Raw genomic sequence first — 144179 nt, forward strand, 5'->3', positions numbered from 1 at the left:
GCTATAGTTCTTCAGTTATACCTAAAAAATTTAATGGTATTAAATTTAGGGACAGGTGAATATGATTTCACTTATAGAACTGTGAGTATGCAGGCCAATATTTCAAAAATAATCACTGGGATGTGTACTCTTAACATTTTTTTTCAATTCCCCATTTATATTTATTCAGTAATTGGCCAAACTGGAAATTTCATTCAGGATCACATTAAGGTACTTTTGGAAACTATTAGTACTGCAGTTCATTAATATTGAAACAAGCCTAATAGTTAATTAAGTAACAGAGACATATCAAATCTACTACTCATTTCCAGGTAAAATTTTCAGTCTTTATGGACTGAGTTTCAAACACAATGGACAAAGAATAGCAGTCATTTTCACCCATAATACTAGGTCTTCATTATTTTGGGGGACTAAAGTTGAGCACTGAGCTGGAGAGATAATACACTGGGTAAGATGCTTGCCTTGCATGCAATTAACCTGATTGGATCTCCAGCACCACTTACAGTACCCTGAGCATCACCAGGAGTGATTCCTTAGTTCTTCGCTGAGTGTAGCCAATAAAACACAAAGAAGGAAGAAAGGAAGGAAGGAAGAAAGGAAAGGAAGGAAGGAAGGAAGGAAGGAAGGAAGGAAGGAAGGAAGGAAGGGAGGAAATAAGGAAGGAAGGAAGGAAGGAAGGAAGGAAGGAAGGAAGGAAGGAAGGAAGGAAGGGAGGGAGGGAGGGAGGGACGGAGGGACGGAGGGACGGAGGGAAGGAAAGACACTGAGCATTGTCATAGGAGCAAAAAAAGATCAATAATAAAACATCCATTAATAGTAACTTCTAGAGTTTTAAGATCTCTGAATACATTTTAGAGAAAGGATTCAAATACACAAGGATTAGAAATGAGTAGTTAAGCCATATCTACAAAGCCTTTAAACAACAGTTCAGGATGGAAACTAGAATAGACCTTCAATTTCAAAAACTTTACCAGACTCTGTACCAAGACACCTAACTCATTTCTAAATAACAATAATGTAAGATGGTAAAGGTAAAAGGTAAAGGCCCTCCCGTTGATCGTCGATTTGCTCGAGCGGGCCCAGTAACGTCTCCATTGGAGACTTTGTTGTTACTGTGTCTGGCATGTCGAATACTCTCAGTAGCTTGCCGGGCTCTCCAAGAGGGGCGGAGGAATCGAACTCGGGTCAGCCATGCTGGCCGCTTGTAAGGCAAACGCAGTATAGTGTAAGATGAATCTTTTAAAATAACCCAGGACTTCTCTTTAACAGCTAATTAAAACTAGGGAGAAGAGGTAGCTATTTTATCATACACAACAGAGTGGCTATGATCATCCCATAGTAAATGATTTTATTTCAGTAATAACCACGATCCACCATTCAGTTAGCAATTACCACATCAGACTTTATCTACTGGTAACAACTGGTTTGGAAGATATTGCTGCACATGCATTAATTTCATGGTGCTAATAACGTTCCCTGTTATAAACTGCAAAAACATATTAACCTGTCTAATGCAATAGAAGAAACATATATATCTTTATTGCAAAATGATGCTGTATCAGCATTTCATTTCTATTTCAAAATTTAAATGAAGAAAATATATTAGAGAAACAGAAAGTAACAAGCAGTAATCTGCAGTGAATGCAGTAACATAAGTGCCAACAAATTTCCTGTGAGTAATTGCACTTATTGTAATTTATACACATTCTATTACCTTGGTGTTTGCATATCAATGCAAGATAGCTTGTTTTCAAACATTTGAACACTTGTAACAGAAGAACCTTATGCATTGTGTCTTTTCCACAAGATCAGTGGAGGTCACTGCAGACTCCAGTTAAATCCCTTGGAACACTTAGCAAGAATGGACTGATGGAAGCATTTAATAAAGATGTAGATGTGACTAATGATGACAAGCTACTATCCCCAGAAAACAATCTCTAGCATCCAGTAAGAAATCTGCAAAGACATGTGAGTAAAAGAAAGAAACTCTATTGTCTTACAAAGGTAATTCCTATGTTGTCCATGGTTCCAGCACCCATCCTGAATCTTCTTCTCCCTCCCTCCATCTTTTTTCTCATCTGAACATGCTGACAACCCTCGTTTATTTCTAAGAGAGGACTTCAAAGCAAGGATGCCTCATTTGCCCTTATTACACCACACCTCACCTTCACTAACCTCCTTGTGCTAATATTTACAATACACTGATTTTTTCAATTTCTTCCTCCCCCATGCACTACTATTATCAGAATTTAAATGTGAAGATGCTATAACTTTAATTTTCATTGAAATCCTAGAGGATAAAAATTAATCATAGATGTGACATTTGTGTCCCATCTCCAGGGACTCATCTACCATCTACACCTCTTAACTGAAGCTGTTCCCTGACTCTTCCACCTTTGGTGCCACCAACTTTGAAAGCCTGGTTGTCCCCCTTGGATAAAAAACAAGCCAAGTGTCTGTGACTCAATTAAACCTTGAGTGTCTCAAAAGAGCGAAACTCTCAGAGACCTAGAGAAGAATTGTGATGGTCAGGAACTGGAGGTGGTTAGGGGTAATGGGAGCTCTCAAGTCAAAGGACACAAACTTCTAGTTCTAAGATGAATAGGTTCTGGGTATGTAGTAAAGCATATGTGGTGATCACAGTTAACAATATTATATTCTTGAAAGTTGCTTGTTCCCAAAGAAATGATGCAAAGTGAACTGAGAAATAAAACCTAGAGCTAACTAAGAATTTTGTCACCTTCCTCTGAGTGTCTGTACTTACAACCCCCTTAGGGACCAGGTGAACATATCTGTCATAAAGAGCCCTGGGACAGGTGAAAGGAGACACTGTGAAAGCCAGAGCCCATTCTTGCTTAGCACCTGGGGGGATATCAGCACCACCCAGGCAGGTGCACTTTGCTCTCTCCTAGAAGATGCTACATTCGTTTATACATAGAACCCTGAAAAAAGGTCTGGCAAATGGGACCTGGGAATATGCAGGATTTATAGACTGAAAATATGCACACATGCAGCAGCACTGAGTTCACTCTGGAAGCATATGTGCTGTGGCTTCAAACTGGAAGGCCAACGTGGGCCCCCCCATGCTTGGCAGAATCTCTGGAGGGGACTCAGCTCTAAATCTGGACAAATACCCTTAGTGGTCTGACGAACATTGTGAGAACAGAGTAACCTTCAAAACAGTGATGGCAGGAAAGGCAGCTGGTTGGAAATCTGGCTCTCTGACAATTGATTTCAAGGTGTCTGGAAGCCACCTCTCTGATACGGAAGTCAAAGCTTGGCTTGTCCCTTGCCCCCCTCACCACTCCCCAACCCAGGACAGCTATCTCCACAAGACACAACTTTATTTTGGGGGTAGGGCCTCATAGTGGAACAAAATTTTGGTAACAAATTCATTTTTAGTTCAAAATAACCCTGTGGAATTCATAATAAATGCTTTTAACATGTGCTGTCTAGCCCAAATTTAACCAAGTATCTAAAGATCATGTTCTCCCCTTACTGCAGGTTCACACACAGAAAGCAGCAAATGGGTGGAAAGGAGAAGGCAGGGGCTGCAGTGAGCAAGGTGGGGAGACAACTTGCCAACTGTATTTTGCAATTCAGTTAAAAAACTTCCTTTACTCAACTGCACACATTTAGCCCTACTCTGGAATCATTTAATGTTTATGGCCTCCCAGGTTTTTATGATCCTTGTGAAGAAAGCTTTCTTCACCTATTAATATGCATCATAGTTTCTCTTCTTGGAACAGTGGTTCTTAAGAAAGCCAAGGGGTTTTTATGCAATACACATGTAGTTTTAATGGAAACTTGTCAGTGGATTTGGATAAGACTTTTGTGTTTTGGGGTGTGTGTACATGAGTAAGTTTGATGAGTTATGAGCAGATTCTAGCAGTTTACCTGTCCATTCTTCATCTGAATGGAGAAGTAAGACACTAAAGCACTCAAACTAAAATTTTCTTATCAAACATAGTGTCCTAATACTTGTCTTTTTATTTCTAATAGACTATTAGTTTGAAATCATATGTCATGAACTCCTAATTTGCCTACATCCTTGGTGAATTCAGGAAAAAATACCTGCAAAATTAACACAGTAGAATTCCACAATACCCAGAAAAGGGGTTAATACCCAAGATATATAAGACACCAGTAGAACTATACAAGAAAAAAAAACCTCTAACCCCATCAAAAAATAGAGAGCAGAAATGAACAGAAACTTCCTCAAAAAGAAATACAAATGGCCAAAAGGCACATGAAAAAAGGCTCCATGTAGATAATCATCAGGGAGATGCAAATCAAAGCAACAATTAGATTTTATCTTATACCACAGAGACTGACACACATCAAAAAGAACAAGAACAACCAGTGCTGGTGCAGATATGGGAAGAAAAGGGCTCTCATTCATTTTTGATAGGAATGCTAACTGGTCCAGCCATTCTGGAAAACAATATGAGTATTCCTTTAAAAACTAGAAATTGGGCTTGCATTTCACCTTCCATAATACCACTTCTGGGAATATACCTCAGGGGTTCAAAAAACACAGTGTAAATGACATCTTTACTTGTATGTATGTTCATTGCAACACTGTTCACAATAGCCAGAATCTGGAAACAACCCGAGTGCCTGAGAACAGACGTCTGGTTAAAGAAATATGGTACATCAATGGAATATTATGCAGCTGTTAGAAAAAAATGAAGTCATTAAATTTGCTTATAAGTGGATGGATATGGAGAGTATCATGCTAAGTTAAATAAATCAGAAGAAGAGAGACAGACATAGAATGACTGCACTCATTTGTGGAATATAAAATAACATAGTATGAGTTTAACACCTGAGGACAGTAGAGACAATGGTCAGGTGGATTTCTTCATGGAAACCTGCCTCAAGTGCTGAGGGAGAAGGCAGTTGGGATGAAGATGGAACCACTAAGTCAATGACAGTTGGAGAGATAGCTTGGGATGGGAGATGTGTTCTGAAAGTAGACAAAAAACCAAATATGATGGTCTCTCATTATCTGCATTGAGAACTATAATGCCCCAAAGTAGACAGAAAGGAGAAAACTACCTTCCAGAGAGGCAGGAGGTAGGGTGGAGTGAGAGTGGCAGGAGGGATACTGGGGATATTAGTGGTGGAAAATGTACACTGATGGAGGGATGAGTGTTCAATCATTTGTATGACTGAAACTCAATCATGAAAGTTTTGTAACAGTATCTCATGAGCGATAGCACAGCGGGTAGGGCGTTTGCCTTGCACGCAGCCAACATGGCCGACCCGAGTTCAATTCCTCTGCCCCTCTCAGAGAGCCTGGCAAGCTACCTAGAGTATTCGATATGCCAGACACAGTAACAACAAAGTCTCCAATGGAGACGTTACTGGGCCCGCTCGAGCAAAAAAGAATTTAAAAAAATCCTTCCAGACCAACTATTCTATAACATAAATGAACAGTAATCTTCCTCCCAATTTTCTCATGTCCATTTTTCTTTTCAACATCTCACACACCATTGTCACAAAGAAACTCTGACAAGTCAAGAAAGCATGTGTGGTCACCCTGCCTTGCCTTCTCAGTGGACTGATATCCTTCAGATCTCAAGCAGAAGGCAGGGCCAAATCCATCATATCAAGTTTTTCTGAGAAGAGCCATGGAGCTGTCTTTTCTGTCAATTATATTTAATTACACTGCATCTCAAAAAGACATCTCTTTAGCCCATTTTAGAATATGCCAATTTTCCAAATAAAATTTCTACTTTTAGAGGCTCAGGTGACCACTCGATAGACTAAACTCTACACAGTGACATTGTTTTAAGAGCAGGTAATAAACACAGTAAACAAATAACTTTTCAAATAAGAATTATTTTCACTGCATTTCTGTACTTTCTGTCTTGTCTCAAGTAAGTTTTCAAAACTATGTGTAAAAAACTATGGCCTGGGTCCCCTTTGATACTAAGTTAGTATAAAATTTAACTCATATTAGTAGGTCTCTGACCTTTGCCCACAGGAAATGACTATAAAGATATTTCATCATCCATGTACCCCTTCAAAGATTCAAGGTAGTGAAATTTCTAAGCATAAATGATACAGACGGACACATCACAGTTTAGTAGTAAGATTTTCAGGAAATATGAAAATTAATAAAATATTGACTATCCCTAAAGTAACTCAAAGGCATGAAGGCCTCATCCTTTGGAATGCAAATACTAAGCTCTTCTGAGATGAAGAAACTGAGGCACCACTCAGATGCTGAAACTGAGGAATCACTGAGAGAAAAGCGAACCTTCTTAGAAAAGTGGGGCCTGATAGAAAAGGAGAAACTTCAAAAAAGTATAAAGATTGTAATAAAATTATGAAAAGACTGTCAAGTCAAAGGCTTTTTCTTTGTGACAACATCCAGATTCATTTTTCTGTATGCAGAGAACTTCAGGCCAAGGCAGCTTGGAAGAAGCCCCAACTGTAAAAACAACTTTGCTGTTGTTGTTGATTTTTTTTGTTTCTTTTAAATTTTATTGAATCACCATTAGATAGTTACAAGCTTTCATGTTTGGGTTACAATCACACAATGATCAAACACCCATCCCTTCCCCAGCACACATTCCCCACCACCAATATCCCCGGTGTACCCCCCTTTCCCACCCTCCCCGTGCTTCCATGGCAGACATGATTCCCCATACTCTCTCTCAACTTTTGGGCATTATGGTTTGCAATACAGACACTGAGAGGTTATCATGTTTGGTCCTTTATCTACTTTCTGCGCACATGTCCCATCCCGACCGATTCCTCCAGCCATATTTTTCTTAGTGATCCCTTCTCTAGTCCAGCTGCCTTCTCCCCTTTGCTCATGAGGCAGGCTTCCAGCTATGGAGCAATCTATCTGTCCAGTGTATCTACTCTCCTTAGGTGTCAGCCTCATGTTATGTTGTTCTACACTCCACAAATGAGTGCAGTCCTTCTATGTCTGTCCCTCTCTTTCTGACTCATTTCACTTAGCATGATACTCTCCATGTTTATCCATTTATAAGCAAAATTCATGACTTAATCTCTCCTGACAGCTGTGTAGTATTCCATTGTGTAGATGTACCAAAGTTTCTTTAACCAGTCATCTGTTCTAGAGCACTTGGGTTGTTTCCAGACTTTGGCTATTATGAACAGTGCTGAAACGAACATATAGGTACAGATGTCATTCCTACTGTGCTTTTTTACATGAAAAAAGGCTCAGTTTCTAGTTTTTGAAGGACTGTTCATATTGTTTTCCAGAAAGGCTGGATTAGTGGGCATTCCAACCAACAGTGAAAGAGTGCCTTTTTTTCCCCCACATCCACACCAGCACTGGTTGCTTTTGTTGTTTTGAATGTATGCCAGTCTCTGTAGTATGAAATGATATCTCATTGTGTGTTTTTATTTGCATCTCCCTGATGGATAGCAATGTGGAACATTTTTCATGTGCCTTTTGGCCATTTGTATTTCTTGTAAAACCAACTTTTTAAACGCAGGCAGAACTCATTCACCATCCTTGAGACTAACCTATATCTAAACTCTAAACAGAGATATGTAATCTTGACTTTTCCCTACTGGAGAAGACTTCATTCCCTATTGAAAACATCTCTCTCTCTTTCTCTCTCTCTCTCTCTCTCTCTCTCTCTCTCTCTCTCTCTCTCTCTCTCTCTCTCTTTCTCTCTCTTCATAAGTAAACATCTCTAAATAACACTAAAACTATTTTTACTTCACTGAAAACAATATCTCTTCAGGATATCTGGCATCTATTGTCAACAAAAGAACACATACATAGATACATATCCTTATGTATATATGCGTATATGTTAGATGAGCATATACATGCAAGCAAAGTGAGAACAGCATTCAGCATTTCTTCCTAACCTCTTTTATATTATTATATAACAGGAATACTTTCTAAGAAATGTGTCATTAAGTAGTTTTGTTATCATGTGAGCAGTGTGAGCAGACCTGACCAAAGCCTAAATGGTGAATGTTTTGGTATATGTATGTAGTCACCATAGTACAACAATGACCATCACAAACAAAAGCATTGTTGTTTTTTTTTTTTTGCAATGCCTGAGAGCACACTAACAACTTGTAAATGTGTGTTTCCTAGATAGCTTTTATTTTTTAATAGGACCATACCAAATGCACTTGGGCCTGGGACCACTCCCTGCAAACTTGGCTTATGCCTGAACAGCGAATTGTGCTGAGGTGAGTGGTGCCCATAGGTCACCAGGGCTATGCCTGGAGATGTGGGGCTAGGGGTAGATATACAGTACCGGGCACCAAATTTAGGGTCTTACACATGCAAGGCACATACTCTACCACTTGAGCTATCTCTTCGCTCCTGAACTACCATTTTTAACAATAACTGGAGGAGGAGGAGGAGCAGTAATAATAAAGGGAAACATTTCTCGGGTTCTTTCAATGCATTAAGCACTGAAATAAGCATGTTTTCATACATACATTCTTTTGGGGGGGGGGGTTTTGGGTCACAGCTGGTGATGCACAGGGGTCACCTCTGGCTCATACACTCAGGAATCACTCCTGGTGGTGCTTGGGGGACCATATGGGATGCTGGGAATCGAACCCGGGTCAGCCACATGCAAGGCAAATGCCTTCACCACTGTGCTATTGCTCCAGCCCCCATACATACATTCTTACCTCTGTGTAGGTATCTTAACATCACCATGCTACAGAGGAGAAACTGAAGCATACTATACTGCCAGGTCACACAGGTGGTCAAAAATCCCGCTCATACTCCTTCTGTCTTGAGCACCCAAGTTCTTACCTGCCCCCAAGCAAAGGAGCAGAACCACAGGCTGCTGCATACTGACGGCAAAGAAACAAATACACAGCCTAAATAAATAAATATATATCATGAAGGTGATTTATATATTCAGATTGAATAATGTGTTGAATGTCAAAAGACTTTTTGCTTCTTTAGTAATGTAAACACATAAATTTTTTATCAAAACTTAATTTTGGACAACACTAATGGCCAATTATAAAATACTTAAAACTTAAATCAACTCAGCATCCAGCCCATTATCAAGAAAGAAGCTGCTTATGAATTCTGATTCTGGCAATTAAGGACAAGTGTGTTTTCTAAAGAGAAGGTTATTTTGACTTTGATAAGTATATTGCTCATAAAAGGCCAGAGCTGGAGATGAATAACAGAATATTTTGTCCTTCACTTCTGCCAGGATGGCTGGACTTCCCTGGTTGTAAATTTCCCTATATTCAGTGGCCCCGATGTCAACAGCAAAATGATGCATAATAAACACAACACATTATGTGCCACTTCTTGATTTGGTACCTAGTCAGAGGAAGAAACAATGTACTTCTCAATGAGTTTTTGAAATAATACACAGGCAGTGTGTAGTAGAAAGATCTAAAGAAGAAAATTGAAGCTTGTTTTTCATCCCTCTGTCTCTAAATTATCCTTTAAAATTGACAATCTGGGGTGACATGATCCCAATACCATCATCGCTGGGCTGATATCAGGGAGAGTGGTGTATACGGGCTTTCATCTAGCCAGGAAAAAGGAAACAGAGTTTATTTTTGAACAGGAAGGACAAAATATATTTGAAGAAAGCCAGAGAAATGAGCTACCTGGCATACAACAGATAATGGAATGGGCTTGAGAAATAATGCAAAAGCCTAAAAATATTTCAATAAGGTTTTTAATTGTTCTACTTTGTCCAGAATGATTTTTTCAAAGTTGAAAAATGTTCCTTTAGAGTGAAAAAAGAAACTATTCCAAAGCCTGCACCTATGAAATAGTGTTTCTTTACCAATGAGGGAAAATGAAGCTATGAAAAGGAATGATGGGAGATACACATGAAACTGCACCTTTGTAGGATAACATTGGTTTGTTCTTTCTCTTCCACCCTTTATCTTGTGCCTACAAGGAGCTTGAGCTTACTGAATAACACCATCACAATGCTCCAGAAACATTCCTTTTTCCTTAGTATTCATCTTTAACTTCTCCATTGTGCTCTGCTTCCCTATTGGTTAATCACTCGTTTCTCCTAACCAAAACCTGTGACTTGTAAAATCTTCAGAGATTTCTGGATTTGTATTTGTAAGTGAAGTATTGCTTTTCTCTTTTCCTTGTGTTCTTTTCATAGTTTACTTTAGAGAAATGTCCTTTTTGTATAGACACAGGAAGACAGTTAATGTCTATGCTATAGACAGTTATGCGTCTATAACTTGGTGGTTAATTGACTCCGAATAATATTTACTCCAGAGCATCTATTGTATTTACTTAACTTAAGCATCAGTTGCCCTCAGTTCCTAGCACCCCAAAAGCAGGGTCCCAATGAAGGGACTGGATAGATGCAGGGCAAACCACACGCTACACCAGCATTGAAATGGGACAGGCCAAGTGCCATAAAACTTATAAGTTAAGAGCACAGTAGTGGAAAAACTCTGTCATGACCCAAAGAGAAGTGACTGGACAAGGACCCTGCAATGGTTTGGAAGGACTAATCTGGACTGAGGACTGTAGTCTGGGATTTAGAGGGAGATACCCTCAGGAGAGCCACCCTTTAAGCTCAATCTATCTCTTACTGTGTCCATACAAAAGGACTAGAAAGATTATTAAGAAGTAAATTTAAGGTGACTAATGTTATTGTTAAAATGGTAATGGACTAAGAAAAGGAGAGATATGCCCTTTCATGAAATTCTATTCTTGAATGTATCTCCTAGCAGGATGAGACCTTTGTTTTAGAAAAGCTTCCCCTTCCCTGGAAGGAGGGGCTTTCATATGTTGACTATGCTATCTCACCTAAGTGTAATTGCTACCACCAACCCTTGGTGATTGTTCCTTAAAACTAAAGCTCTGAGAGTGGGCTGGAGGAGAAGGAATATGGCAGTGAGTGAGACTGGAAGGATGCAGAGGAAGACTAGTTGGATTAAACGGAAATTGACCACCAATCAGCCTGTCCCCTCACACTTTCCACCTTCTTTCATCCATCACTGTGGTCCATCGGGCCTGACAACTGAACACATGGAGCACGCCCACATATTTTTGAATACACACATCTTCCTCTGGCAATTTAAGAATCAGAGATGATTACCACTAGCAGCAACCTCATAAATCTGACCCACTTGATCCACCCTAACATTTTATAGACAACTTGAAATTTTGAAGCGACTTACCCACGGCCAATCTTGGGATTGTATTCTTTTATTGTCTATCAATAAATGCAAATAGAAGAGAACAAAAGAAATCATGTTACAGATTACCCAGAGACATTTTGTAACAAAAACAGCGGCTATCATGGTCCCTAAATTCCCTTATCTACCAAAGCACATCATTAGAAGCTCAAGAAACATGCAGACACAGTGTTTTCTTGATAAGAATTATTTTTTAAAACTCAGAAATTTCTTTCAGGGATATTTGTTTTCACCAGTATCTGTTTAAAGTTTCTGATCTAGTTGTTCTCAGCAAGGATAGTTTAAAAACAAAAGCCCAGTTCTTTTCTGGAAGCAAAAGTAAATTTAACTTATGGTCACCTCTTTCATTTCATTTCAATCTGATGTCAGGTCTTCAATTACAAAAATACTTGCAGAATTAATTAAATATGGTTAATTTCCAGCTTCTGTACTCTATTTTTTCATCCCAAATTCTAAAATATGACTTTACACTTTTCTGGGGGAAAAATAGAAATGGATATGCCTGAGTTGTTTGCATCCTCCCCAATTCACTATCTCAGAAGCTGAGGCACATTTCTAAAGCTCCAGATGACATCCATCAGACATGGCAAGAAGCTCCAGTTTACAAGATTGTCTGTTCAAGGTCTTTCTCCCTCTAGGTCCCTTAGAAAAGGGAATGGATTCCAAACCAGCCAAAGGCTTTACATGTTCCATTATATCTTAGACCTTCACCCAGGTCACGTCAAGGTGAAATTTAAAATAGTAAAAATACCCTCACTGACAACCAAGTTTCATATAATTTTCCCCAATCTCCCACCATAAAACTTCTCCATAAAATAAAGTTTAGCAGCATCAAATTTTCTCTAAGGCCTAACTCCCAATGACCTAGTAACTACAAACTGCTCAGAATTAAACTACTGTGTATCAGTGCTAGTCACTATCTTTACAGAACTTTAATTCATATTTCCCCAAGCTGAATGGTTAAGCTAGTCAACATTCTAACTTCCCACCAGATCGGTGACTCTTCTTAGCTTCTGTAAAACCTGATCTATTGTGAAGGTTCTTACCAAGGAGTGTGAATCTCAAGACAAAATTTTTTCTCCAAGCCACATCCCCTATACTCCCTGGCTCCAGTGCATCCAAATAACAGGAGGTGGAAAGAAAATCAAACAAACTGACTCATTGGCATACCGCACAGAATGCTTATATGCACACCAGAAGGTGAAGTCCCTCCCGAATTCCCTGCATGCTGTTGGGTATGGAAAGCAAGGTTTGTGTCTTTCCTGTCGCCAGTAGCTGGAGTATCTCTCTGTCTCTCTGTCTCTGTCTCTGTCTCTCTCTCTCTCTCTCTCTCTCTCTCTCTCTCTCTCTCTCTCTCTCTCTCCAAACAGTAGGTTCCCAGAGTTCCTCAGCATCAACAATTAAAGGAAAACCCTTCAAAGTGACAAAGACAGAAAAGGTCCCCCTGGGGTGGAAGCCTCTTCTTGCTACAAAAAGATAAGAATCATCAAAGCACTGAAAGACCCCAGCAGAAATGTGAGCCCAAAGAAAGCTGCTTGCTGAAGAGTCCTACGCTGTTCAAATCAAAACTGACAGAAAGATAATACAGTGGGTAGGGCACTTGTCTTGTACGTGGCCAACCCAGGTTTGATTCCCAGCATCCCGTATGGTCCCCTCAAACACTGCCAGAGTAATTCCTGAGTGCAGAACAAGGAGTAACCCTTGAGCATCACTGGAGTCTGCTCACTTTCACTGAGTTTTCAGGCAATAAGATTATACCTTGTTTTTAGAAAATAAAAGTAATAGAACTGACCTATAATTAGACTATTTATCACTACTGCAAACGTGAGCAATTCAAAACAATGTCAGGGCATAGTAAATATCCCTTACTGTGACTCCCCCTCCCCTACTCCCACCCCAGAAAAACCCATAAGGGCAGTGTAAGTTGATTATAAAAGGAAAGAGGTGGGCAACCAATTACAGATAAATAAATTCAACTTTCCAGAGAAAGAGCATCCATAACCTACCCTTCAAACACACACTTCTCCCCTTTATCATGGAAGACAGAATAAGAATGAGTAACCCATGTCCAGTTGTGGGTGAATCTGCTCCCCAGTTGCACACCCTTATTCCCATCACTCTTTTCCTCTTTACAGTAAATTCTTTTTCTATTGATCGCAAGAACCAGTTCCTGCCTTCACAAAAGCAGTGATTTAAAGAAACATGCCACTTTACTCTCACCAATTTTGAATTGACTACTACACAGTGGAGCAAACTGTGTGTAGAGGATAGAGATCACATCCTCCAAATGCCAGAGTGAAGAGTCCTAGGCCTGTCCTCAAGGATTTTACACTCTAGAGACTAAGGCTTAAACTAATGCACACCTAACTAGATAAAGTCATGAGCCAATAGCCAAATTAATACAGAAAGGGCAGCTATAAAGGGGAATGACTTTTCTATTTTCAAGTAATTATTCCAAAAGAATGTTATCATCTTCAAAAGACTGTCATGTGGGCAACACATTGCAATCACAAAGCTTTGAAAACTCCTCTTTTTTTTAATTGCTTTTGAGCAAGTACAGATCAAAGGGTACAAATGGGAGAAAGGAAGGGATACTTACTGTGCCCTGACATTGTTCAGAATTGCTCAAGTTTTCATAGTGATAAACTCTCTAATTATAGGTCAGTACTATTTTAACTTTTCTTAAAGTTAAAGATATTATCTTATTGCCTGCAGCCTCAGTGAAGGTGAGTTGACTTCACATCCCCAAATACCAGTCAGTGTTTTAATGCAACCACTTCCGAGATGCAAAAACTTTCAGCCTTTTACCCCTGTTGACCCACATTATTACAAGGTTCTGTCCAGTATTACTTTTTGCAGCAGACGTAGACAGACTCCGATAGTAGGGAAAAAAAATGGAGATCACTCAGAGCAATACTGCTATAGGAGTGAGACTATGGTACAGTTCTCATATACTTCACACAAATGCAATTCCACCAGGAGAATCATTAGATATTTTAGCAAAGAAAAAATTATTGGGATAGTCATGCAGTCTCCTCTATTAGTCCTTTATTAGGCAGAGTGCGAACAACCAGCCAGGAAATCTCAGCAGGACAACGAAACGAGAGTACGTTTCTCATCCATACTATAATTTTAATGTGTATTATTAGAAGAATCTTGTTAATTGTCGTATCTCACTGACCTAGATTTTATAAGCTCCATTTCACATTCATGATGGCACTAATAATGAAATCTTCTAAAGCTCTTTCCTGCAAATAACCGTCATCTCTGCCCACATTTTTATTGTCCACAGTAAATCACATGGCATGTCTGATTTCCAAGGAAATGGAAAAGTCATTTTGTAAGAATGACCAGAATACTGGTTAAGAGACCAACCATCATCATATATCCCCTTTGAGATCATTTGACCAAGTCGACACCTCCTGGCCTTATAAACTATGGAAAGTTAGTTTTCAGAAAACTGTCCTGATTTACTGCTTTTACTGCAATGGTGTGATGCAGAACTGTGAAGCAGTGGAAGTGATCCTAATGCTAGTAAGTCACTTTGTGGTACAATAGCTTGACCACAGCTATCAGTGTGATAAAAGCTTTGCATGACAGCAAATAAAAAATGGGAAGAAAGCTGACATTCCAGGGAGACTTGGACATGCCAGGACTGCTTTAGAAACTATGGAATCTCATTTGTGAATCCCAACAACCCAAAGGATAGGTGTCATTATTTTCTTATAACAAATGAGAGAAAGGGACTTTATAAGAATCTAAAAGAGAATACATCAACTAATGTCATGGAGAGCAGGTGTGGACTCAGCATTATAATTCAGATCTTCCTAATTCCAGAGCCTGTGCGTGGAGTGAGTCATACGGGTTCAACTCATACAAATTCCCTTATAACTTGATCTGCATTCTTCTTACAACCTTCCTAATGAGGCAATTAATTTCTTAAAGGAGAACATGCTAAGTCACTTAAGGACAGGAGCAGAAGAGCTTCACGTGAGACCATAAGAGAAAGTACATGGTAGGTGTTCAAGAAAATATCTGTTTTTAAATACAAGTTCAAAGTCACAGCTATTCCCCAAAGCATATCCCCATTCCTTTATCCTCCTGGCAAAAGAAAAAGAAAAAGTATTGACAAGAAAAAATATGTTTCTTCAGTGTTTCTCAAGAAAGGCAAAGTGTCAACATTTTCTCTTATCAAGCATGTTCTCTAAGTGAGAAAATAGAGAGCAGTTTCCACAACACGGCCTGAATGTGGAGATAATGGTCAGTACAGCTCTGGGAATTATGGCGTTCCCATTCAGAACAAGCTCTTGACAGGGGCAAGCTTGTCAGGGAAGCGGAGAAAAGCTCATTTTTGGAGGACACAATGCACAGCTTCACAGTTCATACTCCACTTAATCCCAGAGATAAATTCTCAAGTTGTCCTAAACATATCACTCTAGTGGGATTTTTTTTTCTATTTCTAGACAGTGACTGCAGTTTGGTGTATTAAAAATTGTTCATTCCTCTCCCTTCTCATTTGTTCTCTGATACACATGTGTGTGTATGAATGCATATGCACATACATACACACACCACTTCTGCATCAAAAGTTTCCTTTGAAGTCTCCATTCAAAACAACAGAGGTCACCACACAAACCGTTTCTCTTCACAATGACACTATGCTTTTTTCCCATGATGAGGGATTGCTCCTGTCACCGCACAATTCCAGAATCCTTTCTAAGCCTTTTTTCAAGCACATGAGCTATGCTTTTAATTGGGCATTTCATTAGAAAAGAATGAGGCATAAAGGAAAACAAAATGGTCTGTAGTCATTTGTTTTGTGGAAATCATTTTAGTCATCAACATCTGAACCCTGCTGAAGTACAGTTTCAATTTCCCTTCTCAACCATGGGTAAAGCAATGTTGACAACACATATTTCTCTCTGTCAAAACATTTCACTTACTCGGCAATCTGTAGACAGTTTGAGAGTCATATCACCTACGAGCAGTGCCATACAGTTCTTCCCATTATTTTAAAATCAAAATGGTATGTGCTTCATGAGCGAGGCACAATGCAAGCCAAGATTCAAATTGAAAAGAAAAACACTAATAGAGTCAGTGAGGAGAGAGGGGCTCATTACTAAGCCCCAGAGAAAAATGGAGCCGCCTACCTCCCATTTCACCTGGAAAATTGGCCCCGTTGCCCTTGAAGCTGAGTCTCTTGAGGTAAGGGAGACATCATTCAGAAATATCTGTGAACTATGTGGTCAGTTGGAGTCACTTGGGTTCATATTTGAAAAACAGATTTAATAACATTGGTCCTAATAAAATGCTTACCTGGGATCAGGAGAGGCAAAATTAAATAGTGAAGTGATCACTGATTAGAGAATTGCATGCTAGTATCAGTGGGTGAAGAGGAGCCTGGTGTGTAGCCCTGACAGAGCAAAAGATAATAACAATGGGACCAAAACCAGATAGACACTGATGAAATTGCTTATGGCTGCCACAGACAGATACTGACCATGGGGTAATCTCCAAATGGCTTTCAAATGATTTTCAGAAAGAATTATTTAAGAAAGTATTCACATCAATAGAAATATGCTGCCCAAACAATACTTTTGGGCTGCAAAACATATACTAAAGGGCACTGAGGCCATGACATGGGGGGAGAGAGATGGTGAATCAAAGCTGACCACAAAACACCGCCAGTCACAAGGTTCAGATTCATGAGTATTATTTCAAAGGTCATGGGGGAAAAATAAGCTCCCAAAATGGAAAATTGTTTAATCAAATGCCTTCCAAGCAATGAGCAGACTCCAGTGGGTGGCCAGCTTGTCACCAGGCTCATTCAGCCCTCCCAGCATCCACTTCTAGCTTATCTTTCAATCTATCTTTCTGAGTTTTGTTAAATTTGCTTTGATCCATTTATAAAAGTCTAGCTAGATTGTGTGCTAACTTGACAGAAGTAAGTTCTTGGCTATAATCCCCGGTGATAGCCCTGCTGGGGCTTCACAGAAAGTAGACACTTATCTTTCTTATAAAATCCTTTGATTTGTCTAGTAGGTATCAGCTGTTATCACGTAAAATAGAGTCCACTGTATAATTTCAAAGTATCTTTTCTTATTCTCTCTAAAATTATCCTGATTCTAAGAACTGTTTGGAACTCTGAAATGTGCCTCTTGCTTGTATCTGTTAACTGAATGCATTAGTTAACTTCCCCATCATTCCAGTAGCTGAGCCACAAGTCAGGCATCAAGTTGATCCCAGCAGCTAGATACCTTCCTCCATGTTCATGTTCATGTTCTTAAAGACACACACAGGCACATCCAAGGGAGAACTCAGTATGTTTCTGTTTCATTCTCTTATAAAGAGGAGCAATCTCGTGTGACATAAAGTGAATACCACTCCAAGGCTACCCCCACTACTGAGGCAACTCTAGCATATGCACAAGGAGAATTGCTCCTCATCATCTAAACCTGGGGAGAGTTATAACTCTCAGGCTGAGGTACAATAATATTTTGTGCAGGAAAAGGAAAGGCAGTCTTGACTGTATCAGTTTTCCCATCTCCACTGTCTACTCTCACAGAAGAGAATTTCAGGAGAAGACTGTGAAGCAAAATACTTTGGTTTAGAAATATGAGAAAAAAGAGAATGACATAAAGAATTAAACAACCCAAGTTGGACATGGGTGAGTCTAGAAATATAGTGCACTATAAAGCAAAGAGGGACTGTCACACATCCTGCATACAGTGGTGTGAACAAATCCAGAAGCAGACTGCATTGGGGCTGAAGAGATAGTACAAGGGGTATTGTGCTTAACTTGCACATGCCTGGCCCGGGTTCTATTTTCCAGTCTCCTAATAATCAAACTGATTCCTGAGTCCATAAACATAAGCAAAGCCAGGTATGACCTCCCATCCACTCACAAAACCCCCAAAAAAGGAGTGAACCAAGCTTGCTTTGGAAAGCTGATTTTACAGAGCTTAAGCAAAGTTTCCCTGACTTGGGTATTTCTCTACATATTAGAACCCATTACTATGACATTGTCAAGAGAAAGGAACTTTGAGCTTTAGAGGTTCCCACACAGTCTTTCTAGGCCCTTTGTTCCTGCAGAATCCTCTCCAAGGGTGCTTAGTTTCAGGCTGGCGGCTGGCAGCAGCAACTTCTTTTCACACTCATCTTCGTTTTATGGCTTCTAAAAATTCAAGGCCAAGGAGTTCCCTACCTGACTGCTTACTTAAATCCTAAGAAGTTTTCATTCTTCAAGCCTAATGGAAAAGTAATCTTGATGAGTTGTCCAGTTGACAACTTAATGTTGACCTAGGTGTCCAGTGACCATTGATCTCTCCTGAGACAATACAAAAGTCAAAATATTCTTGGTAATAGTCTTCACCATTTTTGCTACTCACAGCTAAAGATCTAACTTCCAGAAAGAGACTAGAAAAACCTAGGAATGAAAAGTGCTAAACTTTTATTCACATCACAGTGAGTACTCTAGAAGCTCAGGAAAGGGAGTTGTGAGTGTCCCAAAGAAATAAGCCATGAGGAATCCCTATCTATGCAGTGCAAGTGGGCTGGACAGAGATGAAATTACTTTTGGTTCAGAGTGCTCAATACCCTTGGCCATAACAGAGAAAACTTCCTCTAGAGCAAGCATTTCTTATGACATAACGACAATGACAGCATCTGGAGAGAGACACATCCAATAGATGGTATAAATGCTGGAGCTCTAACAATGCAAGTGGTTTATTTTAAAGGATCACATTTTTTTTCCATCTGAACTAAGGATCTCTACGTATACCTACAACTTACTAAAAATAAAATTTTTATTCAAAAATATATAAATAGGCCTAACCCTATTCTGACCACAGTAGGCATTTCTTCAATACATTGATTCACTAAGTTGGTGGCACTTACCTGTTGCACTTACCTGATAGCAAGAACAGTAGAGTGCCCTTCACCAGACCTGGGAAACCGAGTTTCTTTCTCTAAGGAGGACAGAATGTTAGAGCACTCCCACTCTCAGCGGGATAAACACCCACTTCTCAGCAGCAGCACAGAGATGATAGAAGCCATATAAACAGAAACCATGGAGTAGGGAATGGCAGATGGGTAGTCTCAGGAAGGAAGGAGTCACACTGTACACAACAAAGGCAGAGGTTCAAAGCCAGGCTCCAGGGAAGAGAGAAGAGCCCCCTGTTTCTCTTGTGAACCAAACACATACCCATTTCTCTTTGAGACCCAATACAGGGACAACTGAAATGCTTTTTTTCTTTCTCATTATTCCTCATATCTGACTAACTCAGGAATTTCACACATCAGGGTAGAAACACAACCATCACTCACAGTATTGGGGAACATTTTGCAAAATGTTACAAAGAATGAGTCATATTCCCTTGAATGTCTATAAAGTGAAATAAAATCTTTGATCTCTGAGAAAAATTTAAGCTTCTAAAATTGGAGAGAGGTAATTAAGATTCAAATCTATGGAAGAAGGTTGAGGGTGGGGGTCTTAGATATGATCTTTAAGACATGATTCTTTTCATGATAAAAGATTTATTTAATGATAAAACACCAGAAAGTTGATACTTTAGTTGCAGGGTTTTTGTTTTGTTTTGTTTTTTGCTTTTTGGGTCACACCCAGCGATGCTCAGGGATTACTCCTGGCTCATGCATGCAGAAATTACTCCTGGCGGTGCTTGGGGACCATATGGGAAGCTGGGAATCGAACCAGGGTCGGCAGGTTGCATGCAAGGCAAACTCCCTACCCACTGTGCTATTGCTCCAACTTTGAGAGCTAGATGGTCTTTGTCAAAACTACTCAGCTATACCACTGCAGCATGGATACTATAGAAAATATATAAAAGAGCAAGCATTGTTATTCTGCAATAAAACACTATGTATCAACACTGAAATTACCATTTCATGTGACACAATGTATTATTCTTCATTGATTTCCCCCCCACCTCCAGCCATTTAAAATAAAGAAATAGTTCTTAGCTCCTTCCGGATACCAAAAGAACAGCTGGCTGGTTCTGACCTGCAGTCCATATTTTGCTGACACCTATTCTGGAAAAGGACAGTGATAATGAGAAGCACTTATGTGTACATGTGTTCTCTCTGTGTGTATATGTGTGTGTCCATGCATTTGTGTGGTCTCTTACTAACTCATGCCTTTATAATCATATGTAATTTTTAAAAGATACTTCAATCATATCAAATCAGATCCAACTATGAGTATAAGAAGCTCAAGTGACTCTGAAGACAATTCCAAAGAAGAGTTTCTAATGTTTAAGAAGGCATGATCTAATTGCAAAATTTTTACAGCTTCCCAAAGGGATTATGTTGGAGTACAAGAGATATTAGACTACATAAGCTCCCTGGGGGCAGAGACTATACCTACCTATTTTTATCTCCCTTAGTTGTCTTATAAATAGTCCACATTAAATTTATATTTTTTCAACTGGATGAGTTTTAATAAGTGTGTTAAAATCCATCTCACTACATGATGATGAATCTTTGAATACTAAACAGTGATTCAAATTCTTTACAATTTAGATCAACATACCTTTAATAAAATATTAAAATGTTATCCATATTCACTTTTGATCATTCACTAGAAATTTCAATCTGGTAACTATAGCATGCTTTTTAAAATATCCTTTATAACTACTGTAAAATTAAACTCATTCATTTCTATTCACTACCATGTTCTTAAAATTCTATTTGGCAACGGAGATATATAGTATTCACACTTTAGATAACAAGGTCCATTTATATCAGAATACTTAAGCTGGAGTCGAAGTTGTGAAGGTTTTTTCCCCCCAATCCCTTCCTTTGTTGAGGTTGTTGTGATTGCAAGATGTTGCACATGCTCAAGTGTGGTATTCACAAGGGGCCCCACATCTGATTGTGGTGCTTACACATTTGGCCATCGTGTTCCCTTGTGTTGGATAGCACTGTGTTTTCCTTCCTTGCTCCTCCCGGAGATTTATTGAGCTACTCCCACAAGAGTAGCCTTGAGGCATACCCAATTCCATCAAGCACTAATAATCCTATATTGCTTTATTCTTTCCTCAGCTTTGTAATCCATTTAACCAATCGTAGTCAATTTACTTCTTACAATATTTCTAGTCATTTTCTATGAACACAGTAAGAGATATATTAAGCTCAAAGGTTGGCTCTTCCTGAGGACATCTCAGACTTTAGTCCTCTGGCCAGGTTAGTCTTTTCTAACCCCAGCAGGGTCCTGATTCAGTTACTTCTTTTTGGGTCATGACAGAGTTTATTCCATGACTTAACTTATACTTATTGCACTTAGCTTGTCTTCTTTTGATATCAGGGTAGCTTACAGCTTGCCCTGGGTCCATCCAGTCCCTTTGTCATGACCCTACTTTTGGAGTGCAAGGAACTAAAGGCAACTGAGGCTGAAGTCAAGTAAATATGGATGCCCAGCATTAAATATTATTTTGCAGTCAATTTACTCCCATGTTACAAAGCACAGCATGAACTGTCTTCCTGTTTCTATACAAAAAGGGCATTGCTACATAAACCATGCAAATGACATAAAGGAAAGAGAAAAGCAGCATAGGATTATTAGTGCTTGATGGAATTGGATGTGCCTCAGGAGCACTCTTGTGGGAGTAGCTCAATAATCTTCAAGAGGAGCAAGGAAAACCCAATATTATCCAGGACCTTTGCATCACAATCATTGAGTTGTGGTATCACACATGTATTACCTGTTGTGGCATGGGAATTGTTGTGGAGCTCAAACACAAGCTTCTCTGGGTCCACAGTCCTGGCTGTGGTGCTGATCCATCATTTAATTGTGGTACTCACTAGAAATCACACAATCTCTTGTGGCATCAGCAGAGCCCAGAAAACAGGGACACCAGAAATATGCCCAGCTAGCAGTGAAGCCAGGAACACAACTCATAGTCTCAGGCTTGTAAGGCAGATGTCCTGAACCACTGAGTGGCCCGTCTTCTGGGCTCCAAAAGTTAGAAGCTATTTTTTATGTTTTTTTCAACAAGATTCTACAGATTTTTAAAGCAACTGCACTTAAAGTCAGAACTATAGATAGCATCAAAACCTACATATAGAATCTCAATGTCTCACACAGATAAGCCCACCACCTGCAACATGGAAGTTCTGTGTGTTTCTTTAATTTCAGAAATTTCACATCCATCCCCATGTTGGGTAGGGCATACCTCAGATCACTTTCTACAGAACATTTTGGAAAATAAACGGAGCTCCTCACAATGTTCTCAACTCTCCCACTTTCTTTTTGCTCTGTTTCTCTCCCTTCCTCCCTCAACCACACACACACACCACAATACACACACATATTCTTCCCAGGATGACCAATAAATACATGGTGACAATTTCTCAGAAAATGTCTTTTAGATCCAATTTTCTTTTATCAGAGCCCATGTAAGAAACATCATTGTATCACTGTATCACTGTCATCCTGTTGTTCGTTGATTGCCTCGAGCAGGCCCAGTAACGTCTCCTTCGTCCTAGCTCTGAGATTTTAAAAAGTGCCACATTCGAGGCTCTTTCAGGGTCAGGAGAGTGAGACCCATCATTGTTACTGGTTTTTGGCATATTGAATACGTCACGGGGAGTTTGCCAGACTTTACTGTGTGGGCAGGATACTTTTGGTAGTCAGCCAGGTTCTCCAGATTTAAAACTACATAAGATGTCACGTGGCTGCAAATGCGGCTGCGCGCTTCCGGGAGCAGGGTTTTATAGTCTCTGGATCTTGGCCGTTGATGAGATTACACGGCACAGGGGCAGTTGGTGGGTGTAACGACAACATACTGGAAGATGGGGGATCTGGGTGGAGGAGGCCCCAGTCCCAATCCAAGCAGTCTTGGAGATCTATGCCCCAGGTCCCAACATCTGGGTTCCTCTGACAATTCCTTCATGCGTGAGGCTCGTCTGAACGTGTGGAGAGTGGTCTTAAATATGGCTGTGGCTGGAACCGGAGGCCTTCAGCTTCCGGGGCTCTGCTCGGGGTGGGGAGGGAAACTCAACCCACCCTCCTCCAAGGGGCCCCAGTGTGGACAGCCAGGCACAAAGGCAGGAGACTGTGCTGTTCTCTTCCGGGTACAGGGATTTATAGTCTCTGGGTCTAGGCCATTGATGGAATTACACGATGCTGGGGGCAGTTGGTGGGTATAACGCCTACATACTGGAAGATGGGGGATCTGGGTGGAGGAGGCCCCAGTCCCAATCCGAGCAGGCTTGGAGATCTACACCCCGGATCCCAGACACCTGGGTTCATCTGCCGGTTCCTTCATGTGTGAGGCTTGTCCAAACGTGTGGAAAATGGTCTTAAGCTTAGCTGTGGCTGGAACCGGCAGAGGAACCCAGGTATGTGGGACCCAGGGCATAGATCTCCAAGCCTTCTTGGATTGGGACTGGGGCCTCCTCCACCAAGATCCCCCATCTCCCAGTATGTAGTCGTTACACCCACCAACTGCCCCCAGCACCGTGTAATTCCATGAATGGCCTAGACCCAGAGACTATAAATCCCTGTACCCGGAAGAGAACAGTGCAGAGTTTCCTGCCTCTGCACCTGACTGTCCTCACCAGGGCCCCTTGGAGGAGGGTGGGTTGAATTTCCCTCCCCACCCTGAGCAGAGCCCCGGCAGCTGAAGACCTCCGGTAAAAAACATCATACTCCAGAAATGACCCAGATATTCATGATGCCATTAAAAGGAAACCTATTCCAGGCAACATGCTATACTGCGAGGGAGGGTCACAGATAAGCCAGTTCCTCGCACTCATGGACCTTCTGCCAAAGCTCCCACGGAATCCTCCTCACTCACAGATTCTAGTGCAACTGGACTGGTTTGTCCCAGGTGTGCGGCAAGTGAACTTAAATAGTCAACCCAGTGTTATATTTCAAACAAAACTGAAAACCAGGGCAGGTGGCATGGCCACTTTCCTGCATTCCCATGAGACTCACCTCTGACCTTCGCCAAATCACAACAACATGCCCCTGATATGTATGGGTGGTCCTGAGCAAACAAAGGCTTCCGAGATGGAAGGGAAATTAAGGATGGTTTTGCAGCAGCTTTCTCCCTACCGGGCCACTGTGCTTTGGCTGCCTCCCTCATCATCATCAGATGTCAGTCCCTTCCCCCCACCATGCCTACCTCCCTTCTCCATCTTGGTGCTTACTTCCCTTCTCCAGTTTGGTGCTACTACTCTAACCCTTCAAGTTTACCTTAATCCCTAAGCATATCAAAACTTTCCCCAAACAACACAATTTAATTATTATGCCCCGGTTTCCTGCTAGAACTTGGGTTGATAGGACCTCTGAGACACTAGATGGTCTAAACTCCCATCCTAGCATCATCTTACTAAACTCACTCTACCCCCAGGTGCCCACCATCACTCAATTCTCTCATCCTCCAACAGACACAGCCCAATCCTATCTCTGGATCTTTGCTTCCTAGACTATTGGCCCCTCCCCATCCCCACCCCCATTTGTGTCTGGCTCCTTTCCATACTTCAGGAGTGAATCAGTCTCCCCTCAAGCCTTTCCTAACCACACACTTAGTCGATCCCTAGCACATTAGGCTGCCTTCCCCTCATCATCTCCTAGCACACAGCATTATCTCAAACATTCTTGCTTATTCATTTGCTTACACAATTTGTTTGTCTCCTCTTGCTCTCTAGGGCAGTAAATATATTGCCTCTCTTAACCACCCCTCCAAACCTTGAACTTAGAACATACCTGACACATAAAAAAGATAATAGATAATCATTTTCTGCTAAATTACTATCTAATATATTCAATCAACAACAGAGAAGGAGAACAAAAATAGAATGATATAGAGGTCAAAGAGAAGAAAAGCACTAAATCTAGACTGCATACATTAGTCTTTTTGGAGGAGATCGTATTTTCAACTATTAATGATTTCTTTTTTCCGTCCACAAGTAGTTTTACAAATAAATGCCAGATACTTGGAAAATATTAATAAGGTGGATCTCGCCCCTGCCTTCACTAGATTTCTAGAAATTTGTAGAGAGAGAACACTGAATAAGGGATGGGGTTTGTAACACTCCATGGGGAAGTAGATGGTTCTGCAGAGCACACATCTTGACTGGGTCATGGAATTCAAAGTACAAAGACCTGCAGCCTTAACTGAGCTGAGAAACCACCGACAGAGTGGTAAAGGCAGAGCTGCAAAGAAACTAAAGCTTTTCTGACAAATCCTATACCAGAGGGTGTGAGACTAGCTAGAAAGTATAGCTGCACCCACTCTCATCCACTCCGTGCTCACCTGGGTCATCCCCACCTGGGGTCTCATATTAATTAGTGAAGAATCTCCTTGTGCATAGTCTTTTCTGGCCCTATGTTATATCTTTAAGTCTTCTGTCACTCTTATAGAAGAGACATTTTCTCTCTATTGCCACATGCTCTAAAACAGACTATACTGGTGGGAGCAATAGCAGAAAGGGCTAAGCACAGGCAAAAGGACCAGGCTTGATCCCTGATCCCACATTGTTCTCTGCACATTTCTAGGAGTGACCCCCCAAGCAGTGCTGGATGTGCCCCCTCAAACAATAAAATTCAACACAGGAAAGGAGTAAAAATAGTCTCTGTTACCCACCTTTGCTAAAAATTGAGAGTTGCAAAATGCTTATTAAAGTCAATCATACTGCTTTGGAATCTAATAGTGAGTACAGTCTAATTACATAATTAAAAAAACTGATACAAGTATTAGAAGATTCAATACTTAGAAACAAGAAGTTCAGGATCTATTTTTTACTCCAAAGGAAAACATTATTTAGTCTTTTTGTTTGTTTTTTATTTACTGTTTATTCGTTGGGAGCATCCTCTACAGTGGTCAGGAACCTCCAGTGATGTGCAAGACAATGCTGGGAGAAGAGAGGCATAGGGTGCTGAGGATCAAACCTAGGGTCTCATACATATGGGGCATAAACCCTGCTTCTTGAGTCATCCCTTAAAGAGTAATGAAAGATAGGACCATCAACCTCCTCAAGATTTGGTGTGTCACTGGGGTGTCTCAGACCGGAGCAGGCATCATCCCTCCACCTACCCTCTATGAATCCCGGCGGCCGCAAATTTCCAGAACACAATGAAAAACCCAGGTACATGGGACCAGTGACTGCAAACTCCAGGTCTCAAGAGATCAGAGATAGGCCTTCTCCTTCCCATCTCCCCGCCCCTATGGGGTCCTGGCTGTAATGCCCATGAACTGCCCCCGGGTGCCATGTAAGCGCATTAATAGCTGTAATCCAGAGACTCACAAATGAATCTTAGAACCAAGTAGCTCACTGCAGAGATTTCTACAGATCCTAATTATTTAAAATTTTAGAATCCAGGAGTAACATCTCATGTTATTCATAACAAGAAATACAAAATAAATTATCTAGCATCTGCCTGTAGTGCAGGCTTGAGTGGTGGTGGGAAAATCTGAAATCATGGTGGTGGGAAGGTGTATTGGTAGTGAGATTGGTGTTGAAATATTGAGTATAATATATTATTGTGAACAATTTTATGAAAATTAAATTTAAAAAAAGAAAAAAATGACTGGGTGTCTTCAGTGCCAAGTCAAAACCACCCCACCCACCAAGATTGACTGTGATGTCTCAAAGTCAGAGCACAGTAAACTTAAAATCATCCACACATCCACGCTGACTGTTCATCCACAGAAAAGAAGTCAGTGAGCTACAGCACTGTAGCTCATGCTTTTCCACTGTAAACCACCATAGTCCATAATCCATAATCCTTCATGTGTGGCAGCTCAAGGACTACCTATCAGGGACAATGACATTTCAAGGTCACTGGGGATGGGGTAGATGAGGAGCAAGAGTCACCAGGTATAACTTGTGACTCCTGAAAGAAAAACCCAGTCCTTGGGTTAACAGAAAAGTTCTGGTTAGCTGGGAATGCCAAATCTCATCATTCATAACTTTTCTCTAAGCTTCACAGCCACAGCCTGAGGTAAATTGGCTTCAGAGCTTCCCCAGGCATGATTGTCACCTTGCTTGAAAAGCATGAGATGATTCTCAGAAAAGGAAAACAAAACGAGGAGTTTCTGGCTCAGTGCTGAGGGAAGCTGAAACCCATCCAGCCCTTAGCTGTTCAGCATGACTAGTGTATCCTTTAAAGGCGATTGCTTCAACAAGCATTGTTGAACTGCATTAAGTTAGGATCAATCCATTGCACGGTGCTGAGCCGACAAATGCATGTCTGAGTTGATTTCAGAAATGACTCACTAAATCAATCTTTTTCCACTCTAAAAAGTACACTTACAGCTTGAAAATGAAGGAATCTTCCTGAGATGCTCTCATGATTTAAAACTCAAGCTGCCCTTTGTTCATACTGATCATTTCTTCAACTTCCTGCAGATTGACCCTTCTTTATTTCAGCAAAGTAGTAGACAGGGAAATTCATCTTTCACCCTGGTTTTGACTTTGAATAGAGTTCTTAGCCTACTGCTAGTTCTCCCAGAAGGCCCTGTATATGAAGGGTACCATAAGTAATAACTGGCAGAAATTTGAGGGTGAGGAGAGAAAAGTGGGATTCCATGGAAGGCAGAACAGAAACAGTGTTTTCAGAATTTATTCTTGACTTGAATCCAAGGGCATGCACACCACAACCTTGGGCTTGTGTTCCAGTCAACTAGGAAGCAAAGAGGACAGATGTGGGTTTGGGATTTTGAGAAGCCAGGTCAGAACAACCCTGTTTCTGATCCTGAGCCCCTCTCACATGCAAGCACTGGGGGATGTTCCTGGGGGCCTTTCACAACTGGCAGTGTTGCATCCATGAACAAAGGGAAAGACCTGGTCTCCACAGTCATCCAGATCCTCCTCACTAGCAATCCAGGAACTGGGCAGTAATAGCTCAGGTAGCCTCAGGGAACAAGCCATACACCATAGGGTAAAAGCAGAAAGCAAGTCAATTCTTTCATTTCTTACCCATTCAAACCTCATCTGCAGACTCACTCTTCTCACCTCTTAGATGGAATCTCTGGCAGCTCCCTTAGCTGTCTCGGTCTGTTTCAGGCACAAGAACGTTCTGATTCAAAAATAACTCCCAATCAAACACAAGAATCAAAACTCCACACTCCTATCTATAGTGCCTTTCCTTCTCCAGCATGTTCCTATTTTAGGCCTAACTGCAGAAGAGGAATGGCTGGGGGACCTGAATGAGCTACCACCTTTCTTCCTTGCTTTCCTCCTCCCTCAGTCCATCATAGTCAAGGTTATGTCCCTCCAGGATTGCAGCTGAAGAAAGAAGGCATCGAGGAAAGGATGAAGTCTTAGCAAAGCAATTTGTGATCTGATATTTGGCAAACATCAACCATCTCCTGAGACCTTTGGAGGATGACTTGAAATCCCCTTCTAGGGACCCTAAACTTGCTCCCTGGCTACCCAGGATGTAGGTGTTGCCACTTTCAGCAGAGCCTATTCTGACTGTGTGAGCTGTAGAAGACAGAGTGGGGTCCACACTGAGACCCTCCCTTTCCGTGTAGATTCCCCAGGCTGTGCCCAGGCCTCCTCCTTCCACAGCCCCCATTCTTCCTGATGACAGGAACTTGTAACATGCTCCTGTGCAAGGGCAGGCAACTTTCAGAGTGGCCTTGTGTGGGTGTGCATTGCCTTGAGGCTCACAGATCCAGCACCCTCTTGGACAGTATTCTAAGGCCCTTTCAAACACCACATGAGAGCTTGAAACTCTGGCCCCTGAAAAGCCCCTTATAGCCTGAAACGGGGCGGGTGCTGCAGAGGGAGAGGGTCACCGCTCCTCAGGAATCTTTCAGGAGGCGCTGTTCCTGTCCTGTGGTCCACTCTTGTAGGCATCCTCCAGCTCAGGTTGTAGAAAGGGTTTTCTGCTGCTTCTCCCCACACTCCTGCCAGAGGGGCCTGGTACCCACTCTTGGACTACAGTGTTCTACTGTTTCTTCTCAGAAAACCTGACAGAAAAAAATATCTTTTCTGAAAAGGATTATGTAATGGAGCCCTTACCCAGCCAAGGTAGAAGTGAGGAGTCTGGCTCGTAACCAGTCCTTTCCTAAATGTAGAAGTCCTTCCTGTGGTGCCCCAGGTCCTGGCATGTACAGCCTCAAATGGCAGATATCACAGTGCAGCTCCAGATTCCCAACTGACCCTGGGATTTCCCCCATTTTTCAATCTTTTAATTTACAAAGACTCTTGCTGTGAACCAAGGCACCAAGAAATTAGCAGCTGTCAGTACAAGCAAGTGTTGTCAGTACAAATAACTCCCCATAGTTTCAACCTATCACACATCACCTTGCCCTCTCCTCTCTCTTTCCCTCTCTCTCTCTCTCTCTCTATCTATCTTTCTACGCCCTTCCTCACTCTCTGAATCTGTCTCTATCTCTGTCTCTACCTCTCTTTCTCTCTTTTCCTCTCCCCTTTCTCTCTCTGCCTCTGTCTGTCTGTTTCTCTCTCTCTCATGCACACATATACATACACATACCACACATACAGAGTGAGAGAGAGAGAGAGAGAGAGAAAGAGGTTGCTGCAACAAATCACCACAAATTTGTTAAACTTCAAACCAAATACATTCATTCTCCAAGTTCTGGAGGTCACAGTCCATCTCAGTGACTAGACAAAAACAAAGTGTGAGCAGTCCCCACTTTCTCCAGAAGCCCCATGGAATAATCTGCTTATTATCCTTCTTGATTCTGAAAACTATGCTCCTAGACCTAGGTTCTCTTTTTCTATCTTCAAGACGTTGTCCTACTTCAGTTGTCACATTGTCTATCCAATCAAATTTGATTGTCTATCCAATCAAATTTCTCGCTAGTACCTCTCTGATGAATATTTGTGATTACAGTTAGGTACACAATGGATTATTCGGGTAATCATCTAAGAATCCTTAATCAAATCATATCTACAAAGTTTCTTTGCCATATGGGGTACTAGGAAACAAATAAAGACTCCTGGAATATTCTTGGGGAGCATGAAACCCTCCAAGGGACATAGTAGTGATCATGGGAAAAGAATGACCTTTTCCTGGAAAACCATCCTAAAAAACCCAGGTCAAACACTGGGGGAAAATGGTTGAGAAAAAGTACAGTGATTAAGGTATTTTCCTTGCATGTGACCAATCCTTATTTCATCCCTAGAACTCCATAAATTTTCCTGAGCACTGCTAGAGTGATACCTATACTCAGAGCCAGGAGTAAGCCCTAAGCACCACCAGGTATGGAAATAAAAGAAAATAAGAAAGGAAGAAAGGAAGGGATGAAGGGAGGGAGGAAGGAAGGGAGGAAGGAAGGAAGGAAGGAAGGAAGGAAGGAAGGAAGGAAGGAAGGAAGGAAGGGGAGAGAAAAGAGGGGAGGGAGGGAAAACAATGTTAACTGGCTCACCTCCCACTAAACCCAAGCCACTGCTCTTTTCCCTGTTCAACTGCATATAGTACAAGGGACATGCATTCTTCAGGTCCTACTATCGATAACTCCACTTTCTCACCACATGGCAGAGCTCTAGTCAGGGATATTTAGTGGAAGGAAATCTGACAATACCAGTTCCCCTTCTCCATAATCATAAAGGCTGAATGTGACAGCTGAAGTTACAGCAACACCCTGGTAGGGAAACAGTGCAGACTGACAGGGATTGGTCCTAACCTGCCTGTCTTTAAACTAATCCCAACATCCATTTAACCAACACCAGACAGGAAGAGAGCCAAGTGGAAGTGAACACAGGCTCTGAGGGTAGGTTGACAGGGACAGATTCCAGCCCTACTTCTTTGATGGGTACGTGACTTTGAGCAAATCCCCTGCTTTGCTATAACTCAATCTTCTCTAATGTTACCATGAAGATTCAAGGAGATAATGAAAACAAATGTCAGCACCCCATAAGCAGAACATTAGCTAGAGTGTTCGTTTAATCCCATCCCCTGAAAATTCTGTGCCAAACCCTTACTAGGAAAGAGATCTACAATTAATGTAATCCTTTGCCAAAACACAAAGTGCATAAATTAGGTCATGTCAGCCTGTTGAGGGAGGACAAATGGGAATCCAAAGAAAATGGAAACAGGCAGGTCCTACCAAAATGGGAATGAGGTTATTACCCAACATGCAGTTGGCTTGTTGTCCTGTTGCCCACTGTCTATTTGTGCTAAGCAATCCAGCATCCAGTCCACAGCGGAAGTGCAGAAACCTTCTTTCACTCTGCCCCAGCCTCAAATCACACACTCACAGAAAAGGCAGAACAGAGTTTCCAGGTGTCTGGACCTATGCTGAACTTTCTTTATGCTGCTGAGTTTCTTGCTCAGCTCAAGACATGAGTGTTCTTTCTAAAAATTATTCCAAAACTAGGATCAGAAAAACACAGACGAATGACTTCTTTAGGTATTAAGGATCATTACAAGGAGTGCTCCTTGCAGGTGTACTTCCTATTTATTAATTGGTTGCCCAAGCAGGGTTATGAGGATTCTAGGATGTAATTTCAAAGACAGAATGAGCACCCAAGGAAGAGAAGTAATAAATCTAAATTTGGCCATTACCATAATATCTCATTACTGTCCCCTTTGATATGTGCTACTCTCTGTGAATCTTTTCTCCTTCTCTGAGCAAGAAGTAGGCATTACAGAGTTGGGGGGGGGGGGTGAGGAAGTGGGGTTTATTACCTATAGGCAGCTGAATGTATCAGAAGGTCAAAAAAAGGAAGCATGAGCCAAAGAAGAAAAAGAGCATGGCGAGTGACGAGCAGGCAAGATATCAGCCTGATTGGTGAAGGAGGAGGTTTGATGTCAGGAATAAACTGCGCCCATAAAACCTAACAGTCTTAAGAATTGCATATCACTGTAGCACTGTAGCACTGTCCTCCCATTGTTCATTGATTTGCTCGAGCGGGCACCAGTAATGTCTCCACTGTGAGACTTCTTTTTACTGTTTTTTGGTATATCAAATACATCATAGGGAGCTTGCCAGGCTCTGCTGTGGGAGGTATACTCTAGGTAGCTTGCCGGGCTCTCGGAGAGGGACAGAGAAGTCGAACCCTGGTTGGCCGCATGCAAGGCAAATGTCCTACCTGCTGTGCTATCACTCCAATCCTTGCATATTACAATACTTAATAATTTTTAAAAATGATAATAATAGAAAATGTACTGTTTTTTTCAAATTAAGAAATTTTAAAAAATGGAAAAGCCAAATTATAAAAGCAAAAAAATTATGTAATTTTATTTCAGAGAAGAAAGAAGATGGTATGATATTTGACGCATTTTTCATGTGGTCATTGGGATAGCTGCTAGTTTTCTATGTCAGAAAAGGTGGTGGCGAGAGTTCTGAATGCAGGAGTGCACTGGATTAGTTCCAGGACCTAACCCAGTGCAGAATTTCCAGAACTTTATGACACTGTTGCATTGCAGTTGTCCACAGAAACTGAAAAGTATCTCACAACTAACCTCTGGAATAAAGAGACCAAAACATCTTTGGTTTTTAATATTGCAGAAGTATTCCTTTTCCTTTTGAGGGAGCCAACTCAGCATCCACTCCCCTCGCTGACTCCTGTCACCTCTTAGAAAGGCAAAAGTGCTGCAGGTAGGAAAATAAAGAAGCTACTAATAGGGAGTGCCAGTGGAGGAGCTGGGTGTGCTGGGGCCTTACCTGATTTATCTTCAGTAATAGCTTCTAGGAGAATAGCGACAATGGCAAGAATGAATGGCAGCGGATATAATGTTTGCCTCAAAGAATGCTTTGCCTCATATTCCTGCTGCTTGTATGAGCTGCAAATGTGAAAGTACCCAGCTGATGACTTTCCCTCTGATTTATAGGAAAGGTCATTTAATTCCGAGTAAGTATTTTGCTAAAGATCCTATCCTCAGCACCCCTTCCAATTCTCTCTAAATTGGTCTGCATCTACAGCAAGACCAACTGAAATGTACTAATAACTTGCTCAACATGATGTGTGCATGTATTTACATGCAATTTTAAGGGTATTAATTCAGGTAATATATCTATGACTTTTATCATTATTTTGAATATTCACAATATGATATTATTTGACATGCATGTAGATAGAATACTCATGGAATTAAACAGTAAATACTAATAGAATCAATGATAGTTTCATATAATATTAATGGTGATTGTATGAATATTAGCATAATATAAACCATTTTGCTTCTTTTCCTAATGCTGATTTTTAAATTGATTTCATATACTCCTGTCGCAGAGTTTTAAAAGTGGCAGAGTTGTACTATTTTTAAAGCATATCCCTTTAAATGTAAATAATGACCTATTTCTTTTTCCAAGTACTTAATGACATCATTTGCAATTAACAGGGACCCCCAAGGATAGAAAATAACAGTTTCAAAACAATTATCTACCTTACTGGCAGTAGCAAAAAAAATATATCACCAACAGATCTATCAGAAAATAAATTAACAGAAAGAGAGCTATTTACATCTCTTCAATAAAGGTGCACCATCAGGAAGCCAGAACATAAATAAAAGTAGAGGAAAACCCTTTCTAAAATGTCCAGAACCTCATACTCTGTAACAATTTCTATATTAAAATAGTATATCACACCTGCCAAAGGAACATGGTAAAGACGGTTGGTGAATTCAGCTGCTGTGTAATGGTTGCACAGCTATCAAGGAGTAGGTCCCAGGATTGGGACAAGGAGGGAGAGGCGTGATCTCTGGGCCAGTGTGTGCACCTGTCAAAGTGGAAAGTAGCACCACAGGATCTGCCCAAGAAACTAGAAAAGGGCAGGTCAAATCCAACTCACCGTCCAAAAACATAATGCCTGGACTGCTGAACCCAGTGCTATTAGCATTCCTCTTCTGATTCGAAAGACTACTTTCAGTTCAAATAACTATTCTCAAAATTAAACTGTGCCCATTTTGAAAGTCAGATTTCATGAAACAGTGCATTTGAAGACAATACTTCATCTCGAGTAAATGTGTTTCTTTTCCTGCTTTACCTTGATCCAATTCCATCAAAGCAGCTCAGTTGTGCAATTCTATTAAGACCATTATTTGTCATACATTTGACATATCCACTTGGCTTGTATATTAGCTAACCTGAGGGGAAGAAACCTTCCCTGAAGGTACTCCTGATCTCTATAATAAATTATTTCTGATTTTCCTTTGATATATGCTGATATTTTGTACATTTGGACTTCAGAATACCTTGTGATTTCTAGAGTCATTTTATCCTCCATAATAATGCAGTTGTTGCTTTGAATCAGAACAATCTCTACAGATTTCTAAAAATAATTTTAACTTTACCATCCACTGAGTTATGCTAATTCCCTAGAACCTGGGAATTTTGGTTGTTCTCCAAGAAATGATTATTTATCAAGTTTAGAGTGATTTTCAGATATTTTGCATGTTAAAATATATTTGTTTTCACTTCCATTTATGGCAGAATTATCACTTTATTTCAGGTATCTACCTGCCATAGTAAGCAGCCACAAGCTGCATGGCAGATCCTGACTTCTGCTAGAATCTCTCTTTTCTGGGCATGAACCTGGCAGTGGAGTGATAATGGGCTGAGATAAATCTCTGCATTACTTCCTATATTGAATGAACAGGTCTTCAAAGAAAGGTGCCTCCAAGGGCAACATTGGCTTTCTAAGAAGTGGATAACCATGTTTAGACTCCCCCACTTCTCTGTGCATACATTGATAGAACTGAATTTCTTTCTTTTTTTTTCCCTTTTGTGAGGTACTTTGATGGAGCGATAGCACAGCGGGTAGGGTGTCTGCCTTGCACGCAGCCAACATGGCCGACCCGAGTTCGATTCCTCCGCCCCTCTCGGAGAGCCCGGCAAGCTACCAAGAGTATCTCGCCCGCATGGCAGAGCCTGGCAAGCTCCCCATGACGTATTCGATATGCCAAACACAGTAACAACAAAGTCTCCAACGGAGATGTTACTGGGCCCGCTCGAGCAAATCGACGATCAACGGGAGGGCCTTTACTTTACTTTACTTTTGATTTACAATGCTGTTAATAGTGATTTTATGCATTCATCATTCCAACGCCATAACCACCAGAATACATGTTTCTCTCTACCACAGTTCCAAAGATCCCTTCATTTTAAGCACTCCAAACCTCACAAACTGAGTTCTGTGGACCAACTCTCCAGTATGTTACCTTTGCCCATTGCTGCTACCTTACTGTGTATCTTTGAAACCCCGTATGTGAGAGTGATCATTCTGTATCTATCCCTTTTCTTCTGATTGACTTTACTCGACATGATAGCCTTTGATTTCATCCATGTAATAAAGAATTGCATGATTTTTGTCCTTTCTTACAAAATTTTTTCCTTTCCTAGAACTGTCTTTTACTCCATTAATCCATTCATCTGTAGTTAGGCATATGGGTTGTTTCCACATCCTGGTTGTTGTACTAAGCTCTTCAATAAACATGGGTAAGCATACATATTTTAGAATTAATGTTCAGACCTCAAGATTAGACCAGAATCCATAAATTACACGAAAGAAAACAAGAAAAGAATTTTTAGGAAATTGACCGCAGAGGTGTCTGCGGTGTCAACTAGAAGATCACAGAGACAAGACAACAAACCTAAAAATAAACAAATGGGATTACACAAAATTAAAAAAAGTTTCTTCACAGAAAAAGAAACTCAAGTTAAATTAAAAGACACTTTGCTTAATAAGAGAAGATATCTGTACACAATATATTCAGTAGAATGTTTATATCCAAGATTTATTAATTACTCATAAAGCTCAACAACAAAAAAATACAACAATTCCATCCAACACTGGCAAAAGTGATACTTTTTACTGACACTTCCCCAGAGAAGATATATATGTGTATATGTATATACATATATATATGGTCAATAGGCAGATGAGAAAGTGCTTATTGTCACTTATGATTAGGGAAATGCAAATCAAATCAACAGTACCATTGAAATATTACCAGTGAGAACAGCACATATTAAAAAAGTCTGGAAATAGCCAGTACTGGTGGGGTTGTGGTAAGGAAGGAGCCCCTCATTCACAGTTGGTGAGAATGTTCACCAACAGTAAAAAACCTGGTTCAATTGCTATGAAAAGCAATATGGAGATACCTAAAGGTAAGGTAAAGGAAAAGGCCCTCCCGTTGATCGTCGATTTGCTCGAGCGGGCCCAGTAACGTCTCCATTGGAGACTTTGTTGTTACTGTGTCTGGCATATCGAATACTCTCGGTAGCTTGCCGGGCTCTCCAAGAGAGGCGGAGGAATCGAACTCGGGTCGGCCATGTTGGCCGCTTGTAAGGCGAACGCCCTACCCGCTGTGCTATCACTCCAGCCCTAAAAAAAAAAAAAAATTAAATTCCTTCCCACTTCCCTCTTCCACAGATACTTATTGTTATTTAAAGAAAGAAGAGTAAAATAAAAAAAAAGAAAAAAATGTTTCTAAACTAAAAAAAAAAAATAGAAAGAAAAGTAGAGTAGCGTAATAAATCTATTTTGGTGTGTTTTTTAAGAACCCAAATTTTGGTGGCTGAACAAAGAGTAATGTTTCTAAGTAAGTCATCTTAACAATTCTGAAGTCCCCACCAATCTATCTCACTATGAAATGCCCTATCAGGAAAATTTTTACTTCTGTGTGCAATAATTGATCAAATTTGTAATATATTAATGCTTGATTCACTGTCTATAAAGAGTAATTCAGTAATAACAGTATAAAGTTAGAAAAGTATTCACACTTTAGAGCTTTAAGGTTATAGGAAGTATTTCAAATTTAAATGTATATGCTTGGTATTTTGTTCTAGAAAAGTATAAAGTATAAATATGATAGTGAGGATCAAAATAGTAAGAAAGACATATCTGTTGGATACATTTGAAAGAACTACCTTAAAGTTTAAAGTGTCTATATTTTCCCAAATATCACAAATTATATCCTTTGAGACACTTAAATATATAGCAAAATAATTTAAGTAGCAAGTATGAAAGCAGGAAAAATGTGAAAGGTGGTACTTAATCTGAAGGACACTGTCGCATAATATCTAGGTATCTGTGAGTAAAAAGATACAGGAAGAGCTCCTAAACAGCTTAACCTGCAAGGCTCCTGGCAAACCACTTCTCACATTACTTGGCAGGAGAAATGCACCGTCTATAAAGCAAGGTAAAGGACTACTGCCACCCCCTTCTTTCACAGATACTTATTGTTATTTAAAGAAAAAAGTAGATTAAAATTTTAAAAACATATTTACCGCCTGATAGCATGGATGAATAAAATGATTTTACGTTGAATTTTTTATGTCAAATAATCCACTGTAGGGATTGGAGCAATAGCAGAGTGGGTAGGGCGGTTGCCTTGCACGCAGCCGACCCAGGTTCAATTCCCAGCATCCCATATGGTCCCCCAAGCACTGCCAGGAGTGATTCCTCTGTGCAGAGCCAGTAGTAACCCCTGAGCATTTCTGGGTGTGACCCAAAAAGCAAATAATAATAATAATAAAATAAAAATTGAAAATATCATTAAAATAATCCAAATAACAGATAACAGTTCTGTTATCTGCTTCAAATAATCCACTGTAAATGCAAGTTGAAAGGTGCATCTTTAGTCAATGTAACAATCCTCTATCTTGAACCCTACAGTTTTGATGATATTCACTTTTCATACTGAAAGAACAGTCAAAGGGGCAATGTATAAGTAAATAAGTAAACCAACTCCAGTCTCAAGCTTACAAGGAGAAATGTGGCTACAAGTGTGGCTTAAAAGTTTACGAGGCTACTTAAAGACGGCTGAAAGGGAGGGGTGGATCACTATCAAAAATAAAATTCTGAAAGGGAGAGTATTAAGTAAAATGAAAAAGAAAGAAAAAGACAAATAATAGATGATATAAAGAAACAAAGCCCAAAAAAGGATACAGTGTCAAATAAAAACAATTCTCAATTCTAACAGGGGAAAACAAAGTGAGGAGATGGTCCAGTTGACTGTGGTTGAAGAAGACTGGTCCTTGGGTGGTGAGTGTTGTGTGCAGCATTTTTGAGGAGGATTAAAATTGTACCCCTAAAACATATTCAAGTCTTGTAAACTGTTATCTTAAATTTTTCCAAAAGAAAGAAAATGAAAGATCCATTAGGAAAGATAGTGCTGTGGAACAAACAAAAGTCTTGAGCAGGTGGGCTCAGCTTACCTATCAAGTAGCAGGGACCTGAAGCTGAGACCAATTTAAATTTTGTTAAAATGGTACTAAATAAGACAAAATAAAAGCCTGTCGACAAAAAATATAGTGAAAAGTAATAGGTAAATTAAGCAAATTGGTCGTTCACTAAATTGTCTTTCAGCAAATTAACCTAGAATGGACATAATTGCTAATAAAGACAGAATGGAATTTAAGGAAGACTCATTAATTGCTCCTGAGGGATTGACCTAACCATTCCAAATGTTGGATGTCACTGTAAACAAGCCTTTTAAAGATCTCTTTTAAAGCAATGTGGTGAAGGGTTAGAGTGTGGTGATCATAAAAACATACTCATGGGACTAATGGGGGAGAAAAAAAAACTAGCCCTAATGTTTCACAAATGGGCTCCAGTGACTTAGGACAAATTTCCAGTGACAGCATCATGCATGATTCAAAAAGTGCCATATCTCAAACAATTCAAATAGAAGGAAAGGTGACATGTCTCACCAAACTGCATTAGAGAATTGAAAAAGTGACTTTAGCGATGTTGAAGACACAACATCAGCGATTAACATAAAGAGCTTGGAAAATTGTAAGTAGAAAAAAGTGTGTCTATAAATTCACATTACTTCCTACAGTGTAATTCAAAATGAGTAAAATGAATTAAACTCAGTAAATGGACTACTGACTGTTTTATCTGTATCGCTGAAGTTTACTTACCATGTCTGAATCAAATTTCAGTTTTTCTCATTAAGAAAATAAGACTGAGGTCACCTTATAGTTGCTCATGGTAAGTAGGAGGGACGAATCATTGTATATGCATGCCCAGTGAGAAAACTCATGGTGTAACCTTGAGACAAAGAAATGCTTTAAAGTGATTTAGCTTTTCACGGGAGGTGTGGTAAAAGCAAGGATGGTGAAAGAATTTTTCTGATAAAACAGAAAAGCAGATACCATCCTGGGACAGAAGGAGACCAGGATTGGGGAACAGAAAATTGACGTGATGGAAACCAAGATGCACAGAACAAGATGAGGTAGAGAGTTGATCAGGGCATGGGCAATGAAAAGCCCTGAGGCATGCTGAGAGTTTGTTTCACCTGAGAGTGAAATAATCACCAATGTAGAAGTGATTATTAAGGCAATTCACATTTAAAAAAAACTGAGGGCGACGGGCACTGGTGGAGGGATGGGCACTTGATCATTGTATAACTGAAACCCAAGCACAAAATTTGTAAGCCTATAACTGTACCTCATGGTGTTTCACTAATAAAAAAAGAAAAAGAAAAAAAATTTTTAAAAATTAAAAAATAAACTGAGGGCTGGTGTTTTCTTCAATAGCCAGGTCCCCAGTCACGTGGCCCTTGCAGGTCATGGTAAGGATTTAATGGTTTAGTTTTTGTTTTGCTCAAGTTTAAAAAGAAGTCATTGTTAAGTCATAAATTTCAAGAGTTTTCTTTTACTTCTTTTAATATAATAAATCATGAAGTATTATTATTTATAATATCATTATTAAAACCAATGTCTTGTGCATACAATATCACTGCATCACACCCACCACACAGAGTGTCAACATTCCTCTATTACTATCCTTGGGGGCCTTCTTGTCTGCCCACCCACTTGGCAGACTCAACTCTCTAGGCAGAATCTCATGGTTGTTTTCATTGGTTATTGTCTAGTCTCTCTTTTTAAAGTATCTTTAAAATAGCTATATACCTGGGAATATATCCCAGAGAGGCAAAAAAAGTACAGTCGAAATGACATCTGTGCTTCTATATTCATTGCTGCACTATTCACAATAGCCAAAATCTGGAAAAAATCCGAGTACCCGAGAACAGATGACTGGTTAAAGAAACTTCGGTACATCTGCACAACGGAGTATTATACAGCTGTTAGAAGATGAAGTCGTGAAATTTACAAACAAGTGGTACTACATGGAAAGTATCATGCTAAGTGAAATCAGTCAGAAAGAGAGGACAGACATAGAAAGATTGCATTCATCTGGGGAATATAAAGTAACAAAATGGGAGACTAACACCCAAGAATAGCCGAGATAAGTACCAGGATGTTCACTCCTTGGCTTGGAGGCCAGCCTCACATGCTGGGGGAGAAGGCAGCTCAGATAGAGAGGGGAGCACCAAGTAAAGGGTGTTGGAAGGATCTTCCCAGCATGAGAGATGCATGCTAAAAATAGACTATAGACCGAACATGATTGCCACTCAATGCCTCTTTTGCAAACCACAGCACCCAAAAGGAGAGAGAGAACAAAAGGGAATGCCCTGCCACAGGGGTGGGGTGGGCTGGGGGGATGGGAGTGGGAGGGATGCTGGGAGCATTGGAGATGGGGAATGGGCACTGGTGGAGGGATGGGTACTCAATCATTGTATAACTAAAACCCAAGCACAAAAATTTGTGAGTCTACAACTGTACCTCATGGTGTTTCACTGATAAAAATTTTTTTAAAAAATATCTATCTAGTTTTTGTGAAATGAAACAAGCAAGTGCACAAATGAGAAAGTGGAGAGGATGTGGGCTCAAAAATACCTGACTAGGATTCTTTTGCATTTCACTGAGAAAAGAAGTATTGGGAGAAAACAGCCTTGTGTGATAGAAATCAGAAGACAAACAGAACATTAATTGGGTGAAGTAAAACTTCTTTCCTTTAGCATTTATTAATGGTAAACTCAACAATATCATATTAATGCCCTGCATGTAAAGGCATGAAACTTCCACATTTCCCAAGCTTCAAAACAAAGGAAACTTCCAAGATATCTGCCCAATTTGCTACATGGAGGTGGAGTTTTGAATGGCCATAACCTGGCCTATTTTGGAGGAAAGGTGTGTGTGTGTGTGTGTGTGTGTGTGTGTGTGTGTGTGTGTGGTTGCACGCGCGCACGCGCAGGGGGAAATTCTTGTAGTCATAGCAATAATGCTCTGCTGAAAACCAACAGATCAAGAAGCTGACCCTAGGATCCCAAATCTAGGGATCTGAGCACTGTAAGTTTCAAACCATGAATATCAAAAAGGGTGCCTTCATACTCCCATTGACACTAAAAGACACCAGCCTATTTCAGAAGAAAAGGTTTTGATAGAGAAATTCGATCCACAAGAAGGAAGTTTTGATGTTTTCTACTTGTTCTGACAGATTTTCACATGGCTCAATATCTCTCCTCCTTGAGGAAAGCTGTAAAATGGAGCTTTGAAGGAAAATAGAGAGAGATCATATTTTTCTAGAAATGGGAGGGCATCCAGGCATCAATGGCTCCAGGGATCATACTGCTCCAGAATGTCAGGCTAGACCACCATATAGAAGCTAAGCAGGCAGTCTCCAGTATGGAGAAACACATGGATTTGGATAAATGTCCTTTCTTTCAGGAAAAGGAGAAGAGTATAAAAATCTGAGGCATGTCCAGCAATCAGAGAGTTAAGCATCTGGATCATCTTCCCTAATATGTGGAAAGTGTGAGAGTCAACAAGGTCACCATGGATACATCTGGCTACATCTGCTTGAGTTATTTGTATTGAACAGATTGCTACAGGGTGTTTTTTCTGGTCTCATTATGTGTGTGTAATGCCAATTAAATAACAGAAATGAAAATTAAAAAGGAAAATATCTGCCCCTGCTGGGTTTAATCTCATTAGAGAAAAGTCAAATGATTAGTCCTAAAAAAAAGGCTACAACAGGCAGCAAAGATAGCATTAAAGTCACCATCATATTTTGCATCATACTGAGAAAATTACAGACTTGATCACTCTGTTGAGGACATAGACCGTTCCTCTGATAAGGTCATGTCATGTTTCTACTTAAGTGAGCAGCAGAAACACTACCAAGGAACATATCAAACATTGAATCCGTAACCTAAAATTACCAGGCCAGGTGTTGAAAGGAAAGATACCGCATTTCCCTGGGTGATTGTGGATCCTGGTGCTGCTTATTTTACAATGCTCAATTACTTCCATAATCTCCAAGCCTTTTTTCCTAATCTACCAAACCAGCCAGCTATAATTTGCTAGTAGCACAGGGTAGCTTACAAAGGAAAATGCAAAATGGAAAGATTTGCCCAATTTAAGACTCAAAGAATATTTTAAATGAAGAGCTTGAATATCTTGGAAGTAATCCAGGAGGCAGCTGGTCCTCAACTGAGCCTTAGGTAGAATACCAAATTTCCTTAAAGCTTAGGATCAAGATGATTTTAAAAGAAGAAGGAGAAGGAGAAGGAGGAGGAGGAGGAGGAGGAGGAGGAGGAGGAGGAGGAGGAGGAGGAGGAGGAGGAGGAGAAAAAGAAGAAGAAGAAGAAGATGATGATGATGATGATGAAAGAAGAAGAAGATGATGATGATGATGGAAGAAGAAGAAGAAGAAGAAGAAGAAGAAGAAGAAGAAGAAGAAGAAGAAGAAGAAGAAGAAGAAGAAGAAGAAGAAGAAGAAGAAGACGACATGGAATGGGGTAGGCCATGCAAAAAAGATGACCAAGACAGATATTCCCTGATCACACAGTGGCATGTAACTTGATTTAAAAGTGCTCTTAAAAATTACCCCATTTGACCTCCACCCTGAGAAACACGGAAAATAAGAAAATAAGAAACATGCCGATGCTTCAGAGAGAGAAAGGGAGGAATATCTAAGGGAACAGCAGTATTGATCATCCTTAGTTACTGATTCCTCAAAGATCACCAGTCCAAGGCAGCAGGCACACATGTCTATGCAGTAAAAATCTTGACTAAGTCATAAACACCATGATGCTGAAAAACTGAATTATTTCACCTACATAGGATAGAGGAAAGTGTACATTTCTCCAGTTACCAAAATACAATGGTAATAAAAAATTATCACCTCCAAATCAGTGCTGTTTCAAAGATTCAGTAATCTAAGTCAAATTTCTAAAAACAGAAAAACCTCAAAAAATGGCTGACTTCCTCTCTTTGGAAGTCTTGAGAAAGTATAACAAGTAAAGAAATCTTCTGATTAAATAATCCTTAACATGTGTCCAGAGTTATAACTCAGAAGTCCTCTAAATTCCCCTGAAATTTCTTTGTAAGAAACATGAATTTGTGGCGCTCATATGCTCTCCCCTCCATGTCCTATAAATGAAAATAATCACACCCATCTCTTAATGTTGTTGACAGAAGTGAAGTTCCTTGTAAATGGACAATCCTTATTAAATGTTGGCTTATTTGCTCATTTTGAGAAAGGATAACAAGGTCAAAATTGTAAGGAACCAAGAGCAGAGAACCAGGCATACGGCCCAACACAGAGATTTCGCAGAATTAAACCAAGCAATGAACACATTCAGATATACTGGGCCTAGAAAATTGAAAGCTGAAAAGCAGAATTAAAGCCTAACCCTTGGGATTTCAAGTCAGCTTCCTTCCCTTTACTTCTCACCTGCTCTCTCACATGTCTGCATTCAGAATTTGTAGTCTGAGACACTCCATTTCATTTTAAGGCTAAACATAATATGAAATTAAGTAAGATACTTTAAACAAAAGTGTACTTGTATAATATCGCAGCATCAATACCTCACAATAACCATCAGATCAAACTAAATAAATCAGCAAAGAGGCTATTAGCACCTGTAAATATCATCAATGCAACATTCCATGCACAGTGTCTGAAGCACCACTAGTGAGGAAACCATGTTGAAAAACACATGACAAGCGCCCTTCCTGATATCAGGCCGGTTAGACGGGCTGGGGAGGTAATCCAGTTCAGTACCTAACAACATGTCCTGTTTTCTAGGTTCTGGATTTCCTGGAGGACTTCTGATTTTCAATCATACTATGTGGTCTGTTCCCTTGAATTCTCTGCCAGAAAAAGTGGACACCAAATGGGCCTTCATATTGGCTCTCAAAGGCTCTCACTGGGCGTGACTAATTGTGGAAACATTGGGGGCATGACCAGGCACACTGGCTCATGTTTTCTAAAGATTATAAACTGGAATAAGTGCTGAGACACAGACCAAGAGTGTGACCTCACATTACAGTGTCACCAGACCTTGTGGGATAACTGAATTTATTTCTCAGTAACTAACATTTCACAACACAGTTTTAATAAAACTTTTTGTAGCACTGTAGCACTGTCTTCCCGTTGTTCATCGATTTGCTTGAGCGGGCACCAGTAACGTCTCACAACAAATTGTAAGACTTGTTACTGTTTTTGGCATATTGAATATGTCACGAGGAGTTTGCCAGGCTTTGCCAAGAGGGTGAGATACTCTCGGTAGCTTGCCAGGCTCTCCAAAAGGGGCGGAGGAATTGGACCCGGGTGAGCCATGTGAACAGGTGTTTGTTTGTACAAGGCAAACACCTTACCCGCTGTGCTATCGCTCCAGCTCATAAAACTTTTTAGGGAGTAAAATATGTGTTTCTTTCTTACCTCCCTCTTTCCATATTCTGACAGTAATGTGTTTCAGCTCATGAATGTTTGTATATTGTTATTTTATCTCCACATTACTGGAAATGAATAGACCTATCAGTGAAATAATGAATAAACTATATTTTATCATAACAGCGTGTTTTCTCAACATATACTGCCTAAGCTTATCGAAAGGGGGAAAAGTTAGTCAGAGTGCCAGGTTTATTAGAAGCAGCAGGAGTGACTAATATTCTCTCCTAGATAGCTGGTGATCTTCACCTCTCCCAGCTCATACAATTTCAAGGGCACATAGAATGAAGTAACCTTGAGGCCCCAATGTAACTGTTTATTTCTCTGGTGACCGTCAGAGAATGAAAGCTGCAAAGGGCAAGAGATTAAGGAGGCTGGATTCCCTGGAGAACAATGAGTTGAAAGCATTTGGAATCCTCCAAACCTAGGGTGGGAAAAGAGAAAAGAAAGGATCTGAACCTCCAGTCTCTTGATCAGTAGAAAGCTGACAGAGACCACAAACCCAGGGGTATAGAACAGGGTCCACTGACCTGGCATGGATCCAGATAGTCTCTAGAACAATCCAGGCAAGAGCCACCTTTCCGTCCCCTTTCCCAGACTGTTCTACTTCCAGTATTCTGACATACTTGGATATTTTCTACTCTGTGAGACTAAAAGACTTCATCTTCTTCTTAAATTTTGTTTTAAAGCCTGGTACTTACAAATTTCCTACTGGATATATCTGGTGTTTAACATGGGGAAAATTTAACAAGTGATTCTTTTTTATTTGGAAATAGATATTCTGAAGGTCAGCATTTTCTCCCTTACATCTGCATAAGAGGTGCCAAGGAAATATTAAAAACATGGGGCACTTGGGTATCAGCATACTCCAACCTCAGCTCAACTGCCTCTGAGGTATATCATAGGAGGGGCCTTTGGATCCTGCATTAGATTGTGAAACAGAAATTCCACTCAGCAAACTCGACACACATTTTTCTCCAACAAGAAAATGATTGTGCCACATTTGTTCAGCCAAGTGGCAGCAACAAACAATGAGGTCTCTATATGCAACTGAGAAATGACCCCCCAGGAAATGCCAATGCAGCTGGAGTACTTAGACCTATAATCAACACTTTGAATCTTTTTGGGCAACAGGGAATAAATTATATAAGAAGTAAGTGAAAGGAAATTTATCCAATGTGTAGCATTTCAGAAAGAAGTGTAGGTACTGGGAATTAGGCCAAACCTTCACCTAAAAAATCATAATCATTCCATGCCTGCTAAAAACGTTTCCAGGAATACAAAGTCAAGCAACCTCTTGCAAAGGTGAATTTTGGTGGCCCTTATTGTGATAAAGGAACAAATTTGACAGTGATAATCCCAGCCATTCACTCTTCCTGAGCACTTTCCCTAAGACAAAAATATGTGGAACTATTTCCAACATGCCTTAAAATGTACTGCATATTCAAATTGAATTATGATTATCTTATTTAATCTTCACAAGAACTTTATGAGGTAAACCTTTAAAGACACAAAGAGGTTAAGTAACATGGCCAAGATTATACAGAAAAGTGCCAAAGGCAGGAATCAAAATCAATCTGGCCATCTGATTCAACATGTATGTTTTTATCTACTCTACAAACTGGCAGTAATAGAAAACTTATATTTAGATTTTTTTGCACACATTATCCTACTTATTCCTCTAAATCAATTCCTCCAGAGAATAAGCTGTGAGTAATATTAAACTACCTTTAAATCTATATGTGTGTATATGTGCTGGGGTAGGTATGAAACCTGGGGTCTCATATATGTGAAGCAAGTAAGTATTCTACCACTGCCCACCTTTTGAAATTGTTATTAAATGGTTATTTTCTAGTTCTTTTTTAATGGTGTCAGGAGCACTACCTTCTGTGTGAAGATCAGGGAACAAACATAAAGTACCTGACATAATCAAGCAGCAAAATGTAACCCTATTAACCAAACTCAAAATGATTAGTACTCAGGCATTTCCTGTTTCCTGACTAGTAACTTTCACCTCTATGTGACCCCCTTTGGAATAAATGTGAACATTCTCCACCACCACCACCATCCCCCACCCCCTAGTATAAAGTACTGTGTTTAACATGTAACAAATCTGGTCGCCTTTTATCCACATCATCAGCAACAATGGTCTGGAAGTATAAAATGCAGAGACTCACTAGGGAACAGCAAAAAATTAATTTCCAGAAAATTTTGTCAATGACTGTCACTCACTTTCTCACTTAAAGGATTGCTCTGTTGCTGCACAGACATATCATTAGGCATGGATGTGAAAGGAGATGGATAACACATTCCTATTTTGCAGGACTCAAGTCTAAAGGGAAATCAGGCCTTGCTTTGTATTGTCATAGTTGCATAATTGCCTTAAAATTCAGCTGAGTCGTGTTCTGACACCTATTTACATGTGACCCAAGTCCTTCCTAAGAGTAGTACATGAATACCCTCTCCTCTGATACATATGCTAACAGCTGCTCACTAGTTCTATTCCTCTTCCCACTCCATTTGCTTCGCAGTCAGCACTAAGATTTTGATCAGACTAAATCACTTCCACATATATTCTCCTTGAGGGCAGGAAGCCTATAGGTTATGTTATATATCTTACAATGTTGCTACAAATACTAAATGCATTCCATAAATCAGGACTGAGTAAAATGTTTATCTGTGCCAACAATGGATCAACATTTCTTCAACCTATCATGTCTTTCTAAAAACCATGGGAATGCTGCAAATCTGTATTATGTGTCCATACATCCCTGCATCTTCTTGTCTGGGTATCTTTTACTGAACATAAGAAAAGGGTCACAAAGGGCCTCATTTAGCCTGATATATGATAGTTTATCTAAAACACTATGTAAAAGCACATGCCCAGCATAAACGCAGCCCCAAGTTTGATTCCCACAACCACATGTCCCCTTAAGCATTGCTGGATGTGGTCATGTTGGCCTCCAGCATGCCTAAGACTGAGCACTGGACCATGAGGCTGCACATCCTGAACAAGCTTTACCAGGAGTGGTACTTGGGTCCCCTGCACACTACTTGTGAAGCTCAAAACATTATGCAGAGGACTAGCAATGCGACTAAAGTGGCAGAATACATGTCTTCTAAGTGAGGCAGGAGTTGGGTTCAACCTCTACCTCCTCTCCAGGCAACATCACAGATATACCCAGATATATCCCCCAAAAGTGAATATATACATATATGTATATATATATATATATATATATATATATATATATGTGAGCAGATTTTATATGATTAGATAATCACTGTCACTGTCCTCCAGTTGTTCATCGATTTTCTGGAGAAGGCACCAGTAATGTATCCATTGTGAGACTTCTTGTTACTGTTTTTGGCATATAAAATACACCATGGGTAGCTTGCCAGGCTCTGCTGTGTGGAGGGATACTCTCGGTAGCTTGCCAGGCTCTCCAAAAGGGGAAGAATCGAACCCAGATCAGCCGCGTGCAAGGCAAACGCCCTACCCGCTATGCTATCACTCCAGCCCAATTTGATAGTAACATATAATATATTCTGATACTAATATATAATCTCTAAATATATGTATACTGTATACCTTCATCGGTTTTTTAATGTGTATGGAGTACATATAATGAGTACTTTGAGTATTCTGAAAGAAGTATAGACCTAATCTCTATACCTGAGCTCTAGACCTAAGAAGTGAACTCAAAGTCCATTAAAATCAAACTCTACCAGACTGACCAGGTTTAAAACCCTAAGTCCAAATGATCTTAACTAACGATCTTCACCACCAACATCAAGAAATGTCTGACAACTTCCAGATTCACCCCAAAAGTTTTTCTGTCTCAACAGTGTTTCTCTGCAGGAAGGAAGATCAGTCCTAAAGAAGGGTACCTATCACAGGATGAACAGATGGAACCAGCCACTTGTCTTCACTATCTCTTCAAACAAACACAGAGACTTTTATAATGCACTCTGGTCCCAGTAAGTCCAGGGCTCTTGAACATCACAAAAGGCAGAGAAAACTGTTTGGCTGATTCATTAAAAATAATGAGCTTTGCTCAATAATAGGACCCAGAAAATGCCAGGGCTTTAGAATTAATCTAAAAGGATTGTTGCCATGGCTCTCAACCAATTATTGATTATCTGCAAACAAAGTCAAGAATCACCATCATTATCTTAAATACCTTATTGTATCATCACTATACAAATCAGGACAGTAACATACACCTCAGTTTGATATTATCCTATCTCCAGTTTTTGGTAACAAGCAAGCTTCCAAAAATCCATACAGACATCACCATGATACCTTGTCAACAATGTACACACTAATCTCAAGGTTGTGAGTTTATCTGCTTTAATGAAAAGGGGAAAATTCAAGAGCTTTTCCTACCTCCTCGTGTGTCTGTGACAAGATAAGGAAAACCACCTGAAACAGAAACTTCATCTGTCTGGACTCCTAAGGGCAGATCCATAAGGAAATATTGATCTCATTGTGTGAGTAGGGCAGCAGTAACTCGCTTAACAATACTTCCAGAGAGAGGAAAGCTAAACAGTTAATTACCAGCCTGGCTTCTGAACCTAAGGGGAATCTTAATAGACAGAACTAATTAAAATCAATACTCATATGGTAATTTTGAGAAAAGAGGCTCAAATAAATTTTTAAAAATAGAAAAGTGAACAATCTCAATTCTTCATGACATCCTAGCTATCTTCCTCACCAGTAAATGTCTACCAAGAGGTAGTCTTTCTGGAAAGTCAAAACACTGGAGGCAGAATTTATAAAAGAAACTCACCTAGGGGCTGGAGCAATAGCACAGTGTGTAAGGCATTTGCCTTGCACGTGGCCAACCCAGGTTCGATTCCCAACATTCTATATGGTCCCCAAAGCACCGCCAGGAGTAATTCAAGAGTGCAGAGCCAGGAGTAACTCCTGAGCATTGCTGGGTGTGACCCAAAAAGAAAAAAAATACAGATACAATTAAGGAGGGAGGAGAAATGAGTTGATCTCATAGAGCCGTTAGGCTATGTAATTTCTGGATACCAAACCTCAGAGATGTGAATGGAGACTAAAATATAGGTTTGATGATGTTGATATGAATAATAGACATTATTTCTTGATTTTATTTTTTTGGCAAAATCAAAATCACATCACGTTTCCACAAAACACCTTCATCAATACCATAACTATGTGACCTTTGTAATTTAAATTACACATAACTAAAATATAGGTTTGATGATGTTGATATGAATAATAGACATTATTTCTTGATTTTATTTTTTTGGCAAAATCAAAATCACATCACGTTTCCACAAAACACCTTCATCAGTACCATAACTATGTGACCTTTGTAATTTAAATTACACATAACTATGTGACCATGTAATTTGGTATTTCCAAAAATATATTTTGCAAAGAGCTAAAATTTAAAATGAAGTACCAAAACTTGATGTAGTACCTTATTCTGGTTTCCCCCCAGTGTACTCAACACTGTTCATAATCAGGCCAATCTGGTAAAAGGAAAGCTTTCCCAACAGAGCAACACTGTCACAGGGCACAATTCCAGTGCATCTGGAATATCAATTTTTTCAATTTTTTTCGTTTGTTATTTGGGGCTGGAGTGATAGCACATTGGGTAGGATGTTTGCCTTGTACACAGCTGACCCTGGTTTGATTCCTCTGCCCCTCTCTGAGAGCCCGGCAAGCTACCGACAGTATTCTGCTCACACGGCAAAGCCTGGCAAGCTACCCGTGGCATATTCGATATGCCAAAGACAGTAACAACAAGTCTCACAATGGAGACATTACTGGTGCCCACTCGAGCAAATCGATAAGCAACGGGAGGACAGTGTAAGTGCCACAGTGCAGTCATTTGGGGCAGAGACAACCCAGCAGAGCTCAAGGTTGACTCCTGTACTTAGGGATCACTCCTAAGGGGACCCTATGGGAGAAATGAAAACTTCACTGCAGGGCCTAAAGAAAAAAAAATCAGTAGATCAAAGATCTCTCTCTCTCTCTCTCTCTCTCTCTCTCTCTCTCTCTCTCTCTCTCTCTCCCTCCCTCCAGATAAAAGAAGATGAGAAACAAAAACTCAAAATCCCAGAGGACTATGAAGGCAATTCCAATGAAAAACCTATGTTCAAAGAAATCAACACTGAGAAACTTCGAGAGTTGAATTGCAAATGCACCGAGAGTAAAGAGGCCAAAAGGATATCAGCTTAAAAAAATCCAAATAAAAAGACTCCATGACACATTCTAATAAGAATAACAAAAGCCAAAGATAATACAGAATACTTAAAGCAGCAAGATCAAGAAAGGAAATCACGTATAAATGAACATCCTTAAGATTTACACCTGTGGGACTGAAGACAGTGGTGGGATATAGTTTTTTTTTTTAAATCTCAGTGAAATGAATACCTCAGCAAAATACTTTATCCAGCCATATTTTCATTCAGATTTGGAGGAACATTACACAACTTCAGAGATTAAGAAGGAAAAAAAAAAGCTAGGGAATTCCATAGATTTGAAACCAACTTTATAAAAAAAAACTGAAAGAGCTACTTTAAGACAAGGCAAATCTCACATGTAAAAATATGGCACAAAACTCTATGATAATAATTACACTCAAGACAATGACATAAGTGCACCAATCATGAGGCACAGAGTGGCAGGTTGTATTAGAAAATTGAGTTCAACCTTCTGTTGCATATAAGAAACACATTTGAATAGTAAGGATAAACACAGACTCAAAGTCAAAGGTTGGAAGACAATATTTCCAGCAAATAACCTTCACAAAAAGATTGTGGATCCATATTTGTATCAGACAACATTGACTTCAGGCTTTAAAAAGTTAAAAGATACAAATAGGATCATTTCTTAATGATTAAAGGATATGTACATTAGGAAGAACTCACACTTCTGAAAATGTAGAACCTAACAAGGGACCAGAAAATACCTAAAACAACTACTAACAGACTTAAAAGAAGACACTGATAGCAACACAAGAGTAGTTGAAGACTTCAATTCCACTCTGTCACTTCTTGATAGATCAACTAGACTAAAACTCAGCAAGAAAATACTGGCTTTGAAGGAAAAAATGACAGAAGGGGTTTATTAGATACCTATAAGGTTTTTTCTCCCCAAAAGCCAAATACACATTCTTCTCCAATGCATTCTTCTACATGGGACATTCCCCAAGGTAGGCCACATGCTGGACCATAAAACATACATCCATTAAATCAAGAGGACAAAAATTGTATCAACTATCTTCTCAGACCATAAACTATCTTCTCACACCATAAACTATCTTCTCACATCAACTATCTTCTCAGACCAAAAAGAAGCTAATCACAAAAGAAGATGAAGAAATAATTCAAAACACCTGGAAATTACACTCATCACTACTGAACAACCAGTGGTTCAGGAAGGCAATGAGAGAAAATCCAAAGATTCCCTCAAACAAATGAGAATGGGGAAAGTTCACCAGAACTTGTGGGATACAGCAAAAGAGGTGTTAAAAAGGAAAGTTCATTGCTATGCAAGCATTCATCAGGAAGGAAGAAAGAGCCCACACAAATAACCTAACTGCATAGCTTAAGAAACTGGAAAACGACCAACAAAAGCAGGCCAAAGCCGGCAGGAGAAAGGAAATAATAAAACTTAGAGCAGAAATTAATGAATTGGAATCCAAAAAGCAATCCAAAAGATTAATGTAACCAAGAGCTGATTATTTGAAGAAATAAACTAGATCGATAAACCACTAACAAGACTCACAAAGAAAGAAAGACTCTCAGTAGTTGAATCAGAAATGAAAGGATGGATATCACAACACATACCACACAAATTCTAATGTCCATTAGGGATTACTTCAAAAAATAGTATGCAAAAAAATTAAAGAAACTGGTAAATTCTTGAACTCTTATAACCTCTTGGGCTGGAGCCATAGCACAGCGGGTAGGGCGCTTGCCTTACACATAGCCGACAGGGGCCAACCCCGGTTCAATTCCTCTGCCCCTCTAAGAGAGCCCGGCAAACTACTGAGAGTATAGCGCCTGCATGGCAAAGCCTGGCAAGCTAACCATGACGTATTCAACGTGCCAAAAACAGTAACAAGTTTCACAATGCAGACGTTACTGGTGTCCGCTCGAGCAAATTGATGAACAACGGGAGGACAGTGCTACAGTGCTTATAACCTCTCAAAGCTGAACCAAGATGATATGGAACACCTGAACAAACCTATTGCCATCGAGGAAATCAAAGTGGTAGTCAAAAGTTGATCCCCAGAACAAAATCCAAGCCTAGATGGATTCACTAGTGAGTTCTTTCAAACATTTAAAGAAGCGCCACTGCAAATCCTTTCAGGCTCTTTCAGGAAATTGTAGAATCTGAAATACTCCAAAACACTTTTAATGAAGCAAACACTGTCCTGATACCAAAAGCAGACAGAGAGCACCAAAAAAGGAGAATTACAAACTAATATTCCTCATGAGAATAGATGCAAAGATTTTCATCAAAATACTAGCAAATGAGACTCCTGACCTGACGGCGGCGCCCATCTCATCTTAATTCCAGGTCAGAACAGCTGCCAGCTCGCGACCCTGGGACCTCCATCTTTCCCTGCAGGACCCCAGGTGTCCCCCGAGATGCCTGAAGAGAAGCAGTTTTGAGCGTCTGCCCTGCCCTCTTCACTCATGACCTGACGGGGGCGCCCATCTCATCCCAAACCCAGGGTTCTGTAGAGGCGTGGCCTCCTCAAAAGTGGGCGTGGCCTCAAAAGTGGGCGTGGCTTAACTTCCGGCTGGCCAATGCTGACGCGGCCGCAGGTTGTTTTCCCACACTAAGGAACCTAGTCCCCAGGGAATCTAGTAACCCAACCTACTCAGCAATATGAAGAAACAAAGAAAATCTCCAACACAAGGGGAGAACAACGAAAACAATTAGACCGTTCTGTCAATACAGCTCACCTAAGGGACCTCTCTGACATAGAATTCAGGTACGAAGTCATCAAGATGTTCAATCAACTCAATGAAACAGTCAGACAGACAGCCAGTAACACCACAGAAAAAATCGACAAATTACAAGAAGAAATGAGGGCAGAAATGTCACGATTAAAAGATTCCATAGATGAAATGAGAAATTCAGTTTCTTCTCTTAAAAATAGAATGACCACAGCTGAAGAGAGAATCAGTGACCTGGAAGATCAGCTGCAACAAGCCAACACGCAACAACAAACAGTGGCAAGGGACCTCAAAATGGCTCTACAGAGAATCAGAGTCCTAGCAGATGACTCCAAGAGGAACAATATTAGAATCATGGGACTACCTGAACCTCAGGGAAACAATCCCAACGAAAAAAACACCATCAAACAAATCATTGCTGAAAACTTCCCAGAGCTGCACAATGCAGCCATTCAGGTTCAAGGAGCCCGAAGGGTGCCAGCTAAAAGAGACCCCAACAAAAACACTCCAAGACATATCATACTTAGAATGATCGATACTGCCGAAAGAGACACAATACTGCAAGCAGCAAGAGCAAAGAAGGAAATCACATACAAAGGAGCACCCCTGAGATTCACAGCAGACCTATCAGAGGAAACCCTACAAGCCCAAAGGCAGTGGCGAGATATAGTCAAAAAACTCACGGAAATGAATGCTTCCCCAAGAATACTCTACCCGGCTAAACTCTCCCTCAAAATCGAAGGAACAGTACACTATTTTATAGATAAACAGCAGCTCAGGAACTTCATAGACTCAAAACCAAACCTAAAGCAAGACCTAAAGGGGCTACTATAAGAAAAGACTAACCCTACAACCACAACACACCTGCACAGAAACATGACACAAAACCCCATAACCATTCTCTCTCTCAATGTCAACGGTCTAAATTCACCAGTTAAGAGACACAGAGTGGCAAAATGGATGCAGAGACAGAACCCAACATTCTGCTGCCTACAAGAAACTCACCTCAACAGCCAGAGCAAACACAGACTCAAAGTCAAAGGATGGAAAACAATCCTGCAAGCAAACAACTCCCTCAAAAAAGCTGGGGTGGCCATACTAGTATCCAACAACATTAATTTCACCTTGAAAAAGATTAGAAGGGACAGTGAAGGCTATTTTCTCTTCATCAAGGGATACGTACAACAGGAAGAAATCACACTCTTAAATGTATACGCACCTAATGAGGGAACAGCTAAATATTTAAAACAACTGCTAACAGATTTTAAGGAGGACATCACTACCAACACAATAGTACTTGGAGACTTCAACATCGCCTTATCATCTCTGGATAGATCAACACGAACAAAACCCAGCAAGGAATTATTGGCTTTGAAAGAAGTAATAGAAGAGAAAGGGCTTATGGACTTATACAGGGCTTTACACCCCAAAAAGAAAGAATACACATTCTTCTCCAGCGCGCACGGAACATTTTCCAAAATAGACCATGTGCTAGGACACAAAACATACCTCAACAGAATCAAGAAGATAGAAATAGTATCAGCCATCTTTTCAGACCATGATGCACTGAGGATAGAAGTGAATCACACACAGACACGGAGAACCAAATCAAACACCTGGAAATTAAACAACTCGATGCTGAACAATGAGTGGGTCAGGAACGAAGTCAAGGATGAAATCAAAAGATACCTGGAAACAAATGAGAATGAAGACACAAACTACCAGAACTTATGGGATGCAGCGAAAGCTGTATTAAGGGGAAAATTTATAGCTCTGCAAGCCTATCTTAAGTCGATAGAAACGATGCACATAAACAATTTGACCTCACAGCTCAAGACCTTAGAAAAGGATCAACAGAAAGAGCCTAAATCAGGCAGAAGGAAAGAGATCATAAAACTTAGAGCAGAAATCAACGACATGGAAAACAAAGAAACAATCCGAAAGATCAATGAAACCAAGAGCTGGTTCTTCGAGAAAATAAATAAGATAGATAAACCACTAGCAACACTCACAAAGAAATAGAGAGAGAACCCTAATAAATCGAATCAGAAATAAGAATGGGGATATCACAACAGAAACTAAAGAAATTCAAGAGATCATCAGAGACTACTTTGAAAGTCTCTATGCCACGAAACACGAGAACCTGGAAGAAATGGATAAATTCCTGGATTTCTACCATCTCCCAAAGCTGAATCAAGAAGATATAGAGTACCTGAATAGACCTATTCACATCAAGGAAATTGAAACTGTAATCAAAAGTCTTCCCAAAAACAAAAGCCCAGGCCCAGACGGATTTACTAGCGAATTTTTCCAAACATTTAAAGAGGACCTATTGCCAATTCTTCTCAAGCTTTTCCAGGAAACTGAAAAAACAGAAACTCTCCCAAACAGCTTCTATGAAGCCCATATCTCTCTAATACCAAAAGGAAACAAAGACACCACAAGAAAAGAAAACTACAGGCCAATATCCCTGATGAACACGGATGCGAAGATTCTCAACAAAATACTAGCCAATAGAATACAACAACTCATCAAAAAGATCATACATCATGACCAAGTGGGATTCATCCCAGGGATGCAAGGATGGTTCAACATTCGGAAATCAATCAACATAATCCATCATATCAATGAAAGAAAAGATAAAAATCATATGATCATATCAATAGACGCAGAGAAAGCTTTTGACAAGATCCAGCACCCATTCATGATGAAAACCCTTGCCAAAATGGGGATAGAGGGGACTTTCCTCAATATAGTTAAAGCCATCTACCACAAACCTACAGCAAACATCATCCTCAATGGGGAAAAACTGAGACCCTTCCCCCTAAGGTCAGGGACGAGACAAGGATGCCCACTCTCTCCACTACTGTTCAATATAGTACTGGAAGTACTTGCAATAGCAATTAGGCAAGAAAAAGATATTAAGGGCATCCAGATAGGGAAAGAAGAAATTAAGCTCTCACTATTCGCAGATGACATGATACTATACTTAGAGAACCCTAAAACCTCTACCAAGAAACTCCTAGAAACAATAGGCTTCTATAGTAAAGTGGCAGGCTATAAAATCAATACCCAAAAATCCATGGCATTCCTATACGCAAATAGTGAAAGAGAAGCAAGTGACATCAAGAAAACAATCCCATTCACAATTGTGCCCCAGAAAATCAAGTATCTAGGAATCAGCTTAACTAAGGAAGTAAAGGACCTGTACAAAGAAAACTACAAAACGCTACTTCAGGAAATAAAAGAGGACACGAGGAAATGGAAAAATATCCCCTGTTCATGGATGGGGAGAATCAACATCATCAAAATGGCAATACTTCCCAAAGCACTGTACAAATTCAATGCAATCCCTACAAGGATACCCATGACATTCTTCAAAGAAATGGAGCAAACACTCCTGAAATTTATATGGAACAATAAGCCCCCACGAATAGCTAAAGCAATTCTTGGGAAAAGGAAAATGGGAGGAATCAACCTCCCTAACTTCAAACTCTACTACAAGGCAGTAATAATTAAAACAGCATGGTACTGGAACAAAAGCAGAGCTGCAGACCAATGGAACAGAGTTGAATATACTGACATTTCCTCCCAAACATATAATCATCTAATTTTTGATAAGGGGGCAAGAAAAGTGAAATGGAGCAGGGAAAGCCTCTTCAACAAACTGTGCTGGCAAAATTGGACGGCTACATGCAAAAAAGTGGGCTCAGATCTCTGCCTAACACCATGCACAAAAGTAAGATCAAAATGGATTTATGACCTCAACATCAGACCAGAATCCATAATGTTTATTGAAGACAAAGTCGGCAAAACTCTCCATGATATTGAAGCTAATGGTATCTTCAAAGATGTCACGCCACTGGCCGAGCAAGTAAAAACAGAGATAGACAAATGGGACTATCTTAAACTAAGAAGCTTCTGCACCTCAAAAGAAACATTGACCAAAATACAAAGACAGCCTACAGAATGGGAAAGGATATTCACCAAGTACACATCCGACAAGGGGTTGATATCAAGGATATACAAGGTACTGGTTAAACTCCACAAGAAGAAATCACCCAACCCCATCAAAAAATGGGGTGAGGAAATGAACAGAAACTTTCGCAAAGAAGAAATTCGAATGGCAAAAAGGCACATGAGAAAATGCTATACATCACTAATCATCAGAGAGATGCAGATCAAAACCACAATGAGATATCATTTCACACCACAGAGACTGGCCCACATCCACAAGAACAAAAGCAACCGGTGCTGGCGCGGATGTGGCGAGAAAGGGACCCTCCTTCACTGCTGGTGGGAATGCCGGCTGGTCCAACCCTTTTGGAAAACAGTATGGACGACTCTCAAAAAATTAGAATTTGATCTGCCATTTGACCCAGCTATAGCACTCCTGGGAATATATCCCAGAGAGGCAAAAAGGTATAGTCGAAGTGACATCTGCAATTGTTTGTTCATTGCAGCACTCTTTACAATAGCCAGAATCTGGAAAAAACCTGAGTGCCCAAGAACAGATGACTGGTTAAAGAAACTTTGGTACATTTACACAATGGAGTACTATGTAGCTGTTAGAAAAGATGAAGTTATGAAATTTACATACAAGTGGTACTACATGGAAAGTATCATGTTAAGCGAAATGAGTCAGAAAGAGCGGGATAGACACAGAAAGATTGCATTCATCTGGGGAACATAAAGCAACAAAAAGGGAGAGTAACACCCAGGAATGGCTGAGATTAGTACCAGGAATTTTGCTCCATGAATGGAAGGCCAGCCACAGGCTCTAGGTGAAAAGGAAGCTCAGATAGAGAAGAGAGTACCAAATGAAGGGTGTTGTGAGGGTCCTCCCAGGGTGGGAGAAGCATGCTAAAAGTAGTCGATAGACCAAACATGATTGCCACTCAAAGCCTCTCTTGCAAAACACAGTACCCAAAAGAAGAGAGAGAGAACAAGGGGGAATACCCTGCCACAGAGGCAGGATGGGACAGGGAGGGGGGGGATGAGGGTGGGGGGGATGCTGGGACCCATGGGGATGGATGACGGGCACTGGTGGAGGGATGGGCACTTGATCATTGTATAACTGAAACCCAAGCACAAAATTTGTAAGCCTATAACTGTACCTCATGGTTTTTCACTAATAAAAAAAGAAAAAAAAATACTAGCAAATGAGATCCAACAACTCATCAAAAAGATCATACATAAATCATGACTAAGTGGGATTCATCATGGTTCTGCAGGATGGTTTAACATATGCAAGTCAATCAATGTAATACATGATATTAATACAAGAAAAATGAAAATTATATGATCATATCAATAGTTGCAGAGGAAGCATTTGACAAGATCCAGGATACATTCATGATTTAAAAAAAAGAACTCTCAACAAAATGGGAATTGAAGGAATTTCCTTAAATTTGTCAAAGCCATTTATTTACCACAAGCCCACAGCAAACACTATAGTCACTGGAGTAAAAAATAAAAAGCCTTCCCTCTAAGATCAGGCAAAAGACAAGATTGCCCACTCTCACCGCTCCTATTCAATATAGTACTGGAAGTACGTGCCATAGCAACTAGATTTCATTAAAAAAACATTAAGGACATGTACATAGGAAAGAAATAAGTCAAAGTTTTCACTACTTGTGTATGATATTTAGAAAACTCTAATGACATCACAAAAAAAACTACCAGAAACAGTAAATTTGTACAGAAAACTGGTTGTCTACAGACTGGTCCAGTCTTTTTGGAAAACAACATGGACATTTCTCAAAAAGCTAGAAATTTGGATCCCATTTGACACAGCAATACTGCTCTGAGAATAAATCTTGTGGACCCAAAGACAAATCACAAAAAACACCATCTGCACTTCAATGTTTATTAAACACTATTTTCAATAGTCATTCAGAATCTGGAAACAACCCAAGTCCCCCAAAAACAGACAACTAGTTGAAGAAACTATGGCACATCTACACACTGGAATACTATGCAGCTGTTAGGAAAAATAAAGTCATGGAATCTGCTTATAATATAGGGTGAACATGAAGATTATCATGCTGAGTGAAATGAGTCCAAAGGAGAGGGACAGATATAGGATGATTGCATTAATTTGTGATATATTAAAAAAACAGTATGAGACTAATATTCAAGACCAGAGAACAGAAGGACTGGTCAATGATTGGAAGCTTGCCACAAGTATGTGTGTGTTTGAAGGAGTGGGGCATGGAGGGCAGTTAGGTAAAGAAGGGACAGATATGACAATAACAGTTGGAAGTGATCACTCTGGACAATAATTGAGTATTGAAAGAGGGTAAAGGGATATACATGATAACTTTTCAGTATCTGTATTGAAAATTGTAATTCCCAAAAGGAGAGAGAGTCCCAAAAGGAGAGAGAGAGAGAGAGAGAGAGAGAGAGAGAGAGAGAGAGAGAGAGAGAGAGAGAGAGAAAGAAAAGTGTCTCCCATAGAGGCAGGTGAAGGAGTGGCATTGAGGGAGGGACACTGGGGACCCTGAGGGTGGGAAATGAACACTGGTGAAGGGATGGATGTTGAAACATTGTAAGACTAAAACCCAATCATGAACAATTTTTTACCTGTGTAAGTTGTGTATCTTACTGATTTAATAAAAAAATAAAAAATAATAGTCTACAAAAGAACTGATCCACACAACTGAGTGGGGGGTTAAGGGGGTTGAAAAGGAGGGGCCCTAGGGACCTTGGGGTAGGAAGATGAGTACACTGGTGATGGGTTTTGTATTAGAACCATCATTAACAGTATTATAAATCACAGAACTCCAACAATAAGAAAGTTTTAAAATAATGTTAAAATGTTCCTTCAGAATATCAGCAACTTGTGCAAATAGCCAAGCTCATAATTTTCTTCCAGATACTTCTTAGGCTTCTAGATCTCTGTGCTTTTTCAACCCACATCCCCACTTCCCTCATCAGTACCTTCTTTCTTCTTCTCTTTTCTCTCCCATTTCAATTACAAGCCCAGAGGACTAACAGATCTATCAGAGCCAGAACTATACCTTTAATCTGTTTTTCTTGAGCCATTTCATACATTGTGTTTCAATAGAACTTTCAAGGTTATCACTTCATCAGTTAAGACATTTACTCCATGATATTTTAATCCATTCTAAAATTGTAACAACCCATATACAACAACCATACTCGTTACTATTTGATATGAAGTTGATATTTAATCAGTTCTTGTGGTCCAGATTATTCATTTCAAGTTGGGCTTAATGACATGCATTCAAGTGTGTTAGCTAAATGGCCAGGCTTATTCTATACAACAAATCAATCAGATTTAACAATACAGTTCAAGCTAACATCTGAGTAAAGCAAGTGTCTCCTGCAGGGATAAGACCTGTGTAGTTTGGGGCATGGGATGTGAAGGAAACTGTATTCTCTCCCCAAAGAAAGAAGGATACGGCTGAGCCTGGATTGTCTCTGATGCTCACCAAAATCACCATCTGTGCCAGTAATATTTCAATGGTCACACTTATTAGCACTCTTCAAAGTTGGGGTTTCAGGGGTAGAAAGTGTTTCTAGTATGTCTGATAGTAGAAGCTCAGAGCCCCTACTTGGTGTTGGATATGAGAGACTTTACAGAGTTCATTGAGAAGTCTATTCAGAGTTCAGATTTATGACAGTGTATTTTTCAGTGATAAGTTATGGAAAATTTGCTTTTACAACCATAAGTTCTTTAAGAAAGCAGTTGTGTATCTAATCCTTTGTTTATGGGGTGAATAAAGAGCCACTTAATACAGAAAAAAAAACATTCAAACTACCAAAGAAAAGTAAAATAAAAAACCACACCCCTCAGATGAAAAGCAATGAAGACAAGTATGAAATTCCATGCCACTGTCTGTAAGAGAAAGGTCTTTGGATCCCATGTTTCTCATTCCTACAGTAAGGATGTGCAGCCAAGCGTGGATGGGAAGGCTAATAACAGCTGACTTGTTGTCTGAACTGCTCCAGCTTCAGAGTTTGAGGTAAGGTGCCCTGGGATTCTCACTCCATCACTCCAAAAGAAGATGTGCCATTGAGTCTCTCACTTCAAACTGCAGTCTCTCTCTTAAACTTTTTCTGAAAGATAAGTCTTTAATATTGAACTAGTCACACCCAGGAAGACAGCTGTACACCTCAGAATCAATTTAAATGAGATTCTTATGCCTAAAAACAAGAATAGGGGTTGGGAACAAATGGGACTACATGAAACTAAGAAGTTTTTGCACCTCAAAAAAATGATTTGTAAGATACAAAGACATCCCTCAGGATGGGAAAAAATATTTACACAATAACCACCTGCAGAACTTTGTGACCTTACACTCCGGATCTGGGAGCAGAGATCCTCTGCCTGATTCCCCCAGTCTCCAGCGACCCAGGGGTCACACCCATAAGCCACAGCCTGCCAGCACCAGATAATCTCCTCATAGACCACCTCCAGAACTCACTGGCTGCTTCTTCCAGAAGGGAGCATAAAATGAGGCCCCCATAACCATGCCACCGGACTCCATGCCAGGCTGTTTTCACTCGGGGAGCACCAGAGTGGGGCGGATGAAAGCCCTTCCCACCCCACGGGACCCAGCCCCAGCAGCCGATCTCCACTACCCAACCATAACCATGCTCCAGGCCACTTTCCAGACCGCACATCATAAGACACTTCCTGCCCATTTTCCATAATTGCCATACCATATTTGATGGGGTTCAGACATTAAGCAACAAATCATAATAGAGAGAAATATATATATGTATATGTGTATATATTTACAAATATATATACATAGAGAGAGAGAAAGAGAGGTAGATAGATATACCTCTTGGAGACTTGGAGAGTCGGGCAAGGTACCAAGAGTATCGTGCCAGCATGGGCAGAGTCTGGCAAGCTCCCCGTGGCATATTTGATATGCCAAGAACTGTAATGATGACATGTCTCATTCCTCTGACCCTGAAAGAGCCTCCAATCATTGGGAAAGATGAGTAAGGAGAGTCTGCTTAAATCTTAGGGCTGGAAGGAATAGAGACGTCACTGGCACCTGCTCGAGTAAATCCACAAACAATGGGATGACAGTGATACAGTGATCTACCTGACAAAGGGTTAATATTAAAGTTATACAGGACACTGAAAAGAAAAAAGAAAAAAATCCAACCCCAACAAAAGTATGGGGAGAAGAATTGAACAGAAACTTCCTCAAAAAAGAAATACAAATGGCCAAAAGGCATGTGAAAAAAGCTACATCACTAATCACCAGGAAGATGCAAATCAAAACAACAATGAGATATCATCTTACACCACAGAGATTGGCGATTGGCACACATCAAAAAAAAGAGAGAGAGAGAGCAACCCGTGCTGGCGCAGATGTGGGGAGAAGGGGGCTCTCATTCATTGTTGGTAGGAATGCTGACTTGTCTAGTTTTTTTGGAAAACAATATGGACATTCTTTAAAAAAGTAATTGAGTACCCATTTGATCCATCAATACCACTTCTGGGAATATACCCTAGGGGTCCAAAAACACACAGCAAAAAGGTCATCTGCACTTTGATGTTCATTGCAGCACTATTTACAATAGCCAGAATCTGGAAAAAACTTGAGTGCCTGAGGACAGATGACTGGATAAACTCTGGCACTTCTACTCTATGCAGCTGTTAGGAAGAATAAAGTCATAAAATTTACTTATAAATGTATTGACATGGAGAGTATCAAGTTGAATGGTAAAATATATATATACATATACATATGTGTGTGTGTGTGTATATATATATATATATATATATATATATATAGTATGAGACTATATCTAAGGTGAGGCTAAAAAGAGGTCCGGAGGATATACCTGATAACTTTTCATTATCTGTATTGCAAAACATAAGCTCCAAAAGGAAAAAGAAGGAAAGAGAAGGAAGGAGAGAGAGAAGGGGAGGAGAGAGAGAGAGAGAGAGAGAGAGAGAGAGAGAGAGAAGAAAAGTGCCTGACATAGTGGCATGCAATGAAGGTGAAAGCAGGGGTGGGGAGGGGGGATCAGAGAAGGTAACTGGGACCAATTGGTAATGAAAAGTATACTGATGAAGAATGGGTATTATATGAATGAAATCCAGTCATAAACAATGTAAATTTGTAAATGTGTATATCACTGTGCTTCAATTTTTAAAAAATCAGGAAAAAAATAACAATGGTTGAAGAGATTTTACAGTGGGTAGGGAACTTGCACACAACCAATGCAGTTTCAAATCCTGGTACCACATAGAGTCTTCAGGAATGATCCCCGAGCACAGAGTCAAAAGTAAGCCCTGAGCACAGCAAGATGTGATTCCCTAAACAAAACCTAACCAAAACAAAAACTAATGCAGCCATAGGGGGCATTTTAGAATTATGGAAGCAATATTTATGGGTGTTTTTGAAGAACAGGACTAGTGGATCTATAACTATAAAGATATCCTGAGATGTTTTGTTCTTCAGGTTAATAATTCTATACAAGTTAAAGGTCTGGAATAGAAACCCATAGGTCAGTCAGTAATAGATTTTACAGTAATAGTAATAAAATTAATAATCCAGAAACTTTTTTTCTTTACATCTCAATTTAATTGAATGGCTTTAAAAATAGCAATTTAAAATAATGTTTAAAATAAATTTAATGGATATTATGCTGAAGTTTTTTTTTAAATATGAAAGATTGTTGAGGGAAAGTAACATAGAAGCCAACTAAACTCAAAAACAAAAACATTAACACAGAAGGCTCAACCAGCAACAATAAGCTTAGTAAATCCTTAGATAAAGACTTAACAACCCTATGGCAAGATATAAATATTCTCTCTCTCTTCCCTTTCACTCTCTCTCTCTTTCTTTCTCTCTCTCTCTTCCTCCTCCCCTCTCTTCCACACACATACACTGATTTTTAAACTTATCAATTTTAGTATTGGAACTTCGTTATATAACCAATTTCAACTCTAAAATTGTCTCAAGTTACAGGTTTCGTCTACATAAAAATATTTTTAAATAAAATTAAAAATAAAGGATTGTTGATTAGTGACAATATCACTTCTGTTTTTCATGTTCTCTCATTTTCAGATAACCATAACTTATGTAGAACTAGCATACAAATTTGATGACATAACTATGCACTCTTGCCCTTTCTAATGCATTCATAGTCAAATAATTGATAAAACATCTAAGAGAAAATAGGTCTATTCTTCCTTAGGGAGTTTTCTGTCTCAAAAATAGATAATGAAAACACATTGTTTTTTTAAAAAAAAATGTGTAGCCATAATTATTTTCCCAGAAAAAACCTTTAAAAAAATCAATTCTATTAAAGAAATTGGGAAACTTTTGAGAAAAATTTATGGAAGCAAATATATTACTCCAAAAGTCTTATTTAATGTGCTAGAGGTAAGATCTAGCTGAGGACTTAAAAGAGTTTATTACTGTGAAATAAATTCTCAGAGGCAAAGTGCTGTAAGAACAAAGAACAGACTCTTCTGTCCCCTAGATTTGACTATGGCGGCAGTCGCTTCATGGTGGAGAATGAAGGGTACTGTCTGCAGCAGAGCTTGACCCACATAGAGAAACCTGGAAAGGAGCAGGAAGGAACAGAGGCTAAGCCAGCACCACTGAAAGGGCTTCGGCTCTCCCACATGCTGGTCAGTGACATACAAAATCAAGCATGAAAACAGGAAAAGTAGTTTTGAAGTTAAGGCCGTCCAAGCCACCCACAATCACTTTGAAAACCCATCAGCATTCACCTCAGGAAATGACCCTTCACATTTCTTGTTCACATTCTGGCTGACAGCCCAGAAGTGGGGGGAAATCAAGGAAGATGATTATAAAATTCAGAACTTGCTTAAGTAAGGCCAGAGTCATTTGCAAGTTCAATACTAAACTACTTCCGCGGAGGAGTAGTCAGGGTGGAAAAGATGGAAGGAAGTACTATAATGCTGATGATAGATTTAAAACAAAAAATAATGCTTAGAACTTATTACAGAGTTCTAAGAATTTATTTTGACTAAATAAAATGACTTAGTACATGTTTCAACTTTTACACATTTATGGCACAATTTGAGTTAAGATCAGTGGAAATGTTTCTGTGAGTACTGGATGTTCAAACAGATATCTGAATCAAAGAAAATTGGGATAGGAATGCAGTCTACCTGTCATTCGTTCCAAGTGAAAAATGTGCAGTTATGGAAATTCTATCATAGAGAAGTTTAATTTCCCAAAACCTAACCATGATTTAATGTAACAAGAAATGCTATATCTGAATTACCAGTCTTGATATCTGGACCATCCTTGCTCTAAAAGGTCTAAAGCAGTCATATGAGGACATTGTACTACATACCTAGAATCCACAAGAGGCACTGTAATTCAAAAGAACTTTGAGTTAAAAATAAGTTGATTACAAAGTTCCCACGTTCTTATGGTTTGTTTAAAAGCAGTATTTTTAAGTAACAGGACTTCTTGGGATAAATTTTTACAAGTTTAACATTAACTACTCTCCCCAAAGTTAAGAAAAAAATATTTTATCTGTGGGTCAAACCAGTCACCTGGAATAGTGATTCCTATGGAATAAGTGAGGACTTCTGCCAAAGAAGTTTCCCTTGAGCTCTGTCTATGACTAAAAATGATAAATAAATATCCTCATTAGAACTTATGATAAGTTCACTCAAGTATTCAGCTGCGAAAATCCTTGTATCTATCAGTGTTCCTTTAATCATAGCTTTGTATTTCTTAGCCCTAAGAACCCTAACTTTCACATAGGGTTAGATGAAATTTCGAGGAAAAATAAAGTAAACTTGTTCTTTCTTCTGACGATCTTCATAGCATTTCTTGGGTCAGAGTAAACCAAGAATTTTCTCCAGCTCCATCTCATAGATGTCTCCCCACTATGCCATACCTCTTTTACTGGTTGCTCACACTGTAATTCCTCAGCAGCCCACCATCTGGATAATGACAGGCCTTAAATATATAATTGGCTGTTTGACTAAATCTCCCTTGCAACATAATTTCTTCAAATTCTATTTCTGACTATTAAGAGTCTGCACACTAAGTTGTCCTGATCATCACAGTGATTTTAATTTAAACTTTTGAGGAAAACCTTCTATTTAATATTTAACATCTTTCAGGCCTAGCACAAACTCTATTTCTACCTTAGATCACACTGCCTTCATTTTGAGAATGGTCACATTTTTGCAGAGCTAGATTTGGGGCAGCTGCCAAGATCAAAGCAAGCCTTTAATAAAAATTAATATGCAATGGTAAGAGTAGTGGTTCAGTATGATTGCAAATATTGAGAAACTGTAAGTGCCAAACAGATACCTATATCCTGTTAATAGGGAAAAGAGGCAATTTCAGAATAAAATAATAAGAGATGGGATATAATTCAGTAATAGAGCATTTGCCTTGCATATATGAGGTCCTGGTTCCTTTCCCTGACAATGCATAAGAAGAAGCTTCAGTGCATTTATACTGTAGCACTGTAGCACTGTCCTCCCATTGTTCATCGATTTGCTCAAGCGGGCACCAGTAATGTCTCCATTGTGAGACTTGTTGTTACTGTGTTTGGCATATCAAATACACCACGGGGAGCTTGCCAGGCTCTGCCATGAGGGCAGGATACTTTCGGTAGCTTGCGGGGCTCTCAGAGAGGAGTGGAGGAATTGAACCTGAGTTGGCCACGTGCAAGGCAAACATCCTACCCACTGTGCTATCACCTTGGGGCAATAGCATTTATATGACCTTCTCAAATGACTATTAAGTGGTTTGGAATAAATACTTAAGCCTTAGGGACTTAACTACTAATATACAAAAAGTGTTAGATTTTTCTTTTGACCAAAGTGTACAGGGAAGAACCAGCAGGAATAATACCAAAGAATGGTAATCTAAAAAGTTTTAAAACCTCTGTTGCTAAAGATTTAAGAAAATATAAAACAAATTTTACCCTGGACACATATTTTAATTTCTTTTTTTGATGCTATTTTTAAATAGTACCATAATAATGCAAAAGAAAAAATCTACAATGTATGACATACTGAAATAGATCTCTCTATTAGTACACTGAACCAGTAGGAGCTAAATTTAAAAAAATAAGCTAAAATCAAGCTTTAAAAGTGATTTTAAAATGTATTTTTCTATTTATCTATATATAAAGGAGAGTAATTAGATATATTCTCATTTTAGAAATCTGAGAAAGAAATAAAGCACTGAGAGATAAATAACCATGTTCGATGCTGCAGAACAGAGAAAGCGGGAAGACAGTTCAACCCTGATGCATAAAGCAGAAAGTCACAATTGCTGCAGCTGGCATATCTATCCCCTGAGATATATTTCTGTTCTTAGTTCTCTTCAATGTCATAGTTATATATGCCATGCATACAGCTATAACCATGATCCACTAGGAGCAATTAATATCTCTTTGCTCTAAGCCACATCCCTCCCAAAGAAAACATGCCTAGACTGTGAACATCTCCACACTGGAACAGCACCAGGAAACAGGAAGCTAAGGAACTGTTTCTGTCGCTCTATCTTTTCCCTTTTAACCAGGCAATCAAGTCATAGTTTTCCACTTAGTTGTCATGGATAAGGGGATTAAATAACTTAAGGAAAACAAAAGTAAACTTAAACAATTACTTGATATCCTGTTACTCATTGATTTGCTCAATAAGGCATGAGTAACATCTCCATTTGTCCCTTTCGCGTGCTAGTGTAGCCCAATGGTGTCTTCTTTCTATCTGCTAGCTACAAGAACAGGAAGAGCCTCAAACCATTTGTTCAGGGCTTTGGCGAAGAAGTTTGACCATCTCGTAGGTGGGCAGCCACACGTCCTTTTGATGTCCCGTAGAATTCAGTTGGTAACAGCTCTAGTCCAGCCAACATCTCAAATCGCATTATGTGTCCAGCCTATCTGATTTTCGACGCCTTGGCAAAGGAAACAGCGTCCCTGATTCTTGATCGTCAATGGAGGTTGGAACTCTGACTTCTCTCATTTGAGTGAAGCATGATACTCCATGCATAGCTCTTTCGATTCCTCTTTAGCGTTCCCATCCTGTTTTCGTAGGGCCTAGGTCTCTGAGGCGTATGTTAATGCAGGAAGAATGGTGGAATTGAAGAGACATGCCCAGAGACGGAGGCTCTTCGTCCTCTTAGCTATTTCTTCGACACTCTTTTCTTTTTAATAAAAATAGAAATATTTTACTTTTATTTATTTTTTAATTTTTATTAGTGAAACACCATGATGTACAGCTGTGGACTTATACATTTTTGTGCTTGGCTTTCAGTTATACAATGATCAAGTTACCCATCCTTCCACCAGTGCCCATTTTCCACCACCACAGGTCCCAGTATCCCTCCCACTCCCCATCTCCCCCATCCCACCCTTTTGTTCTCTCTCTCCTTTTGGGTGTTGTGGTTTGCAAAAGAGGCATTGAGTGGCAATCATGTTTGGTCTATAGTCTACTTCCAGCATGCTTCTCCCATCCTGGGAGGATCCTTCCAGCATCCTTCACTTGGTGCTCCCTTCTCTATCTGAGCCCTTTTCCCCTAGCATCTGTGGTTGGCCTCCAAGCCATGGAGCAAAACTCCTGGTACTAATATCAGCCACTCTTGGGTGTTAATCTACTATTTTGTTACCTTATGTTCCCCAGATGAATGCAATCTTTCTATGTCTATGTCTTTTCTGTCTCTCTGACTCATTTCACTTAACATGATACTTTCCATGTAGTACCAATTGTATGTAAGTTTCATGACTTTATCTTTTCTAACAGCTACATAGTACTCCATTGTGCAAATGTACCAAAGTTTCTTTAAACAGTCTTGAAGGCGTTCCACGCCTGCTCTCTTCCTCCTGCGCAGCTCAGGTGCTAGGTCATTCATCATGTTGAGTTCTCGACCTAGGTACACTTCTGCATTCATTCCTTTGAGAGCAAATGGATAAACATTGTCTTCATGAGATTCAGCTGCAGTCTGATCTTCCACACTGGAAGTCGGCCAGCATTTGTGCTGCTTGGCTAATGTTTGGTGTTATTAGAACGATGTCATCAGTGAAGCGGAGGTGGTGTGGTTGCTGACCGTCTATCTTCACTCCCATTCCTTCCCATTCCATTCATAGCATGATGTTCTCAAGGGTGGCACTGAAGACTTTTGATAAAATGGTATGGCCCTGCCAAACCCCTCTCTTTACTTTGATGATCACTTCCTTGTAGAATGGTGAGACCCTGTTAGTAAATCCATAATACAGCTCATGGAGACTCCTGATGTACTGAGTTTGAATGCCCTGTTTGGCTAGTGCTTCGATGACTGCTTCAGTCTCATTGGAACAAAGGCCTTCTTTAAATCGATGAACGTTATACAGAGCAGCATCTTGAACTCCCGAATTTGTTTAAAAAAAATAGTCCACAAAAATTCATTCTGCAAGTCCAATGAGGCACAAAGATTTTTCCAAACCCTGCCCTAATGTCACCAAAGGTAGGGGCCATAATAGCTGCTTTCTCCAGATGTTCCCATATTGTTTCAGTTCTCCTTTGGACTAAACTGCCACCCCATCCTCAAAGGTTTTCCAGAGTCTCTCTCCTTTTATCTACTGGAAATCATGGTCTTCTAGTAAACCTGCTCTAAATATTGAATCATTATCTCCTGTAAACATTCAACATTACCTAACTGAGCTATAATTCCTAACAAAAGCATTTAGAACCATTAGAAATCTTTACATCATTTTGCTATCTGATTCTCCAGATGATGAAAATGAGTAACATATTAAATGCCTTGCCTTAGTTTCACATGAATTCAAGAAAACCTAAGTATAAAAATCTTCCTTGCTTTTCCTGCTATAGGACATAATCTACCCTTTTAAAGTCTCTGAAATTAATACAAAAATACCAAATATTATTTCAATGTAATGGCTATCACAGCTAACAGCTATCACACTTCAGGGCCAGAGATATTAAAGCTTCAAACTCTCTCCACAACAAACCACCCTACCCCTCTGACTGACAAGGACCCTAACACCCCTTTTGGTCATGTACATATATGTGCTGAAGCACTGTAAGAAAATTGATGCACAAATGGTGCATGTGTGTGCTGAAGAATGGTGAGGAGACAAAGACATATATGATACATGTGTGTGCTGAAGCACTGTGAGAAAACATATGCACATATAGTATATGTATGTGCTGAATCACTGTGAGAAGACAAATACACATGATACATATGTGTTGAAGCTGTGAGAAAATAGATGCACATATAGTACATGTATGTGCCAAAGCACTGTGAGGAAACAAACTTACAAACATACATAATATATGTGTGTGCTGAAGTACTGTGAGGAGACACACATATGATACATGTGTGTGCTGAGATGCTGTGGGGAGAGAGATGCACATACAAAACACACATATGTTAAAGAATTTTGAGAAAACAGGTTGTGTGCTGAAGTGATGTGAGGAGACAGATGTACATATAATACATGTGACGGGACAGATGCATATATGATACATATATGTAATAAAGCACTGTGAAGAGACAGATGCACATATGATGTGCTTTTTCTCTCTTCATGACAGGTACTCCTAGTTGAAAGGCTGCTCTGGATTTCCAATACATGAGTCATCCATGGAAAGATCTAGTCTGGTCCTTCAGCACATATATGGAAGGTGCACCCTCTAGTGACAGCTTCCTAACCAACAGCTCAAAACTCAAGTTGAAACAGTTACCCTACTTGGATAGTTCTTGGATAGTCCCGTGAAGGAAATGTTTCCATCAGAAATCTTCTACAAAAGAGCCTATGATCAGTGCATATGCTGTCCAATCCTATGCATGGCCAAGCACATGTGGTGCCCGAGTACATGTACCACCAGTCAACTCCCCTCTTGAGATGTGTACTCACATATCTAATGCTGGGATGTATACTGGGGATCCCCCTCCACTCTAGAGAAGCCCTTATCCCCTCTTCAGCATGTTATTTCTCTCTTTCTCCTCTCTCTCTCTCTCTCTCTCTCTCTCTCTCTCTCTCTGTGCTCTCTCTCTGTGCTCTCTCTCTCTCTCTCTCTCTCTCTCTCTCTCTCTCTCTCTCTCTCTCTCTCTCTCCTCAAACTTCCAAAGGAAGCCTGATTTCACTTTTAAAAATACAGTGTCTATGATCCCTGGGTCCACAGAAGCTATTTCTCTCAGTTCTGTGCTTTTTAATAAGCTAGACCCAAACCCATCCTAAGCAGTATCTGTGCTCTCAACTTTGGGGATCTTTTAGATACTGAAAAAACTGTTCTCCGTTGTGTTTAAAACATTTATTCTATGCCTACTATCTCCTTTTTCTTTTTTCTTAACATATACTAATAAGTTAGTACAAGTAAAATGCCTACAAACAAGCCTAACATACAAGTAAGCACACAAGTGCTGTTTGCTGTTACTTTCATCTCTCCTTTTTTATACTAGGCCTTGACTAGACCATATTGTGAGATTTTGAAGTCAAAGGTCCTGAGACATTAGTCAAAAGCTAATAATACTGTCTGTTACTAACTGAAGCTTTATTATATAATTCATTGCTCTCATTTATACATATATATTAAATTCCTATGTTGTCTTGAGGTTGGTATAACTTTTACTTCCCTCCTATAGACTAGGACATCATGGCACCAAAAAAAGAGAAAGAAATTAAATGCTTTGCCTGAGGCAATACAGCTAATAAGTGCTGAAATTGAGATTGGATCTGTGCAGCCTCTCTCCACACTCACAGTCAATACTTCAAACTTTCAGATTTCCCTTCCTTAGAGATAGAAAGAATTTAAATTGAGACCCTCTTAGAAAAACAAAAATGGAAAGAACAATAAAATGGTTAAGATGCATAATGAAAAGAAGATTCTTTAAGTGCTGACACCATAAATATATGAGGGAACCCAAGGCATTAGAGCATTAAAATATAGAATTCTATTCTAATATAGTTTTAATGATTTTATAAATTACTGGTTGTAATGAACAATTATCAGTTAGGACAATTTTCTTGCCTTAGTAGAATTTGCATATTATAGATTTCAAGCATTCACAATATTTAAAAAGCATATTTTTTATTGAAAAACTAATTTCTATATATAAAAATGTGGCTACTATGGCTTCACTGAAATTCTTTCTGTTTGTTTTTTTTTGTTTTGTTTTTTGGGTCACACCCGGAAATGCACAGGGTTTACTCCTGGTTCATGCACTCAGGTATTTCTCCTGGTGGTGCTCAGGGGACCATATGGGATGCTAGGAATCGAATCCGGGTTGGCTATGTGCAAGGCAAACGCTCTACCCACTGCGCTATCACTCCAGCCCGTCACTGAAATTCTTAACTTCCCACTTTTCCTAAAAGATACTTTAGATAGGAAGTCATTTCCCAAAACATATTTACATATAAAGTACTATTCTAAAATTATATAATCCAGCATCTCGAATCATTATTCTGAGAAAAATTCCAGTTTTAACTGTAATTGTATAGCTTGATTTTGCTCGAGCGGGACCAGTAACATCTCCATTTTGAGACTTGTTGTTACTGTGTTTGGCATATTGAATACCTCACGGGTAGCTTGCCAGGCTTTGTTGTGCGGGCCAGATACTCTCTGTAGCTTGCCGGGCTCTCCGAGAGGGGCAGAGAAATTAAACCCTGCTCGGCTGGGCTGGCTACTCGAAAGGCAAATGCCCTACTGCTGTGCTATCACAACAATACAGATTCAAAATCTATTTATTCAACTTTCATGATCTTAAATCTTAAATATTTCTATCATGACATTTAATTCTCCATTAGACTTAAAGATATAAATAAAGCAAAAATGAATGTCAGCTTAGAGATGCAAACTGACTGCCACCCATTGACATTTCCTCCTGGCAGACAGTCCAGGGTTGAATCCCAGCAAATATACGTGCCTTTAGCAGCAATACCACCCAGCAGCAAAACCATGCATCTCAGTCCTCCGACTATTGCAGCTGCTCAATGGGCACCACAAATGTAACGAATTTTAAACCATGTAGCCTGTTTTTCCCTCAGCCTCAATTATCACCGACAGCAGAAAACTGACAGTTATTCTTCACTATCCTTTCAGCAGAACACACAAGTGACATCTCACAGACCATCAACAGTCCCCAAACCTAAACCCTCCTGCACTGATCTATCTTTACTCAGCTGTTTACAATTTCCACAAAATCTACCTAATCCCCCTGACATGAGTCTTATTAATTGATGTATGGGCAGTGATACCTATTTGCTGAAGATAGTATGAATTTAATACCTCAAAATTTAATATTGAGGAGGGAAAATAAACCTGTGCAGCCAGAAACCTATGTAAGAAAAGATCTCCAAATCACCACATCAGCCTACTTTCTAGAGGGATTTCTTTAACACCCATCCAAACTTTCTTTCTTTCTTTCTTTCTTTCTTTCTTTCTTTCTTTCTTTCTTTCTTTCCTCTTTCTTTCTTTCTTTCTTTCTTTCTTTCTTATTGAATCACCATGAGATACAGTTACAAAGCTTTCATGTTTGAGTTTCAGTAGTACAATAATTGAACAACCATCCCTCCACCAGTGTGCATTTTCCACCATCAATGTCCCCAGCATCCCCCTCCCATCATCCCAACCCTCCCCCTGCCTCTATGGCAAACAATTTCCCCCATACTCTTTCTCCTTTTGGTCATTATGGTTTACAGTACAGACACTGAGAGGCTATCACATTTCATCCTTTATCTACTTTCAGTACACATCTCCCATCCCGAATGATCCCTCCAGCCATCTTTGTCTTAGTGATCCCGTCTCTATTTCAGCTGTCTTCTCCCCCGGCTCATGAGGAAGACTTCCAACCATCATCCAAATTTTCACACATGTTTTCTCTTTTAACAAAGACACAAACAAACATTTGAGTTAGCCTTTCTGGTCTCAACTACTCTTAGTAAAGACTGGAAGGCTGGCTAGGCAAGTGCATGCCTGAAAGCCAAACCAGTTGTTTCTTTAAAATGCACCTATGGTGCCACTTGTCATTACTCAACAATCATACAAATTCATCTTTCTCTTATGGATGGAACGTCTTCAACTCACATTACAAGAGAGACCTCTTGCTTCGGAAATAGATTCTCAGTTTTAAAAAGAGAAAACATGTATCAGGAAGGATTTTTCTAGAAAGATAAAGAAACCTATTGGTAAGGTACAGAGGTTCTGGAGTCAGGCAGCAAAGATTTTAGTCCTGGTCATATTATTTGTGTACTATGTAATCTCTAATAGTTACTTAACCTCTCTTTCCCTTAATTCCCTTTCTATAATATAGGAATGGTAATAATAGTATTTATTTCATAGATTTGACACCATTAATCATTGGGTTATACTTATAAATGTGCATCTAACAGGGCATGGCATATTCTATGTACTATTAAAATGTCTGTTAAATTAAAAATTGCCCATAACACTAACTGCATAAGAACATACACACTCAGCTTTATTTCCAACTCCTCATCTTCATCCTTTCTTTGTAAATATTGGAACTGCAGGCAGAGTTCATAATGAACTACATTAATCATTACTTTTTATAGGAAAACTCCGACTTAAACCTTCACTATTTGGATTTCAAATTGAGTATATTATCAGGCATTAATGGTGCAATGATAGTTAACCTTAAACTGAAAGGTATTTTTACAAAAAATTTCATTTCTTTTGAGGCACTGAAAATTATTTATTATATATTAACTTTTTGCTCTGCAAAGCAATAGCAGATTGATAGAGCTGTTGGGCCTGAATTATTCTCCAGGTTGAAGGATGCCTTTTGGCTGCATTAATCACCTGGTCCAGAACTAAAGTAGACACAGGAGAGCCTTGCTCCTGACAAGCTCATGCATAGCCTACAGCAGCCTGTATGCTGTGAACACAGCTTCTTCCCCTGAGGAAGCTAAGGAAACAGGGTTCCTCACCAAGTTCCTTTATCTGCCCTACAGTGTCCATCAAGGTTCATTATTGATTTTGAAGAGTTTTCATTAAAAATAAGACTGAAGTATAAAATGTCATTTTTAACCAAATAAAAGCCTATTTATTATTCCTAAAAACTCTAGTGTAGAGACTTCTCCTCCAGCATCATGGGCCCATACTACTGACCTCAGTGGACTCCAGTTCTTTCTCTTCCTTCCAGCCTCCTGCCTTATGTTGTCAAGCTACAGCATCCTCCATACCTTCAACAAATGATTATGCAACTAAAAGTGCTGAGTGCTGGATTTAAAAATGAGATATGAATGCTCTCTGATTGGTAATCAACTTTTTACATAAAAATGACATTTACTCATTTTCATTTATCAGCCAACATGCTAGGTTATGGAGATACAGAAATGGATACAGCCTGATGTGGCTTATTCTTCACAGAGTCTATAATCTTTTAGGAGGGATATAAAATAAACAAAATGTTCACAAATTATTATGAAATAACAATCAAAAGAAAGTCTAGACAAAGGCAGAAGAGAATTTACTCTAAAGACAGGTTCCTGAACATTGACATCATATGAAAAATCTCCTAAGAAGCTTTTAGAAACTCAAAGTCATGACTTGGGTCAACTAAAGAACAACTGGGAAGCAAAATCAGGCAACAGCTTTTAAGCTTTTAAAGCACTACATTACTTTTTCAATTTTAGAAAAAAAGAAGCTACAAACAACAAAGAACAATTTAGTATGTACTTTGATTAATTTCAACTTATTAATACTCATATGATCATAAGAATCTTAATTTTCTCATTCATAAAATGGATACAACAGCATTTTTCTATGACTATTAAACAAGATGTTGCACAACAAATACCATGGAAATCTCTACCTAGATATTGCTCCATAAATGTCAGCAGTAGGAACTATCATTACTGCTGATGCTGTCTCTTGTTTTTATTGTTCTTTTTACTTGCTTTCTTGTAGAGGACTGAAATTTCCTCAGGGCTTCAGGCTGTCCACCCTACACACTCAGCACCAGCACTTCAGCAGACTTTTGTAGGGACTTTAACAATCTGTGAAGATTTACCTGCAGATTTTCTTCTGTAGCATGTACCTCTCTGGCACCATTTTTCTGTTCTACATAATTCCTTTTCACCATGAAGAAAAAGAATTGCCAACTTCTGCACAAAAAAGACAGGGCTACATGATTTCCCTGCAGCTGTGAGGCACTGTGAGTAGTCCTTGCTCTTCCTGTTTTCCATACAAATCCCAGCAGCTGACTTGCCCACCACATTCTAAATCTCCTTTCCAAGTTCAGGCCTATCTGCCACTGAATCCATTTCTTCGTTAAAAAACTGAGCAAGTTTCTGATTGTTGTTTTATTTTTTGGCCTCTGAATGTGAACTCAGACTAGAAGCATATGATTTTTTCCAAACATATTTGTGCACACGCACAAACACACACACACACACACACACACACACACACACACACACACACACACCTCAGTACAAGAGGATACTGGAAAACCAAGAGGAGAAATACATAGAATCCCACCAAGTTCAATCAGTAAAAACAGTACTTGATCACTTGATCACTTGACATCTTGTTACTCATCAATTTGCTCAAGCAGGCACCAGTAATGTCTCCATTCATCCCTGTTGGTGCTAGTGTAGCCCAATGGCGTCTGTTTGCTCTAGGAACACGAAGAGCCTCAAAATGATCATTCAGGGTCTTGATGAAGAAGTCTGACTATCTCGTAGGTGGGCAGCCATGCAATCTTTTGACGTCCCGTGGAATCCAGTCAGTAATGGCTCTAGTCAAACGGTCACCAACCAAATCGCGTTACATGTCCAGCCCATCTGATTCTTGGCCGTCAATGAGTTTGGACCTCCGGATTCTTTCTCTCATTTGAGTTAAGCGTGATAATCCAAGCATAATTCTTTCGATTCCTCTTTGGGAGACCCGAATAGCATTCTCATCCTGTTTTCGTAGGGCCCAGGTCTCTGAGGTGTATGTTAATGCAGGAAGAACAGTAGAATCAAAGAGATGTGACTGGATCCAGAGGTTCTTTATACTCTTAGCTATTTCTTTGACAATCTTGAAGGCATTCCAAGCCGCTCTCTTCCTCCTGTGCAACTTCTGAACTAGGTACACAAAACTGTTGCATTCGAAGATGTTCGTTCTGTTGAGAGCAAATGGAGCATCAGGAACGAGACCATTTCTCATAAACATTGTCCTTGTGAGATTCAGCTGTAGTCTAAACTTTCCACACTCACGGTGGAAGTTGGCCAGCATTTGTGCTGCTTGCCTAATGTTTGGTGTTATTAGAACGATGTCATCAGCAAAGTGGAGGTGGTATAGTTGCCGACCATCTATCTTCACTCCCATTCCTTCCCACTACAGTCGTCACATGACATTCTCGAGGGTGGCACTGAAGAGTTTCGGTGAAATGGCATCACCCTGCCAAACCCCTCTCTTGACATGGATGATTACTTCTTTGTAAAATGGTGAGATCCTGATTGGGAATCCGTAATACAGCTCACAGAGGATCCTGATGTATTGAGTTTGAACACCCTGTTTGGTTAGGGCTTCGATGACTGCTTCCTTCTCAATAGAATCCTTCTTTAAATCCTCCTCAATAGAAGCCTTCTTTAAATCAATAAACATTAGACAGAGCAGCATCTTGAACTCCGGCAAAACCTCAATAAGCTTGTTTATCATGTGGATATGGTCAATCATGCTCAATCCTTTGTGAAACCTGGCTTGCTCACATATGTTGTCCTTCATCTAGTGTTCTGCCATTCCTATTCAGGATGACTCAAGTGAACAGCTTGTAGATGACAGACAATTGACAGATCTGGGAATAGTTGCCAATGTTGTGGATGTCTCCCTTCTTCTACAGTAGTACAGTCCTGCTGGTTTTCCATTGGGATGGAACCATGCATTCAGACAGGTTACATTTGAAGAGCCAAGCCAGTGTATTGATGAGTACCAACGGCAGATCTTCAGGTGTTAGGGTCTGACCTTGTCTGGGCCTGGTGCTGTTCGCATCTTTATTGACGAAATGGCATGTTGGATTTCAGAAGGGAGAACGTTGGAAACTAAATATTCATCTGCAGAATTTGGTATGTGGGCAGGTGGATGTGGCTATTGAAGACATCCGAGTAGAAGTCATGGATAATCTTCTCCATTGCCCTTCTAGATGATGTGATAGATCCATCAGGAAGTTTAAGGGCAGTCATCTTGGTCTTGTAGTTGGCGAAGGGCAGGCGGGTGTTGTGAATGCTTTTCCCTGCTTCTGCCGCATCAGCCAGCACTGCTGCTCTTCTCTCTTTGGGGTCTTCCTTTATCACTTCTCTGCACTGCTTTGAGAGCTTGGACATTTGCTTGTGATTGTCTGAATCTTGTGCCAAACCACGTTGGTGAAGGAGCTTGAGAGTTTTTGAAGACAGACGTCTTTTTGTGGCTTTCTCTCCCTTGGTGTTCCTCGCACAATCATGGACATGCTGAACCAGTCAATTGTATTCCTCGTCAATGTTGTCAATGATGGCATCTTCCCATGTTGCCGCAATAATGCCAAAGGGCTCCCAGTTGGTGGTCATTCTGGGAGTTCTTTTCTTAAACTTTGCAGCCCTTTCTCCCCTCTCCATGAAGTAGAATTTTTCACAAAGGAGACGGTGGTCCGATTCCATTTTGTATTTTGGGACAACAGTGACATTGGTCAGGCAAAACCATCGATTGAATATGATGTGGTCAATTTTCTTGTGGAGCTGTCCACCAGGAGACTCTCATATCCAAAGTTTAAATTCGGCCTTCTGGAACTGTAAGTTACCATGATGGTCTTGGTTGACATGATGAACTCAGACAATCTCTCACCCTGTTTGTTCCTGTCTAAGCCATGGGTCCAGATGTGTAGTTCTTCAGTTGATCTTCTCAGTCCTATCTTGGCATTAAAGATCACCAACAAGGATCATGTAGAAGATGTGGTCTTCTTTATAGAACTTTTCCAACTCCATGTAGAACTTCTCAATTTCTCCTTGATCATAATTGGATGTTGGTGTGTAGACAACGAAGACAGAAAAAAATATACAAAATCCCAATAACGCCATCCACTTCTGTAAATGTCTTTAATGACACCGTGGTGAACATATTTAATGAACTCAGAGAAACATAGCACAAGTAGTCAGAAAAGCATAATAAACTGCAAGAGCCTCAATGAGAAAACTAAAAGCAGGAATGACAGAAATGAAGAGTATGTATGTGATTTAAAAAAAAAAACTTTATCAGCAGCTTTAGGGAAAAAATGGAGAAGCTCTAAGATCAGATGTACGAAACCTCTACAAAACAACAAAAGATGGAGGGGGGAATGAAAACACTAGAGAACTATAGGAAAATCTCAAGTGGAACAATATAAGAATCATCAGAAAAGCCAGTTTTCCCCCCTGATCTGTGCGGGACGGGAACGAAGGCCCATCTCTGGGCAACAAAGCTGAACATCTCCTATTCCAACCAGGTACAGCCCGCACCCAGGGCCTGGAACTCTCTCTAGGCATGCACAGCTAGCTCCATCTCCTAGAAAGCCGGTTTTCTCCCCTGATCTGCGCAGGACAGGAATGGAGGCCCAGTTCTCGGCAACAAAGCTGAACGTCTCCTCATTCCAACCAGGAGACATTCCCAACTCCTCACCCAGTGCCAGGGACTCTTTCCGGAGCCACGACTGCTAGTGCATCCGCGAAATATTGTCCCACTACATATGCCATAGGAACAAAAAGTTACCTACTTAGATGGAAACTTCTCTAGTTTAGCTCAGTCACTAGAAACACATTAGCCAATAACTCATAAGCCTATCTTAGCTCACACTGCATATCAAGCAGAATAATAACAGTGAACGGGAAGTACTAAACCACACTTGTCACAATGGTAAAGCAACGCAAAAGCTCACCAAACTTTCTTATTGAAGAGTCTAGCCCAGATGATACCAACAGTATTTTAGTATTAGACAACCTCTCTAACAAGGAATACAGAAGGGAGCTACTTAGGATGCTTAGGGAACTAAAAGAAACAATGGAAATAAATGCCAATAGAAGACAAGAAGATTTGAAGGCAGAAATGAGGAAAATGCAATCGGAAATGTCAGACCTGAAAAATCTCATAGGCGAATTGAAAAACTCAGTGGAAGGCCTCAGCAGCAGAGTAACAGCTGCTGAGAACAGAATCAGTGAGCTCGAAGATGAAGTTCAGAGACTCTCCAGAAAAGAGCAGAAAATGGAAAAGGGACTCACAATCCGGGAACAGATGGCAAGAGAAGATCATGATGAAGCCAAGAGGGGTAACAGAAGAATTATTGGAGTCTCAGAGGGACAGGAAGAAAACCTTGATGAAGAAGAAACTGTCAAAGACATCATTGCTACAACGTTTCCAGAGCTGAAGAAAACTTGTGACCACATTCAGGAGTCCTGAAGGGCACCAGCTAGAAGAAATCCAAATAAAAATACCCCACGACACATCCTGATCAAAATGACCAAAACCTTAGACAGAGACAAAATTCTGAAAGCAGCAAGATCGAAGAAAGAAATCTCTTACAAAGGAGCATCCTTAAACTTCACAGCTGATTTTTCTGATGAAACCCTCATGGCCCGAAAACAGTGGTGGGACATAGTGAAAAAACTCAATGAAATAAATTACTCCCCAAAAATACTTTACCCAGCGAGACTCTCATGCATAATAGAAGGAACAACACACAGTTTCACAGACAAACATAAGCTCAAACAACAGCTCAGGAACTTCATAAACTAAAAACCATGGTTAAAAGAACAACTAAATGGGCTACTTTAAGGCAAGACAGGCCCCTCAAATACACCAAATTTCAACAGAACAATGGGACAAAATCCCATAACAATAATATCTCTCAATGTCAATGGGCTAAACACACCAATTAAAAGACATAGAGTGGCAGGATGGATTAGAAAATTGAACCCAACATTCTACTGCCTGCAAGAAACACATTTCAATAGTCAAAGCAAACACAGACTCAGAGTCAAAGGCTGGAAAACAATCCTACAGGCAAACAGCTCCCATAAAAAAGCTGGGGTAGCCATCCTTATATCAGACCACATCGATTTCAGAGTGAGGAAGGTCATAAGAGACAGTGAAGGCCATTTCTTATTGATCAAAGGATCTGTACAACAGGAAGAACTTACAATAATAAATGTATATGCACCTAATGAGAGACCAGCAAAGTGCTTAAAACAACTACTCAGAGATTTGGAAAAAGACATCAATAGCAACACAATACTAGTGGGAGACTCCAACACTGCTTTGTCACCTCTTGATAGATCAAGCAGACTCAAGCTTAGCAAGGACATACTTCATTTGAGGGAAACAATGGAAGAAAGGGACTTAGTAGATATATATAGGACACTTCATCAACAAAAAGCTGAATACAAATTCTTCTCAAGCGTACATGGAACATTCTCCAAGATAGACCACATGCTGAGCCACAAAACATGCCTCCATAAAATTAAGAAGATAGAGATTGTATCAACAATCTTCTCAGACCATAATGCGCTGAAATTAGAAGTAAATCACACACAAAAACAGAAAACTAAATCTAACACCTGGAAATTAAACAGTGCGCTATTGAACAACGAGTGGCTTAGAAAGGAAATCAAATAGGAAATCAAAAGATTCCTAGAAAAGAATGAAAATGAGGACACGAGTTACCAAAACTTATGGGACACAGCAAAACTGTGTTAAGAGGAAAGTTTATAGCTCTACAAGCATTCCTCAGGAAGGAGGAGTGAGCACACATAAATAACCTAACCTCACAGCTTAAGAGCTTGGAGAAGGACCAACAAAAGGAGCACAACCCGAACAGGAGAAAGGAAATAATAAAACTCAGAGCAGAGATTAACGAGATGGAAACCCAAAAAACAATCCGAAAGATCAATGAAACCAAGAGCTGGTTCTTCGAGAAAATTAACAAGATCGATAAGCCTCTAGCAAAACTCACAAAGAAAGGGAAAGAGAAAACCCTAATAAACCGAATCAGAAATGAAAAGGGGGTCATTACAACAGAAACCACAGAAATTCAAAGGATCCTCAGGGAGTATTTTGAGAAGCTTTATGCCACGGAACATCAAAACCTCGAGGAAATGGATAAATTCCTAGACTCCTACAGACTCCCAAGGCTGAACCAAGAAGACCTGGAATACCTGAACAGACCAATCACCATCAAGGAAATTGAAATGGTAATAAAAAGTCTCCCCAAGCACAAAAGTCCTGGCCCGGATGGATTCACTAGTGAATTCTTCCAAATCTTTAAAGAGGACTTACTCCCAATGCTCTTTAAGCTTTTCCACGAAATTGAAATATCAAAAACACTTCCGAACAGTTTCTACGAAGCAAATATCACACTGATACCAAAAGCAGACAGAGATACCACAAAGAAAGAGAATTACAGGCCGATATCCCTGATGAACACAGATGCAAAGATCCTCAACAAACTACTAGCAAATAGAATCCAACTACTCATCAAAAAGATCATACACCATGACCAAGTAGGATTCATCCCAGGGATGCAAGGATGGTTTAAGGTTCGGAAATCAATCAACATAATCCATCATATCAACAAAAGAAAAGATAAAAAGCATATGATCACATCAATAGATGCAGAGAAAGCATTTGACAAGATCCAGCACCCCTTTATGATGAAAACCCTAGCCAAAATGGGTATAGAGGGGACTTTCCTCAACATAGTTAAAGCCATCTACTACAAGCCTACAGCAAGCATCATCCTCAATGGGGAAAAACTGAGAGCCTTCCCTCTAAGATCAGGGATGAGACAAGGATGCCCACTCTCTCCACTGCTTTTCAATATAGTCCTGGAAGTACTTGCAATAGCGATTAGGCAAGAAAAAGATATTAAGGGCATTCATGTAGGAAAGGAAGAAATCAAGCTCTCACTATTCGCAGATGATATGATACTCTACTTAGAGAACCCAATAACCTCCACCAAAAAACTCCTAGAAACAATAGACTCGTATAGTAAAGTTGCAGGCTATAAAATCAATACGCAAAAATCCATGGCTTTCCTATACGCAAACAGTGAGAGAGAAGAAATCTACATAAAAAAAAAATCCCGTTCACAATTGTGCCCCAGAAAATCAAGTATCTAGGAATCAGCTTAACTAAGGAAGTAAAGGACCTGTACAAAGAAAACTACAAAACGCTACTTCAGGAAATAAAAGAGGACACGAGGAAATGGAAAGATATCCCCTGCTCATGGGTCGGGACACTTAACATTGTCAAAATGGCAATACTACTGAAAGCATTGTATAAATTCAATGCAATCTTTTCTTTCTCTGACATGGATATAGAGAAAGCTTGAAGGAGAAAAGTTTAAGAAGTATTTCTTTTAAAATATATAGTTTGGAAGGAATGTCAACTTCTAATGTCAAAAATGGAAGCGAATATGAAGTAAAGTGGTATAAGAAATGTAAGGCTTTTAGCCAGAAACATAGAAGTAGCTGATGTATTAAAAAGTGGTATATTGGGTTTCACAGATACAATGTTGGGTTTACTCCTTGAGGTGATTCAGTTCCCTTGTGGATTCTATGTGGAAACATGAACAAGTGTATTGAAAAAATGAATTAAGAAGGTAGCAGAAACAATAAAAATGTACTTATCAAGTAAAAGTTAAATTATGTGTTTAAGGGATGTATAAATACTCCCTCGTATGTTTTGTTTTCATTTTATAGCAGAATTGTGTATTGTGGTGGAATTCAAAAATTTAGATATTCAATAAGGGGTCAGGATTTGCTCTTCGGAAACATTAATGTCCCTGTGTCCTTCAAAGGGATAAAACCTTTTGAAACCCAAAATTGTGTGTCTCTCTTGTCATCTTCTAAATAAATTCATCAAATTTTAAAAAAATAAAAAACAAAAAATAAATTCAATGCAATCCCTATAAGGATACGCATGACATTCTTCAAAAAAGGGAGCAAACAATCCTGAAATTTATATGGAACAATAAGCTCCCACGAATAGCTAAAAGAATTCTTGGGAAAAAGAAAATGGGAGGAATCAACCTCCCTAACTTCAAACTGTACTACAAAGTAGTAATAATTAAAACAGCATGGTACTGGAACAAAGGCAGAACAGCAGACCAATGAAACAGGGTTGAATACACTGACATATCTCCTCAATCATATGATCATCTAATCTGATAAAGGCGCAAGAAATGTGAAGTGGAGTAAGGAAAACCTCTTTAGCAAATTGTGCTGGCATCACTGGACGGCTACATGCAAAAAAATGGGCTCAGAACTCTGCCTAACACCATGTACAAAAGTAAAATCAAAATGGATTAAAGACCTCAACATCAGACCAGAAACCCTAAGGTACATTGAAGACAAAGTTGGCAAAACCCTCCATGACATTAAAGCTAATGGTATCTTCAAAGATGCCACGCCACTAGCCGAGCAAGTGAAAACAGAGATAGATAAATGGGACTATCTTAAACTAAGAAGTTTCTGCACCTCCAAAGAAACAGTGACCAAAATACAAAGACAGTCTACAGAATGGGAAAGGATATTCGCCGAATACACATCTGACAAGGGGTTGACATCGAGGATATACAAAACACTGGTTGAACTCTACAAGAAGAAAACATCCAACCCCATCCAAAAATGGGGCAATGAAATGAACAGAAACTTTCTCAAAGAAGAAATTCGAATGGCAAAAAAGCACATGAGAAAATGCTCTACATCATTAATCATCAGGGAGATGCAGATCAAAACCACAATGAGATGCCATCTCACACCTCAGAGACTGGCCCACATTCAAAAGAACAAAAGCAACCTATGCTGGGGCGGATGTGGTGAGAAAGGGACACTCCTTCACTCTTGGTGGGAATGTCCACTGGTTCAGCCCTTCTGGACAACAGTATGGACGATTCTCAAAAAATTAGAAATTGAGCTCCCATTTGACCCAGCAATACCACTCCTGGGAATATATCCCAGACAAGCAAAAACGTATAGTCGAAGTGACATCTGCACTTGTTTGTTCATTACAGCACTCTTTACAATAGCCAGAAACGGGAAGAAACCTGAATGCCCAAGAACAGATGACTGGTTAAAGAAAATTTGGTACATCTACACAATGGAGTACTATGTAGCTGTTAGAAAAGATGAAGTCATGAATTTACATACAAGTGGTACAACATGGAAAGTATCATGCTAAGCAAAATGAGTCAGAAAGAGAGGGATAGACATAGAAATATTGCATTCATCTGGGGGATATAAAGTAACAATATATGAGATTAATACCCAAGAATAGCTGAGATCAGCACCAGGAGGTTTACTCCATAGCTTGGAGGCCAGCCGGGCATTCTAGGGGAAAGGACAGCTCAGCTAGAGAAGGGAGCACCAAGTGAGGGGTGTTTGGAGGATCCTCCCAGGAGGGGAGATGCATGTCGAAAGTAGACTATGGACTGAACATGTTTGCCACTCAATGCCTCTTTTGCAGACCACAACACCCAAACGGAGAGAGAGAACACAAGGGATTGCCCTGACACAGAGGCAGGGTGGGATGGGGGTGGTGGGGGTGGGAGGGATATTATCCATGGTGGTGGAAAATGGGCACTGGTGGAGGGATGGGTGTTTGATCATTGTATAATAGAAACCCAAGCACAAAAAATTGTAAATCTACAACTCTACCTCATGGTGTTTCACTAATAATAAAAAAAAATAAAAATAAATAAAATTAAAAAAATAAAAAGATATGACCAAGAACGAATGCAGGGAAGGGACAAAGCCCCACAAGACTGAAAGACCCTGAAGAAACACAGCCCTCAGGGAATATTTCTGTGTCACTTTTCTTCCAAAGCTCTCTCACTTTGCAGTGGGCTCTGGGAATAATGTGGTGTCTCTTCTTCCATAACTCACATACACAGTACTGGGACTCTGGGCCCACACAACTTGTGATTGCTAGAGTAGGGGAAAAAAAGAATCATCAGAGTCATTAAGGCTAGAAAGGTGAATTTGATGAAAAACCAAGAGTAAAAGAAAATCATAGTTAAGAATTTCTCAGAGTTGAGAATTAAGAAACCAAACACAAAAGGCTTGTAGGTCCCAGCAAATATAGACTCAAGTAGGAAAATTCCAAGACACACTGTGCTCCAAATAATAAGAACTATATACAGGGACAGACTATTAAAAACAGCAAGATAAGAACAGAAACTTTTGTAGGCATTACAAAGGAAATCCCATCTGATTCACAGAATATCTATCAAATAAAACTCTGCAAACTAGAAGAGAATGGAGGTATATAGTACCTTGAAAGACTCAACAAAATTGAATACCTCACCAAGGATACTCTCTCCAGCTCAATTATCATTCATATCTGAATGAGAAATACACAGTTTCATGGATAGGACAAACTTCCCAGCCCATGGCATTAAGTATGGCACTCATCATGGTCTTTATGATCATCCTCCATTAAATCAAAAGAGGTATGTTTACTCCTAGCTTGCTAAAGAAATTTTGTACATTTTTAGTAATGAATTAACAACTAATTGATATTTAATGTTCAATATCTGATCGTTTTTATCTATAAAGATTTTTATTACAATATTTTACTTATTAATGCAGACAAGCAGTATCTATATTTTCAAATATTAAACTAATATTTCCCTTCATAAATTAAAACATATTGTACTTATATGGGCCCATTTCGGTTTCCTTTCTTAATTCTTTCACAATTACTAAATTTTATATTTTTAGGTTTTACCTACGAGCTTAGTTTATAGTTTGCTGCAGGTTGACTTTAGGTTGACCTTGCGACCACTGCTCAGCTTGGGCTGGAGCGATAGCACAGCGGTAGGGCGTTTGCCTTGCACGCAGCCAACATGGCCGACCCAAATTCGATTCCTCAGCCCCTCTCAGAGAGCCCAGCAAGCTACCGAGAGTATCTCGCCCGCACGGCAGAGCCTGGCAAGCTCCCCGTGACATATTTGATATGCCAAACACAGTAACAACAAAGTCTCCAATGGAGACGTTACTGGGCCTGCTCAAGCAAATTGATGATCAATGGGAGGGCCTTTACCTTTACCTTTACCGTTACCTTTACCTACGAGCTTGTTTGGAGGTTCTAGCATGGGAGTGCAGCTACTCATGTACTGTACACCAAATACCAGCCCATCTCTGGGGCCAGAACGATAGCATAGCGGGTAGGGCGTTTGCCTGGGTTCCATCCCCGCCATCCCATATGGTCCCCCAAGCACCACCAGCAGTAATTCCTGAGTGCAGAGCCAGGAATAACCCCTGAGCATCGCTAGGTGTGACCCAGAAAAGCAAAAAATAAATTAATCAATTAATTAAATAAATAAAATAAAATACTAGTCCATCTCTATTCGGGGAAGGCCGTCTTGTTCAACAGAGCACAAAGCTTCGGGAGGGATGCACATGGAATGGTGAGGGAGGAAGGGAACATCCGCCTAGCCAGCCATATCAGCCAAATCAACCCTGGTGATCAATGGGGTGACAGATGTCACAGGCAGATTGCCCTCACATCTTCCTCCACTACCTCCACTACCCAGCTGCCGCCACACTCCAGGCTGCTTTCTAAAGCATCATAAGACACTTAATACCCATCTTCCAAGATTACCTCACAATAATTTATGAGGTTCAACTATGCTTTGAATCATGGGAACACCTGAAAGGGTGATTAGAGGCCGCCCTAAAAGCCTCTATGTTTCTCAGAGAGCCGGGCAGATACCGAGAGTATCACGCCCGCACAGCAGAGCCTGGCAAGCTATCCATGATATATTTGATATGCCAAAAGCAGTAAATACTATACTGTATCATTCCCCTGACCCTGAAAGAGCCACCAATACTGCAGCATTAAGAAGGAGAGGCTGATAAAATCTCAGGGCCAAACTAGACTGCCAAAACAAAGAAGGACTAAAATTACTTTCTATACTTTCCATGCATGTATGCTGGCTTTGGATGCATCCATCGATGACCTGATGGTGCAAGCATGAAAGATCAAGTACATCATTGGTCTTACCAAGACAAGAAGGCATCAACCACATCATGCCATTTTCAGTACTGGAGAAGAAATGTTCCTCGGAACATGCAACAAAAGAGGCGTTGATGGTGACAGTGCCCTAGTCAACACTGACTTGGCCATGAGCATTGATTCATTTGAATGCTTAACAACCTGAAATGGACAATTACACTTGAATATATGTGGCTCACTGGCGGCAGTTTCTATCTTCGTTGTCTATACACCAACATCCAATTTCCATGAAGAAGAAATTGAGAAGTTTGACATGGAGGTGCAGGAGTTCTATAAAAAAAAAAAAAAAAGAAAAAAAACCACACCTTCTACAAGAAAATTATAACTGATTTTAATGCCAAGATATGACCGAGAAGATGAGCCAAAGTATTCCACATCGGGACCCATGGCCTAGAATGGAATGAACAGGGTGAGAGGCTGTCTGAATTTATCATGTCGACCAAGACTATCATAGTAACTCACAATTCCAGAAGGCTGAATCTAAACATTGGACATGGGAGTCTCCTGGTGGACAGTTCCACAACAAAATTGACCACATCATATTCAATCGATGCTTTTGTCTGACCAATGTCGCTGTTGTCGCAAAATACCAAACGGGATCGAAACACCATTTCCTTTGTGCAAAATTCTACTTCATGGAGCGGGGAGAAAGGGCTGCAAAGTTTAAGAAGAGAACTCCCAAAACAACCACCAACTGGGAACTCTTTGGCACTATTGCAGTAACATGGGAAGATGCCATCATTAATGACACTGACGAAGAATACGATTGACTGGTTCAGCACGTCCATGATTGTAAGAGGAATGCCAAGAGAGAGAAAGACACAAAAAGATGTCTGTCTTCAAAAACTCTCAAGCTCATTCGCCAATTTGGCTTGGCACAAGACTCAGACAACCACAAGCAAATGCCCAAGCTCTCAAAGCAGTGCAGAGAAGCGATAAAGGAAAACCCCAAAGAGAGAAGAGCAGCAGTGCTGGCTGATGCAGCAGAAGCTGGGAAAAGCATTCGCAACACCCGCCTGCCCTTCGCCAACTACAAGACCAAGATGACTGCCCTCCAACTTCCTGATGGATCTATCACATCTTCTAGAAGGGCAATGGAGAAGATTATCCATGACTTCTACTCGGATCTCTTCAATAGCCACATCCACCTGCCCACATACCAAATTCCGCAGGATGAATATGTAGTTCCCAACATTCTCCCTTCTGAAATCCAATACGCCATTTCATCAGTAAAGAAGTGAACAGCACCCAGCCCAGACAAGGTCAGACCAGAACACCTGAAGAATCTGCCGTCAGTACTCATCAATACACTGGCTTGGCTCATCACGTTACCTGTCTGAATGCACTATTCCATCCCAGTGGAAAACCAGCAGGACTGTACTACTGTACAAGAAGGGAGACATCCACAACATTGGCAACTATCACCCAAACTGCCTGTTGTCTGTCATCTACAAGCTATTCACATGAGTCATCCTGAAAAGAATTGGCAGAACTCTAGATGAAGGACAACCATGCAAGCAAGCCGGGTTCCAAAGGGTTCAGCACGATTGACCATATCCACATGGTAACCAAGCTCATTGAGGTTTCTCAGAAGTTCAAGATGCTGCTCTGTGTAATGTTCATTGATTTAAAGAAGGTCCTTGATTCTGTTGAGACTGAAGTGGTCATCGAAGCCCTAGCCAAACAGGGCATTCAAACTCAATACATCAGGATTATCTTTGAGCTGTATCATGGATTCACTACCAAGATCTCACCATTCTATAAGGAAGTGATCATCCATGTCAAGAGAGGGGTTCGGCAGGGTGAAACCATTTCACTGAAACTCTTCAGTGCCACCCTCAAGAATGTCATGTGACGACTGGAATGGGAAGGAATGGGAGTGAATATTGACGGGTCAGGAACTATACCACCTCCACTTTGCTGATGACATTGTTCTAATAACACCAAACATTAGCAAGCAGCACAAATGCTGGCCGACTTCCACGGTGAGGGTGGAAAGGTCAGACTTCAGCTGAATGTCATAAAGACAATGTTTATGAAAAACAAACTAGTTCCTGATGTTCTATTTGCTCTCAATGGAATGAATATCTCCGAATGCAGAAGTTATATGTACCTAGGTTGAGAAGTCAACATGACAAATGAACTGGTACCTGAGCTGCACAGGAGGAAGAGAGTGGCATGGAACACTTTCAAGAGCATTGCAGAAATAGCTAAGAGGACGAAGAATGAAAATGATGAAGAAATAGCTAAGAGGACGGGTCTGGGCACATTTCTTCGACTCCACTGTTCTTCCTGCATTAACATATGCCTCAGAGACCTGGGACCTATGAAAACAGGATGAGAATGCTATTTGGATCTCCCAAAGAGGAATCAAAAGAACTATGCTTGGATTATCACACTTCACTCAAATGAGAGAAAGAACCCGGAGGTCCAACCTCCATTGACGGTCAAGAATCAGGGATGCTGTCTCATTTGCCAAGGTGTTGAAAATCAGATGGGCTGGACACATAATGCGATTTGGAGGCTACCGCTGGACTAGAGCCATTACTGACTGGATTCCACAGGACGTCAAAAGATTGCATGGCTGCCCACCTACGAGATGGTCAGACTTCTTTTTCAAGACCCTGAACAAACAGTTTGAGGCTCATCATGTTCCTAGAGTGAGCAGATGCCACTGGGCTACAGTAGCACATGACAGGGACAAATGGAGACTTTTCTGGCGCCTGCTCAAACAAATCAATGAGTAACAGATGTCAAGTGATCAAGTGATCAAGTGAAGGTTTTACCTATTTTATGTAAACTGTAAAACATATTTGCAGAGAATTTTTATTAATGATAGGAAATATATAATAATTATCACAACGAGAGCCAACTCTATAATAAAGTTTAATGCAATATGCATTATATGCCAGAGTTGAAAACTTATTTATTTAAATAACAATAGGCATTGTATTATATCATATAAAACAATTTTATTTTATTTTCATAGGCTGTTGGATAACACTGTTTTTTTCTTTCCTGCATAACCTTAGGTAGTTTAGGTTTATTGTGTTGCTCCCATCACAGTGCTCCTGTTTCTCTGTGTTTACTTGTAACTTCTTTCTTTGTGCTCTGTTGACTTGTAAATATTGTTTTTCTCTTTTCCCTATGTCCTTTGCATAGTTTATTCAGAACAATGTCCTTTTTGCGTAGACACAAGAAAACAGTGTATGCTATGCTTTTTTTAATGTGACTCTCAGTGATATTTTCCTCCTGGGCATCTGTTCTCTCACTTAAGCCTCAGCTGCCCTTTCTTCCTAGAGCCCCCCAAAGCAGTGTCCAGACAAGGGACTAGATGGAACCAGGACAAGCGGTAATCTATGTGCTACCCTGGCATCGAGATGGGCCTGGCCAAAGTGCCATAATGCTTAACTATAAGTTAAGAGCTTGATCATGAACAAATGTTGTCATGATCCAAAAAATAATAACTAGATTTGGACCCTAGTAGGGTTAGGAATGATTAATCTGGTCTGAGCACTGTAGTCTGAATCTGTGGCAATATGTTCCCAGAAAAGCTGCCCTACAAGCCTCAATGTTATCTCTTACTGTGTCCATACAAAAGTAACTAGTATTGAGATGTTGATAGAGTTACAGGACTGAGGAAAGGAGAAAAACACCTTAGGAGATATTTTGCCCTTGGGCAGTCAGGAAGGGCTTTGGTATACCTTTTAGGTGGTGTTCGCTTTGAACTTGGTGGTCCCTCGGGAAGGGCTTTCTTATGTTAATTTTGCTACCTGACTGGGTGCAATGTGGACCCAGAGTGCTGGAGAGTTGGAGAGACAAGAGAGTTGGAGATGAGAGAGAGCAGAGGGCAGCAAGATGGACAGTGGAGAGGCTAGCAAGGGGGACAGAGAGAGAAGAATGTAGAAGAATACAGGAGCAGGCACATAGAGAGAGAGAGCTCAGGCTGCAAGATGGAGCTTGGAGAGATGAGTGGGAAAGACAGAAGGAGACAGGAATAAGAGGAGTGTGAGACTAGAATGGGAGGCTGAGAGAGACTGGGCCAGGCGCGTGGGGAGAATGGAATAAACGGCAACTGATTGATAAACCAGCTTGGTCTTCATTTTCTCCACCATCTGTCCCATGTCCCAGACTGCCCCAGCTGGGCGAGCAGTCCGGGCCCCCCAGAACCTGGGTGGCCAGGGGAAGAGCCATTGGGCCTCTACCGGGTCGCCCCCTAAAGAATTTATACAGGAAAGGCTTTTAGTTTTTGCTGGAGCGATAGCACAGCGGGTAGGGCGTTTGCCTTGCACGCAGCCAACATGGCCGACCCGAGTTCGATTCCTCCGCCCCTCTCGGAGAGCCCGGCAATCTACCCAGAGTATTCGATATGCCAGACACAGTAACAACAAAGTCTCCAATGGAGACGTTACTGGGCCCGCTCAAGCAAATCGATGATCAACGGGAGAGCCTTTACTTTACTTTACTTTACTTTACTTTACTATTGAGAATGATACTTGCTGTAGGCTTGTGGTAGATGGCTTTGACTATATTGAGGAAAGTTCTTTCAATGCCTATTTTGCTAAGAGTTTTCATCATAAACAGGTACTGGATCTTGTCAAATGCTTTCTCTGCATCTGTTGATATGATCATATGGTTTTTATCATTTCTTTTGTTGATATGATGGATTATGTTGTTCGATTTCCTAATGTTAAGCCATCCTTGCATCCCTGGGATGAATCCTACTTGGTCATGGTATATGGTCTTTTTGATGAGTCATTGAATTCTGTTTGCTAAGGATAGTAGATACACGGGACAGATAGATTGCTCCATAGCTGGAAGCCTGCCTCATGAGCATAGGGGAGAAGGCAGCTGGAATAGAGAAGGGATCACTAAGAAAAAGATGGCTGGAGGAATCAGTTGGGATGGGAGATGTGTGCAGAAAGTATATAAAGGACCAAACATGATAACCTCTCAGGGTCTGTATTGCATACCATAATGCTCAAAAGTAAAGAGAGATTATGGGGAATCATATCTGCCATGGAGGCACGGGGAGGGTGGAAAAGGGGGGGTATACTGGAGATATTGGTGGTTGGGAATGTGGACTGGTGGAGGAATGAGTGTTTGATCATTGTGTGATTGTAACCCAAACATGAAAGCTTGTAACTATCTCACTGTGATTCAATAAAATTTTTTAAAAATTATACAATAGGCTAAAATCATATAGCAATCAACTATATCAACTTGGCATTCATTTTTCTCTGTTTTCCATTTCATTTTCATTTCTTTTTCATTTTCCATTCCTTAAAGTTTTATTGAAACAAGAAATATGAGATAAATTAGAAATAAAGTAGAATTAATTGTGCCTGTGAAGGAGGCAGGCAGGTGGGTGGAAGAAAACCTGGGGATATTGATGGAGGGAAGTGGTGTAAGCAGGTAGACAGGGAAGGTCTCCTCCCAAAGCAATGATGAATGGGGGTTTATATGTGGTGTTAGGAGAAGAATGCTGCTTCTCTGTGCCGATCACACAGGGATGGTCCACAATTCCACAGCCAAGCTCCGGGAGGGTCTTGAGCAGTGCTGAAGAGAAACGGAGGCCTGGGAAAGCTGGTGTGAGTCCCGGTTTAACCAGTCTCCTTGACTAGCTACCCTCCTGTCAGTGTCGGGGTCTACCTTGGAGAAGATGACCATCAGCTCCCGCTGCTCTAGCATGGCTCGGTGTCCTCCTCAAATCTATCAGTGTCCTTTCCGAGGAACACTTCCTGATGGAAGTCCTGGTTGAGGTGCCCATCCAGTTCTAGCTTCACCCTGTACAGGTGGTCAGGGGGGCAGGGTCTCGTGCTCGTCTCTGCTGACTCCGTCCCAAACAGAAGAGTGGTTGGTAGGTCGTGCAAAGGTGTGCATCAGCAGCCCGAGCTCCAGGAGCCAGAGGCAGCGAGGAAGCGGGTTGCCCAGCGGGGCCAGTCTGCATGCCATCGCCCAGCTGGGCCCAGCAAGAGCTGTGCACCCGCAGTCCCCCTGCAGACGGTGAGTGGCCGCTGTCCAACAATGCCACTGACACTTATGGAGAGACGGCTTCACAGCGGCCCCGATGCCTGGCCAGTCCACTCAGGCCACTGTCATCCTGCTTCCAGGCGTATTAGTTGTCATCTTCTTGCTCCTGGTGACTGTTGGTCCCTGGGTCCTCAGCCACTTTGTGAGCTTTGTTAGGGACCAAATTAACACTGTCCAGCTACTGGTACTAAAACAACAGTATCAGATTTTATAGCCCACTGAGGAAGATTCCTCAGTATGAAGCAGAGAAAGGGAAGAATGTGAGGGACAGGCCCAAAATGGACCACCAGAATTAATTTAGCTTAGCTTAACTGGAACCTACATTGCAAAATAACTGTTTTTTTCTGCCCCTGAGCAAGGAATTCAGATACAGGTGCCCCGAGGTGACGAGAAGGGGGGGAGGAGGGGGAAGGTCAGACCAGATAACCAGATGTCTCTCACAAGACCCATGTCACAAGACCCAGGACTGCCCTAAAAACCAGGACGTTCCTAAGTACTGGCGCAAATTCTGACTTTTAAACTATAGGCTAAGAAGTACCCTTAATTGGATTGGTTAGGAAAGTATCTGCTATTACAAATCTATTGGCTATGAAACGTGCAGGCTCTTCTGTAATGGCCGAGAAGGGCCTATATAAGATCTCCTTTGAAGAAGCCTGGGGTCTTGCCTGACTGCTTGACCCTGGCTAGCTAGCTCAATAAACTACCTGCTTGCTGATTGCATTCCTGCGTGGTCCTTGCTTGTGGTCGGAGATCCAGAGTCATGTCCTAAAAGGAAGGTCACACTGATAGTGGAACTAGTTGCTAGAACGTTGTATGCCTGAAATGACTCTATTATGATCAACTTGTAAATCATGATGCCTCAATAAAAAAAAATTAAACTAACTGTCTCTGGGGAAGAATTATGACTCAGTTGCAATTATGACATGCTTATTATTAGCAACATCATATACAGAAAAAGGATGCTTCTGTGAAAGAAAATCGACAGGCCCCACAGCATGCCACAGCGAGGAAGAGTGGTTTCTGTATGGCAGAATCAGTAGTACCTTTGCAGATGCTCAAACTGTCTGCAGTCTTTACTGAATTCTGAGCATTACTCAGAATGAATTACAGCCAGTGGCTACCTATGTGAAAGATTATTAATATTCATTTTCATTTCAAATCACTTCTTTTGGTTTCACATAGGAGGACTGTGATCCACTGCAGTCAGTAGAGTGGAAAAAGCAAATAACCAATGTGTCAAATTGACACAGTACAAGTAGTAAGCACACAGCCCTTACCACAATGGTGGGAGTCCAATTTCAGATGCCCAGCAGAAAATTATGAAACTTTATTAAGAAGTCATGGAGGATAAAGTATAACATTAGTTTCAAATTTGATTATAAAGATGAAAAGAACATATCTGCTAGAACTACATTAGTGGATGCTGCCTTATCTGTCCTCAACATGGTTCTGACCTTTTGTAAGCAGTTGGTATAGTCCTATAGGTCACATGGGTGAAGAAAATCTAGAGTTTTGAACTTTTTTCCTTTGGTTTCCCTCAACCCTGACCCCTGCTCCTTATTTCTCTGCAACCCAAGACTAAACCCTCCCAAAATAGTGTAACTTATGAAAATGATTCTGATATTTGGCTTACCCATGACACTACTGAGTGACAATAGAGCCTCATTCACTTCTAAAACCACCCAAGATTTATACTCTGCTTTAAAATTAGTTATCAACTCCACATACCCTGACACCCCTCAATCATCAGGAAAGGTGAAGAAATGTAATCACACCCCAGAAAAGATATCAGGGAAAGTATATCAAAAAGTTCTGAGTCTTGGCTCTTGGCTATAGCCCTTCTCAGATACAGAATAGCCCTTACAGCAAAATTTCAGCATAGTTTCTTTAAAGATAAACTTCTAACTGGACTCAGAGAGTTTAAAATTAAGCATGTTATTAATTTAGGGCAGGTGCAGCAGACAATTGAAGAAGAATATGTAAATACTGTCTTACCTCACCCAAACAGAGAACTGACTTCAACCAAAATTCAACCTGATAGCTGGGCTGGAGTGATAGCACAGTGGGTATGGCATTTGCCTTGCACCCAGCCGACCCGGGTTTGATTCCTCCATCCCTCTCAGAGAACCCAGCAAGATACTGAGAGTATCCAGCCCACACAGAAAACCTGGCAAGCTACCATATTCAAATGCCAAAAACAGTGACAACAAGTCTCACAATGGAGACGTTACCGGTGCCCGCTTAAGCAAACTGATGAACAATGAGATGACAGTGCTACAGTGCTACAGTTGGGTGTTACTAAAACCTGAAAAACTGAATATTGCCCCTTCAAATCAATTACTACCTAAATGCAAGGAACCTTATCAAGTTATCTTAAGCACTCTCACTAGTGTAAAACTTAATGAAATTTCATTGGGTTCATCTCTCCAGGATAAACTCAGCTCCATCTAAGTCAACTAATGACTAGCCATTATAGAAGATGAGTCAACCTACTCCTGGTGAATCCATTAAGGACTTAAAACTCGTTTTAAAGAAAAACTAGACAGCACTCTTCTAAAAGCTGTTATATCTTTTTTATCTGAGCATTTTATTGTACAGAAGGTCAGCAGAAACAGGAGTTAACACAATCTTTTACAATAGCCTCACCAGAAAGCAAAAGAGAACTTTTACTTATACTTTGACCATTGTTATTTTCTTGTTCTCTTAAATACTCTGGGCCATGTAGAAATCCTTTTATTCTGATCTTTCAGGGCCTATGTTTTTTTTTTAATTGGTTTCTAATCTATCATTTTTCTTTCATGAAACAAATTAGAGTAATAACTAAACCATTGCCTGGGTTCTATTAATACAAAGTTAGCATGAGATTTCATTACTTTACATAGTCAAGTCTAAATCAGCAGGAAATAGTTACAGAAGACAGGCCTTTACCTACGTGCCCCTAAAAACTTAAGAAGGTGAAATATCAAAATATCTATTTGGGAGTAGAATGTTTTAGGTAGAGAAATCAGGCCCTGGTATGAGTTTGGGGAAGGAGGGGAATCTTAAGAAATTATCTAGCTCTAAAACTTGAGGAACACATCCTTTGAGATGAAAATACTGAACTCTTTAGAGATAAAGAAACTGAGGCACAGGCCAGAAAGGGTAGATTCCTGCCGAAAAGGCAAAGCTACAGGATAATCTAAAGGTCCTGATAAGAATATGAAAGACCAGTCAAAGTCCAATAGTTTTACCTGGTGTCACCTAGATTAATTTTTACATATGCAGAAAAGACCAAAAATGTTTTAACAATCTGTATATATCATTCTCCCAAAAGTCTTTCTCCACCTTGTACACTCTTCTGGAGAAGCCTGTTTTCTCACCTAAACACGTATTTCTCTCCTTTTCTCTCCCTTCACATTTTTCTAAGTGAATTTCTTTAAATAAAACCATTTTGCTTCACACACACACACACACACACACACACACACACACACACACAGAAAGAAAGAAAAATAGGGTCAGGTTTTATCTCTCAGATCCAGCAATCAGACTCTCAAGGTATGAAGCCTTTCATTCTATTTTCTGATACAGACTGAAAACATCAAAGGAACTGTTAGCCCTGTACTTTGAAACTTTTATTTCAGTTTGCAGATACAAGACATGAAAAAGCAAAACAAATGAGAATCAAATACAATAATAGCATGAGGCTATTTTCCAAATCTCAAAATATTTCATCAAGTATAATGTAGGATTAAAATTTAGTTCATGCATTAGTGATTTAACTATCTGTCCAAAGTCAAAATAAAGTTTGGCATTCTATAACAACTTCCATTTCTTTTTTTTTAGGTAATTACAAAATGAATAATCAGATTTTTAAACCAACATAATAAATGTAATAGATGGCAAGAGCAAGCCTTAAGGGGTTGGTGCTTATGTTAGAGAGGAAATATGCAACGTATATGAGACATATATTCAGGACATTCTTTAACTTTATTGATTTCTGCTGTTCCGAGGGAGCACACTAGCAAAGCACAGATGCCCCAGGGCACATATTACACAGTAATAGAAAAAGACAGTCCCTGCCAAAAGAATTTAAAATCCTCAGGAAGACGATAAACATCCCCCATTTGAATAGTTGTTAGTATGCATAGGTGCACATTCTAATTGTGTATAAAGGATTTAATATTCTGGGTGTTGATGTTCCAACGAGTTAAGCATCAATGAGCACATAAAAGGGAGCAGAAGTTATGCAAGAAACTTGTTCTTTAACTTTCTATTAAAATACATTGTTTACAAACTGTCAGCAGGAAATGTGCTACATGCTGAGGATTTGAGTAAATATTCTAATTCACCTTGGCCAAAGGTGTAAGAACACATCATAGGGTAAGCAATAATCCTTGCAAATTATTCCTCAAAAATGGCATGCCCTTTCTCACAATGAAATGCATTAGGAAAATTTTGTGGACATCTCAGGTTCAAACACTTACTGTTTCAGAATCCCCTAAGTATAAGCTTTATCCCTTTGCTTTAGAGAGACTATGAGGCACAGAACTCTGATATATTTTTATGAAGCCAATTTATGATACCACATCCAGCTGTTTTTAACATGTCAGGTATATAAACAATTTAGTGGAAAACAAATTATTCAAGCAATTTTCCAATGGTATAGAATTGGCATAACCCATGAAGATGACAGAGACAATACAGATTGCCAACTAGAGGGAACACTCTATATGAAATTGGGGCTGCTTTTCATATAGAATATAATGCAAGTGCTATTTTTAGAAATAGAATATAAAAACCCAGATACCCTACCCTACCCTATCTGGTTTTTTAACGTTTTTACTGAAGCACTGTGAGACAGACCATTACAAAGCTGTTCATGATTGAACTACAGTCATGCAGTATTCCAACACCCATTCCTCTACCAGTGTGCATTTCCCAGTACCAGTGTTCCCAGGTTCTCCCTCCATCCCCCATCCCCTGTCTGTATGGCAGACACTTCTCTCTTTCTCTCTTTCTCTCTCTCTCTCTCTCTCTCTCTCTCTCTCTCTCTCTCTCTCTCTCTTTCTGCATTATGGTTTGTAATATTAATACTGGAAAGTTATCAAGAATATCCCTTTACCTACTTTTAACTCTCAGATTTTGTCCAGCGTGATCATTCCCAGCTATTATTGTCATACAGCTATTATTGTCACCATAGTCAGAATCTGGAAACAACCTGAGTGCCCAAGAACAGGTAAAGGTAAAGGTAAAGGCCCTCCCGTTGATCGTCGATTTGCTCGAGCGGGCCCAGTAACGTCTCCATTGGAGACTTTGTTGTTACTGTGTTTGGCATATCGAATACTCTGGGTAGCTTGCCGGGCTCTCGGAGAGGGGCGGAGGAATCGAACTCGGGTTGGCCATGTTGGCCGCGTGTAAGGCGAACGCCCTACCGCTGTGCTATCGCTCCAGCCCAAGAACAGGTGAATGAATAAAGAAACTATGGAATGTTTCATAGTTTCACAATGGAATACTATGCAACTGTTATTTCTGGAAAAATGAAGTCATAAAATTTGCCAATAAATGGATGGACATGGAGAATATCATGCTAAATGAAATGAATCAGAAGAAGAGGGACATATATAGAATGATTGCATCATTTGTGGTAGCACTGTAGCACTGTCCTCCGGGTGTTCATCGACTTGTTTGAGTGGGCCCAGTAACGTCTCATAACAAATTGTTGTGAGACTTGTTATTTCTTTTTTTGGCATATCGAATACATCACGGGTAGCTTGCCAGGCTTTGCTGTGAGGGCACTCTTGGTAGCTTGCCAGACTCTCCAAGAGGGGCGGAGAAATCAAACCCAGGTCGGTTGTGTACAAGGCAAACACCCTACCCGCTGTGCTATCAATCATTTGTGTTACATAAATATATATATACATATCTATATATTTGAAGACTAATATCCACTAATATCTGTTTTATATGGAGTTTTCAAGGAAGATCTCAGGGAAGTATGACAACACTGATCTAGGCTAGCACTGTCTGTAGCACTGTCCTCCCATTGTTCATCGATTTGCTTGAGGGGGCCCAGTAGCATCTCTGTTGTGAGACTTGTTGTTACTGTGGTTGGCATATCAAATACGTCACAGGTAGCTTGCCAGGCTTTGCCGTACGGGCGAGATATTCTCGGTAGCTTGCCGGGCTCTCCAAGAGGGGCGGAGGAATCAAACTCAGGTCAGCCAAGTTGGCTGCGTGCAAGGCAAACGCCCTACTGCTGTGCTATCGTTCCAACTATCTAGGCTACTTTAAGGAAATCAATTTGCTTTTATAAACAAAATAAAATGGTGTTTACTTTTGTTTTCCACTAGTTTTTCAGGAAAACAAAAAATCAAAATACATGGTATGCGTACAAATGTTTGTGCCAAAACATGGTGAAGGCTGAACAGTTTAGGCATGCATAATTGCAATAAGCTATTGACATGAACTATGAAGCATTTTAGAGTCCTTGGAGCCTGGATAACTAAAACAGTCAGGTAGCTGCAGAGAGTTGGGCTTTGGACATTCAGACATTTCCAGACACGTCCTGGCATATCCACACATATTCAGGCATGTTCAGGCATGCTCAGAAACATCCATCTTCAGGAAGAAACTGAAACAACGCCCTAAAATTACAGATGACCCAGGAGTGAAACTCAGCCAATCACTACTCAAATAACTTCTCACTTGATTTGTGTATGATTGGCTGACTGATTTCTAGACTTACTTGCAAAATGGTTAAGTAATCAGAAATTCATAGCATTGATTTGTATAACTGACCAAAATAAGAACTCCTCATTTTCTAGGTATACCCTACCTCACCCAGACAACTCAAAACAGAACTCAAAGCCTTCTTAGATCATGTATCTCAGGCTGTAGTTATAATAAAACACCAAATAAATGCTTATATTTTGTTTCAGCCAGGCCCCATTCTTCTGTAATATTATTAACTTAATAACTCTAAGCTTTGGTTGTTATTCCAATTTGTAAGTTCTCAACATAAATAGATACAGTGAGGTATATAACTATTCTTGAAGAACAGAAAGAGCCAATGTATGAAGAAGCCAAGACTCTAACTTCAAGATATGTGCTCCATCCATGGTCACATCTTGGTTTCAGAGCACCAAACAATGATAATCTGTTGAATCAAAACATTATTATTTGGGGTCCAGAGTGATAGTATATCAGGTACAGCACTGTCTGGCACGTGGCTGAGCTGGGTTCTATCGCTGGAAATACAAATGGTCCCTCATGCACTGCCAAGAGTGACACATGAGCACAGGGCCAAGAGTAAACCCCAAGCCACTTCTGCTGCCACACCAAGGGCCTTTGACCTACCTTCACAGCTTCACTAAGCATCACTGCAGAGAAACCAAGCTATACTAACCCCAGGTACCACAGTGTTAGACTAAGAACTCTGATAACACCAACAACTCAACAAGTGGCAAACAACTCAGTAAATCCTTATATAAAAATTTAATAATCCCATGACATAAAACAATTTTCACAAATTTTCATTTGCTGAAGTATTTTGATCATTCATTTAGCCATTTTGTTGTAACAAGTAATATAAACAAATTATTGTATGCCTGCTAAAAGAGCAGGCATGGGGGGAAGATTGGGAAAATGGGACCAATGGTGGAAAGAACTTCAAAAGTCCATAACAACTGTATTAAGAACAACTTTGTAAGTGATGCTGTTTAAATAAAATAATAAATAGAGTAATCCCTTAGCACTGCTGGCTATGGCACCCAATCAAAAATTAATCAATAAATAAAAACACAATTATTTAGTGTTAAATTATACATCATGTTCCAGATTCTGGTACAGAAAAGTAGCAGCAGAAGCCAAATACCTAAGACAACTTAAATTTCTCTCCATAAACTTAATAACAAAGTCGTGATTGCTTGATTTTAACCTAAGAAACCACTTATATAGGAGACTAGCTAGGAGAATTGCAGAGGACTCCCAAGGAAACCTACAGGATCACAACACACACACACACACACACACACACACACACACACACACAGGTTCCATTCCTACAGCAGCACTAGAGTTGAAGTGATTTTTTTTCCTTTTACCCAGTCTAGCCTATCCTTCCTCCTCTCACTAAACGTTTTTTTCTATAACCTACTTGACAGAGAAAAGACTGGGAGTTCAAGGGTCAGAGAGTACTTTTCCATTTCAAGTGAGAGCCCTAATGCAGAAGAACAGCATTTCATACTTAACTATTTTATGCATTTTTGTGAAGTTTTCATAATTTGTGCTTAAGATATTTCTTAAGATGCTTTGTTCAAATTTTCAAACCCTCTCCATGAAATAATAATTATATCCTCACATACCATCAAAAGTAGGTCACAGTTGATCCACAGTTGAGTGGAATCTCTTAAATATAACACTTTTTCATCTTTATCAAGATTTACAGCCTTTGTTATCTATGCACTCCTTTCTCCACAATATTCACTGAGACCAAGTTCTCTGCTCCAACAGAAGCAGGGAAGAATAATTCATAATAAAGTAAAACATGTTAGGATGAAAGGGGAGAAAAACCAAAGTATCTCAATTGGGTGTGTGTGAAAGAAAGAAGGAGCAAGGGAAAGAATGAAAGAGAAAAGGAGGGGGAGAGAAGAGGGGGGAAAGGGGGCAGGAGGACCAAAAATGACTAGGAGCATTGGAATTAAGGATACAGGGGCAATGAATGTGAAAAAAATTCAAGCATCTATAAATCAGACAGAAACTACTAGGGGAAAGTAAATTAGCACTTGGTAAATAATTATTGTTAGATTATAGTTCCGAGCATTTTAGGCTTACCATTGGGTTGTCCCTTCTCCTGCAGAGAGTTTAATTGAATTATACCCACTAAAGTGCTCCTGGGTACACCTAATTCCACCAGGGATTCTTTACCTCTCCTTTGTGTTCTTCTTCCTTATCTATTAGTCACAGATATTTCCAAATCAGACATGGTAACTTATAAATCCAAATCTTCTGACGGTCCTGGATTTTGTATATGTAAGTGAAATATTTGATTTTCTCTTTCCTTCATGCCCTTTGTAATATTTTTATTTTAGAGCAATGTTCTTTTGGTATAGACACAGGAAGACAGTTAATGCTGTTTTTGTAATACGGGGGTTAATTGACTCTACAAAATATTTGCTCCTGGATATCCATCATATTTATTTGCCTTAAGCCTCAGTTGCCCTTAGATTGACCTTGTTCCTTACACCACAAGAGGTGGGTCCCACCAAGCAACTTGGATGGACCCAGGGAAAATTGTAAGCTACCCTGGCTTAGGCATGAGACAGCCTTAGGGCTTTAAGAAAAATAAGAAGTTAAGAGCATAGTCATGGACAACCTCTTTCATGACCCAAAAGGAAGTAACTGAATAAGGACCGAATTGGGATTAGGAAAAACTAACCTTGCCTTAGGACTGTAGTCTGGGATATATTCAATATGCCAAACACAGTAACAACAAAACTCACAATGGAGACATTACTGAGCCCACTCGAGCAAATCTATGAACAACAGGAGGACAGTGCTACAGTGCTACAGTCCCCAGGAAAAGTCACCCTTTACCATGAGTCCAAAGAGAGCATTTTAAGCTTATTCTAAGATATAAATAAAAGTCTATATCTATTACTGGATTTATACAAAATAATTAGAAATATTAATTACTTAATCACTTAACTTCCCATTAGTCGTTGATTTGCTCGAGCGGGTGCCAGTAACATCTCCATTTGTCCCTGTCGCGTGCTAGTGTAGCCCAATGGCATCTGTTCGTTCTGGGAACATGAAGAGCCTCAAACCGATCGTTCATGATCTTGACGAAGAAGTCTGACCATCTGGAAGGTGGGCAGCCACGCGGTCTTTTGACATCCCGTGGAATCCAGTCGGTAACAGCTCTAGTCCAGCGGTCATCTTTAAATCTCATTACATGACCAGCCCATCTGATTTTTGACACCTTGGCAAATGAGACAGCATCCCTGATTCTTGATCGTCGACGGATCTCGGAACTCCGGATTCTTTCTCTCATTGAGTGAAACGTGATACTCCAAGCATACCTCTTTCTATTCTTCTTTGGGAGACCTGAATAGCGTTCTCATCTTGTTTGCGTAGGGCCCAGGTCTCTGAGGCATATGTTAATGCAGGAAGAACAGTGGAATCAAAGAGATGTGCCGGGAGCCGGAGGTTCTTCGTCCTCTTAGCTAGTTCTTTGACGTTCTTGAAGGTGTTCCAAGCCGCTCTCTTCCTCCTGCGCAGCTCGGGTGCCAGGTCATTTGTCATGTTGACTTCTCGACCTAGGTACACATAGCTGTTGCATTCGGAGATGGTCGTTCCATTGAGAGCGAATGGGGCATCAGGAACGAGGCTGTTTCTCATAAACATTGTCTTCATAAGATTCAGCTGTAGTCCTACCTTTCCACACTCACAGTCAAAGTCGGCCAGCATTTGTGCCGCTTGGCTGATGAAATATTAGAAATATTATTAAGAAGTATATTTAATGATTGTTTAAATGAATTACCAGGAAAGGAAAGGAGAAAGCAATATGTCCCTAGATGGAATTCCGCCCCTGGGCAGATCTCCTAGAGGAATCTACAGTGCTAAAGCCCCTAGATAGAAGGTCACCCCTGGGTGGATCTCCTGGAAGAATTTCCCCTGAAGGAGAGGCTTTACATCTGTTCATTCTTTATGTTAATGTTCAACCGCACCTATGCGTAATTGCTGCCCCCAACCCTTCACGATTTCTCCATAATACCCTGATTGATTTGAATAAAGTGCCACTGGTTACCAGCCTACAAACCCATTCCTTGGTCCATCAGCCAGGGGGATAGTCATTGGCCCTGAACTCAACAGGGGACACCAGTCACCATGGGATGGTGATTTATCTTTGGCACTTATCTTTGGCAGGACCCTGATTATATGAATCAGATCAGTCTATTGATTCAGCAAACATTTAAAAATTAAGTATTTTAGAATCGAGCATTTCTAAGGTCCAACCCATTGGCAGCTCCTTCCCCTTATCAGGTAAAGAATAAGTTAAACAATTTATCTGAGCTTTGAAATTACCAGCAGATTTTAATTATCATTGTCATTCTTTTTTCTCCAATTTTCATAAATAATTGAGTTGACAGTACAAAGTGAATCTAAAAATAAATTGGAATTCTTAACTACACAGCTGGCAGCAATTGTTCCTCACCTTTGGTAACTCTGACTTGAGAAACTGATCTATATGGAGATGTAAAAATCTCCATATATTAACATGACATTTTTAAATGGTCACAAATGTGAGCTATGAAAGCACATCTAGCAATAAGGGCCATATTCAACTAAAAGGTTAATTCTTTTAGCAGCTGAGAAGTCTGCCCTCCAGGGCAACTCTCAGAGCTGAGAACTTATTACATAAGGCACAGTCTCATTGGGCATGCAGAGTAAATAACCTCGTTAAGAATGAAGTGTGAAGAACTTCTGTTTGAAAGGGGTCACTGGGGGTGAACAGGTAAGGCAAGGAGACAGTCAAATATCAGGCCACAATGGGATGTAATTTATTGCACTTTAATAATTTGGGCCTGTCCTGTGTTGTGAGCTGTTTGCTTGGCACCAAGCAAGGGCTAATGAGAGCGCCCCTTAAAGAGATCGTTATATAAGAAGGCTAAAATCCATCCACCCAAGCTAGGGGGAGATGGCAAAGGGTCCCACTGGGTCATCCAGCCTGCTGACCAATCCTGTCAGAAAAGCCAGGTTTGTGGCAGCTCAGAAAAGATCTCTAATTATCTGGCTGTTTCCATTCAAATCAGGGCTGAACAGCAGGAGGAGTGTGTTGGATCACCAATAAGGGTAGTGAGGAGGTTATTCAGTCCAAGATCAGAAAGTGAGGTGAGTCCAAGCCTGGTGGGGGCCAAACTCCAAAGGACCTCTTGACCATTGGGGGTTCTTCTTCCCACTGTGGCCCAGGCCATTCCCATGACCTGACACATCAGTGGGTCTGCATTTCTGGCACCAGTGAAATGCTGACCTTCTCCAAGAAAATAATGTCAAAGCCCATGAAGCCCATTGATAGTATGACTTTAAAATGTTCTATTGCATATTGAGTTTTCATGCGAGATGCTATTATTATGATGATGGTGCTCTCTTAAAGAAAACTACTCAACAAACAGTGAAAAACACTATTTTAACAACTGTTTTTCTAACAGTTGTCATCATCAGAGTTTGTAGAATGAACTTAAGTGGTAAGATCATTCAATAAGACATTTCAAGACAGCAGATACTCAACCTGGTTCTGACAGTAACTTTCCCAGAGAAAGCCTTCTCCAAACTCTGAAAATATCCTAAATTTGACAATAAAATTTTGAATAATTATGGATAACAGCTCTTGCTTATGACCTAAGTCTCTAACTCATAGGGGAATTTCATACATGACGGATAAAAAGAGAATTTTAGCCAGTCAGTGAGTCAGAGGAGCTTATTTTTCTAGGCACTTAGTGCAGACGCCTGTCCAATTGAAACCAAACCTGAAATATGTAACCCTCCCTAAATTACACAAACCTGAAATACATAATCCCCCTACCTGAAATACATAAAAGTTCCAAGCCAAAAAGTCTGTAGAAATTTATAGACAACTTTTATATCTTGGTTGAAAGGTATATTCATGCTCACCTAGAGGATTTCTGCACACATTTTGATCTCCTACTTTGGGATATAAGTAAGTGGGAAGAAAATTGATTATGAGTTTAATATTATATGTCTTTTCAGTGAGTGACTCTGAAAATAAGTACCTCGGTATTTATATTTAATTAGCAACTGTTACATCTCTAAAGAACATGATACTGCTGAATCTTCCCAGGTAGACCCATCTGGGCTGAGAATTCTAGGGCCTTCTCAGAGTGGGGGTGGGAAGATTCCCCTTCCTACCTGAAGGCACTGCTGCCTGAAGTCATACCCAACACTTTCCAACATAGAAATAGCCCAGCTCCACAACAGAACTTCATCAAACTGCCAAGCCTCCAAATGGGTCCAGATCTATAGTTTCTGGACACTTCAAAATTCAATAGCACTGTCAGCCCTGTGTGATCACAGCTGATCTGATTGGAAAGTTGCATAGAAGACCACCAAGCTCGGTGAGCCTAAACAATAACACAACACGTAAGGCTCAACTAGCACCAACTAGACTGCAGATCCCCAAACAATGACTTCAGTAATATCATTGTGAGAAACAACATTTATTGCTGATTGACTTTTATTGATCTAATTTTTGACAATTTCATTTGCCTCTGTGTTGTACCAAACAAAATTATGTAAATTTATTTGTGCCTTCAAGGTGGTAGGCTGGGGTGGTAGTTGGGAAATCAGGGGCATTGGTAGAGGGAAGGGCACACTGGCTGTGGGATTAGTGGTAGGACTGGTATTGGAACATCTAAAGCCTGAAACAACTGTGTTATGAACAACTTGGTAAATCATGGTGCTATAACAATTTTTAAATGATTAGCAAATGTTTATTTGTACATAAGAACCTAATAACTATCATACTTCATTTTATGATTACATTTAAAGTCAATATCTTAAAATAGCTGATATTATTGTCTTCATGTCAAGAGTTAACATCATAAATTTTGCTGTTAAAACAAAATGTAGTCTATTCAAATATACTTTTTAAAAGTAAGTATATATTTCTGTCCTGTCCTCCCATTGTTCATTGATTTGCTCCAGCGGGCACCAGTAATGTGAGACTTGTTGTTACTGTTTTTTGCATATCAAATACGTCATGGGGAGCTTGCCAGGCTTTGCCATGCAGGCGAGATACTCTCGGTAGCTTGCCAGGCTCTCCAAGATGGGCGAAGGAATTGAACCCCGGGTCGGCCACGTGCAAGGCAAAAACCTTACCCACTGTCCTATTGCTCCAGCCCTAAGTATATATTCATTTATTAAATAATTTTTAAATCCTAAAACACATTTTGTTTTCAATATTGACTTGAGGGAAAAGAAATGCATGGTACTTCAGTGAAACTCATTTGTATGATAGAGTAAACATAAGAATAAATTTTACTCCTTCCTTAAAAATTCTTGTTTTGATGAATTGGAGAGATAGCACAGTTTGGGTAGGGCATTGGTCTTGCACAGAGCTGACCCTGTTTTAATCCCCAGCACCCGATATGATCCCCTCAGTCCTACCAGGAGTTATCTCTGAGCACAGAGTCAGCAGTAAGCTCTGAGCACCACCAAGTAGGGCCCCAAAGCAAACTGAACAAACAAAAAAATTTCTTGCTTTGGTACTTGCTGGATTGGGAATGGATGGTGGTGGTCAGGGTGGTCTGTCATGGTATCATAGCAGTTTCTTCTTAAATAGAGAATGATCAGTGATAAATGCAGCCAAAACCAGGACAACAGTTCAAGATAATTAATATGTATTGGTTGGTATATTAGAAATTTATAAGTTATTCCATCTCTGCTTAGAAGCCAAATGAAAATGCACTGGTCTCATTTAAGGTGATTTCTCACTCTAGGTTGAAGAGATGTTTAGTAACTTAAATTTTATGGGCTTGAATTTTCTGATTATATTACTCAGGAAATAAGCTAAACAACTAGATTACTTGGCAAGAGAGTCACATTCTACTTTACCAACCTCAGATAAATAATCCCTCTTTGTATGAAAGTCCCAGTAGCTTGAATGGTATAGCTTCACTTTTACACACACACACACACACACACACACACACACACACCTGAATTATGTAATATATTTTATATTCCATATTGTGTTTATATATGCACATATGAATTGAACATGCAAGCCATAATCTATCAGAAATAGTCTGTTTCTATCCATTATTTTCATGATATATGTAAGTCTGTCAACACTTGAGGGGATTCAACTGATATGAGGTTGGATAGAGTTAGCACATGCCCATGTGTGCACAAGTGAACTCTGGAGATATTTTTTGTTCCATAAGTTGCTGAATGAGGAATTAATGTGCTATGGGTAGTCAGATAACTGTAATAGAGAAAATTATTTTTCCCCACTAAAGAAATGGACTGAAGCTAACCTGCCAAATATGTGTTACATACTAAAAGATTTATACTCACTTGTCTTGATCCCTGAGAGTATTAAGCACATTAATTCTAATGGGGAGAAGACTTTATCTTCCCTTGTATGAGTGAAACTATTATTAGAAAATAAAATGACAACACAACTTCTCTGATACACACACACACACACATATATATATATATATATATATATATATATATATATATATACACACACACACACACAAAGACGACTAAATCATGGCCTAGATCTAGTGATTAGACCTGAGCAATTCTGGTCTGAAATTTTTTTAAAAGATATTTATTTTTGTAGTGCCAACAATAAAGCCCAGAGCTTCATATATCAAGGCATGTGCTCTATGGCTAAGCCCCAGCTCCAGCCCTAAATGACTGTTTTTAATGAAATAAAAATATTAGTCATGCTGCTCAAAGAGAAAGACAGAGAATATGATGACAAAACAGAAAAGAGAGATGTTCAAGACAAAATGAAAATTGAATTCCTATGATCATTAGAGGAAAATGTAACTTACACCCCAGATGCTTAGTGACCCCCCAAAAAACGCAAAGAATTTCAAAGAAAAATTCTGATTGAGAAGGTAACTCATTTAACCATTCTGGGGTGATGAATGGAATTTCTAACACCCAGAAAAAGGCAGCTATCAGAAATGATCCACTGTTTCTTACAACAAAGTTAACACAACATGCTCATATATGCACACACATCTGTTCCAAAAATTATGTAGTGCCTGCATTTGCTGAATCGTATACCATTTTCCCTACTTCTTGGATCAAGTTCTTATATAAATAAGTAAAATACACATAAGAAAAAACATTTTATCTCTAAAATTTCCAATATAACAGATACTTCCTAATAAAATTCCCTAGAAAGACTTTATAACCAAACACTTCTTTTTATTTTTTCAATAATTAGATTTCTGGGCTGGAGCGATAGCATAGGCAGTAGGGTGTTGGCCTTCCATGCGGCCAACCTGGGTTCGATTCCCCTGCCCCTTTCGAAGAGCCCGGCAAGCTACCAAGAGTATCTTGCCCGCATGGCAAAGCCTGGCAAGCTACCCGTAACGTATTCGATATGCCAAACACAGTTACAACAAGTCTTATAATGTTGACGTTACTGGACCCACTCAAGCAAATCAATGAACAACAGGAGAACAGTGACAGTGACAATTCGATTTCTGCAGCTAGAATTTTGGAGAAAAATATCAGTTTTTTTGAAGCTTACTGTGATGTGGAGTTTTAATTTGGAAAGGAGAATAACTCAAGAAAATCAACAGAAAAAAACATTTTTAAAAACTCAGTAAAAAATGGTTGCAAGTTACATTTTGAAAACTCACCTTTCATCAACCAAAATAAACCAGTTAGAAAATTTATTGAAATAATAACTCATATTTATAATAGCAATAAAAAGATACCTAACAATAACCCAAGGAACAAACTGCATAATTTATAAAAAGAAAAACACAGTTCGCAAAGAAATGTGAAGGAAAAAAGCCATTTTCTCAGGAAAAAGACTGTTTTGCAAAAATGTTAAATCTTTCCAAATCAATTTAAAAATTTGTGTGATTAACAAATCAAAGTCCCAGAAGGATTTAATTTTTGGGGAACTTGGCAAAAATACTTAAATTTTTCAAAGAAACAAAAGGCAAAAATACATTTTTAAAACCTGTCAAGAAGTAAAAGGGAAAAGGAAAAATAAAGTAAAAGTGAAGTAAAAGTACTTCAACCAAATTTTTAAAATATATTATAAAGCTAATCATTAAGTCAGCAAATGAGGGGGAAAAAATCAATGACAAATAAATCCTAATGTATAGAGCAGAGGTGACTGCTCTAAACATGCAATATGGGTGATAAATTTAACTTAAAATTTTCTAAAACACACCTTTCTAAAACTTTAAAGGAAAAACTAGGAACAGAGAGAACTCAAAGGGCTTATATGCACATTTTGCATGTTGGAGACCCCAAATTGATCCCAACACAGCAGTTGTCTCTCTTCTCCTAAGAAAGAATTGCTGGTAGCAAGTCTTTGATCAGAAACTCCTTACTTTCTTTTTCTTTTTTTTTTCTATGTAGGAGTACTTCTATTTATTCAGCCACTGATTAGCTGATTGAATTGTGCATGAACTCCACCTTACTCTTTTTTTTCATCTTTTATAATTTTATTTATTGAATCACCGTGAGAGCAGTTACAAAGCTTTTGGGTCTAAGTCTCAGTCATACATTGAAACACCCGTACCTTCACCAGTGCCCATTCACCACCCCCAACAACCCCAGTATACCCCCATCCCACACCCTCCCCCTACCTGTAGGGCAGATGATTTCCACATTACTCTCTCTCTCTACTTTGATCACATTCAATATTTTGACACCAGACCCACCATTATTATTTGAGATTTTACCCCAACACTCAGATCTGCTGAAAAGGCAACACTAGACAATTTGTTTTCTATTGCTGGTTATGAATAACATATGATGTCGCATGGCTGCAGTAGTGGCTGTGCAATTTTGAAATTCCGAAATTTTAACACTTAAATCTGAAGGGATTTCTGCCAAAACCTCTGGGTTCCGAGATTTTCTCCGAGTCTCTGGGATCATGGTCATTAAGCAGCTTGATAAGGAGCCATGACTTGGGGTCTCGTTGGGATGGAGAGGACAGGACTGGCTCCACCCCCATCCCATGAGGCCCAAAATGTCTCTTCACTGCGGGCCCAAACCTGACTGTCCAGTGGCCTTTGGAGGATGGCGGCCACCAGGCTGCCAGTGGAAACAGGCCAAGGCACGAAAACCTATTCCCACCTGGGTTGGCCCAGCACCGGTAACCTACTGCAGGGACTGGACGCATTTCTGCCAAAAGCCGCTGGGTTTTGAGATTTGTTTCTAAGTCTCTGGGATCATGGCCAATAAGCAGTTCAATCAGAAACCAGAAGAGGCCATGCCTCCAATTATATAGCTGAGCCGGAGGTGGTTTGTGGGTGTGTTTTCCATATACCTAACTTTTGGCCTTTTACTTTCTTGGTAAACTTTGCCCCAAGTTTTTGGGGTCTGGCCAAAGGCACAGCAGCAATTTTGGGGTATCTGGCAGTCTGAAGGTGCCATCAGGCTGCTGATGCATTCGCCTCACAGGTACAGATTAACCTGCTGACAGCACCATACCCCCAACTCCTTACTTCCAATGGACTTATCTAGTATTTCAATTTCCCCAGCTCCAATAAGGAAGTGACTATGACCTGAAAAATGCCCCACAAAACAGGAAAGGGAGAGAAAGAGCCCATTTTTCCTGCCCCTTTGGATGTGAAAAAGAGAAGGAGGAGGGGAAGTAGGCAATGAGACAGGCTTCCTGAACACACATTCCAAAGTGATTCAGTTTAGATGGAGAAATGACCAAACAATAAGGCCAGACACAATGCAGTGTCAGCACAGTGTCCCAGGGAGGAGAAAGCATCTGTGTTACAGTTCGGGCTTCCCTCTCATGCTTCATCAGGACTACTGATTCCATCCTGACTCCACCAAGGGCAGGGTCAAATGGCAATACTCAGCCGTCAAATGTAACAATCTACACTGGGGGCCCAGGAGCAAGAATGAAGTCTCACAAAGGTTCTCATCCCAACACTTCTAAAGCACCCAGATGCCATATCACAGATGAGTCTGGAAAGAGAAGAAAATCTGAAGGATGTTGACATTTATCTGAAAGATATTGAGTTATCAATTTTCCTAGATAAATATTTAAATTTTTAAGAGGATTACAATTTTTTTGGATAAAATTTCATTTGTTTTACCTGTATATTAGAAAAGATATAGTTCAGGAAAAAAAGAGAGAAAGAAATTTACAGGGTGGCAGGAACTCACTCTTTTTTTCCTTTTTTTTCCTTGTTTTTGTTTTTGTTTTTGTTTTTTGCAGTATTCAAATATAATACTTTTTATTACCTCACTTCAAAATGGAGCCTGTTTTAAAGAGATCTACTCAAGAAAGGAGCCTTCTCAAAGAGACCGTCCTATTATGGGATTACAGGGAGAGGGAGAGAAAGAAACAGAAAAAGAAAAATGGGAAACCATGAAGACGTTTACCTACTAATTTCAAAGGAACTCCTCCAGAGGCCATTGGACAGTCAGGCTTGGGCCCGCAGTGACGAAACTTGTTGGGTCTCACGGGCTTGGAGGGGAGGTGGAGCCGGGCCTGTCCTCCCCACCCTAACAAGACCCCAAGTCATCGCCCACAAACGGCCTCTCTGGCTCCTCATCAAGCTGCTCAACGGCCTTGATCCCAGAGACTCAGAAACAAATCTCGAAACCCAGCGGCTTTTGTCAGAAATGTGTCCAGACCCCGCAGTAGGTTACTGTCACCGGGTCACCCCAGGGGAGAATGGGTGCTGTCCCTCCGCCTGCTCCCTCTTGGCGACTTGGTGGCTGTCATCCTCCAGAGGCCATTGAACAGTCAGGCTTGGGCTGCAGTGACGAAACTTGTTGGGTCTCACTGGATGGGGAGCGGGGGGAGGTGGAGCCGGGCCTGTCTTCCCCACCCCAATGAGACCCCAAGTCATCGCCCACGAATGGCCTCTTTGGCTCCTCATCAAGCTGCTCAACGGCCATGATCCCAGAGACTCAGGAGCAGATCTCTAAACCCAGTGGCTTTTGGCAGAAATCCCTCTAGATTTAAGTGTTAAAATTTCAGAATTTCAAAACCACATGGCCCTACTGCAGCCACACGACATCATATGTTATTCATAACCAGCAATAGAACACAAATTGTCTATTGTTGCCTTTTCAGCAGATCTGAGTGTTGGGGTAAAATCTTAAATAATGGTGGGTCTGGTGTCGAAATAGTGAATGTGATCAAAGTAGAGAGAGAGTAAGGTAGAAATCATCTGCCCCACAGGAAGGGGGAGGGTGTGGGATGGGGGTATACTCGGATTTTTGGTGGTGGAGAATGGGCACTGGTGAAGGTACGGGTGTTTCATTGTATGACTGAGACTTAGACCCAAAAGCTTTGTAACTGCTCTCATGGTGATTCAATAAATAAAATTATAAAAAAATGGAAAAAGAAAAAAGAAGTAAGGTGGAGTTCATGCACAATTCAATCAGCTAATCAGTGGCTGAATAAATAGCAGTACTCCTACAAAAAAAAAAAGGGACTTCTTAATGCTAGGTTGTAGGGCAGAAAAGTGTGGGTCATACCATGAAACCCTTGACTTATAACCTCCTACTTACCAGACGGATGACATTTCATTATGATAAAAGGGAAATTTTTGGGAGACCTTAAGATATGTCAAATTTAAGGTGCTTTGGAAATGTCAGGTAGGTCAATACAAATAATAGCCAAGCTCAAAGGAGAGTGACAGGTCACATATATTAGTCAGAAGTTCATCCAGATAGAGATGGCACCTTGAAGACATAAAGCTATATCAGTCATAAATTTGGGGTTACAAAAATTAGATAATTCTCCTTGAATAATTTGGAAAAACAAAAAAGTGCTAATGAAGGAGTTAGTACATTCTTAAAAGAATATGGTAAATTGATCAGAAAAAATATTTTTAAGTTTCCAGAAGAAAGACCTGGCTAACTGTGGGGACTGAGGTAGTACCACACCACAGGAATGTTTCAGTCCCAAATACATCCCACTTATGGCATTTGATATTAGTATTCCAAGAAGTGAAATTCTGATCTGACTTACAAGAATGAGCAGAGCACTTTTATTGGTATTTCACAAAGACCACCCTTGATGGGCAAGTGGGATATGGCTTTCCAATAATAATAAGGATGGACTGGCACCAAGAAGGGGTGGACTTACTACCTCTTAGTCCTTTTTGGTGGTCCAGTGACACCACTGAGCTCCACAAAAGATGTGAACGAGATTGCCATGTAAGAGAAGAGAGGAGCAGAGACCAATGCTTGAAAAATTCCAACATTTAATAGTCAGATAAAGAAAGGAAACCAAGTGAGAAGGGAGGGAAATCAGAAGCTATTGCTTCAGAAGAGACGAGAGAAAAATGTTTCAGGAAAAAAAGGCATCTTACAACTTTGGTAAGATGAAAGCTGAAATCTGTCACGTCAGTGGTAAAAAAAAAAAGTCATGGACTACTTTTTTTTCTTTGAAGTAACACTGGAGTGTAGTATTTTGTAAGTTCTAGGCATGCATTATTGAAAATAGATGCGTATAAGTACTGTAGTGAGTTTACCACTGAAACCTCAAATCTTTTACCATACAATTATTCTCTTTGTCCCAATTTATTCTCCATCTTTCTCTTTTCCTTCTAGTAACCTCTAATTTGTCCTATGATATAAAAATTATGAGGGGGGATGGGAGGGTGGGAGGGATACTGCAATCATTGGTGGTGGAGAATGGGCACTGGTGGAGAGATGGGTACTCAATCATTGTATAACTGAAAAACAAGCACAAAAATTTGTAAGTCTACAACTGTACCTCATGGTGTTACACTAATAAAAATTTTTTTAAAAATACAAAGTTATGGATGAGGGAACAGCACATGACTAGGTGGCACATGCCACTCTTATACAAGGTCCGGGTTCAATCCCGGAAACCCCAAAAGTTTATTTTATAGAATTCAACTGATTGTTTCTTTTATATATTACATGTGAATTTATAGGATATTGAGGATTCAACTGATGGATTTATAGAGCAGAAGCCCAAATGAGTGGATAGTAAGAATATGAAAGTACTTAATGTACAGTACAAAACTTTTCTTGGGAGGTCTTTGAAGGGGTGCTAACAAAGCCTACTAGCCTCTCACAGGAATTTTCAGGCAACCAGGCCCAATAATTCAATATAAAAATCCTAGGATGTGGTGCTACCTGAGCACTGAGACAGTACTTGGGAGCCTCCAGTGCCATACCCAGCAATGTCTGGGTTGTACTCAGAAATACTGGAGGATCACTGACATCAACCACATGCAAACCATGTGATTTAATTTCTATACTATTTTTCTGACCCTCTATACGCACTGTTAAAAAGTCAGATATTGAAGGAGAAGAGGTACAAAAATCATAAGATTTAACTTGAAGGAATATTTGTTCATACAATTTTTGAATGCTTAGAACTTGATTGGAAGTCTCAATTTTAGGATTCTCTATACACACAAGCTTGAGAGGAGATAATTAATTAGGAAATGATCTGAGAACAGAAGGCCTGATTTTCTGCCAGAAAGTCACCTCTGCTAATATGAAAGGAGTAGAAAAAGGGGGCTGCTGAGGAAGTGAGCTGTGGAAGTAGCACAGTTAGAAGCTGAGTGTGGCAACTGATGTTCCTCATTACTCAGGCTGTCCTCCGCTGAGGGCCAGGGCTGGGAGCCAAGGACGAACACTGGAAACCTACAAGGTGATAAGTCTACTCTGGAAACTGAGCCAAGCCTCTCCTAAGCTTGAATCCCCATGACTCTGAGAGCCCTCTCTCCGGTCATATCCCAGGTATCAGCCAAACTGGAAATGCTGACTCAGAGATGACTCTGAGGTTTACACACCTACCCCATTCACACTGGGGTGGGGCCCTGCTCCAAGAAGACTGTCATTATCTAGGTGAAAAAAGTTTTTCATTTGTGTCTCCTGAAACAGAAAATATTTCAAAAGTCTCCTTCCACTGATAATCAAGACATACAGCATGCTCCTATGTAGTCTCCTATGTATTCCCACAGGATTACCACCTCTAATGACATTCCTTATCCTGGACACAGTGTTTACTCACCTGCTAAAGGCTATCAATGTTACTTGTTTTCTTGTGATTGGGGCAAAATTGGGGCAAGGAGAGTTGCTTTACTTATTGGAGGGAAGGGGCTCACTATCTCAATTGACAAAGGTCATATCTGAGTGACTAACTAAACCAAAGGAAAACACAACTTACATCACAAGAGAACATCTGTCTACATCTGTCCTTTCCCTCTCTAATTAGAAACTAGGTCTCTTCTGTCTTTTCATCTTTGGGGTTTAGTACCACTTTAGCTACAGAGAAGAAAATACACTCTGATTCAGTCTATTGATAATTCATGCTCATGAATCTTCATTCCAGACAATTCTGCCTCCCAGAGATGGGACACCCTTAGCTTAGGAAGACTCAGTTCTTGTCAGGGTGGTCAACAGTAAAATACAATTTTTGAGCAAGATCCTTTTTAACAAACCAATAAAATCCCGTCTTTCTTCTTAATAATCACATGTTAAACTTCAATATCTAATAGTGGCTTAGAATATAAGATGTCAATATCCTTACTCCTGAAAGGTAAATAAATGCTTTTCTTTTTTCAGTGGTAATAAACCACTTTCCAATCTCTCTAGGAAATTACATATATCGATTTAAGTGATATGAAATATTAGTCATTTGTCAGGGGATCAATCTGATTTCTAGATTCTGTCATATTTCAGCATAAAAATTGGGTTGCTAAGCTTGGGGCAGAATGACAGTACAGCAAGTAAGGCATGTGCCTTGAATGAAACTGACCAGTTTGATCTTTGGCACTACATATGGTCCCCTAATCACTTCCAGGGGTGATCCCTAAGCACAGAGGCAGGACTAAGTACCCAAAACAAAAAGAAACAAAGAAATCTGGTGCCAAGCACCACTTTCTCATCCATGGTCCAGCCTAGCTACAGCCTCTGGGGAAGCTACCCCCTCACTGCTTGGATTGTTGCCATGCTTGCCCCTAAAAGGCCCAATCACTGCATGAAAACTGTGACTCACTATTATCTTGGGTGTTTGGATTCTGCAAAGAATTTCAAACTCAGAGACCCAAAGAAGGGACAACATTGCAGAGAGTAAATGAAGTCTGTCCCCATAGTAGAAAAATTCTATATTTTCAGTCCCAGTTCATTCTCCAGCTCAGGTGCAATGATGTTTGTAAAATCTCTTAAAAACCTTATTGTAAATAAAAATGATAAATGCTGACCTTCATGGTCTCTTTCCAACCCTAAAAGTCTATGACTTGTTTCTTCTCATGACTTCACATTTTTCAAGGCCCAAGGAGGTTTAAGTAGCAAGCCAGTGTAAATAGCAATGTAATTGACCCTGATAAATATCTTAGAGTGAAAGAGCAAACCCCCAAAAAACAAGAAAATGAAGAAAATTTCTACAGTTGGGCATCAGGGATGATGGGAAACCTCTAAAACTGATTTTGAGGGCAACACAAAACCAAGCAGGTTGTTAATATAAGCAGATACCATTTCTTGTCTTCCCCAATGGTCAGCAATTTTAACACCATTCTTCCAAGCTTTGTTATGTAGCTGTCTGCAACACCATATAATCAATAGCTGGGTTTGCTAAAGGACTGTTAACAATGGTTGTATTCTGTCAACAAATTAAGCTTTGCTGGGTATTTTTTAAAAAATGAATTTGCATCTCTTCCAGCCACAAATGGATGTTTTACCTAAAAATTTAAGAAAATAAAAAAATGCATCCATTTTCGACTCCCAGATTCTTTTCCTACAGTTTCTGTGTCTCTCCTACATGCATCTTCTTCGTCAGCCTTCTGCTTGGATATCTGGGGCCAGGTCCTATACATTTGGAGTCTACAAACAATAAAATTGTTCAAGGCAGGAGCAATTTCTTTGGAATTCCTGCCTGTCCTTCCTTTGCTGTGCCTCCTATTCCCATTTTCCTGAAGTTATCACAGTGTGTATCTATCTCCAACTTAGGGATATATTTTAATTTTTGCTTTCCAATTTCTTTCATCGTGTTTTCTGAGGACCGACTACCTAAGGTACTTACTAATGGGAGGTTCTTGCAAACATGATAGAAACTGGTCAAATTGTCCAATGTCTGTATTGCAAGTATTCACACCAAAAGCTTTGTGGACAATAGAATTAGAAGTCATTTATTTCTATTTCCCCTTTAGGTCCTGAATCATAGGCTTACAAACTAGTCCTTTTGCAGACAATTCATGTTCTCTTATTTAGAACTAACATGAAGACATTCAGATTATTGAATCTCTTTTCTGTTGTAATTTTGATTTGAAGAACTGAAAAATATAGTGACTTGTTTGGCAACTAGTTGAAATGACTAACATTATAAATGCTATGTATTTTTGTTTCAAAAGAGCAAGCATTTCTCTTGCTGATTTTCTCTTACAAGACATACTAAAAGGGCTAATGTAATTGTTGTTTAATCTACTAATGTTATTTAGTTTGGTTGTTTTTTATACTTTTCTGTATGTCTAGGACCAACGAAAATCAAAGCTTTTCAACCTTTAAAGTTCTGTTCCCCAAAATTACAACAAATAAATAACTCAGAAAAACTTGCCATGACCTCTTGCTAATTAAGTTTTGACTGTTTCAAGAATGTTCTTCTCAATGTGGCACATCAGGAGCTAAGAATGGTACAGCTAAGTGCAGAGCCAGAAGCAACCCCTGAGCATCACCAGGTGTGGCCAAAAACAAACACACAAAAAAAATGTGACACATCTGGGTAAGCATTCCTCTTCTCACTAAGAACATAAAGAAGCCTCATTTTATTGATCCTAAAAGAGAGAAACACAACCTTCTTACATTCTCTATTTCCCTCCTTTGATTTCCAGCATATATATATATGTATATATATATATGTATATATATGACTTGATCACTTGATACCCCGTTATTCATCGATTTACTCCAGCGGGTGCCAGTAAAACGTCTCCATTCATCCCTGTTGCGTGCTAGTGTAGCCCAATGGCACCTGCTCGTTTCTAGGAACATGCAGAGCCTCAAAATGATCATTCAGGGTCTTGACGAAGAAGTCTGACCATTTGTAGGTGGGCGTTCACGCGATCTTTTGACGTCCCATGGAACCCAGTCAGTAATGGCTCTAGTCCAGCGGTCATCTGTAAACCTCATTACCTGTCAAGCCCATCTGATTTTTGATGCCTTGGCAAATGAGACAGCATCCCTGATTCCCGAGCGTTGACGGAAATTGGAACTCCGGATTCTATCTCTCATTTGAGTGAAGCGTGATACTCCAAGCATAGCTCTTTCAATTCCTCTTTGAGAGAACCAAATAGCGTTCTCATCCTGTTTTCGTAGGGCCCAGGTCTCTGAGGCATATGTTAATGCGGAAGAACAGTGGAATCGAAGAGATGTGCTCAGAGCTGGAGATTCTTTGTCCTCTTAGTTATTTCTTCAATGCTCTTGAAGGCACTCCAAGCCTCTCTCTTCCTCCTGCATAACTCAGGTGCCAGGTCATTCGTCATGCTGACTTCTCGACCTAGGTATATGTAACTGCTGCATTTGGAGATGGTGGTTCCATTGAGAGTGAATGGAGCATCAGGAATAAGACTGTTTCTCATGAACATTGTCTTTGTGAGATTAACTTGTAATCCGACCTTTCCACACTCACGGTCAAAGTCGGTCAGCATTTGTGCCACTTGGCTGATGTTTGGTGTTATTAGAACGATGTCATCAGCAAAGTGGAGGTGGTGTAGTTGCTGACCATCTATCTTCACTCCCATTCCTTCTCATTCCAGTCATCACATGATATTCTTGAGGATGGCACTGAAGAGTTTTGGTGAAATGGTATCACCCTGCCAAACCCCTCTCTTGACATGGATGATTACTTCTTTGTAGAATGGTGAGATCCTGATAGTGAATCTGTAATAGAGCTCATGGAGGATCCCGATGTATTGAGTTTGTACGCCCTGATTGGCTAGGGCTTCAGTGACTGCTTCCGACACAACAGAATCAAAGGCCTTCTTTAAATCAATGAACGTTAGACAGAGCGGCACCTTGAACTCCTGAGAAACCTCAATGAGCTTAGTTATCGTGTGGATATGGACGATGGTACTGAATCCTTTTCAGAACCCAGCTTGTTCACATGGTTGTACTTCATCTAGTGTTCTGCCAATCCTATTCAGGATGACTCAAGTGAACAACTTGTAGATGACAGACAATAGGCAGATCAGGCGATAGTTGCCAATGTCATGGATGTCTCCCTTCTTGTACAGTCCTGCTGGTTTTCCATTGGGACAGAACCTTGCATTAAGACAGGTAGAGTGTGAAGAGCTGAGCCAGTGTATTGATGAGTACTGATGGTAAGTTCTTCAGGTGTTCAGGTCTGACCTTGTCTGGGCCAGGTACTCTTTGTTTCTTTACCAACGAGATGGCGTGTTGAATTTCGGAAGGGAGAACATTGGAAACGACATATCCATCATGCGGAATTTGGTATGTGGGCAAGTGGACATGGCTATTAAAGAGATCTGCGTAGAAATCATGAATAATCTTATCCATTGCCCTTCTGGAAGATGTGATAGATCCATCAGGATGTTGGAGGGCAGTCATCTTGGTCTTATAGTTGGTGAAGGATAGACGGGTATTACAAACGCTTTTCCCAGCTTCTGCTGCATTTACCAGCACTGCTGCTATCCTGTCTTTGAGGTCATCCTTGATCATTTCTCTGCATTGTTTTGCCAGCTCAGATGTTCACTTGCGGTTGCCTGGTGCATGTGCCAAGCCACATTGGCGAATAATTTCAAGAGTGTTCGAAGAAAGGCAGTTTTTTGTGGTTATCTCTCTCTTGATAAAAGAACTGGCAGAGGAACCCAGGTGTGCTGGACCCTGGGGCTGAGATCTCCAAGCCTGCACGGTTTGGGACTGAACCTTCCAGTAGCTAGACAGTTACATCCACCAACTGCCGTGTAACCCCAACAACGACCAGGATCCAGAGATTATCACACCAAGCATTCATGACCACATGACTTTTTATTTATATTCATTTAATTTTTCAGGGTACCTTAAATATCCCACCCCCACAGCAGAGCCTGGCAAGCTATCTGTGGTATATTCGATATGCCAAATCGAGTATAAAAAATGGATCTCATCCCCCTGACCCTGAACACAGCAAAGTCGAGAAGGATGTGGAAGAAGAGGCTGATAAAATCCCAAGGAAGAACTAGGCTGCCAAAACGAAGAAAGACAAAAATGATTTTCTGTACTTTCAATGCACGTACGCTGGCATCTGATGCATTCATTGAGGACCTGATGGTACAAGCGCGAAAGATCAAGTACGACATCATTGGTCTGACTGAAATGAGAAGACATCAATCACATCACGCCATTTTCGACACTGGAGAAGAACTGTTCCTTGGAACATGTGACAAAAGAGGCATCGGTGGTGTCAGTATCCTTGTCAACACGAACTTAGTCATGAGCATTAATTCATTCGAATGCATAACAACCCGAATCGGACAATTACACTTGAATAGATGTGGCTCACTGCCAGCAGTTTCTATCTTTGTTGTCTATGCACCAACATCCAATTATGGTGAAAGATAAATTGAGACGTTCTACATGGAGCTGGAGAAGTTCTATAAAGAAGACCACACCTTTTACAAGATCATTGTCGGTGATTTTAATGGCAAGATAGGACCGAGAAGATCAGCTGAAGAACTTCACATCGGGATCCATGGCCTAGAATGGAATGAACAGGGTGAGAGACTGTCTGAGTTCATCATGTCGACCAGGACCAGCCATGGTAACTCACAGTTCCAGAAGGCCGAATTTAAACGTTGGACATGAGAGTCTCCTGGTGGACGATTCCACAATGAAATAGACTACATCATATTCAATCGACGGTTTTGCCTAACCGATGTTGCTGTTGTCCCAAAATTCCAAACGGGATAGGATAACCATCTCCTTCGTGCAAAATTCTACCTCACAGAACAGTGAGAAAAGAATGCAAAGTTTAAGAAGAGAACTCCCAGAACAACCACCAACTGGGAGTTCTTTGACTCTGTTGTGGCAACATGGGAAGATGCCGTCATTGTCAACACTGATGAGGAATACAATTGAATTATATATATATATATATATATATATATATACACAGACACACACACACACGTGTGTGTGTAAACTCAAAAAAGACAGCAGCAGTCTATCTCTCCCACCGCCTGTGTTCAGTAATCTCACACTGGTTCCCCCACCTCAGGGGCATCAATAGCGATGGGCAGGTGAAGAAAAGAATGACGGCCAGGCTGGTTGGAATAAACTGCAGTTTATTCCAATCCTCTCTCCATTCACTCCTGTCTCACCTCTGCCTTTCCTAGCCCAACTTACAGTCTCATTATATCCCCCAGCATGAAGGGTTGGGGTATCAATTACACATAAGTTTGGTCACAATCAGTAGGGGTAGAGTTCTTTCCCTCCAAGAAAGCTGCTTCTAGGACAGATAGTCATTATCAGGTTGACCCACCCTAGAGCAGAATCCCCTGGGTGTGTTTCTCCTCTCCTTGTCCAACAAACATATAAGCATATATAATATAAATCATTTTGTATGGATAAAGGTAAAGGTAAAGGCCCTCCCGTTGATCATCGATTTGCTCGAGCAGGCCCAGTAACGTCTCCATTGGAGACTTTGTTGTTACTGTGTCTGGCATATCGAATACTCTCGATAGCTTGCCGGGCTGTCCGAGAGGGGCGGAGGAATCGAACTCGGGTCGGCCATGTTGACTGCGTGCAAGGCAGACGCCCTACCTGCTGTGCTATCGCTACAGCCCTTTGTATGGATACAGTAAGAAATACCTTAAACTTATAGAATTGTTCTCCTAGGACCATCTCAATCTCAGAATACAGTGCTCAGACAAGATAGTCTTTCCTATCCCTAGCAGGGTCCTAGTCTTCTCATTACTTTTGTATCATGACAGCATCTGTCTATGATCAATTACTTAACTTATAGTTAAGAATCATGGCACTTTGGAGAGCTGTAGACCAATGGAACAGGGTTGAATACACTGACATCTCCCCGCAAGCATATGATCATCTAATCTTTGATAAGGGGGCAAGAAAAGTGAAGTGGAGTGAGGACAGCCTCTTTAACAAATTGTGCTGGCAAAACTGGACGGCTAAATGCAAAAAAAGTGGACTCAGATCTCTGCCTAACACCATGTACAAAAGTAAGATCAAAGTGGATTAAAGACCTCAACATCAGACCAGAATCCATAAGGTACATTGAAGAAAATGTTGGCAAAACCCTTCATGACATTGAAGCTAATGGTATCTTCAAAGATGTCACGCCACTAGCCAAGCAAGTGAAAGCAGAGATAGAGAAATGGAACTATCTTAAACTAAGAAGCTTCTGCACTTCAAAAGAAACAGTGACCAAAATACAAAGACAGTCTACAGAATGGGAAAGGATATTCGCTGAATACACATCCAACAAGGAGTTGATATCAAGGATATACAAAAGTACTGGTTGAACTCCACAAAAAGAAAACATTCAACCCCATCAAAAAATGGGACGATGAAATGATCAGAAACGTTCTCAAAGAAGAAATCCGAATGGCTAAAAGGCACATGAGAAAATGTTCCACATCATTAATCATCAGGGAGATGCAGATCAAAACCACAATGAGATATCATTTCACACCACAGAAACTGGCCCACATTCACAAGAACAAAAGCAACCGGTGCTGGTGCGGATGTGGCGAGAAAGGGACCCTCCTTCACTACTGTGGGAATGCCGACTGGTTCAGCCCTTTTGGAAAATAGTATGGACTATTCTCAAAAAATTAGAAATTGATCTCCCATTTGACCCAGCAATACCACTCCTGGCAATATATCCCAGACAGGCAAAAAAATATAGTCGAAGTGACATCTGCACTTGTTAGTTCATTGCAGCACTCTTTACAATAGCCAGAATCTGGAAAAAACCTGAGTGCCCAAGAACAGATGACTGGCTAAAAAAGACTTTGGTACATCTACACAATGGAGTACTATGTAGATGTTAGAAAAGATGAAGTCATGAAACTTACATACAAGTGGTACTACATGGAAAGTATCATGTTAAGCGAAATGAGTCAGAAAGAGAGGGATAGACATAGAAAAATTGCATATCTGGGGAACATAAAGTAACAAAATAGGAGACTAACACCCAAGAACGGCCGAGATTAGTACCAGGAATTTTACTCCATGGCTTAGAAGCCAGCCACACATGCTAGGGTAAAAGGGAGCTCAGATAGAGAAGGGAGTACCAGACAAAGGGTGTTGGGAGGATCCTCCCAGGATGGGAGAAGCATGCTGAAACTATAGACCAAACATGATTTCCACTCAATGACTCTTTTGCAAACCACAGCACCCAAAAGGAGAGAGAGAACAAAAGGGAATGCCCTGCCACAGAGGCAGGGTGGGACGGGGGAGATGGGGAATGGGAGGGATACTGGGACCCGTGGTGGTGGAAAAAGGGCACTGTTGGAGGGATAGGTATTTGATCATTGTATAATTGAAACCCAAACACAAAAATTCGTAAGTCTACAACTATACCTCATTGTGTCTCACTAATAAAAATTTAAAAAATTAAAAAAAAAAAAGAAATTAAGCCCAAGTAGGTAAAGGAAAAAACAAACAAAAAAACAAACCAAAAAAGGATCGTGGCACTTTGGCCTGGCTCATTTTGATGCCAGGGTAGCTCACCACTTGCCCTGGGTCTATTCAGTCCCACGTCAGGACCCTCTTTTGGGGTGTTAGGAACCAAGGGTGACTGAGACGTAAGTCAAGAAAGCAGATAACCAGGAGTGAATAATATCCAAAGCCAATTAAATCCTAAATTACAAAGCATAATATTAATGGTCTTCCTGTATCTACACAAAAGTGACATTGCTTTAAAGTAAACTATTCAAAGGAGAGGAGAAAGACGACATTAACTTACAATACAATTTCAGTCTCCTAGAAGGATTTGACCTTACAAATTAACAGATACTGATTAGGGGGAAAGCTGATTAACTGGGTGGGGAGGAGAGCATAGGGAAGAGTTTACAGATAAACACAATGGAATGGAAGTGCCTCAGGAGCACTGTAATAAACCTGATTTCCTTGTGGCACAGGGGAAAGGGCAAACCAATGTTAAGCCTAAAATATTTGGAGCTATATTCCAACATATATCCTTTCTTCACAAGGCCAATTTTCTCTGTATTAATTAACCTCAATGCTAATTAGGTTATTTAAGCTATACTTAGTTTACAGACAATAACAACAAACTCATAATGTCAACAAAGTCAAACAAGACAGCGAAGATGACAGGGATCAAAGATCATCGGTGAGACTTGGGACTAGGAGTAAAGTGCTGTTATTTCAAAAGACTGAATGGCAGAGCCAACATTTGCTTATTTTTAAGATTCATGTCAAAATGAATAGTGTGAAGGATAACTAAAGATGAGCATGTCACTGATACCAATTGCACTTCATATTTACCCTTCCATCTATTTTCACTCTCCAAATCACCAAACCTGGAAAAGGGTGGAATGCTCTCGCTTACAAAATAACACCCAATGTGACAAAGAATATAAAATAATATGACAGAAAAAAAGACAAATACTTCCCATGCATACAGAGGAACCACTTATGGTAGGATGATCTTTAAGAAAATCTTTTTCTCAATAGGACATAAGGCACTAATGTCTAAACAGGGTGGTTTTTGTTTTTGTTCTTTTTATCAAACAGAAAGTATTACCTGATAATTCTGGGATTAGTTACCCACTCTTCCTCTTTGAGGTATGAAGTAGGATGAATAAGGAACTACAGCAACTACCTTTCAAATTCTACTTTCTTTGAATCCTCTTCAACAAGCCATCTCATAACATCAAAATTATTAATTTCAAGCGCTTAACTTATCACTCTGCTAACTTACATGTGGCAAACAGGAATAGTGTAAAATTAAGTCCCCATTGCTCTTGAGTGAGCAGATGGTCATTATAGGAGTATTGTGTATATGTGTATATGTGGTGTATGTGTATGGCGAGGGAGGGGCATGTGCATGTGTTCGGCCTACTTTCATTTCTAATATCCTTAGATCTATTACCTTTTTACTGCTTCTCCTACCATCATCCTGCCACAATCATTGATTACTCAAAAAATTGCAGCAGTCACAACTCAAAGAGGAAATTTCACACAAATCATACTCCACTGAAGTACCATAATACTTACACTTTCACATTGTTTGGTCAGCACAGCTCAGATTTAATTAAAGCATTCAATCGCACCATTACTATTTTGGTGACAGCTCAGGTATAAATACGTTAAGCACAATTCTTTACAGGCACGCTTGTCAGCATTCTCCTTAAATGCCCTTTTGTCTTCTCTAGCCTCCTTCAAAAACCCTGAACTTTTAGTTTATAAGTGATTAGTATCTGTACGCTTCTACCTTCAGTTCCCTGATCTAAATTACTATCTTTAACTTTTTGGTGAATTCCTCAGGAGCAATAAGTCTACTCTTGTGGTTCATAAATCTTCCCTTTTAACTTTAATCAAAACCACTGATGTCCAACACCCTTCTTCATGGCTGACTTCTCTACTTATCCTTTTCACAGGCATGGATGTCCTGTCCCTCTCTCCTTATTAGTGCCTCTCACCATGCCATGCTCTAGCTGCTCACTTTCTAGTTTCTTTCATTATAACCTTGGTGTCTGTTCTAGATATCCTTTTGGTATCCTTTTCTCTTGTTCATGTATGCACGCATTCATTCAACAACTGTTTACTGAGTATCAATTCTGGGGGCTTGATTTACATCAATGAATAAAACATATCAATACTTCTGGGGTTTGACTTCTAAAGTACAGACCAAAAAAAGTCATGTGAATCCTATATGAATTATCTCATGGAGGAAGACTTAAATTTGATGGGATGTGAGTTAAGCAGGTATCTTGGGGTAAATTGAAATAAATCTAATTTGACCAAGTATAGTTAGCCCTTGAATAATACAGGTTTGAGCAGCATGTATAGAAAAGGGACCATTATGGGACTATCTTAAACTAAGAAGCTTCTGCACCTCAAAAGAAACAGTGACCAAAATACAAAGACAGTCTACAGAATGGGAAAGGATATTCGCCGAATACACATCTGACAAGGGGTTGATATCAAGGATATATAAAGTACTGGTTGAACTCCACAAGAAGAAAACATCCAAACCCATCAAAAAATGGGGCAATGACAGAGGGGAAAGGGTGTTGCTCCCTTCCGCCCTCCTCCCTCTGGAAAGAAAGATGGCGGCCACATGGGAGCCTTGTGGACAGCAGGTATGAGCCGGGAGTGTGGGGGCGACTAAAACCTCATGGGAAGGGGGGCGTTCCGGTCCATCCTTCACGCCCTACCGAGGTCACCAGTCGCCCCCCACGAGCGGCTCTCCAGCACAGCCATGGCCCCAGAAGCACAAGGACTTAATGCAGAACCCGGCAGCTTGGAGCAGAAAAGTGAACGGACTATGCGTTAATCCAGGACATCAAGTCTGCCGGAGGGGAAAGGGTGTTGCCCCATTCGCCCTCTCCTCTCTGGAAAGAAAGATGGCGGCCACATGGGAGCCTTGTGGACAGCAGGTATGAGCCAGGAGTGTGGGGGCGACTAAAACCTCATGGGAAGGGGGGCGTTTCGGTCCGCCCTTCACGCCCTACCGAGGCCACAAGTTGCCCCCGACGAGCGGCTCTCCAGCATGGCCACGACTCCAGAACACAGAAACCAATTTCTTAACTATCTGACTTTCAGTAGAAATACTTCCAGGGTCAATAGGTAAAATAACAGAAATCCAAAGCCAACATTTTGGTTTAATTCTGGGTTTAATTCTTGAACCCAGCTGTAGAAAGCAAATCACTTCACAATGCTTTTTCAGCATGTCTGATTTGGGGGGAGGGTAAACTCTAAATAATAGTGGTGAATCTTTTATTGAAACAATGAATCTAATCAAAGCAGATAGAGTGTTAACTAGAATTCATCTGCCTCACAGGGACGGGGAGGGGTGGGGGGTGGGGTTTTATTGGGGTTCTTCATGGTAAAAAATAAGTATTGGTAAAGGGAAATGTGTTTGATATTTGCATGACTGAGACCTAAACCTGAAAGCTTTGTAACCTTTCCCACAGTGATTCAATAAATTAAAAGAAAAAAAATGGGGCAATGAAATGAACAGAAACTTTCTTAAAGAAGAAATCAAATCGCAGAAAAGCACATGAGAAAATGCTCTACATCATTAATCATCAGGGAGATGCAGATCAAAACCACAATGAGATACCATCTCACACCTCAGAGACTGGCCCACATCCAAAAGAACCAAAGCAACCAGTGCTGGCGCGGATGTGGTGAGAAAGGGACCCTCCTTCACTGCTGGTGGGAATGCTGACTGGTTCAGCCCTTTTGGAAAACAGTAGGGACGATTCTCAAAAAATTAGAAATTGAGCTCCCATTTGACCCAGCAATACCACTCCTGGGAATATATCCCAGAGAGGCAAAAATGTATAGTCGAAGTGACATCTGCACTTGTTTGTTCATTGCAGCACTCTTTACAATAGCCAGAAACTGGAAGAAACCTGAGTGCCCAAGAACAGATGACTGGTTAAAGAAACTTTGGTCCATCTACACAATGGAGTACTATGTAGCTGTTAGAAAAGATGGTAAAGGTAAGGTAAAGGCCCTCCCGTTGATCGTCGATTTGCTCGAGCGGGCCCAGTAACGTCTCCATTGGAGATTTTGTTGTTACTGTGTCTGGCATATCGAATACTCTCGGTAGCTTGCCAGGCTCTCCGAGAGGGGCGGAGGAATCGAACTCGGGTCGGCCATGTTGGCCGCTTGTAAGGCGAACGCCCTACTGCTGTACTACATGAAAAGTATCATGCTAACTGAAATGAGTCAGAAAGAGAGGGATAGACATACAAAGATTGCATTCATCTGGGGGACATAAAGTAATAAAATAGGAGATTAATACCCAAGAATAGCCGAGATCAGTACCAGGAGGATTACTCCATGACCTAGAGGCCAGCCAGGCATTTTAGAGGAAAGGGCAGCTCAGATAGAGAAGGGAGCACCAAATAAAGGGTGTTGGGAGGATCCTCCCAGGATGGGAGATGCATGTTGAAAGTAGACTATGGACCGAACATGATTGCCACTCAATGCCTCTTTGCAGACCACAACACCCAATAGGAGAGAGAAAACAAAAGGGAATGCCCTGCCACAGAGGCAGGATGGGATGGGGGGGATGGGGGTGGGAGGGATACTGGGATCCATGGTGGTGGAAAATGGGCACTGGTGGAGGGATGGGTATTTGATCTTTGTATAACTGAAACCCAAGCACAAATAAATAAATAAATAAATAAATAATTAAAAAAAAGAAAAGGGACAGTTATGATAGTTGGAAAAAATCGCTCTGGATGGGAGATGTGTGTTTAAAGTGGTTAAAAGACCAAACATGATGGCCTCTCAGTATCTTACTAAAATTTTCTTTCTCCAGTAAACTTTATTGACAGAATCAGTAAGCACATGTGTCCCCCACATCTTCCCTCTTGAGAAGTGTATTTTCATGCTTTCGTATCTAAAGCTAGGATATGTGTTGGGGCTCTCTCTCTCTCTCTGCCTTTGTTCAAACCCGTGTTCTCTCTTGAACACATTACTCTCTCTCTCACTTTGCCTCCCTCCTTCCCCTTCCTAAACCTCCAAATAAAATCTGTTTTTACTTCCCTGCTCATCTACTCCTAAAATTCTTTTCTATGAGGCAAGACAAGAACCCGATAACCTTGGGTAACTCCTAGGACTGACTCTGTGCCGGGGCTCATTATAGACTTTATTAGCTCTTAGGCTTCCCAGTTGGTCCTGGGGTGGCAGAGACAAATCAGGGGAAAGTGACTCTCTCCTCCCCACCTCACATAAGTCACCCCTGGAGGCCCACCAACTTCAGGTATGACAAAGCGATCTTGGAGCACAAGTGTCAATTTATTGCTAAAATAAGATATATGAAGTCACCTTTGCTTACTGTTCCCAAAGACAATAAACAACCTATAGAGAACAATTTTCATAAGCATAAGAAATAGTTACATAGGTTGGCTTTCCTACAAGACTGGTATTCTTTTATAGAAGCATCTATAGCCTAAAAGTTGCTGCATTAATCTAAATTGTCTGTTAATGTCCTAACTGAAAGATACCTTAATTGTGAGTATTAATTCCAGAAAGCATTGTTTTGTTCAGGGGTCACACCCAGCGGTGCTTAAAGCTTATTTCTAGCTCTGTGCTCAGGAATCACTCATGCCAGGCTCAGGGTATCATATAGGGTGCTGGAAATTGAACCCATGTTGGTGATTTTAAGGCAAATTCTCTATTGCTGTACTATTACCTCGGCCCCTCCAGAAAGCATCTAAAACAGGAAGTTTGGGGTCTTGAGCTTTTTTTTTCCCCAGCAGAATACTAACATCAAGATCCTCAGGGATTCCCAGGTGAGCATGCAAAAATAAGCCTGTACCAATAATATACACATTGCATAGAATTTCCATCTTGGAAAAGCATAGGTAGAAGCTTTGAGCTCTGGTTCTGAAGCACTTCTGTTTCAGTCTCCCTCAGCACATTTTGTTTTATACATTTTTAATTACTGTCTTTGAATACACACTTGTGCCAAACAAACAGAAAAGGTGGGTAGACAAATATTCCAATAATCCTGAACCCTTTGCTCAAACCATAATATGAATAATTGCTTCTAAATTAAAGTAGTTTTCTTATGGGTTATGCTATTGGTCTTTTTTTCCCCTTTGCTCACCCCTTGGTGCTATTTAAGTCTATTTCACTGACAGAGATTTAATGCCATTATCTTCTTCCAGAATTCTTTTTTCTCTCTCATCAATCACTAAAGTAGTGAATACAAACAAGATAGCTGGTCCATCAAGGAAGACAATAAGAATAGAGGACAGGTAGTTGTCCTCAAGTCTGAAATATTACAGTTTCAAACTTCCTCATCTTACCTCTGGTTGCTTCACTTTCCTTTGCTAAACAAAGGCTCCTTAAAAGAATTTTAAAATGCATTACTTTAAGGGTTTTCTTTCAAAACTAAGTCTTGCTTTCAACTTCTCTTTTGTGCAACCTCTGCAGGCAGCTGGACAATTTTCAGTGTTGTCTGAGCTTGGAGATTTTGTGCTATATTTTCTTTTTAACAATTTCTGTCCCAAGTACACTAGAGAGACAGCTGACACAAGAAAACCTTCAGTCAAGTGTAGTTTGTTGACAGCTGCCCTGGGCAGAGCTTTGATTCCTTGACTCCCAGAGACAAACAGGCCCCAGAAAGTCACAGCCAGACCCAGAATCAGACCAAAGTAAAACCTCAGATTCAAAGGTTTCTTATACTTTAAAAACAGGTCTTCTACTCTCTGCATGATGTGCTGTACTTTTCCGTTCCAAGTTTGTAAACACTACCTGCTTTGGCCTTAACAGGGATCACATTTCCTACAAAACATGTTACCAAAAAAAAAAAAAAAATCAGCGCATGGTAAATAGTGCTGTTTCACCAAATTCTGGGACTGAGTTGTGCTGGGTTCAGAGTTTGAGCTCCGTGGATTCAGATTTCATATCTAATCTTTGTATTTTTATATTTTTATTTATATGGGCCAGCTCCCAGTATGATCAGTAGCAAAAAGGGTCCACCTTACAGTGGGGAGGGTGGGGAGAATGCCATATGATGCTGGGGAGTAAAGGTCAGTCATGTGTTCTGCAACGTGAGTCATAGCCCAGTCACTAATCTTTGTATCTTTATTCCTTGAAGTTTCCAAATAATTATGATTTTAAGACATGGCTCTTTCTATTTCTAAAAGTCAAGTACAAAAGTAGAGGAGATAAGAAAGGAAATGGATATTTATCATTAATGTGTTTTCTTATGAGCAGTTTATTGATGAAAGGTGACCATACCAAAGAATTCACCAGAAGTTTATAGTTCAATGTATTATAGTCTAACCACAAGATTAGGCAACCAATACCTTAAATAATTTTGGAGTATTTTCATTAGTCCCAAAAGAAACTCTGTGCCATACAGTTGTCACTTCTTTCTCACCCCATTTCCCTCCAGCTTTAGGTAAACCACTAACCTATATTCTGTTAGATTTACCTATTCTTAACATTTTATTTAAATGGGATCATGTACTATGTGATCCTTTGTCCCTAGGTTTTCACACTATAAGGATAGTAAGATTTATTCACTTATTGTTGTAGTATACATCTGTACTACATTTTTATTTACTATCAAGTAATAGTACAGAATATGGATTTACCACAATGTTTTAATCCCTTCATCAATTACTGGACATTCTGGGGACTCTAGCTGTCCTAGTTAGAATTGAGTAGTATTTCATTCCAGCTTTTATTTGTCTATAACAGATGAATAATGATGCTGAACATCTTCCCAGGTGTTCATCAGTCAACTGTATGCCTATTTCAGTAAATGTCTGTTCAGATCATCTACACATTTTTAATTGGGTTGTCTTTTATAACTGAAATGTATTAATCAACATATTCTAGATATAAGTCCTGACCAAATGCATGATTTACAAAACTTTTCTCCTATTCTATGGATTTTTGTCCTTTCTACTTTTTGATGACGCCCTTGAATTATTTTTTCAATGATTTTGATGATGTCACAAATATATTCCTGATCGTAGGTTCTCAGTGATTTGAAATAGCATAGAGTCAGAAACTGACACCCACGCTGTACATGTTGCATCCATTTATTAAAAAAGAAGTGCTTTTTAATCATGATAGAACTATTAAGAGAAAAACCATAATAATGTCTGATCAAAATTTTATTTTATGGTATTTCTCCACTCAGGAGCATACTTCTTCCCCAAAAAATTATGCCTGTATTATACTGGTTACTGAACTCTTTAAAAAAAAAAAGGACAAATTAAATTAAATATTTCAAACCCAATAAAAGTAAGACATTTCGCCCTCTCTTCTCTGGAAAGAAGGATGGCGGCCGCATGGGAGCCTTGTGGACAGCAGGTATGAGCCGGGGGTGTGAGGGCGACTAAAACCTCATGGGAAGGGGGGCGTTCCGGTCCGTCCTTCATGCCCTACCGAGGTCACCGGTTGCCCCCCACGAGCGGCTCCCCAGCACGGCCACAGCCCCAGAAGCACAAGGACTTAATGCAGAACCCGGCAGCTTGGAGCAGAAAAGTGAACGGACTATGCGTTAATCCAGGCCATCAAGTCTGTCCGAAGGGGAAAGGGTGTTGCCCCATTCGCCCTCTCTTCTCTGGAAAGAAGGATGGCGGTTGCATGGGAGCCTTGTGGACAGCAGGTATGAGCCAGGGGTGTGGGGGTGACTAAAACCTCATGGGAAGGGGGGCGTTCTGGTCCATCCTTCACGCCCTACTGAGGTCACCAGTTGCCCCCCACGAGCGGCTCCCCAGCATGGCCACAGCCCCAGAAGCACAAGGACTTAATGCAGAACCCAGCAGCTTGGAGCAGAAAAGTGAAAGGACTATGCGTTAATCCAGGCCATCAAGTCTGTCCGGAGGGGAAAGGGTGTTGCCCCATTCGCCCTCTCCTCTCTGGAAAGAAAGATGGCGGCTGCATGGGAGCCTTGTGGACAGCAGGTATGGGCTGGGGGTGTGGAGGTGACTGGAGCCTCATGGGAAGGGGGGCGTTCCAGTCCGTCCTTCATGCCCTACCGAGGTCACCAGTTGCCCCCCACGAGCGGCTCTCCAGCACAGCCACGGCCCCAGAAGCACAAGGACTTAATGCAGAACCCGGCAGCTTGGAGCAGAAAAGTGAACAGACTATGCGTTGATTCAGGCCATCAAGTCTGCCAGAGGGGAAAGGGTGTTGCCCCATTCGCCCTCTCCTCTCTGGAAAGAAAGATGGTGGCCACATGGGAGCCTTGTGGACAGCAGGTATGAGCCGGAGTGTGGGGGCGACTAAAACCTCATGGGAAGGGGGGCGTTTCGGTCCGCCCTTCACGCCCTACCGAGGCCACCAGTTGCCCCCACGAGCAGCTCTTCAGCACGGCCACGACTCCAGAACACAGAAACCAATTTCTTAACTATCTGACTTTCAGTAGAAATACTTCCAGGGTCAATAGGTAAAATAGCAGAAATCCAAAACCAACATTTAATTCTTGAACCCAGCTGTAGAAAGCAAATCACTTCACAATGCTTTTTCAGCATGTCTGATTGGGGGGGGGGGGGGGTAAACTCTAAATAATAGTGGTGAATCTTTTATTGAAACAATGAATCTAATCAAAGCAGATAGAGTGTTAACTAGAATTCATCGCCCTCACAGGGACGAGGAGGGGTGGGGGGGTGGGGGTTTATTGGGGTTCTTCATGGTGAAAAATAAGTATTGGTAAAGGGAAATGTGTTTGATATTTGCATGACTGAGACCTAAACCTGAAAGCTTTGTAACCTTTCCCACAGTGATTCAATAAAAAAAAAAAAAAGTAAGACATTTGTCCCTAAGAGTTGGTCCAGATAATTCCCCTAGTTTCTATAATTACTGCCAGTCATATTTATTTATGGACTCCCCTTATTCTGAAGCACATATATAATTCAACCACAAAAGCCTGCTTCACATTTATTTTATTTTGTAAGTTTAGCTTTTGTGCAACCTCCTTTGCCAACTCTTATATTAATTGTGTATATACTAACTAAATTATACAAATTTTCAAAAATGACACTAATTTTATTTCTTTCAAAAAGTAAAACAACTCAAATGAGAGTCTTTTCAACAAGGAAATGCTAAAATGGATTTAATGAGTGGAGGGCACTTGATGAGTCCCGGTCATTATACTCTAAAGTTCTATCTCTGTAAACAAATCAATTCTCAGAGTACTTGTCATGGTAGTAAAACTAGGAGAGAAGCCAGACTGGATTAGATGATTGGTTCTGCTGTATAGATACTCCCTATCATCACAGCCTTGATCATGCCTGAATTTGATTGTTCACAGATTCACTGGATACAATAAAACCCCTAGGATGAAAGAATTAAAGTGATCACTAAATGCTCACTACATAGGTAGAAATAATTCAGAACCAGAAAGTGACCTTAAAGGGCAGGATCACACACTGTACACAGGAGACCAGATTCACATACTTTGCTCTCAATTTGATACAGTACAATGCCACAGTACTTCCAAGAGAAAGCCTTAAGCACAAATCTGAGTGTAGCCACTGAACATGTCAGGTAAGGCAGCTCAAAATAATCCCCTCAAAAGCAACAGTTCAATGTTGCTGACAGATTACGCCTTCCTCTACTCCTACAACCACAAAAGTCCCAACCATTCTTCTGATAATAGGAAAGATTTCTGAGAAATTGTATCTGACATCAATAAAAAAAAATTTTAATTACAAATTGTTTTCCATATCCTTTTCAAATAGAAATGCCCTCTCCCACCAAGAAGAAATAACAGAAATAGATAAATCAAAAATCAGATCTCAATTCTATATTTCTACCCTCATCCTCCAAAATACAATCCACAGGGAACTTTATTGGTGAATGAACTTTCATTAGAATTATGAATGTGACATTAAGGAGCATCTTTTACTTTTCAAATAGAAACCTCAAGTTCTTTGGAAAACTGTTTCTCAACTCTTAACTGTGTTCACAAGAAAATTCGGGGTTGCTGGAAGAACAAAAATTGAAATATAAAAGAACAAAAATTGAAATATTATATGAATAACACTGAAGGTCCCAACAACTGCCAAACTTCAAGACTATTGTAAATATTATCTTTCCCATGCTCCCAAGGCCCCACGAGGAAGGAACAACCATTCTAAAGACTCAGACGCAGAAACAACTTTTTGACAACATGGAGCAAGACAGTGACCTTTTGATTATTTCATTACTTGCTGTTTCTGTCTTTCTGAACTCCCTTCTATGTCCTTCTCCCCTCTAATCCCTCAATATGGTAAATCACTATCTCTGTCACTGTCCTCCCATTGTTCATCAATTTGCTCTAGCTGGCCCAGTAACGTCTCCATTGTGACAATTGTTACTGTGTTTGGCATATTGAATATGTCATGGGTAGCTTGCCAGGCTCTGAAGGGGTGGAGGAATCAACTCGGGTTGGCCATGTCGGCCACTTGCAAGGCAAATTCCTTAGCCACTGTGCTATAGCTCTAACCTAATATGGTAAATAAAGCAAAAAAACAAAAAAGAGCCTTTCTCTTGAAAGTTTGCTGCCCCCCAAGGAGGTTATTCATTGACAAAGTAGCTCATAGGACTATTGAATTGAGATAAGTACCACCTGCTTGGATCACTTTGTTCAGAGTCCAAACAAACTTGCCACGCTCTAAGATTGTTATATGTATCTCTATAGCTGTCAGTCAAAATTCTAGCAAACTGTTGTCAGCAACCTTCCTTCCCAGCAAACACGCACACACACATACACACACACACACACACACACACACACACACACACAATTGATTTCTATTGTCCTTCCCAGAAATGGCAGCTGACTTCTGAATCACTTGGACATACCTGGAGGTCCTGGAGGCCATCTGTCATTCGATTTGGGCAGGAGAAGGGAGTCTAAAGTAGCCCTCAGCAGTGGTGATATATTTCAGGAATTATATCCTGTGTGTAAATGCTTATCCTCAGTCTCAGGGTTCTGTAAAGTTTCCCAGGATGCTGGTCCAGCTACCCAGAAATTGTCACACTAGCAAAATCAGGAAAGTTGTGCAATAAGAGAAGAGCTCTGGAAACAGCATATCTGGGTCTGAGTCCTGACTTGAACATGATATAAGACTGAAACATCACTATCTCTATAAGCCCAGGTGTCCCTTATTAAAAATAGCAAAAATACTTTTAGATGCTGTGATAAATAAGAATAGAATACTGACTCCAGGGCCAGACAGACATTAAAGATGGGAGTGGCACATCCAAGCCAGTGCTGTACTGGGTTAACTAAGGACCAGTGAATAGTGTCCAAAGCTGTTGTGAACACATGAAATTGTGCCTTCCACAGGTCACCCGTGGCTGTGGGATATGAGCATTGTAGAAGTTGTTCTAGCCTGGAAACTTTCTCTTTTTCAGTAAATAAAGGACATGAGAATTCAATCAATAAAAAGAATAAAAAGACCTCTATAAACTCTTGGTGGATGTGTAAACTGGTACAGCGTTGGGAACATGCTACCATTTGCTATAGCTGTTCCGCTTCAGGTATCTACACAAATAATGTGAAACACTAATTTGAAAAGATACATACATCCTTATGTTCATTGCAACAGTGTTCACAAGAGCTGAAACATGAAAATCACCTAAGTGTCCATGACAGGTAATTAGACCAAGAAGCTGTGGTATATATGCACAATGGAATACAGTTACATAAAAGGTTAAAACTTTTGCCATTTGTGATAGCAATGGTGGAAACTGAGGTGATCAGGCTCAGCAGAACAATCAGATAAAGACTGATACTGGATGTTTTCTCTGATATGTGGATTATAAAGTAACAAAGTAAATAACCAAACAAAACAATATTTAGACTTCAACAACAAAATGATGGTTACTATAGGATTAGATGATAGCAGAAAGAGACAGAAGAGGGTCAGTGGAAGTTGGTTAAATTTTATTAAAGCTTTGGTGGCGAAACAGTATAGAGGGATACAACTAAAGAGAAATGAAGCTGTACTCTGAAACTTACACAGTATTACAAATCAACTCACACCATATTTAAATAATTAACTCAATAATTTAAAAGGCACATGATTGATGGCAGTATACTCTGACTCCTGTATCTCCCTGTCTTACTAACATACATGTTAATGAGCACACTGATCCTCTTCTCGAGGGTCACAGGGTGGGTTCCTGGCAACATGGAAGGGGAGGAGGGCATTTGCTTTTCTCAAGAAATACAACCTAGAGGGGGAACAAAACATACCTTTATAAGCAATACAGACAGACAAATGCAGGTCCAAGACCACACACTCAGAGTTCCTTCAGATGCACAGGCCTTTCAGGGTCTCATATAAGCTAGACACAACTGACACCTAGGGGTTCTGCCTCAGGTCAAGAGACAGAATAAAAACCATGTAGAGGGACAAATTTCTCTGCACAAAGATATTCAAAATTCTTAAAGCACCCCAGCCCACCCTACTGTGAATATCTGTATTCTTACACAGCACACATACAAAGTCTCTGTCTCCCTATGCTACGGTGGTCCTGGTAGAGAGAGCCAAACTTGTGTCCTTGTGCATGACTTTATCAGTTTAAATGTCCTGTAAACCCCTTTGTTGGGGACCCTGCCACCTTTCACAAGCATGGGCAAAAGGAGAAGTTTATACATTCTATGGAAAGCCCAAGTATCATCTGACACAATAAAGTAAGATTTAGGGTAACAAGGGCATTCAAAGACAGGGGCAGGAACCATGGGCCATAAAGGCCCATTTGGCAACTCAGTTGGACAGTGAGCAAATCCTGACTGATGGTGTCCTGTGGAGCCCAAACCCTTTTTATAAATCTGCAATGAAGCTGGCTCTTCTTTCTCCACTCCTGGTGAGGCTGCAAATGCCAGCCCAAATCTGGATGGGAAACTCACCTCAGTTAGTGCCCAGGTTGGAAGAGGCAGGGAGCAGGTCCCCTGAAGCCTGCTGAGACACTGACAGAGCGAGCCCAGATTTAGAGAGCAGCATCTGGTGCCTTGCATCATTCCACTCCCAGCTCAACACCTCAGGATTCATGTCCACTAGCCTGGAAAACTCCTCCAGTTACACGGCTGGTGGCCCTGTCAAGACAAGGAAACATCTTCACAGGCTTCTTCTCCAGTTCCACCTCTCCCAACAACAGCCTCCCCCCTCCACTCCATCCTACCTCACCCCCATGTCATCCACCTTCACCCTCCCCCCCTCCACACACACACGGGGCACCAAGTCTTCTAATGCAAAACATTGTACAAACTTTGTTCCCTTCCTTCAAAAGCTGCTTCTCTGTCAGTCTTCAAAATATACCCAAACTCCTGACTCTAAGTACCGGATACTCCACAGCCTGCCTCACCCCACTTTGCCACTGCCCTGTTTCCTCTCAATACTGTGGCTTTCATGTTGCTTTCCTCTGGCCTCTTAAGAACTTCATTCATTCTAGATCACTCACTCTTGTAAGGACCCTTTCCTCTGAATGTGATCCACCCTGCAGCTCAGATCCCTCAACTTCTTGCTAAGAAGAATTCATCTAAGTCTAAGTTTAAATGCCATTTCCTCCAGGAAGCCAACTTTATCTGTTCCTATCCCCAAAGACTAAGTGAGGGAGCCCTCCCTTGCATTTACAAGGCACCCTATACTTCTTATACATTATCATGTTGCCTTGTATAGTTTTGATCACAATCCTCACACTTTACATATACTTATATCTGAGCATTTTACCTCAATCCAGAATAGTACTCAAAAGCTAAGTACAAAATCTATACACATCTATAGAATCAGCATCAACAGTCTTAGTAAAGAACTGTCCTATAATGAAAATAAAGTTGGGGTCATGAAGAGATCTCAAGACTGGAGAGGGAGAGTTAGCTCAATAGACTGGAAAGCATCTCTGCATGTGGAAGGCCCAGATTTAATCCTCAGCACTGCAGGGTTCCTGGGCACAGAACATGGAATAGCTCCTAAGCACCACCAGGTGTGGTACATACCTCCCCCCACCCCCAAAAAAGAGATCTAACAAAGAACCCAACTAAACTTTCCTTTCTATAAAGATTAAAACATATATAAAGCCCACAAAAGATAAGTAATTTTCTCATTGATAATTAAAGTCACAATCTGAGTGAAACAGATTCCCAAAATCTCTCCATAAGAGCTCATAAACACCAAAAGTTTCAGGACCTCACAATGAGGAGAAAAATGTCCTCTGGTGTAGCAGCCTTCAGCCTACACCCTCAAATCAGAACAAACTTCAGCAGTAGGACAGTGGTATTCTCCCAGAAGAAACTCACCCTTCATTCTGATGGGCATGTCGTTTTAAGTAAAGACTCATTTTGGGTATTTCGTATGGTTCCTCCAACTTCTCTTAAGTGTACAACTCTTACTCTATCCTAATATCAAAACTCCAGTCTGGTGCACATAACAGAGAATGGTGAGAGGAAGCATTGGTTTTCCCCCTGTGTCCTCTTGATGATTTATTTAGTAATTTATTGCAAGTTGACCCATGATGATGACTATAATGAATATGGTCATTTTTAAGATATTAACAAACTCATAGCAATGCATTTTCTTCCCTAGAAGATTTATTTTAATGGTACATCTATAACCGCAAAAGGAACAGGGTAGGATTTTTACAGTGTTTCATTTAGATGTTAAACTCAGGGCCCAGCTTCTTTACCTACTTCAGAGCCATGTGGACAGAGAGAAGTTAGCATCACATGTACTGATCAGATGGGGAGTATTGGAAGTTCCTGACTGGTACCAGCAAGTTGCAGAGTTCCCACATAAGAATGGCAGACATTATGCTGCCCTTCGTGAAGACACAAAGTGATGAGGCCATAAAAAAGTTACTCAGTTCCCTTACATAGCATTAGCAAAAATAATAATTGAAATGTGTCACCTTTTTTTTAAATAAATGTAATTTTTCCTACTTGAAATAATTTACTGGAGGTTCTTCCTGAGCTCAGAAAGAACTGGCTTCCACTTGCCTGTCAAGAGATTCTCTTGGCTCCTCAGTAAGGGGCAGTGGCATAATCCATTCCTCTTGGCCCAGGTCCAGGCAAGCAGACATTTTTTTCCTCCCATCATCTAATCACCCCTGTTTGCTCAGTAGACAGCTTCCCCCAGGAGAGAGCAAAACTGGAAACACTTAGATGTGTCCTACTCCTCAGCGTAGGAAGAAACAGAGCTGCTCTGCCTCCAGAAATATCCTGAAAACACCAGATGTTGGAATGGGTAATATCAAATTCAAGGAAGAGCTTATTTAGAGAAAGAATCTGTAGTCAACTCATCACTGACACAAACATTTTTTATGGAAAAAACAATAGAATTATTGCTCTGGATGGGGAAGGAATCATTAATAAACAAGCAAGGTTGATAAGAGGCTAAGCAAGAAACATTCCAGTTGCTTCCCTTCTTCTCTTTTAATCAGATTTAAACATTTCATATTCTTTGATGGAGTAGTCTAAATAAGCTAGCTTCTTTTGAAAAATGGATTTTGAACTAGAGAATTAGCATACTTAAAAAATTTTAAATAGGGTTTAGTGGAGTGATAGGACAGCGGTAGGGCATTTGCCTTGTGCGCAGCCAGCCCAGCCGAGCCGGGTTCGATTCCTCCACCCCTCTTGGAGAGCCTGGCAAGCTACCAAGAGTATTCAATATGCCAAACACAGTAACAAGAAGTCTCACAATGGAGACGTTACTGGGCCCGCTCAAGCATAAATACTTTATTCCCAATAAACCAAAGGTATCTCTTGGCGAATTCTACGTATTATGTCACCTGAAGACAGAACCATGCTGGATTGTTCTTAGGAAAACAGGCCTATATCCTGGTCTCTTGCCAAGACTGGTTCTCCTCATCGACAGGTCCTGACTGGACCAAATCCACACTGGTTTTCTAGTTCTCTGAACATGACTTCTAAGATTACCTTTATTCTTTTCAACAAATGTCCCAACCCTGAGAAACACTTTCTTTTGAAGAAACAGAAATAAGGTGCATTGATACATAGTCATTTAAAACACTGACAGATGTCACCTTAAGAGAATTTTCCCTTCACAATAGGAGACAAAAGTTCCTGTCATAAAAACTTCCACTCTCTGTCCTTACTCATTTTACGCAGAAGTTTTATGAAAGTTCCAGGAAGGGACATTGAAAGGCGGAGATGCTCATTTATGTGCCAACCTTTTCTGTCACAAGAACAGTGCCTTGTGCATTTTTCTATACCATGCCTGTCACAATTTCAGTATTTTTCTAACTGCTCAATTAATTCTGTTGAATGCGGACTAATTGATTAACCTTAATCCCAAACAGGAAAGCTAAAGAGGCTCTCAAAATAATTTTCAGATAAGCAAGCTCACCATTCATGACCATGCAGGTGAGATAGTCTCGGTAGCTTGCCGGGCTCTGCGAGAGGGGCAGAGGAATCAAAACCGGCTTGGCAAGGCTGGCTGCGCACAAAGCAAACGCCCTATCCACAGTGCTATCGCTCCAGCCTACTCCTTGATTTAGAAAATAGAAAATCTAAATACTTACATAAAATTTAAAGCAATCTCCTGAACTTTTCATACTATTTCATGAAAATTAAACCCGTAATCCACCTTAAAGATCATCATAGATGCTCTACTTGGCTTTTAATTTTACCACTTGAATGCCAATCAGCCTCTGCTGATTTGAAGAACAGGAATCTAGTTTAAAACACAAAAATATTTGGAAGACTATGTTGATAACAAATTGATCTCTACATGTACCTCCCTATCCTGGAATGAACAAAAAAAAAACCTGATAAAAACCCCATTGCTCAGGCAAGTGAGTCACCCTGCAGCACGGGCCCTGGCAGAAGATCATTCATTACACTCAGAACCTTATAAAAGCAAAAATCTAGCAAGTGATTTGAAAACATTTGGCATCCTTTCATTTTCAGGCAGCTTTTGAATTTCTACCAATCACCAGGCACTATGAAAGAAACTGGGAATAGATACAGATATGGAGTATTACAGAAACTGAACCAGAGAAGTCCCTAGCTCAGTGAGCAAAGTCCATGGAAGTCTTCCCCAGATTGGAAAGAGTTGATTTGATTCACTGGATGACACAGTAAAACTTCACTAAGAGAAAGAAGGGTAATCAAAACAAATTTTTTTTAAATGGAAGATGTAGATACCAAAGTACGTTTAGTCTTATAAATGACCTAACATATTTAGGA

This window comes from Sorex fumeus, unplaced genomic scaffold (genome assembly GCF_029834395.1).
Source record: "Sorex fumeus unplaced genomic scaffold, SorFum_2.1 ptg000051l, whole genome shotgun sequence".
In the NCBI taxonomy this organism is placed as follows: domain Eukaryota; kingdom Metazoa; phylum Chordata; class Mammalia; order Eulipotyphla; family Soricidae; genus Sorex; species Sorex fumeus.